This window comes from Hydra vulgaris, chromosome 14 (genome assembly GCF_038396675.1).
Source record: "Hydra vulgaris chromosome 14, alternate assembly HydraT2T_AEP".
NCBI lineage: Eukaryota > Metazoa > Cnidaria > Hydrozoa > Anthoathecata > Hydridae > Hydra > Hydra vulgaris.
The window spans coordinates 32,007,501-32,117,500 of record NC_088933.1 but is presented as its reverse complement, the minus strand read 5'-3'; the positions used below and the strand labels follow the sequence as shown (position 1 = coordinate 32,117,500).

Here is a 110,000-nt window from a genome sequence, read left to right as displayed (position 1 = left end):
TTGTCGAAAAAATTTATTCGCCGATTGCATAAAAGTAAATTTTCCAACTTTTAACTTTTGTTTCGTAAAATTAAAATAGTAATTTGTTTTACTAGATTTATTAGATTATAAAAAAAAATTAAAGTTTTTAATTGTAAGTAAAACTTTTGCAAACAATAATATAAAATGAAACTTAATGTCGAAGATATTAACATTTGTTTCTAGTTAATATTTAATTGCTTTAAATTAAACAAGCATTTAGTATTCTATATATCTGCTGGAGGAAGGCAAATGTGTGTATGTATGTGTATATATATATATATATATATATATATATATATATATATATATATATATATATATATATATATATATATATATATATATAATATATATATATATATATATATATATATATATATATATATATATATATATATATATATATATATATATAAATATATATATATATATATATATATACATCTATTTATATATTATGCCTCTATTATATATTATCTATTATACCTCTAAAGCAGTAACACCGCCTAGCACTAAACGCTGCTAAGCCACACCTCTGCTATAAGTACACCGCTTGGCTGGCAAGATTATCAATCTTGCTAAACATAATGCCAAGGCAGACCACTTTGAAAACATGAAAACAACACACTTTAACATATATACAATTATAAACAAATATGGTTTTATATAACGCATATAAACAAATTTTATAACAATATTAAATGGTAAATATATTTATCAAAAAGTATGAAAAAAAAGCTAAAATAATAATCAAAGTTACATATACAAAATGTAGTCACAACCGACAAACAGTAAATAAGCCAAATGTCTATCAACTTTAAAGATAACAAAAAAACATCACAGCAACAGCACACAATAATGGCAAACACCAAAAGTTAGTTTATTGTTTATAACAAAACTTATATAAGAAAACAATCATATTTAACAGAACAACAGTAACAATATTAGGCATAATGTTATTAAAATACATTATTATGTATTTTTTAACACTAAACACTACCGTGTAAACCTCTGTTAAAAGTACATCACTTGGCTGGCAAAGTTTACAAATCTTACTCTACACGTTTACAAAGTCAAAGCATTTGAAACAACATAACTTAAACATATGTACCAACTTTAAACGCAGTAAATATGTTTAACCATGTATATAAGGTTAAATATATACTTTATAATATTTAAACACATTTTTAAAAACAATTATATAACACATATTGACACAAACACAAACAATAAAAAATACTTTACATTATAATAAAAACACATTGATGAAACAACTATAAATTATTACCACTTACACATACATATCAAAAAAGCATAAATGCAAACAATAAACGTGTACAAACAAAAATTTTAAAAATGACGCGAGAAAATTAAAAAAGATTCAAATTAAATAAAATATATATTTACAAACAATACTCTTTACCTTTTCATTAAAACTGTAATCCTTATAACGAAAATTTAACCTTTACATACAATAACATGAGTGACATGCCATGTCAGTGATGGCACAAAATTTTAATTTAATTTTTCTAAATTTTCTAAAAAAAAACAAAAATAGTTAATAGCATTACAAAAATTTCAAATTAGTAATAACCATTTTATGGAAATAGCATTAGTATAACTTTAAATAACATCTATACCCTATACCTTTATTTTCCTTTTAAAAAATAAAATAACAAAACTGCTAAAAGAAAAACTAAAATGAACAAAATATAAACGATTTATAAAAATAAAATCCTTTTTACCTTAAATCCTTGCTACTTCATCTAATAAAAATGTATATGCAACTATTCTATACTTACTTCAATTATAATAAGAAAATGTATGTAATGTTTTTCTTCTTTACTCTGAATTCTCCTTTCATTTTATTCATCTAGCATCTTACCTTATACCTTCTACACGTTTGATTGAACATTGTATACATCTTGTTTTGTCTTGCGCTTTGACTTACAATGCAAGAACCTGCCTTCTGCATTCACAGACTCTTACAACATTTCATAAAATTTGTTGATTTTTGCTACAATTTTAACCAAGTATTCGTTGAACTACCACTATTTCTTGTGTTGTTGATGACTTCTAATTTTTAAATTCTCCACTTTTCATGACTAGAGACCATTTAATAAAGATTTAAGGGTGTTTTTATATTCCTATTTCAACACGAAATTTTATTTGTATTACTATTACTTTTGTTTGCATTATTATTAATTAGATTATAAATTATAAACATAGATGGACCTGTTTTGATATGGGCATCCAAAAAAAAAACACAAAAAGTGTCTTTCTTTTTTGTATTTTTTTGAAAATAAAAAAATAGTTTTTGTTTCAAATTTAATAGTGCATAACTAATTTATGTTTATTTTAGCTTGTTCATATTCTTAGAACAATGCGATGGATTTTAAAGTTAATACATGCTATGACTCGTTTATAACTCTCATTTAGCTACTAACAGAACGTTAGTTTAAAAAACTTTTTATTGATGCTGCAGAAAATTTTTTGAAACCGTTCTCATTGCTTTTTTTTCAAGTTAATATTATTTGCAATGTTTTCTTGGTAAAAATTGCTGCTGAGAAGTCTTTATTGGTCTGGGTTATCAATTGAAGACGATATGTAGCGTTTATTTAAAGTCTTTAAGTGTTTAAACTAATAATTGAAATTTTACAAGATTTGAAAAATGTGATTTTATTTTTAGGTTTTTGCAGTTCATCTACCACGTCGACTGTCGCAATCAGAATCTGTTTGTCATCTTCATGCTATGGTTGAAGGTACTTAAGAAACAGAAAATCATAATGCTTATACTTTAGTAGTTTCGTTTTAAGTAGCAACTTGTTGGTCTTATTTTTCCTTTTTTTTTAAACTTTCTTAGTTTTCGAATGAGTTATTGTAAATCCAAAAATCAACTTAATTTTGCATCCCGTTTACAAATCTTACTCTAGACGTTTACAAAGTCAGAGCACATATGTACCAACTTTAAACGCAGTAAATATGTTTAAACATGTATATAAGGTTAAACTTGCAACCCGTATTCTTTTATTATATATAATTTAGTCTGGTTATATTATTTCTATCAAGTAAAATTTATTTTGTGAAAACAAACCTGGCTTTTTTCTCTTGTTATTTTTGTTTATTATTATTTTTAAAAATTAGCCTTTAATTCTTAAAAAATTTTTAAAAGCATTAAAAATACAAATTAGACGTAGCATCATAAAAAGTGTTTTTTATTATTATTATTATTATTATTGTTATTATTATTATTATTATTATTTTTAATATTATTATTATTATACCGGACTGGTCTGGTGGCAATCTTTGTTAAGATAATTTAATCCGTACGTATAATTCAAATAATAATATGTAATCTGTAAAAATAATTTACCAACTTACTCTCTACTTCTTATGTAAGGCCTCGTTAACTTTACGAACGACTTACCCAGTGTAAATATTATGGGCAACTACCTTGAAAAGTATTATACTACCACCACCATTAAGTTTGTGGCTTCGAACTAAATTATTTTTTCTGTAAACATAAGTTTATAATTCAAAATAAAGAGCTTTACAAAAAATTATCTTGTTTCATAAGGCAATTATTTAAATAGAATCATTATATTTAAATCAAAACTAGAAACAATAATGAGCTAATTTAACTTTTTATTTTCAAAAAAAATAATATTGCTACAAAAGATTCTAATTTATGGAGTACTTTATTCGGTGCTGAAGCTAGTGGTCTGGCCCCTCAAATCTGTCATTAGAGCCCCAAAGTTTGAAAAAACCTTTTATTATTAACAATTTTTACAAAATAAATCTTTATATTTTGAAAAGGTTCCATTAAATTGTTGCATAAATCCGTTTAATTCGCTGTGCTTACGCAATTGTGGCCATGAAGAAGCCTGACTTTAATAAAGAATCTGACTTTAATAAAGAATCTCTGACTTTAATAAACAATCGCCTTCAAATGTTCTTCCTTTTTTCAATCAAAAAGTTCAACGAGAACTTTTTATTGATGGAAATAAATTGAATTTTTTTTAAGGTTTTAATTTATTTTAAATTTTCTATAATTTATCTTATAAACAAAAAAACAACTAATCTAAACTATACTTGCGCAGAGTTTTTAAATGTAACAGTAATTTTAGTTTTTTATAATTCAATATTTTTAAGACACTCTTTACAATAAAAAAAGCACGTCTCGGCTTAAGTGGCGTAGCGATAAAACAAATAAACGGCTCATTTCAGAAAAACCTTTGGCGACTTTATTACTAAAATAAGTCAAGCACCGATTTGCATCATCCGCGGTTAGATAAAGTCTTTTAATAAATCAAATAAATTTTTGCTAATGACTCAATTTTATACTCCTTTCTTGACAAAAAGTCTTTTTTTTTTGATCGCTTAGAACAGGCAGCCGATCTTGAATCTGATTTTTTTTCTGTAACAGATTTATGCTTACAGCGACTTGTTAATTTTAACTCCAACAAAACTCAGTTATTCACTGCAAACAACTATTTTTGTACTTTCCACATTCCTATATTAAAAAATGACAACCCTCTTACTGAGTTTTCTCCTTTACGCCTTCTTGGATTTTCGTTTACTACTGACCTTTTAAGGAAACCCATACATACAATCGATTGCTAAATTAGCATTTGCTAAGTTTGCTTCGCTTTATCGTGCTCGCTATTTTCTCTCTCTTGATTCCATTCTCTATCTCTACAAATATCATATTCGCCATTATCATATTTGGGCAGGTTCTTCTAATGATGCTCTTTCTCTTCTAGACAAGGTCTAAAAACGCATTGTAAACGTAGTTGGAACCGCCGTATCTACTAAGCTTGAGCTATTTTCCCCATCGTATTAAATTTGCATTTCTTTCTCTATTCTACAAATACTATCACGGTTTCTACTCAAAGGAGCTATCATCCCTAATTCCATTAGCTAAAATTCATTCTTGCTTGACTTATCTAAAAACTTTTGTTCGTCTAGATTTTTACCGCGCACCTTACCTTTTTGGAACTAACTCCCACCTTCATGTTTTCCTATCTTATACAACCTTCAACATTTTAAGTCTTCTGTCAACCGTTTTCTTGGTCTATAACCCCTTTTCTTTTTTTCTAGTAGCTCCCAGCTTATTAGTTGTTGCTTGCAGCCGGAAAAAAAAAAACCGGTCTTACAGCATGCGTTGTATTGAAACACCTTAAGTCACTGACTTGTGTTGTTTTTACTCTAGACGATAGATAGATTTTACATGAAGCACTTAATATCTGCAGAAATCCAGTTAAAGTGCTCTTTTATATCAAAATTTATCGTAAAAAATAGTAATAGTGGAAGAACTGCATTAGTGTGAAATGATTTTTGCAAATCTTATCGAATAAAGCTGGAGTATAATATACTATTACAATTTTTTGTTTTTGTTTTATTAAGGAATCTTGTTTCGAAAATATATTTTAACAGTCAAAAGTCACACATTTTCCGTAATTGGATTTTTTTTTGAAAAATATAAAGTTTTTTTTATATAAAAACCATCTCTATTTGCATTTAGCAGTTTTCAATAATTAAAAAGAACTACAAGGAAAAATTAAAAAACACCATATTTCAGCGAAGTCAGAGCGGTTTCAAAAGTTTTTAAGGCAACCCAATGTTATCCTTTCCGCTTCCCCCTCCCCCTATCCGCCTACTTCATCGCACGTATCAAAACATCGTGGTGCAGTAACTATATCGCTACCTTCAGAGGATAGAAGTAAAGCTAATCGTTGCTTTTTTTTAATAAAAGAGGTTCAAGGGGGACGATTTCAAGGCATTTTTAATTAATCATGAGTTTTACTCACAATATTGAAAATTTATATAAACATTCGTTCCTAGTTAAATTCACTTTTTAATATATAAACCTACGTTTTACACATACGTTATTCGAGAATTATTTTTATTCAATGACATTAGCGTGAAAATAAATAATTAATATATTTAGAGTAGAGGGCATAAGGTTACAATTTTAATATATAAGAAACTAAAATGTTGAAGAAATCTTGTTTGGAAACGTATTTTATCCATAAAACCTTTGAATTGGTCAGGTTGTTAAAAAATTACTTGTTTGCATAAAATGTAAGAACCAATAATCCTAATATTGAGAAACAACTGAAAATGAGCTGCCTAGATAACACTTTTAAATAATGAAAAATAACTAACTGCATAGTTGAAAATAAGTTTATAATAGTAATTAACTCCTAATATTTGGAGTTTTTATTAGTTTTTTAAGGCTTTTAACATCATAAATTATTACATTTAAATAATAGACAGAAAACTCCTCCTGTATGCAATAAAAAACGTTACCTTGCTTTAATTTAGAGATAAATTATCGAGCAGAAAGCAGTGCATATAGTATCAAACAGCAGAAATAACAATATCAACATAAACTTTCAGAGTTCCTCATGGCATGACCATAAGGGAGTATTTTTACTTTATTTATATTTCTTGAAATTAACACGTTTTAATCTTTTTTGTTGATGACTAATTTTTATTCTTATAAAAATATGGCTTAAGACCTGGGTTTACATTGAAATTTTGTTTTCGAAAATTGGGATTGACTTTTCATTTACCATATTTATAAAAATTAACTATGAGGTTTTTTTATATTTTATAAAATTTATATACTATTAAAATATTATAAAATAAACAACATATGTTTAACATAGAAAATTTTGATTTTTATAAAGAGCTACCTTATGTGAGAATGAGATTTCAATAGTGACTCTTCACAACTGCTTTTATTTATTATGGTTTTGCTATTCATACTAGAAAGTCAATTCAGAAATAGTTGTTTAAAAAAAATTTATACATTCTCTAAGTATTAGACTTTAAAGGTTTGAAATAGTAACTTAAGACTTATCCAGTAATGTTAAACACATTTTCAAATTAGAAATTAGAATAGCAGAACCAATTTTGCTTAGTTATTTCTTTTTATTATTTTATATTAGGTAGTTAAGACTCAATAGGCGATAAAATATATATGGTATACATATGACTTGTCTAAACATCATGATTCGAAAGTACGCAACAAATGATTTTTTCAATCTTAATTTTCATCAAAAAAAAAGACTTTGTTAGTCTATGACTATTATTTTTTTATTAACAATCTTCATTTGTTCAACTATCTTAAAATATAGAAATACCCATTGGAAAAAAAAGGCTATTTATAAATTAGGTTGCGTTGTCGAAGTGAGGTTGAAGATGTATCTACTTTGGGTAATTAATGTAACTAATTTTATATTTTGAGGTATTTTATCAAATTAAGATTTATAATTAAAAAAAACTATAGACTACTAATGTGTTTGAACAAAAATGAATAATAAAAGAAAAGAAAAATCAGTTTTTGAGTACTTTTAAGCATGCTGTTTAGACAAGCCTTATGTCTACCATAGATGTTTTTTTGTTTATTAAGTCTCAAATAGCTAAAATAAAATAATAAAATAAAATAACTATGCAAAAATGATTTCTTTCTTTTATCTAGTTTTTAAACCTAAAATAATTACTAATGAGCTCTGCTTGAATCTTACAGGACAGCTCTTCTTAAAAGGCAGCTCTTAATCAAATTTGAAATTATATATTTTAAATATATGTGGGTTTTTTTTATAGTATTAAAATACCCTTTGGTATTTTTTATAAATATAGTAGATGAAAGATCAAAACCTATTTTAAAAATAAACTTTTACTGTAAACCCAGGGCTTACAGTATTAGGTGGTCACACAGATGGCGCTAATTGTCTGGAACTCCGTTTTTGAGTTAGATTTTGAGACTTGATTATATATTTTTTTTCTAAAATTTTAGTCAAACTTAAGTATCTTGAGAACCAATGAGAGTATTTTGAAAAAATTTTGGAATATTGATACTACTACGAATAAAAACAGCATGTTAAAAAACTAAAGTTTTGAAGAAGGTCACTATAAAGGCTCATGCCCTCATTTTTTCCTCCTGAACCTTTTTTTATTTTACTAGCAATGAAGGAGTTTATTTTTAAATCAAAAAGTCACCACAAATTCTGCCCAACCAATGACGAAGATAAACAAAGGATCTTTTAATGTAAAAATTTATTTAAACAGACTGTTGCTGTGTATTGTCAACTTTCCCAAAACCCGAAAATTAAATTCTAGTTTGACGTAAAAAAATAGGAAGTAAAAGTAATGATATTACAGCACACGGCCTGCTTTTAGATAAAGACCACTTTATTTAAGATATGCACTTTCATAAGTTGAATACAACCATTTCTGTCATACTGAATTCTTGTCTAGTTACATCATATGAAGCTTATTTTCTTAGTTGAGAAACTGATTAACCAAAAAAATAAAAACCTTAGCAGTTTGTTATTTACTTGTCTAAAACTTAATTGAGATTCAGTGTTCAAACAAATTATTTTAAAATTGTAACATTAAATACAATTTCTGATAGTTAAGACATAGGTTAAATTAATATTTATATGCTGCTTATAAGTTTTTTTAAAACCATCCTCCAGCATTTTATCTCCATATTTCCATCAATTTATCTCTACATTTCCCGCGTTCTTCTTAAAGTTCGTTTTACAGAAGCTTGTTTATTATTTATGTTTGTGATTTTTTATATTTATTTGTATATTCAATCTTTACGAATCTTTATTATGTTATCACGAAAGTTTATATTACGAACAATAATAAATTAAAAAAAAAAAAATCTTATTTCAGAAACCTTGTTTGTGTATGTGAAAGTAATTAATTTACTTTTTTTTTTCTTTTTATTTTTATTATAAGTGAATAAGTATTAACAATTTTTATTTTTACATTATCTCAGCTGACATTATTAGTGTATATTAATATAAGTCTAGAACTGGTCGTATATATATATAAATATATATATATATATATATATATATATATATATATATATATATATATATATATATATATATATATATATATATATGTATATATATATATTTATATAAATATATATATATATACATATATATATATATATATATATATATATATATATATATATATATATATATATATATATATATATATATATATATATATATATATATATATATATATATATGTATATATATATATATTCTACTTTCTATTTATTTTATTTTTTTGTTTTGTTTTTTGGTTTTATATCTTTTGTGTTTTTTGATATTATATATTTACTGTTGTTGTGCCGAAAGATATCGAGAGTTGAGATAAAGTTATGAAAAGAATATTTCAAAATAGGTTAAATATTATTTTGTGGTTATTCTATTATTGGTGGTTTGAGTGAGTGTCAACAGCAGCTACAATGTGGAGTTTTTCTTGGATAAATTCACTGTTTCAATCGAGAAAATCATTTTATTGGAGAAAATCTATTTTGGGATGTCAAGGAATTATGTACATGTTTAAAATACTCCCATACTTCAACAAAAAGAGGACAGTGGGAAAAACTTTGCATTCTTTCATTTGAAAGAATGTTCTGAGGCGAAGTGCAAGACTTTGATCTATCGGTGATAAAATTCCGAGATCCCCGCTTTTGACGGGTAAAAAATATGTATCCCTCTTGACCGAATTGAAATTAGTTTTTTGCCCCATATTTTTCAAAATGGCTCGGTGCAGACGATCTATTACCAATTCGGAAATGGGAGTGTTTGCCAGAAACCACACTTTTGACATAGTTAACGTATTTATCAACCACGTCTTTCCCCTAAGTAACAAAGTACGTTGTCCCAGAAACTTGCTATTTTGTTTAGAGTTACTAGCCACTTGAAATTGGTAGTATCACTCAGTCTGGTGTAAAAACTGACACCTAATATTTTGAAACCGATGTTATTGTTCCACACTATGTCTTTCAATTCTGGGTACATTTTAGGATCAAAATCCCCAAAGAGCGAGACTCTTGGTTTTTGAGGCATTGATCACTGAACCACCTGCTTTTTCAAGCAGTTTTACTTTTTCCAAAAAAAAAGCGGACAAATTCTATGACAAAAAATTTTGAATCATCTGCGTACTGCAGTATTTTGAGGGTTTCAATGTACCTTTTAGTGGGAAACCCTCTATTCTGCTGTCTGCTCTGATAACCAAAGCGAGAGCTTCGGCAATAAAAACATAAAGCAAATGGGAGAAGGGAAACCTTGTTCAACTCCTCTTTTTGTAGGAAAGGAGGCTTACAGGAAATTTATAAATTCCGCGTGATCTATAAGATCACAGACTAAATGTAAATTTGAGAATATTGTTCTATCTGGAACTCCGCAAGTTTGATTTGGTTTTATAATTTTACCAATAACTTTTGCAAGTCAAAGGGTCAGCGCTTTTGTGATTATTTTATAATCAGCGCCGACTAAGGATTTGGGCCTCCAGATTTTGCATTCAGGAAGATCTTCTTGTTTGGAATCAGTCAAGTTATTGAATTTTTCATAGAGTGGCTGGTGTTTTTTTCTACGAAAAGTATTTCGTAGGCATGTTCTTCAAAATCTTTCACTAAAATGTGCCAAAAAGTTGTGTAAAACTCAGCATGATGTCCATCATAGCCTGGAGATTTCCGTTTTAAAATTTAAAAAGGATTTCTTTTAGTTCAGCGCTGGTTAGGCGGCTGTTTTAAATATGGTTTTCATTATCACTTAAACGTTTAGCGATGTGTGACAAGAGATTTGGCTGTCTTTGCATAAATTAGTTTTCGTGTAAATGTTTTTATAACATGAAACCAGAGAGTTGAGTATTTCACTAGGTTTAATAATAAATGTGCTGTCATACTTGCGAATTTTAGTAACTGACTTGTTCTGCTGTTGAATTACTTCCAAATTATACAAAAATTTTGAAGTTTTTTCTTCTTCTTCGATTAGCTTCTGCTTCGTGCGAATAAACGCTCCAGTAACAGCCCTGACAAAAAGATTGCAGTCGTCCCACCATTTTAAAATTGACTTATAGGACCGTTTTTTAGTTTGCCGATCTTGAATTAAGAGATTAGTGTTTTGCTTATGCACCTCTATTTCCAATAAGGAATAATTTAATTTCCAGTATCCTGGTCTTCTCCTGGTTTTACTAAAATTGACGGTTGTTGTTAGGAACTCGTGGTCGGAAAACGATATGGTGAGAAATTTAATGTATGTTGCTTTTTTGGCGATTTTATCAGGGCAGTAGATTCTATCGAATTTACATTTTACCTTCTGATTTCGCGATGTTATTTCTCTATTGTTTGTGCTTTCTGTGTTGAGTGGCAGGCTTTCGACTATGTTGAATTCTCTGGTTAACAGAATTGGTAGTCCTGTGAGAAGTCTCCAAGGTTGCCTAAAAAATGGCGCCTTTCTCTCGGCACATTAATAGCGTAAATATTCAGCACCTGCATTTCATGGCCATCACTTTTCATTATAATATCAAGGTAATTATCGAAGGTGGACTTTTTGAGAAATTCAAAAAAACTGTTGCAGTTTTACTGACGAGTTATTTATCACTGCAAACTCAATAAGTTGATTTGAGTAATGCCTTGGTACTCCCCAGACATTTGCTAAAAGTTTTTTTTCAGATAAGGCAAGTAAAAATTCGTTTAAACTAAAATTTAGGTCACCGTATTTGCATACCAACACGTTTGAGTTGTTACTCGACAAGTTAGATTTAAATATACCGTGCTGCGTCTTGGCTTAAGTGTTCAAAGAAGCAGAAGTAGACAGTGCACTAGCATAACTTTTAGCAATCGAAAATAAGTATAAACAAAGCGACAATAAAAATCTCAATAGAACTTTCAATAAAAAAACAACAACCAGGAAGACTAAAAAGTTTCAATACGTGTTTTTTTTCCGTGTAAGAACTTTTCTCAACTTTCTTTGTTGTCATTCAACTTATTAATTTACTACAACATTTATTTACTACGACATTCATTTACAATTCATTTATTTACTACGACAGCAAATATAAACAAAACGAAAGAAAGACAAAAAAATGTTTGCGCTTAAAACAAATGCATCTGAATAATTTTATATTATTCAATTTGTTTTGATTGTGGCTCGATATTTTGTTATTTATAAAAAGAAAAAAATATATTAACAAAAAATATTTCCATAATCAGCTTAAATACTTAGATAAAAAATAATTCTTATAAACTGTAAAAATATATATTTTTATAACTACTTTTTCTCGATGCAAACACAACTTTGATCCACTTGTATATAATCCAACCTTATTCCAATGTATATGGAGCAACATTATTCCAATGTATATAATCTAACGTTAATCCATACAAATTGGATTACCTTCAGGTTATAACATTGGATCAAAGGTAATCAAAATACGTTGGATCAATATGGGCATACAAACATTTGGTTAAAGTTGATCTATTTAACGTGAATTAACTTTAATCCCTATTGATTGGATTATCGTTGACACCTACAGATTGAATAAACGTTGGGTTTTGATCGGAAAAATAAAAATTAATTGCGATGTCTTTACATACGTTAAACCAAAAGAGTTTTCCGAACTGTTTTTAATCACGTCTCACAAAAAATGCATCACATCACAAATCACAATTTAATTTAGATTCTTCAGATGATGAAAATTTATCGAATAGAATAATCTAATAGATTTATCTTTCTACTAAACCTAACATAATAAAAAATGTAAGTGCTAAAAATCTAGTTGACTGTACTGTAGGCATGGGCAAGAAATTATAAATTCTCTGAAGGAAAAAAAGCTATGTGTTTGTTTTGATGTAAAGAGAATAAAGCAGATTGAAGAAGATCTAAAAACTAACTGTTTCTGTAGAAACAACAGCGGTCAGTGTTACCCCCCTATTAAAGATAACACAAGTGACATACTGCTAGTGACATAGTGCGCAGACTGAAGCAGTTTTAAATCTCCTTTAAAACAGTGACATTGTTGATCAAATATTTTTCATTTGCTATAACTCTACTACATCCAATACTGGAATTCTTTCTAGAGCTGTTATTACCCTTACCTTCATTTTTAATATTCCACTTATATGGTTTCTTTGCAGAGGAAAAATGCTAGAAATACACATCTCACAATTTATGGAGGCTTTGAATAAAGAAAAGACAAGGGCTCAATGGCGTGGTGTGTGTAAAACTCCAAATAAATTAGTGTTTAAGAAAGAAGTTGACATTGAGATAGATTTAGTAAGGTTTGATTGAAGTCAGCTTTAGGTTAAGTTACCACTTTACAAAATTGCTTTGAAAACTTTGGAGTTTGTTATAAAGGCCCTTGCTTCAAAAACATTTGTGAGTAGTGATTACAAGAAACTATGCAAACTTTTTGTTTTTCAACTTTGGAGAAAAAGTACCTTTAAAAAATATATAAAAATATAATAAATAAATAGTAATGGTGACTAAATCCTCAGCTATATAGCTAATGCTTTATACAAACTTACCCAGAGAATAACAAATAAGATTACCGTGAATATGAACAATAAGAAAAAAACATAATAAAGACAGAAGCCTTTTTCACATTTGTCTGGTATGCATCTAGATTTCTAAAGTTGTATTTGGTTGCAAATCCACCTTCACCGAATGGGCACAGGCTATCCTTTGACGTCCTAAAGAAGTACCGTTATGGTCCGTTCGTCCGAGAAATCGTGTCACGGTAAAAAAAAAGGCGTGAACTTCCTGGTTAAATGCACTTCCGCGGTGCTCTGTGACAAGATTATTAGGTATTCTTTAGAAAGCATAATAACAAAAAAAAAATGTCCCAATTAATACCAACACGTATGTCAAATAGACTTACTTTAGCGCATGAATAAAAAATATTTTTTAAATAGCTAAAAAAACATTGTTTGACAGTTGTCAATTTTTCAACTTACATACTTATATATATATATATATAATGTATATATATATATATATATATACATATATATATATATATATATATATATATATATATATATATATATATATATATATATATATATATATATATATATATATATATATATATATATATATATATATATATATATATATATATATATATATATATATATATATATATATATATGAATATATATATATATATATATCTTTTTTTTTTTTTTTTTTTTTTTTTGTATTTTTTGTTCCATTGTTTAAATTTTAGTGTTTACATAATAAAGATTCGTTAAGATTGAATATACATATAAATATCAAAAAAAAAAAATCACAAACATAAATAATAAACAAACTTCTGTAGTACGAACTGTAAGAAGAACGCGGGAAACTTGCAGAAGACCAAAAGGTCTTATCATCAAGAACCGCTTTACATTGTCATACATATATATATACGCATAGAAAAGGTAAAATTTTTACAAAATTTTTACGTTAAATTGTTACATTATAACTGTATTAAAGTGTAAGATAACAATTATATAAACATGTATCGTTACTTTTTCTTAATATTACCACGTTTATTGCTAACGCAATGTTTGAAATATATATTAAAGTATATTAAAAAATAAGAGTTTATATAAGAAGCTAGCAGTGAACAAATTTAGAAAAAATCAGTAAGTAAATTTTTATAATTTAAAATACTCTTTTTAATAGTTTTTTTAAAGCCATTTAAGTTTTCAAGGTTAATAATATTTTGATTAAGTAATAAAAACTTATTCCAGATTTGAGGTGCACGATAAGTAATTTTAATTTGCACAAGCTTAGTTTTGCATGAAGGCTTAAAAAGGGTACTATTTGTGCGCAACAAGTATTTATACTCGGGCTTTTGTTTAAAAAGACGATAAAAAATTGAAGGAGTTTTTTGCATTTTACTATTATACATAAGACTTAGAACATAATATATATTTAGTTTAAACAATGTTGGTAAAGACATCTCTTCAAAAAGAGGCTTTGTGTGTTCGTTTTTATTTTTAAAACTAATTACTCGTATAGAATGCTTCTGTTTACGATAGAGAGGTTCTAGTTTGCCTTTATAGGTACTACCCCATGCTGTATTACCGTTATTTAAATAACTTTGAACAAAGCTATAGTAGATTTGTTTGAGTAGCGGCTTTTTTAATAAATGGCGTGATTGGTATATTATTCCGATACTTTTAGATATTTTACTACTTCAATAGGCGATATGTTTATTCCATTTTAGATTTTCGTCAATAAAAACACCTAAAAAATTAGTAACATTATCGCTACTTATTTCTCTATTTTCAATAAACAATTTTGGACGAGAAGATTCAACTTCTTTTTTTTTATACAAAGGATGAAATAAAGAAAACTTCGTTTTACTTAAGTTAATTGAAACTATATTTGCCCTAAACCATCCAGAAATTTTTTCTAATTCCTGATTTATTTCTACGCACAGTTCGTTTATAATTTTTCCGGAGATAAAAAAGTTGCTATCATCAGCAAACATTATAGTTAAAATTCTTTTTGATGCCCGATTGAGATCGTTAACGTAGATTAAAAAAAGCAAAGGCCCAAGTATTGAACCCTGAGGAACACCACACTTTAATATGGAAGAATTAGAGAGTTTATTATCTCCATAGTATATAGATTGCACACGTTTATCTAAGTAGCTTTCTATCCATTTGTTCGTTCTACCCCTTATGCCATACATGTTAAGCTTTGATAATAATATTTTGTGGTCGACTGTATCAAAAGCCTTAGAGAGATCTATGAATACACCTAATGTAACTTCTCCGTTTGTAAAAGTGATTTTTATTTCATCAACTAGGTGAAGGATTGCGTGTTCAGCTGATGTATTTTTTTGAAAGCCGAATTGCTTGGAGTAAATAAAATTATTTTCTTTAAAAAAGTATATACTCTATTGTGCATAATTCTCTCAAGTATCTTAGAGAATGTAGAAAGTATTGATATTGGTCTGTAATTGCCTATTTCACTTGTATCTCCTGATTTAAAAATAGGTTTTACTTTCGCAGTTTTCAGTTTTTCAGGAAAGATACCTTCCTCTAAGGAGTGTTTAAATATTTTAAATAAAGGAACTTTAAGCTCGTTTTGGTATTTAATTATAATATTGCTATTGATGTCGTCGATTCCGGTTGGTTTATTTCTTTTTAGGCTTTTAAAAGCATTGCTAAATTTTAACATGGTTAGTCCTTCGTTATTCAATTCATTTTTATTACGATCTAAATATTTATCAAAAGATTTATTTGCACTAGGAACTTGGGAAGCAAGTTTAGATCCTATATTAACAAAGAAGTTGTTAAACTCATTTGCAATGACGTTTTCATCATGAATTGTTTTGTGGTTAATTTTTATAATTTTAGGAAAGCACGGTTTGTTAATATTTGGTTAACCAATAAATTCATTTAATAATTGCCATGTTTTCCTAGAATCTGTTTGACACTTATCAAGTAGTTTATTTTAATAATTAGCTTTAGCGGTTTTTTTAATTTTCTTAAAGAGACTTGCATAACTCTTGGATTCCGATTTTGTTTTATCGCATTTTTTTTTAAGGTGCTTTATGTATAATCGTTGTTTCCGCTTAGATGAATTTTTAAGACCTTCACTCAACCAAGGTGAATTTGTCTTTAAATTTAATTGTTTTTGCAACGTTGGGGAAGTGTTTATCATAAAGAAATAAAAAAATATCTAAAAACGTATTATACATTAAATTGGTATCATTTGAGGATTCTAAATTTGACCAGTCAATATTGGCTAACTCACTTTTAAAGTTAACCTGGTTATCCAAAGAAAAATGTCGCCTTGTGATTGTTTTTTTTTTCATTTGTTTTAATTTTATTTGAGGTACTTATTGAAATAAATATAGGAAAGTGATCCGATATAGATGTTTTAATTACTCCTTTCTTTAAGGAGATTTCAAATAAAGAATTTGTTAGTATATTATCTATTAGTGTTGCCGAATTTTTTGTAATTCGGGTTTGTTTATTTATAAGAGGAATTACACCAAATTGAAATAAATTATTGTAAAAACTTTGTGTTTCTATATTATTTTCATAATTTAGAGCATTAAGATTAAAATCTTCTAGGATAAATAAATTTTTTTTTCGTGTAAGCTTTTCAAAATAATATTTTGAAGATGATTTGAGAACATTTCTGTTGATGTTTGTGGCGGTTTATAACAGCATGATATTAAGGTATTTTTAGAGTCACTGTTAATGATTTCAATAGAAACAAATTCCCTGTCGTAATCAGATGTTAGTTATATTAGGGCCTCCAATACTGGTATACCGAAAACCGATATCCCGGTTTACCAGCCATTTTTCTATTACCGATACCGAGTTCTCATTACCGGTATATACCGGTGTTTCAATTATTTTTTTCATTGCACAGAAACTGTTTCATTAGACTTCGTGCGTGTTATGACACAGACATTTTTAGAGAGTTACAAGCATGAAAATATCACAGAAAAAAACTTTGATTATAAAAATGGATAACAAAAAAATTTCTAACTTTGTTTTTTGTAACTTTGTTGTGTTGTGCTTCATTTTATTTGTTTTATATATATTTGCAAATATAACAACAACAAATAAAGAAAGAGAATAAATTTAAAAATAATAAATATTTAGCACACATGTAATCATAGGCAAGATAGAAAAACCTAAAAACATCTCTATATAATATAAAGACATAACTATATCTCTATTACAGATTTAGTTATGTTTTTTTTATTCATATAATATAGAGACGTTGTTTTTTTTTATGTTTCAAATCTTGTCTTATATTTGATATTTCGTAATAACTGGTTTGCACGTGCTTAAAATAACAACTTCTCAAAATAGAAAACGATTTTGGAAGTAACGACTTATAGGCTTGTATAAGCACGCTTTACAAGACTTCTTGGGAATTGCGATAGCGAAATGATGTGTGTATACATGTGTAGTTTATATTATTTGTGTTTATGATTCGCAGTCAGTTTAAAGTATAACACATTTAACAAAATAAAATATAGTTATATGAAAAGTTCATATAACGGGTGATTACTAAAAATCTGGACAAAATTGCTTACATCATATTTTTATATAGGTATTTTAAATAGTATTAAAAATGACGTCAAACGAAGAACTCCAGAGAAAAGGTGTGTACCAGTTTTATCAAGAAAATTCAGATAAACCTAAATCATTTACTGTTTCTCATTTTGAAGCAGAAAACTTATCAAGATCGACTACATATGGAACTATTAAACGTGTTGAAGAAGATAAACCATTTGAAAGGAAAATTGATAGTGGTAGAAAGCCGAAAATAATGACTAAGCGCGCCATCAGTTAACTTACCAAGCTTTTTGACCATAAATGTGGCATCTCAGCGTATAGCTTCAAAAAAAATCAAATGTTCTCAGTCACTTATTTCTAAGACATTTAAAACCAAAACATCAATAAAAAAAAGAAAACAAATGAAGATTCCAAGTCGAACTGAGAGCCAGAGAGCAAAAAACTGACGTTTGTGTGGTCAACTTTATAAAAGTTATAAAGATTTTATTTGGGTTCTTGATGACGAGTATTTTACTCTCTCGAACAGCCAAATTAATGGTAATAATAGTTTCCATTCAAGTAACATCGAATTAACACCAAACAATGTTAAATTCAAAGAAAAAAAGAAACTTGAAGAGAAATTATTGGTTTACGTGGTCATTTCGCCTTTTGGCCTATAAACTCCATACTTTGTACAGTCTGGAACAGCTATTAACCAGCATATATATGTTGATGAATGTTTGACTAAAAAACTATTACCTCACATCAAACAGCTTCCAAAAAAGTTAAGTTTTTGAATAAAAATGGTATAAACTTTGTAACAAAAAGTGAAAACCCTCTAAATATGCCTGAATGTCGTTGTATTGAGGATTTTAAGTCTTGTATCAAAAGAGATGTTTACAAAAATGGTTGGCAGAGAGTTTGAATTAATTACGCTCTAGAATAATTTACTGTTTTAAGAAAATCGACAAAGAGCTGGTACAACGCTTGGCAGAGTCTACTAGCAGAAAAAATTAAATTTACCAAAGCAGCTTTAGTAAGCCGATCAAATATGATATCTGAACCAAAATTATTTTAGGCTTGATTTCCTTTATGAAGATATTGTATGAGATGAGATTAATTAGTGCGTCTTTCTTTTATACTTTTAATTAAGAAGGTCTTCATATTGTTACTTAATGGTCCTATGCCTAAATTTTGCAGCATCAATGCCAGGGTAGCATCAGCTGATAGTAGATTAGTGTCTCTCCGACGTAAAGCCTCTACAGCCAATTTCACTGGTAACAACATAGAAACTGTTGATAATATTAATTCTAATTCAGATTCCGTAAAATTAATACTCGAGTTTAAGTCAATCAGGGCTTTTTGAGTTGAATTTTTTAGTTTTTAAAAACGCTCTAGCGTAAAAATTAAGCTGTTTCATCTGGTCTTATTGTCTAATATTAATGACAGGTTTTTACCTTGTTCAGTTTTTAGATAAACTTTAAGGGTTTCATTTTTTGTTGTTGATCGTCTGAACAGCTTTACAACTTTTCTAACTTTGCTTATCAATGGAGCCAAATTATTTGGAAGTTCATTTGAATTTGGTGTGCTCTAAAAAATCTTTAGTCCGTCCTCATTATATTCATCGGAAATCTCACCAGCACTATCTTCATCAGATTCAAAATAATCATCTCTCAATTCCACAACTGTTATTTTATACAAGACGTCAATCACAGCCAAATGGATTTCATGCTTTAGACAAAGATGGACATTTATCGGCCGACTTTCTTCATAACTGAAGCACCATCTGTGGTAATACATTCAATATCGCAATCAATTTTTAAGTTGTGTTCTTTCAGTATGTTTTCAATTAACTTAACACACATTTCTGCTGGGAAATGTCCATTAACTCTTGCTAAACCCAAATTCCAAAATCTATTTCGAGAATGAACATTAGTGTTCAAACAACATTTATTTTTTACTGAAGTCCACTCGTCAAATATAAGACTAAAGCGATTTCCTTGACGTTGAAGTTCAGATAATTATTCTTTATTGAATTTCGAATTTTAGTAGGATATTTCATAACTATTTGGCAAATGGATTCAGATGATTTTGGCACATCAAAACCTCGAGCTACCAGCGATTTTCAAGGCTCATTAAATGTTATAAAAACTCTGAATGGCAAGCCATCAGTGGCCGTCATTTTAGCTAATGCATTTGGCAGTGTATCTTCGTCTTCGTTTTTCGTATAAAGAGTTGTAGTTTTATTTCTGGGCCTAACGAGTTGCAAATCAGGCGTAGTCGAAACACCGGCAGTAGATGGCAAAGTTGAAACTTCAACTTGATAACGTTTAAATAAATTTATTTGGTGAGAAGTCCTTAAATGTGTATGAAGTACACTAGTCAAGCCACCACAGGTCTTAATTTCTGTAGCACATTTTTTACATTTTGCTGCAGCTTCAGACTTATCGCGCAAAAAGAAATTCCACACAGAGTTTTTGTCCTAAAGTCCTTTTTTAAATATTCAAATACTTTTGGTTTATTAGCCATGGTAACACGTTTTTGAATACTATAATTTGCAAAATTTAAAAAAAAAATATTGAAATACAAAATAAATAAATATTTAAAGTTAAAAAAAAAATGAAGATAAAGATATGACCTTATATGAATTTAATATAATTATATGAATTACATATTGAAGTAACGGGTGATTACTGAAAATCTGGACAAAACTGAAAATTAAATAACTTTTAATCTAGAAGACCTATTTTATTGTTTTAAAAAGAATAAAATAGCAAATTTATTCTAATTTTAATAAAAACGTTTATCTTAATTCAACGAGACCTTGTCTTCTTATTGTGACGAGTTTTCTGCTAGTAGACTCTGCCAAGCGTTGTACCAGCTCTTTGTCGATTTTCTTAAAACAGTAAATTATTCTAGAGCGTAATTAATTCAAACTCTCTGCCAACCATTTTTGTAAACATCTCTTTTGATACAAGACTTAAAATCCTCAATACAACGACATTCAGGCATATTTAGAGGGTTTTCACTTTTTGTTACAAAGTTTATACCATTTTTATTCAAAAACTTAACTTTTTTGGAAGCTGTTTGATGTGAGGTAATAGTTTTTTAGTCAAACATTCATCAACATATATATGCTGGTTAATAGCTGTTCCAGACTGTACAAAGTATGGAGTTTATAGGCCAAAAGGCGAAATGACCACGTAAACCAATAATTTCTCTTCAAGTTTCTTTTTTTCTTTGAATTTAACATTGTTTGGTGTTAATTCGATGTTACTTGAATGGAAACTATTATTACCATTAATTTGGCTGTTCGAGAGAGTAAAATACTCGTCATCAAGAACCCAAATAAAATCTTTATAACTTTTATAAAGTTGACCACACAAACGTCAGTTTTTTGCTCTCTGGCTCTCAGTTCGACTTGGAATCTTCATTTGTTTTCTTTTTTTTATTGATGTTTTGGTTTTAAATGTCTTAGAAATAAGTGACTGAGAACATTTGATTTTTTTTGAAGCTATACGCTGAGATGCCACATTTATGGTCAAAAAGCTTGGTAAGTTAACTGATGGCGCGCTTAGTCATTATTTTCGGCTTTCTACCACTATCAATTTTCCTTTCAAATGGTTTATCTTCTTCAACACGTTTAATAGTTTCATATGTAGTCGATCTTGATAAGTTTTCTGCTTCAAAATGAGAAACAGTAAATGATTTAGGTTTATCTGAATTTTCTTGATAAAACTGGTACACACCTTTTCTCTGGAGTTCTTCGTTTGACGTCATTTTTAATACTATTTAAAATACCTATATAAAAATATGATGTAAGCAATTTTGTCCAGATTTTTAGTAATCACCCGTTATGAACTTTTCATATAACTATATTTTATTTTGTTAAATGTGTTATATCTTAAACTGACTGCGAATCATAAACACAAATAATATAAACTACACATGTATACACACATCATTTCGCTATCGCAATTCCCAAGAAGTCTTGTAAAGCATGCTTATACAAGCCTATAAGTCGTTACTTCCAAAATCGTTTTCTATTTTGAGAAGTTGTTATTTTAAGCACGTGCAAACCAGTTATTACGAAATATCAAATATAAGACAAGATTTGAAACATAAAAAAAAACAACGTCTCTATATTATATGAATAAAAAAAACATAACTAAATCTGTAATAGAGATATAGTTATGTCTTTATATTATATAGAGATGTTTTTAGGTTTTTCTATCTTGCCTATGATTACATGTGTGCTAAATATTTATTATTTTTAAATTTATTCTCTTTCTTTATTTGTTGTTGTTATATTTGCAAATATATATAAAACAAATAAAATGAAGCACAACACAACAAAGTTACAAAAAACAAAGTTAGAAATTTTTTTGTTATCCATTTTTATAATCAAAGTTTTTTTCTGTGATATTTTCATGCTTGTAACTCTCTAAAAATGTCTGTGTCATAACACGCACGAAGTCTAATGAAACAGTTTCTGTGCAATGAAAAAAATAATTGAAACACCGGTATATACCGGTAATGAATTCGGTATCGGTAATAGAAAAATGGCTGGTAAACCGGGATATCGGTTTTCGGTATACCGGTATTTGGAGGCCCTAATATAACTAACATCTGATTACGACAGGGAATTTGTTTCTATTGAAATCATTAACAGTGACTCTAAAAATACCTTAATATCATGCTGTTATAAACCGCCACAAACATCAACAGAAATGTTCTCAAATCATCTTCAAAATATTATTTTGAAAAGCTTACACGAAAAAAAAATTTATTTATCCTAGAAGATTTTAATCTTAATGCTCTAAATTATGAAAATAATATAGAAACACAAAGTTTTTACAATAATTTATTTCAATTTGGTGTAATTCCTCTTATAAATAAACAAACCCGAATTACAAAAAATTCGGCAACACTAATAGATAATATACTAACAAATTCTTTATTTGAAATCTCCTTAAAGAAAGGAGTAATTAGAACATTTATATCGGATCACTTTCCTATATTTATTTCAATAAGTACCTCAAATAAAATTAAAACAAATGAAAAAAAAAAACAATCACAAGGCGACATTTTTCTTTGGATAACCAGGTTAACTTTAAAAGTGAGTTAGCCAATATTGACTGGTCAAATTTAGAATCCTCAAATGATACCAATTTAATGTATAATACGTTTTTAGATATTTTTTTATTTCTTTATGATAAACACTTCCCCAACGTTGCAAAAACAATTAAATTTAAAGACAAATTCACCTTGGTTGAGTGAAGGTCTTAAAAATTCATCTAAGCGGAAACAACGATTATACATAAAGCACCTTAAAAAAAAATGCGATAAAACAAAATCGGAATCCAAGAGTTATGCAAGTCTCTTTAAGAAAATTAAAAAAACCGCTAAAGCTAAATTATTAAATAAACTACTTGATAAGTGTCAAACAGATTCTAGGAAAACATGGCAATTATTAAATGAATTTATTGGTTAACCAAATATTAACAAACCGTGCTTTCCTAAAATTATAAAAATTAACCACAAAACAATTCATGATGAAAACGTCATTGCAAATGAGTTTAACAACTTCTTTGTTAATATAGGATCTAAACTTGCTTCCCAAGTTCCTAGTGCAAATAAATCTTTTGATAAATATTTAGATCGTAATAAAAATGAATTGAATAACGAAGGACTAACCATGTTAAAATTTAGCAATGCTTTTAAAAGCCTAAAAAGAAATAAACCAACCGGAATCGACGACATCAATAGCAATATTATAATTAAATACCAAAACGAGCTTAAAGTTCCTTTATTTAAAATATTTAAACACTCCTTAGAGGAAGGTATCTTTCCTGAAAAACTGAAAACTGCGAAAGTAAAACCTATTTTTAAATCAGGAGATACAAGTGAAATAGGCAATTACAGACCAATATCAATACTTTCTACATTCTCAAGTACTTCAGAGAATTATGCACAATAGAGTATATACTTTTTTAAAGAAAATAATTTTATTTACTCCAAGCAATTCGGCTTTCAAAAAAATACATCAGCTGAACACGCAATCCTTCACCTAGTTGATGAAATAAAAATCACTTTTACAAACGGAGAAGTTTAGTTAGGTATACATAGATCTCTCTAAGGCTTTCGATACAGTCGACCACAAAATATTATTATCAAAGCTTAACATGTATGGCATAAGGGGTAGAACGAACAAATGGATAGAAAGCTACTTAGATAAACGTGTGCAATCTATATACTATGGAGATAATAAACTCTCTAATTCTTCCATATTAAAGTGTGGTGTTCCTCAGGGTTCAATACTTGGGCCTTTGCTTTTTTTAATCTACGTTAACGATCTCAATCGGGCATCAAAAAGAATTTTAACTATAATGTTTGCTGATGATAGCAACTTTTTTATCTCCGGAAAAATTATAAACGAACTGTGCGTAGAAATAAATCAGGAATTCAGAAAAAATTTCTGGATGGTTTAGGGCAAATATAGTTTCAATTAACTTGAGTAAACGAAGTTTTCTTTATTTCATCCTTTGTATAAAAAAAAAGAAGTTGAATCTTCTCGTCCAAAATTGTTTATTGAAAATAGAGAAATAAGTAGCGATAATGTTACTAATTTTTTAGGTGTTTTTATTGACGAAAATCTAAAATGGAATAAACATATCGCCTATTGAAGTAGTAAAATATCTAAAAGTATCGGAATAATATACCAATCACGCCATTTATTAAAAAAGCCGCTACTCAAACAAATCTACTATAGCTTTGTTCAAAGTTATTTAAATAACGGTAATACAGCATGGGGTAGTACCTATAAAGGCAAACTAGAACCTCTCTATCGTAAACAGAAGCATTCTATACAGTAATTAGTTTTAAAAATGAAAAACAAGGTATTACAAAGCCTCTTTTTGAAGAGATGCTTTACCAACATTGTTTAAACTAAATATATATTATGTTCTAAGTCTTATGTATAATAGTAAAATGCAAAAAATTCCTTCAATTTTTTATCGTCTTTTTAAACAAAAGCCCGAGTATAAATACTTGTTGCGCACAAATAGTACCCTTTTTAAGCCTTCATGCAAAACTAAGCTTGTGCAAATTAAAATTACTTATCGTGCACCTCAAATCTGGAATAAGTTTTTATTACTTAATCAAAATATTATTAACCTTGAAAACTTAAATGGCTTTAAAAAAACTATTAAAAAGAGTATTTTAAATTATAAAATTTACTTACTGATTTTTTCTAAATTTGTTCACTGCTAGCTTCTTATATAAACTCTTATTTTTTAATATACTTTTAATATATATTTCAAACATTGCGTTAGCAATAAACGTGGTAATATTAAGAAAAAGTAACGATACATGTTTATATAATTGTTATCTTACACTTTAATACAGTTATAATGTAACAATTTAACGTAAAAATTTTGTAAAAATTTTACCTTTTCTATGCATTATATATGTATGACAATGTAAAGCGGTTCTTGATGATAAGACCTTTTGGTCTTCTGCAAGTTTCCCGCGTTCTTCTTACAGTTGGTACTACGGAGGTTTCTTCTATTTTATGTTTGTGATTTTTTTTTTTTGATATTTATATGTATATTCAATCTTAACAATTTTTACTATGTAATCACGAAAATGTGTTCTCTGAACAAAAAATTAGTAAAAAAAAAAAAAAAAAAAAGATATATATATATATATATTCATATATATATATATATATATATATATATATATATATATATATATATATATATATATATATATATATATATATATATATATATATATATATATATATATATATATATATATATATATATATATATATATATATACATTATATATATATATATAAGTATGTAAGTTGAAAAATTGACAACTGTAGAAACAATGTTTTTTTAGCTATTTAAAAAATATTTTTTATTCATGCGCTAAAGTAAGTCTATTTGACATACGTGTTGGTATTAATTGGGACATTTTTTTTTTGTTATTATGCTTTCTAAAGAATACCTAATAATCTTGTCACAGAGCACCGCGGAAGTGCATTTAACCAGCGATTCACGCCTTTTTTTTCGTGACACGATTTCTCGGACGAACGGACCATCATACGGTACTTCTTTAGGAGCATCGAAAGGATAGCCTGTGCCCATTCGGTGAAGGTGGATTTGCAACCAAATACAACTTTAAAATGTAGATGCATACCAGACAAATGTGAAAAAGGCTTCTGTCTTTATTATGTTTTTTTCTTATATTTCATGTTAAGGTAATCTTATTTGTTATTCTCTGGGTAAGTTTATTAAGCATTAGCTATCACTGGGGTTTAATCACATTTCTGTTTATTGTTATATATTTTAATTTTGAGAGTTAAAAACAAAGGCTAGTGACCTTGTAATAACTCTCACAATGCTGAAGCAGGCCTTCCAACTGCAGAGTTTTAAAAACAATTCTGAAGTGGTGACTTGACTAAAGTTCATTTTAAATAAACCTTTCTCAATCTCTCTGAATGTGGACTTTCTTTTCTTCTAGACACTTGTGTTTGGTTGCTCACACACACCATAGACCACTTGTATACTCTTTGTTCAACCTTCATAAATTTGTGATGTGTGTACAGTTTTAAGCCCAAAGAACCATATAAGTGGAATCTGAAATTGAAGGATAAAGGTAATAACAGCTTTAGAAAGAATTTCCAGTATTCGATAGTAGAGTTATAGCAAATGAAAAATATTTGATCAACAATGTCACTGTTTTAAAGGAGATTTAAAACTGCTTCAGTCTGCGCACGATGTCACTAGCAGTATGTCACTTGTGTTATCTCTAATAGGGGGGTAACACTGACCATCTTATACAGAAACAGTTAGTTTTAGATCTTCTTCAATCTGCTTTATTCTCTTTACATCAAAACAAACACATAGCTTTTTCCTTCAGAGAATTTATAATTTCTTGCCCATGCCTACAGTACAGTCAACTAGATTTTTAGCACTTACATTTTATTATGTTAGGTTTAGTAGAAAGATAAATCTATTAGATTATTCTATTCGATAAATTTTCATCATCTGAAAGATCTAAATTAAATTGTGATTTGTGATGTGATGCATTTTTTGTGAGAAGTGATTAAAAACAGTTCGGAAAACTCTTTTGGTTTAACGTATGTAAAGACATCGCAATTAATTTTTATTTTTCCGATCAAAACCCAACGTTTATTCAATCTGTAGGTGTCAACGATAATCCAATCAATAGGGATTAAAGTTAATTCACGTTGAATAAATATCAACTTTAACCAAATGTTTGTATGCCCATATTGATCCAACGTATTTTGATTACCTTTGATCCAATGTTATAACCTGAGGGTAATCCAATTTGTATGGATTAACGTTAGATTATATACATTGGAATAATGTTGCTCCATATACATTGGAATAAGGTTGGATTATATACAAGTGGATCAAAGTTGTGTTTGCATCGAGAAAAAGTAGTTATAAAAATATATATTTTTACAGTTTATAAGAATTATTTTTTATCTAAGTATTTAAGCTGATTATGGAAATATTTTTTGTTAATATATTTTTTTCTTTTTATAAATAACAAAATATCGAGCCACAATCAAAACAAATTGAATAATATAAAATTATTCAGATGCATTTGTTTTAAGCGCAAACATTTTTTTGTCTTTCTTTCGTTTTGTTTATATTTGCTGTCGTAGTAAATAAATGAATTGTAAATGAATGTCGTAGTAAATAAATGTTGTAGTAAATTAATAAGTTGAATGACAACAAAGAAAGTTGAGAAAAGTTCTTACACGGAAAAAAAACACGTATTGAACTTTTTGCATCTTCCTGGTTGTTGTTTTTTTATTGAAAGTTCTATTGAGATTTTTATTGTCGCTTTGTTTATACTTATTTTCGATTGCTAAAAGTTATGCTAGTGCACTGTCTACTTCTGCTTCTTTGAACACTTAAGCCAAGACGCAGCACGGTATATTTAAATCTAACTTGTCGAGTAACAACTCAAACGTGTTGGTATGCAAATACGGTGACCTAAATTTTAGTTTAAACGAATTTTTACTTGCCTTATCTGAAAAAAAACTTTTAGCAAATGTCTGGGGAGTACCAAGGCATTACTCAAATCAACTTATTGAGTTTGCAGTGATAAATAACTCGTCAGTAAAACTGCAACAGTTTTTTTGAATTTCTCAAAAAGTCCACCTTCGATAATTACCTTGATATTATAATGAAAAGTGATGGCCATGAAATGCAGGTGCTGAATATTTACGCTATTAATGTGCCGAGAAAGGCGCCATTTTTTAGGCAACCTTGGAGACTTCTACAGGACTACCAATTCTGTTAACCAGAGAATTCAACATAGTCGAAAGCCTGCCACTCAACACAGAAAGCACAAACAATAGAGAAATAACATCGCGAAATCAGAAGGTAAAATGTGAGATTCGATAGAATCTACTGCCCTGATAAAATCGCCAAAAAAGCAACATACATTAAATTTCTCACCATATCGTTTTCCGACCACGAGTTCCTAACAACAACCGTCAATTTTAGTAAAACCAGGAGAAGACCAGGATACTGGAAATTAAATTATTCCTTATTGGAAATAGAGGTGCATAAGCAAAACACTAATCTCTTAATTCAAGATCGGCAAACTAAAAAACCGTCCTATAAGTCAATTTTAAAATGGTGGGACGACTGCAATCTTTTTGTCAGGGCTGTTACTGGAGCGTTTATTCGCACGAAGCAGAAGCTAATCGAAGAAGAAGAAAAAACTTCAAAATTTTTGTATAATTTGGAAGTAATTCAACAGCAGAACAAGTCAGTTACTAAAATTCGCAAGTATGACAGCACATTTATTATTAAACCTAGTGAAATACTCAACTCTCTGGTTTCATGTTATAAAAACATTTACACGAAAACTAATTTATGCAAAGACAGCCAAATCTCTTGTCACACATCGCTAAACGTTTAAGTGATAATGAAAACCATATTTAAAACAGCCGCCTAACCAGCGCTGAACTAAAAGAAATCCTTTTTAAATTTTAAAACGGAAATCTCCAGGCTATGATGGACATCATGCTGAGTTTTACACAACTTTTTGGCACATTTTAGTGAAAGATTTTGAAGAACATGCCTACGAAATACTTTTCGTAGAAAAAAACACCAGCCACTCTATGAAAAATTCAATAACTTGACTGATTCCAAACAAGAAGATCTTCCTGAATGCAAAATCTGGAGGCCCAAATCCTTAGTCGGCGCTGATTATAAAATAATCACAAAAGCGCTGACCCTTTGACTTGCAAAAGTTATTGGTAAAATTATAAAACCAAATCAAACTTGCGGAGTTCCAGATAGAACAATATTCTCAAATTTACATTTAGTCTGTGATCTTATAGATCACACGAGATTTATAAATTTCCTGTAAGCCTCCTTTCCTACAAAAAAAGAGGAGTTGAACAAGGTTTCCCTTCTCCCATTTGCTTTATGTTTTTATTGCCGAAGCTCTCGCTTTGGTTATCAGAGCAGACAGCAGAATAGAGGGTTTCCCACTAAAAGGTACATTGAAACCCTCAAAATACTGCGGATGCCAGATGATTCAAAATTTTTTGTCATAGAATTTGTCCGCTTTTTTTGGAAAAAGTAAAACTGCTTGAAAAAGCAGGTGGTTCAGTGATCAATGCCTCAAAAACCAAGAGTCTCGCTCTTTGGGGATTTTGATCCTAAAATGTACCCAGAATTGAAAGACATAGTGTGGAACAATAACATCGGTTTCAAAATATTAGGTGTCAGTTTTTACACCAGACTGAGTGATACTACCAATTTCAAGTGGCTAGTAACTCTAAACAAAATAGCAAGTTTCTGGGACAACGTACTTTGTTACTTAGGGGAAAGACGTGGTTGATAAATACGTTAACTATGTCAAAAGTGTGGTTTCTGGCAAACACTCCCATTTCCGAATTGGTAATAGATCGTCTGCACCGAGCCATTTTGAAAAATATGGGGCAAAAAACTAATTTCAATTCGGTCAAGAGGGATACATATTTTCTACCGTAAAAGCGGGGATCTCGGAATTTTATCACCGATAGATCAAAGTCTTGCACTTCGCCTCAGAACATTCTTTCAAATGAAAGAATGCAAAGTTTTTCCACTGTCCTCTTTTTGTTGAAGTATGGGAGTATTTTAAACATGTACATAATTCCTTGACATCCCAAAATAGATTTTCTCCAATAAAATGATTTTCTCGATTGAAACAGTGAAACTATCCAAGAAAAACTCCACATTGTAGCTGCTGTTGACACTCACTCAAACCACCAATAATAGAATAACCACAAAATAATATTTAACCTATTTTGAAATATTCTTTTTTTCATAACTTTATCTCAACTCTCGATATCTTTCGGCACAACAACAGTAAATATATAATATCAAAAAACACAAAAGATATAAAACCAAAAAACAAAACAAAAAAATAAAATAAATAGAAAGTAGAATATATATATATATACATATATATATATATATATATATATATATATATATATATATATATATATATATATATATATATATATATATATATATATATATATATATATATATATATATATATATTTATATAAATATATATATATACATATATATATATATATATATATATATATATATATATATATATATATATATATATATATATATATATATCTATATATATATACGACCAGTTCTAGACTTATATTAATATACACTAATAATGTCAGCTAGATAATGTAAAAATAAAAATTGTTAATACTTATTCACTTATAATAAAAATAAAAAGAAAAAAAAAGTAAATTAATTACTTTCACATACACAAACAAGGTTTCTGAAATAAGATTTTTTTTTTTTTAATTTATTATTGTTCGTAATATAAACTTTCGTGATAACATAATAAAGATTCGTAAAGATTGAATATACAAATAAATATAAAAAATCACAAACATAAATAATAAACAAGCTTCTGTAAAACGAACTTTAAGAAGAACGCGGGAAATGTAGAGATAAATTGATGGAAATATGGAGATAAAATGCTGGAGGATGGTTTTAAAAAAACTTATAAGCAGCATATAAATATTAATTTAACCTATGTCTTAACTATCAGAAATTGTATTTAATGTTACAATTTTAAAATAATTTGTTTGAACACTGAATCTCAATTAAGTTTTAGACAAGTAAATAACAAACTGCTAAGGTTTTTATTTTTTTGGTTAATCAGTTTCTCAACTAAGAAAATAAGCTTCATATGATGTAACTAGACAAGAATTCAGTATGACAGAAATGGTTGTATTCAACTTATGAAAGTGCATATCTTAAATAAAGTGGTCTTTATCTAAAAGCAGGCCGTGTGCTGTAATATCATTACTTTTACTTCCTATTTTTTTACGTCAAACTAGAATTTAATTTTCGGGTTTTGGGAAAGTTGACAATACACAGCAACAGTCTGTTTTAAATAAATTTTTACATTAAAAGATCCTTTGTTTATCTTCGTCATTGGTTGGGCAGAATTTGTGGTAACTTTTGATTTAAAAATAAACTCCTTCATTGCTAGTAAAATAAAAAAAGGTTCAGGAGGAAAAAATGAGGGCATGAGCCTTTATAGTGACCTTCTTCAAAACTTTAGTTTTTTATCATGCTGTTTTTATTCGTAGTAGTATCAATATTCCAAAATTTTTTCAAAATACTCTCATTGGTTCTCAAGATACTTAAGTTTGACTAAAATTTTAGAAAAAAAATATATAATCAAGTCTCAAAATCTAACTCAAAAACGGAGTTCCAGACAATTAGCGCCATCTGTGTGACCACCTAATACTGTAAGCCCTGGGTTTACAGTAGAAGCTTATTTTAAAATAGGTTTTCATCTTTCATCTACTATATTTTATAAAATACCAAAGGGTATTTTAATATAAAAAAAACCCACATATATTTAAAATATATAATTTCAAATTTGATTAAGAGCTGCCTTTTAAGAAGAGCTGTCCTGTAAGATTCAAGCAGAGCTCATTAGTAATTATTTTAGGTTTAAAAACTAGATAAAAGAAAGAAATCATTTTTGCATAGTTATTTTATTTTATTATTTTATTTTAGCTATTTGAGACTTAATAAACAAAAAAACATCTATGGTAGACATAAGGCTTGTCTAAACAGCATGCTTAAAAGTACTCAAAAACTGATTTTTCTTTTCTTTTATTATTAGTTTCTCAAACACATTAGTAGTCTATAGTTTTTTTTAATTATAAATCTTAATTTGATAAAATACCTCAAAATATAAAATTAGTTACATTAATTACCCAAAGTAGATACATCTTCAACCTCACTTCGACAACGCAACCTAATTTATAAATAGCCTTTTTTTTCCAATGGGTATTTCTATATTTTAAGATAGTTGAACAAATGAAGATTGTTAATAAAAAAATAATAGTCATAGACTAACAAAGTCTTTTTTTTTGATGAAAATTAAGATTGAAAAAATCATTTGTTGCGTACTTTCGAATCATGATGTTTAGACAAGTCATATGTATACCATATATATTTTATCGCCTATTGAGTCTTAACTACCTAATATAAAATAATAAAAAGAAATAACTAAGCAAAATTGGTTCTGCTATTCTAATTTCTAATTTGAAAATGTGTTTAACATTACTGGATAAGTCTTAAGTTACTATTTCAAACCTTTAAACTTTTACTTAAGTTGCGTGAAAGCTTTTTATTGTCATAACTCCAAAAACGAAAACATAATTTGATAAACATTTAATGCTTTATAACTTGGTTTATTATAAAATTTTTTAGGTAATATTAAATTTCATATAATACAAGAAAAACATTTTACAATTATTATAGTTTTTTATTTACCAAATGAAGTAATATAAAAAGATATTTTTGTAAAAATTCAACTGAAAAAAAAATTATCACAGAAATTTAAAACGTAAAAAAATCACCGCAAACTAAAAGTTTGATTATATCTTCTTTGCTAAATAATATTCTGTTCCTTATTATATTCAAACATAAGCCATTTACAATTGCGATTTTATCAAGTTATCAAAGCTAATTTATCTAACAGCAGAAACAAAAAAATATGATAAAATCCTTTAGATGTTTTGGATGATTTGGATGTTATTAGAAACATAAAAATGAATGATAAAGTAAAGCAGAGAACAAAGTACCACAAAAAAAGAAGAGTATTTAATGCGCAGAATGATAAAAATGCATGAAATGTAAACGGATGTGAGTTAAATGGCAGTAATATTTTAGGCGCATCTGCTAAGAAAGTTAAATTCATTACTAATGAACCAAGTAAAAACATTAAAAAATTAGTGGTTACAGTATAATAGACACTGAAATTTTATCTAAAGTTCTTTCATTGTTAATGTGTCCTCAATGTGAGAAGTGTGCACTGTACCTAGGTTATCACCATGAAAAAAAGAATGGACTAGCATCGTTGCTATATTTGAAGTGTACTACACTATCTTGTGATTATAAATATGAATTTTATACATCAGATAATTGTGTTAAAGGGTTTGATATTAAAACAAGACAATATATGCAATGAGAGTATTAGGACATGGTCCTACTGGAATTGAAATATTTACTCAGCTTATGAATATGCCTAAACCAATGACACCAAAAAACTATACAAAAATAGCAACAAAAACTGGACCAGGAATGCCTGCTGATATTATTCACAAAATCAAGCCAATTTATGCTGATTTAATATATGCTGATTTAAGTAAAGATTCTGAATTAGTAAAGTGTTTGCATGGCAAAACCCAGAATTGTAATGGGAGTTTTAATAATTGAATATGGGAAAAATTAAAGTAATTATGTTGGTTTAGCCAGCTTAGAGTTCTTAGATGTACGATGCAACAGCATCGTACATGCTGTTTCAAATTATAACATTGGTATGAAGTCTGTTATTTTAATTTATGAAAAACTAAATATGAAACCAGGACATTTTACATTAGCTAGTTGCAGACTCATAAACAAAAAATGAATAAATCTATCATCATTTAAATCGAGTGAAAATTTTTTTTTTAAAAAGATTAAACGAAAGTTGTTACGACGTCAAATATTATCAAAGAATGATTACCAAAAGTCAATAGAAAAGGCCAAGGAATATTATGAATCTGGTAGTTTTTAAAATATTCTTTTAAAAAGTAATTTTTTTAAAGAAATATTTATGAAATGAACAATAATTTATGATTTTATTTTTTGTTTTGCGTTTTTTGAGAATTTGCTTTTTAAACACGCCGGTAAAAAAATCTTGAAAAGTATACATGCTATCATTATGAATTTTTCAGGGATTGTTCGTTTTGCCAATATTTATGATATGATCGGAGTAGAATTTCTAATATGACTTAAGATTTTGAGTTATTAAGTTTTTTTCTTTGCGTTTTGACCTTTTTTTAAAAAACCTAATTTGTCTGTAGCTTTTTATGGAAAAAAAATATTTATTAAAAAATCTGCTTCGTTCATATCACAAATTAAGATATTTAGAACAGTTCTGCAAAACTTCAGTGACACTCCTTTACTCACAAGTCTTTATTTTTTTACGGCGTAAACACAGTTTTTGAGGTATTTTCAGCTGATTTTTTTGGTTACCATAGCAACGAGCTACCATTTTATGTGTTTTTTGGTATTTTTAATGTCAGTGTAATTTTTCCTATGTGACTAAAGAGAAAGTTACTTTTTATGTGTAGTTTTAAAATTTGAGGGTAGTTGCCTCTTAAAACTTTTGCTGTAAACCATTGTTTTTTATTAGAACATTTATGCGTTTTGTTTGCAATGGCTCCTAAAGTGAACTTTTGAATACAGAACTAAAAAAAAAAGTTTAATAAGTTCTAATTTATTAGAATTATAATTAAAAACAAATTTTAATTAAAATATTAGCTTCATTATTAAAATTTAAAACAATAAAATATCATTTGGTATTAAAATTATTAAAAACACATTACAAAGAGTCACGTAAACTATTCAAATCATTTCTAATAAAGTTACCACAAAGTAACCACTTTACTTTGAATTAATTTACAACCTTGCGTCGAATAATATTTATACTGATCGTAAATCATTTCATTAGCAACGATATTCAGATTGTTACTGTTGGCTTCTATTTTACGCTTTTCAAGTTCTTTTTTTGCGCATTGCTGGACATGTTTCCTCTCCAAAGGTAAAAAGGGAACATAGAGACTTATTGATGACTTTGAAATAATTTTGGAGTTTTTAAATCCACCTGGCGATTGAGCAGCAATATTAGGTATACTGTTTTCAATATCTGTTAAAGGTATTGTCTCTCTAGTATTTTTATTTTTGTAATGATTAACCAAACGATTGATTATCATATCATCACCAATATTGCTTAGGAAAATAAATATACTTTTTCGATAATCTTGATTACCAACTTTTTCGTTGTGGTCTAAAATTGAAGTCATGACGTCAGCAAGACCTTCTGGCATACTCTCAAATTCATCAAATATAAATAATGAGCGCTCACATAAAATAATCTTACTTTTAATGAAATCTAATAAATCAGTTTTTATTTTCGGCAATAATTCCGGTGTACAACCTGCATAATTAATTTGTGAATATATAAAATGAACAAATTTACTCTCAGTGCCATTTTTAAACAAAGCATTGGCAACTATCTTAGACACGTAACTTTTACCAGTGCCAGTCGGTCCGTGAAAAGACATAACTAAAGGTGTTTCTCGTTCTTTAATAGTGGAATTAACAATTTTAACAATACGTTTAATGGCATATTCCTGGCCAAAAACATTTGCATTTAAATTTTGTTCCAAATTGTTTTTATTTATCCTTTCAATATAGTAATCCTCACTGCACTCTGAAATGTAAATAAAAATAAATATTTTCTCTTTTGAGTTCAAATCAGAAACATTAAGTCTTAAAAGGACTACAAAATCCTTGGTTCAAAGATTAAAAAATAGGGTTTGACAAGTAAAAAGGATCTTACTAAACGTGCCAACTAAATATTTTAAAACTTAAAGCTGCGGGTAAAATATAGTATAAGAGTATGATAAGCTGTAGATAGTAATATATTTGTTAATTCTTTATTATTATTGTTTTTTTATACTTTGCATTAAGGTTTTGATAAAACTTCTATCTGTTTTAAAAGTTGCAATAAATAGGATATCCACAAAACTAATTTGAAACATTTAAAACTATTTTTATGAATAATCACACTAAAACCAATTATTGAAAAAATCAAATATTCCCTATTTAGTGCAGCAGCTAAACAAAGTTTAAAAAGGGATTCTGAATAGTTTGTTTAAAGAAAAAACAGTTTGTTTTAAAAATCTTTATTTTATTTGAAGAAGTTATATAAACGATAAAACATTTGTATTGAAGAAATTTAACATCAACATTGCAGGTTAAAATATTTTTTTTGTTTGATATAATTATGTTCAAACCACTCATAATAATAGGTTCAACTTTGACAGATAAAAAGTTTAAAATCAAAAATCACTTAAGAAAAAACGGAAATCCCTAGAATTTTTTTTAAGATTGATGTTTAAAGAACTCTAAAGATTTCAGTTTTATACATTTTAACATATATAATATATGGTCGAGATGAATTTTTGCAAATTGTGAGATAATTATTTTACGTTTTACTTTATTATTAAACTTTGTAGTTTGCTATGCCACAATTAATATTTATAAAGTTTGAAAACAGTTAGATGATCAGCTATTTATAATATAATATCCATGAATGAAAGTATTCCACATTTAATAAAAAAGTTACAAAAACCTTGGTTCACAGTTATATCAACCAACAAATATTATAACATTTTACTTATTAAAAATATCTTTAAGAACGATATTTATGGTTAAATGCAACATAAGAATTTACAAAAGCTATTATCATTTCTGTTATTTAACATATGTAACTTTTTTGTGAGTTAACACATGTAATTATTTCGTGTGTCTGTCAGAAAAAGAAGGCCGCATTATTAATGAAATGCAGCTTAAGAAAAAACATATATGCACAACAAAAACAGTTTCAAAATTTCAACAGTGCATTATACCTGCAGTAGCTTAAGGGATTTAAATTAAAAATTTAACATATATCAACCACCTTATGAGAAATTAGTCCTATGAATAACATTTTTATTGAGATAAAACACACGATTATTGAGATAAAACACATAATTATTGAATAAACATTCTAATTTTGTATATAAAAAAAATTTTATGTTATAGATATAAATTTTTTTTAATTTCATTATTTGTTAATATAGCCTTTTTTCATGAATACAGTTTTCATATTCATACATATGCAATTAAATAAATTTCAAGGAAGACATAATGTTTTATTACAAGAAGAAGTCAAATGTCTCATCACAAGAAGAAGACAAATTATCTTATCACAAAAAGAAAACATAATGCCTTATCACAAGAAGTAGACATAACGTCTTAGCAGCGAGTCCCATTTTTACAAGTTCATAGTTTACAAATATGTCATTATAGAGACGTAAATATATAAACAAGGATAAATTATTGGTACTTTTTTTCAGTAATATACTATGACCAGCGATTTATAAAATTACTTAAAGTTAAGTCAGTAAATAAAGTGGTGAGACTTAAACTCTTTTAAAGTTTAAATCCTATCTCTTCTCTAGTGGGACATTCTGAACTGAATTTACAGCATTGACAGAACTGAGGAAATCATATGTCCTAAACTCAGAGCTTCTTAATATATTGTTGTGTTATTGATTCTTATTTCCTTCAGTTAAAAAAACCAGAATATTTTCAATTATTAAAGTTATCATTACTTGAAAGAGATTCTGAAAGAAGATATGGTAAACAGCAAACAAGAAAGAAAAAACGGTCCTCTACAAAATCTTTAAATCATAATATTATTACGACAGAAATGTTTAACTTTTAATGTTTAATGTTAAATGTCGTTTTATTAGCTATGCTTAGAAAGAACGCGTTCTTCAAATGCACAGGGTCATCGGAGAAAGATCTCTTTAGCGAGTTGAAACTTTTTTCCTTATGAAATTTAATTATTAGTTTAGATATATTATATAAAAAATCGTACTAAGATAAATAATCATCGATAAGATCATATTATAATTAAAGTAAGTGTATAAAATAGTTGTATATACATTTTTATTAGATAAAAAAGAAAGAATTTAAGTTTTTATTAGAGATAGCAAGGATTTTAAGTAGATTTTAATTAGGATTTTAATTTTTTAAACAATTTATATTTTGTTTGTTTTAGCTTTTCGTTTTGGCAGTTTTATTATTTTATTGTTTAGAAGAAAAATAGAGGTATAGATGTTATTTAAAGTTATACTAATGCTATTTTCATAAAATGGTTATTACTAATTTGAAATTTCTGCGATGCTATTAACTATTTTTATTCTTTTTTAGAAAATTTAGAAAAATTAAATTAAAGTTTTGTGCCAAATCTGGCATGACATGTCACATGTTATTGTATGTAAAGTTTAAATTTTGTTATCAGGATTACAGTTTTTATGAAAAAAAAAGGTAAGGAGTATTGTTCTTAAATATATATTGTGTTTATTTTAAAACATTTTAAATTTTCTCGCGTCATTTTTTAAATTTTTGTTTGTACACGTTTATTGTTTGCATTTATGCTTTTTTGATATGTAAGTGATGTGGTAATAAGTGCTTTATAGTTGTTTCATCAATGTCTGTTTATAATAACGTAAAGTCTCTTTTATTGTTTGTGTATGTGTTATATAATTGTTTTTAAAAATGTGTTTAAGTATGTATATAAGGTATATATTTAACCTAATATGCATATTTAATCATATTTATTGTGTTTAAAGTTGGCACATATGTTTATATTATGTTGTTTCAAAGTGCTGTGACTTTGTAAACGTGAAGAGCAAGATTTGTCAACTATGCCAGCCAAGTGATGTACTTTTAACAGAGGGTTACACGAGAGTGTTTAGTGCCAAAAAGTACATAATAATGTATTTTAATAGAATTTTGCTTAATGTTGTTACTTATGTTCTGTTTAATATGAATGTTATCTTGTTTAAGTTCCTTTAAAAACAAATTATATTAATTTGTGGTGAGTTCTATTGTTGTGTGTTGTTGATGTGATTTTTTTTTGTTATCTTTCAAAGTGATAGACATTTTGCTTATATACTGTTTGTAGGTTGTGAGCACACTTTATATGAAAAACTTTATATATTTTTTAAATATTTTTTTCATAGTTTTTGATAAATACAGCGGTGGCCAAAAATTGAAGACTCCTCATTTTTTTTTAAAAATTTATTTTTAACCGTAGTATAATTTTATTTTGGAAAAAGGTATCACCAAAAGAAAAACATTTTTAGAAAGAATTTTTATGGTAATTTATATTTATTATAAAAAAACTTATGATTTTTTTACAAAATAATGTTAAAAAAATAAAAAACTGACGAGTAAAAAATATAAATGGGAAAAAAAATCGGACAAAATTTTAAGACCAGTTTCAAAAATATTTCAAAAAGCAATAAAAAAATAATTTAGAAACGTGTTGTTCCTCTATTTGTTTTCAAGCACTCTTGTACTCGTTCTGGCATTGAATTTATTAAAGTTTTGATTACTTCATCAGGCTTATTTTTCAAATGATGAGATATAAAAGATTTCAAATCATCCAAGTTGTAAAGTTGTTCTTTACCAAGCTTGTGATCAGTTGTCTATTGGATTCAAGTCTGGACTATTGGCAGGCCATAGAAGCACTTGAATTTTATTAGAATTGAACCAATCGCTAACAACATGCGCTTTATGACACGGCGCATTATCTTGTTGGAAAATAAATCCATCTTGCACCTGCCATAAATCAATGCTAGGAATAAGCGAGTTTTCCAAAACTTCAATGTACTTTTCTTTGTTGAGTATACCATCGAATAAATGAAAAACGCCAACTCCACAGGCACTCATACAGGCCCAAATGCCTATTGAACCACTGCCTTGATTTGTTTCTTTCAAAATGCACGATTCATCGAACCGTTTGCAGGGTAGTCTATGCAATATTACGCGACCTTTTCTGTTGTCTACCTCAACGTTCATTTCATGACTAAAGACCACACGGCTCCACTGATCTGTTGACCAATTTTAAGTAGTTTGCATCACTCTTTCCAGGCAAATTTTTGTTTTTTCATTTAAGCGTGGGTTTTTGCAGCAGCACGCCATAAATAATTTAAATTGTGGAGGACCCTTCGCACAGTTCTAGGGCTTGCTTTAAGACCATTTGACAGTGTCCATTTCGTAGACAAGTTTGTAGATGATGCTTGTCTGTTTTCTTTCATTAATCTCACTAACGAGCGAACATCACGGTCATTTGAAGTTTTATTGCGTCCAGTCCTATGACGAATATTAATTGACTGGGTCTCTTTGTATCGTTGAATTATGTTAATAATGCAAGAGTTAGACCTTCCGAGCTTTTCTGCTATTTGTCTGATGCTATAGCCTTCTGCTTTTAATACAAGTGCCGCGTATCTGTCTTTTTCTTCGATCTTTGCACGCATTTTTTGCAATATTTCTATATCCTTATTGCAATTCAAAAGTAAATGTTTGTTTGATATCGAAACTCAGGTTTCGACATTTTGTTTTATAGCCAACGTAATAAGCAATAAGACAGTTAAAAAAAATAATGGATTAGTATTTTTAATAAGTGCAAATTAAAGATTTGAAAGTGGTCGCTAAACTTTGTCCAGTTTATTTAAAGAAGGTTATAAGTACTCATAAGTTTTTTAATAAGTTAAATGCTGTTTAATTAAAATTAGATTAAAAAAATTATACCACTTTAATCCGTATGTTTTAATTAACAAGATATTGAAAAAAAAATAATAATATGTCAATTAGAATCTTCTTAACTTTAATTTAAAGTTTAAGAAAGCAACTAAAAAATGAGTGGTCTTTAATTTTTGACCACCGCTGTATATGTCACTTAATATTGGTATAAAATGTGTTTATATGTGTTATATAAAACTATATTTGTTTATAGTTGTATATATGTTAAAATTATGTTGTTTCCATGTTTCCAAAGTGTTGTGATTTGGCATTATCTTGAGCAGGATTGATATCCTTGCCAGCCAAGCGGTGTACTTATAACAGAGGTGGGACTAGGCAGCATTTAGTGCAAGGCGGTGTTTCTGCTTTAGTGTTAGGTTGTGTTGTCTTGCCTATTTTTAGTTATTCTGAAAACACATAATGTCTGGTAATGTTTAGCGTAATGTGTATGAGAGAGAATGCAACCTTGACCTTTAAATCTAGGGCATTTTAATGTACTAAACTTGAAGTAATTGAATAACTAATATTGAATATAAAAGTAAATATACTTTTATGTATTTATATGTTTAGTAAAAAGATAAATGTAGTTAACTTTAAATTGGTTTTCTAATTTTGTCTTTAAAATTTTAAATTGGTTTGTCATTTTCAGTGGATTTTAGGATCAAGGGTGTAAATACTCTATTGTTATGTGTTATTGGTGTGATGTTTTGTGTTGATAGACTGCTTGACTTACCTTCACGTTGGTGTCCATTGTTAAAAATGAATAGTTGGTAGTTTCATTATTGGAACTTACTGCTTTAATTTATTTACTGAAAGCCAAGACAACGTTTTGCTAAAAATGCCATTTATATCTTTATTTGATTTTTATGTTATGTTTTTAGTATTGCTTATCCTTTTGCACTTGGAAACAGATTTTATTATTACATTTTCGATAAATGTTTATATTAACTGCCATGTCAACATCGGTTACTATAAATAGGTAAATCGATTTTGAGTTTTTTTGTGGCATTTTTTTTTAATTTATTTTTTATTTTTTTGTAATTATTGTATCATAATACCAATTTTTTTCTTTAAGATTTACGATTTATAAAAAAAACCTGATTTCCTTTCATTGTAAATTTTTTTCAGTTAAAATGAAATAAAAATATGCAATTAGTTCAAAATTCTTTTTAATTTCTCTATTTTATGCCTAATAATTTGTTGTACGTAACTTAAGAGATGTTTTTAAAGTGAGATCGCAACTAAAAACAAACTAAAAACCTTTAAATACATCGAGAATATTAAAGTTTTGCGCATTTTTCAAAAACCAAGTTACTTAACATTTATAAGGTTTTTTTTTAATTAATTAGCTTAGTATTAATTAATTAGTAATTAATTACTAATACTAATTAATTAGTAATTCTAATACTAATACTAATTAATTTATAACTAATTAATTTATAATTAATTTATAATTATAATTAATTATAATTAATTTATAATTAATTGTAATTAATTTATAACTAATTATAATTAATTTATAATTAATTATAATTAATTTATAATTAATTTATAATTAATTATAATTAATTTATAATTAATTATAATTAATTTATAATTAATTATAAATAATTTATAATTAATTATAATTAATTTATAATTAATTATAATTAATTTATAATTAGTTAATTTATAATTAATTAATAATACTAATACTAATTAATTAGTAATTAATTAGTAGCTTTTATTGTTTAGACACAGAATTGAAGACTGAAATAAGTCAGTGTTTTTGCTATTAAATATTTGTTAATAAGAATTTGTTTATTTGTCCTGTAACTGGAATTTTAAAATTTCAAGTACTTAAGCTTTATTTTCTTTTTTCTTTTTGTAGAGTTGGAAAAAAAACTAAGTGTAAATTATATGATTAGTATAGTTAAATAAATAAAGTGTTTTTATCTGTACCTCAAAAGTCCAAGTCAGTTGTCACATTTTAGAAATTGTCCAGGAGACAGTAAGTAGTGAAATAATTAGTCTTCCTTGGCTTATTCTTGATTGTTAAATTTATGTTTCATTTAATTTGTCTTGAGGCACATGAAATATACTTTTGACGAAAATAAAAAGTTTTATCAAAAAAGTGAAAAGCCATTTCTGAACTAAAGACGTTTTTTCTTTGTTTCACATTGTTGTAGGAAAACAGGCTTTATACCTGTGTAGATACTGAAAAAACTAAAAGGGTCTCATACATAACTCATTTAAAAAAAAAACTGGATAACCGACCGTTTCTTTCGAGGTACAGATATGAAAATTTAAAGGTTATTTTAGTTTATAGCTTTGGTTTAGTTTATAGTTAATTTTAGTTTAGCTTTTGTTAGTTTTAGCTTCAGTTATCTTTTTTCTTACTTTAGACATTTTCCTGGAAGATAGGGGGATAGGTAAAAACAATTATAATTATATGTTTATTCATATGTAAATATTATTCTATCAATTATTCCGAGGTATATTTTTAGTCTTTAGTGTCTGGTAGAAGCATAACTGGTAGGGCTGTGTTTTAAACTTTATACATTTTTTATGGAGAAATTTGTGCAATAGATAAAAGAATTATTTAATATAAACATGAAATTTTTAAACTGTTTGTATTTTACTCATATTTTTATTAAAATTAAATTTTTCACAAGTTTAACCCTTTTTAGTTTATTTTTTTTTATTATTATTATTATTTTTAGCATCCTCTTCATCCTGTGAAAATGGTGAGGTTATGCTTTATATTTTTATTAAAATAAATTGTAAATATTTTTAAATTTTATTATATCCTTCTATTTGTAATTTTAGAGTCGTTAACATTTGAGCAATACTAAAGAGACCGCTCCCAACACCCAGGGCCTCTCTCGGAGAGGTCTTTCAATCAATGGCGAAGTATTGGCGGTATGAATGAGCCATTCTTTAAATGGAGGGCTCATCCATACCGGTGTGTTGGAAGGCACCGAGGAAAAAAAGCAACCAAAAGGTTGTTAATGATTTCTATCAGTGAAGATATTTATATCTTTTTTGTTGCCTCTTTTTCTTTAGTGATTGTTTTATTTTTTTAATTTTGTAACTTTGTAATTTTTATTTTAATTTCTAATTTTTTTTTATGATATATTGTTGTATATTTGGTTTGTTTTTGTCTTTTTGAAATTTAAATTTATTTGTTTTTCACCAATTAAATTTAAATACAGTTAAATTGATTCATTACCCAATCGCCATAATATGATGATACATTCTATTTGTTAAAAGTAATTAATTGGTAGTTTAATTTATTAAAAACACTGCTTTTAAAATTTAATATAAGCCAAAAGTATTTAGCTATATAAATGCAATTTATTTATATGTCTATTTGATTTTTTATCTTTATTGTTTTTAGTTTGGCTCCTTAAAGCATTTGTTTTTTTGCTTTTTAAATAAACTATTTTATATCTATTGTAATGTTTTTTAAGTTTAACTAAAGATTACTAATAGCCAACGTGAAATAACGTCATAAAACAACAACAAGCTGCATCATGACAGCAGTTTAAGTATGACATCAAGCTATTGAAAAGCAGTTAAGTTGTTTTCCAGTTGTTTTTTTTTGTCTTTTTTTTATCTACTTATCTGTTACATTTTTTATTATAGGTTTGTCATATGACGCATTAATGTATTATAAAAGATCAAAGTTTACATATTTTCACAACTTGTTATACACATGTTTGATTTTAAATTAACATGTGTATAAAAAATTGTAATAATATGTAAGTTTACATATTTTTACAGTTTGTTATACACATGTTTGATTGTAATATAATTTTTTTTTGTTTGAAACGTATTTGTACTAAATTGCTGATTTATTTATAATAAATTTATTTAGTTGTGTGCATTTAACGTTTTAAAAACAATTTTCTTTTTTAAGGAAACATGTATCAAGGGGATACTAAAAAATTAATAACTCGTGAATAATTTACGTTCACTTCATAGTAATCTGATTAATTAAAGTTCATGTTAAAAAAAATATAACAAGAGTTTAGCTTTAAATTTTCGTCAATTTAAACCATAATGAAGTGTTATTGTTTTGTGTCAGTAACTAAAAACGTATTGTGTTGAACTTTGCAGTTTCTTGGAAAATGGTATTGCCATACACTGACCTAAGTCAGTTGTAAATTACTCAAGTAATATTAAATAATTGGTAAATTAATTTATTTGAACTTTACAGATGGTTTAATTTTTTAATTTGAAGGTGTTTTTCTTACAGGGTATTAGTTAAGGTTTCGCAACTTTAAGTTGTGGAAAACAGCCACTATAAATTAAGTAACAGACCGACCGTAACCTCTATTACGGGTTGCTTTCTGCTAGTGTCAAAAAATCATTAACTAATCAATAAATTGAGACAAATAAAATCAGCGCCAAGAAAAACAGTTGTCTTAATTTCTAAAAGTGATTCTCCAATTTTTACAACTGGATACAACTTTTTTATAGACAGCGATTTTTTTTTGTCTTTTTAAATATAGTCTGACGATGCCCTGTTTGAATTGCAGCAATATACATTGAACATATTTTATTAAAGAAAATAAATCTTGGCCAGTTTTTCAATGTTTCATGCACTAAATGTAATTGGAAAATAACATTTTGTTCTTCAAAAGATTGCAGTTGATTGCAGTCATCTACAGGGAAAAGAGTTTTGAAATCAAAAAACTCACAGATTTTGTGAAATAAAAACATTTTTTGCAAACAGTATAAAACGTAGGAACTGAAAAAAGTTGACTTGTTGTCAGAGTCGCATATTGAACAGCTGTTCAATAAATCATGTGGAGGTACTAAAAATATAGAAGTTGATGAAATGATTAATAAATTGTCTAAAAAACACACTCTTAAATGGAGATGGTGGTACAAAATCTTTTGATAAAATTTGTAAATCCGATCCATATCCAGGTCATAGCATCACCAAAGGAGATATGTCCAAAAGGGTGTCAGAACACGTCTTCCAAAACTAATAGCCGATTACAAGGGTTAAAAGTTGATCAATGGTAAAAGCATTGGGGAGGTTTAATTTGTCTAACTAATAAAGTGATGAACACTTTTCAAAACTAAGTTGGAATGATTGTAGGACAAGTTAGTGAAAACCTTTATAAGATAAAAGAGGTTGTTGCTGCAGTTTTACATCATAGTACAGATGAGCCAAATTTGTAATTGCCACTGCTGTTATGGCAAAAAAATGATGGTCCCTAGAGATTGCTCCCAATTTTTAAAAAATAAGGGGATAAAAAATAGGTAATTTACTAAAGAAGGTTTACAAAAATTTAATATTCAGCTTGTCAACCAACCTTAGAAAAAGTCAACCAACTCAGTAAAACAAAGAAGAAATCTTCTTGTAATCAAAAAACGTATGAGCAATTAAATAAACTTGAGGAAAAGAAACATGCATATAGAGCATTTTACTTTTTTTTTGTTGTTGTTGTTTTGATTTTTTATTGTTATATTCCCTTTTTTTATATGTTTTATTCCCTTTTTTTTTAATTTCTTAATGAGATTTTTTTTGACTTTGATTTTTTACGATTTTTGCGGTCTCTAAACAAGGATTGGAATAGCTTCTGAGCTGAAATTTTTCAAGGTTTTACCTAGTTTTATTTAAAGTATTCTGTGGGAAGCACTTTTTAAAGTTTTATAAAAAGCAATACCATTTTTGGATAAACATATTTTTACTTTAATCTTAAAATTTAAAATTTGACAATTAATCTAGCACGTTTTAAAAAAAAATACTTTTTCTGCTCGCTCAGGAGATAGTATTACTAATAATGATTTTAATTCTAAAATTTTAAGCGATTCTGATCATTTTTCTAAAATTTATTGTTGTGGGAAGAGAAACATATCAAATTAGGTCGAAATTCTGTTCATCACGTGTACCATTAATGACGTCATTATTTTGTATTTATTCAAGTAATTCCCAGTAGGCACGCAACGTTTTATTCACGTTTCAATCACGTGTATTTTAGGTGACTTCGTCCAGGTTACTATTTTACGTGAAAGTCACGTGAAAGTTACGTGCCAAAATATCTCGTCTTTCGGAACTTTTTTTATTCTCAAAAAAAACTGGCATTAGAAATGTGAAATAATATTTTTTATTATATTAATTATTTTTTTATAGTATAGTTTTTATATTCATTATATTAGTTATAATTATTTACTTCTATGATAATATAATTAATTTTTATTGTAGTATTATCATAATTAAAAAATAAAAAAGTGGTCTATATAATATCTTTTAACGCAATGCATTTAAAACAGAACTAAAAAGAACAATATATTTTAAGTTGTAATATCTAATATCTAAATTATATCAAATTAAGTTAAATAAACTAGTACCCTATTTGCCGTCCCTATTTGCCACACAAATAAGATTAAACTCAAATACAAGGTATGCTTTTTTTCTACTTTATGATATAATATTTTAGACTGGCGAATTTGTCCATTTTGCTTACTTAATTTAGTTTAAGTTATGTTATAAAGAATTTAATATTAAATTAAGTATGCTACATGGACAAATTATAAGTTCTAGCAGAACTTATTCTTGATTCTTGAGCAATAATAATGTCTCTAGTACTTCTGCATACATTATTACTCAAGAGTCGTTTAGATAAAAACCTAAAATAGATTTTTTTTCTTTATTTGGTTTTTATCAACAAGGTTAAAGAGTTTATCCAAGATAATATCAATAAATAAATGTGTTATGTTATTTATTATTGATATATGTATATATTATTATTAAATACTTTATCTTTTTATAATATATGACATCTTGATCTCGTGCTTTACTTGTTAAAAAGGGTTAATACTTATTTATTTCCTTTTTTTATATTATTTGAATATTATATGATTAATATATATATATTCGAGTTATATGAAATTATTATTATATATATATTATATGACTTTTATTACTATTGTTATTATGTACAATATAAAACAGGTTATTCACGCGGATTTGTTCGATGTTTTCCCCACAAAAAGATAATTATGATGCTATTGTATTTGAAACTGCATTTTACTTATCTTTCAATGTTGACGACCTTCCAATATGTAAAGCAAGTTTCTCTCAAGTATAGCATTGCTTTTTTAAAAATTGTTTAATGATTTAGATCAAAGAAATAGCAACACCAGAAAATCTTGTTGCCAAAACAGTTGGTGACTCACCATGTAAGATTTGTGTTAAAAATTTGTGATTTAAGATGATTATTTAATATTCATATTATTATTAAAGTTTTTATTTGTTTCTTTTGAGCTAAATTTGGTGTTGTGAGCTATTATTGGAAAATATATCGACTTATTCATTAGATAAAGTTTGATGCCTGCTCTTACCCCGTTTCCTTCTTCATGTTTCAATCATGTATATTTTAGGTGACCTTGTCCAGGTGACAATTTTACTTGATTAAAACGTGAATGTTACGTTGCCAAAATATTGTGTATTTTGGAACTTTTTTTATTCATAATAAAAACCTGTGATTAGAAACTTGGAAAGATATTCTTTATTTTATTTACTATTTTTTTATAATTTAGTTTCAGGGATTATCTTATTCGGGATATTCCCGGAATACCAGATATTTTTCTGAAATTTATATTTTTCCAAATATTCGAAAAGTTTTCCATACATACAACTTATATTACAACATATAACAGGTATATATTATTCATCTATTTGTTTTTTTGTTGTTTTAGTCATCATTCATACAAAAATTAAGAAAAGTTTTTAAAAAATTGAGAAACAACTTGGCTGAATGCAAAATTAAGGGGAAAATGAGGGGGAAAATATTCTGAATTTTTTCAGGATATTTTGCGGATATTTTAGATATAATGATTACATGAAATACGTAGTTTATATATTCATTATTGTAATTACTTTTTATTTTACTTTTATAATAATGTAATTATTTTGCATTGTAATTTTATAATAATTTAAAAAGTAGGGCGTAAGATATCTTATAGCGTCGCAATGCATTTTTGACAAAAATAAAATGTCACATATATAATATTTTATCCAAACATATTATCTTATAACTAAGTTTTATCAATTTAGGTTTAATAAATATATTATAAAGCTTAGTTCAAAATTGTGTAACGTTATGGCAGATAATTCTCATATTGCAACACGCAAAAGATCAAACCCTACTACAAGGTATACTTTTTTTTCTACCATACTGTATATTATTTTAGACTGTCAAATTTGTCAATGTAATTAATTTGATAATAAATAAGTTATTATAACTTATTTAATATTAAATTTATTAAGCTACATGACAAATGATAAGTTCTGCATAAAATATTATTGACTAGGAAGACCCAATGGTATTGTTATGTTATTGCCTAGGAATATCATTCTGTAGTAAGACCCAATAACCTTTTAACTTTTAAAGTTTGAGAAAATTCACTTTTCCCTTTTTTTTGTCTTCTTTTGTGATCGCACTTTGTAGTAAGAATTTGATTTAATTCATATCTTGTTGGAGAATGCAACTTGATTCTGAGTTGAATTTTCAGCACTCTGTATTTATTGGTGACCTAATTTGAAAATACTTTATTATACATATTTTTAGTTTTATACTTAATATATTATATATAATTAGGGGTAGACGAGGCTCCTTAGCCATGGTGAATGTTTCCACAGCAAAAGGAGCCTCAAGGTGAAAATCTGACCATGGATAAGGAAAATTGTGATATAAAATCCCCACTATAATGCTTTGTGGTTATGTGATAACTATTACATTTTATAAATTGTTTTAATTTTTGTGTGCATTCTAAAATGACATTTAATGCTGTTCAAAACTTTGTAGATTACTCATTTAAAGCAACTTTGTGGGCTGTCACCTTTGCATCTAGTGAGTTAATGTATGAACAAGTTTATGCAGAAACAGTTGCAAATATAAGAAGATGAAAAACAAAGAAAACAAATTATCATGTTATCACATAGTACACAGATGTTATCACATAAGGTGAGTACAGGTCTTTTTCTAATCACGCCCATCAGTTATTAACTTTATATAGATATAGATATAGATAAATCCATAGATAGATATTAGATATAGATATATATAGATAAAAAATATTTTTTTAAACTTGTATTTTTTATTGTGTACTTCTTTTTTTTTAATCATCTGTCGACTTTTTTGTTACATCTTTTTTTATTAAATACTTATTTACTTTTTTAGCAATCAGAGTATTTTTTTACACTGTATGTAGTATTGTTTTCTTAAAATTATTTAATGATTTAGATAAAAGAAAACAAATAACACACTAGAAAATCTTGTTGCCAAAAGTAGTTAGCAACTCTCAAAGTAAGATTTGTTTTAAAAGTTTGTGATTTAACATAATTATTAAATAATCATACTATTATTTAAGATTTTATTCGTTTCTTTTCAGCTAAATCTGATTCATTAGATGAAGTTTGATGCGTGCTCTTATAGAAGAAAATATCGACTGATTTGTTAGATTGTGTTTGAAGCGTGCTTTTATGGAAGAATAGATATATAAGTTTGAAGCGTGCTCTTCGTAAGTTGCAGATCTACGACTTCGTACTTATTACTTATTGGATATAAGGAGGATATTTTAACAAAAGTGCAGCTTTTGTTACAAATTAAAAATTTTTATGTCAAGAACTAATATACTGACTAATAAAACCATGTATTTTAATACGTATTAAATATTTCCTCGACGATGAGTTTTTTTTCTTTACACGAATCTAAACACTTATAATTGTAATTATAAAGCATAATTATTGCTTAAATATTACGTGCCAAAATTAACGTAAAAAGCACGTCTTTTGGACAGTTTATGGGGACCAAAAAGTCACCTAAATATCACGTGCCAAAAGTAACGTGAAAAACACGTCCATAAATCACGTGAATTGGTCATTTCATGGGGACCAAAAAGTCACCTAATTGTCACGTGCCAAAATAACGTGAAATTCACGTTTTTGTCACGTCGCTGTGCCTACTGGGTTGTTTGTTTTTAAATATATACCATTTAAATAAACTATATTAATTTATTTTGATTTTTTGTAATTGTTTTTTATAGTTTAAGGTGCAAAAATTAAAGCATTGGTATAAAAAATTTAAAAAAACGTGAAATTAAAAAAACGTGAAATAAACATTACAAAATACTTTAAAACTTGTACATTATTGATTGTTTTGTTATGAGATTAGATATATTCCAATTAAAATATATTATAGAATATTATCATCTTTGTGCGGAGATATGATATTTTGAAGTTAATTTTTTTGTATAAAAAATACATTTCCACCAAAATGTCGACCCGTTTTGTGTTTATTTGCCTGCCTGAAAAGTAACAAGTAGGAGTTTTTACAAATATGTTTGATTATAGTATATTTGAGTTTTGATACCCAGAGTTCTCAAAGAATCGTTATGTCATGAGAAGTTATAAAGGTCTCATTATATTTAATATTAAGTCCCTTACAATCAAAAGTACACATTCTAAACTGTTTTTCAATATTTTCTTTTTTTAATGTATTGTATGAAGCCATAATGACTAGTATAATTTTTATGGTATGCGTTTGTTTCGAAATGTTGGTCACTTATAGAACATATACGCTTTTTCCAAACGGTTTAACAATTATATTATTTTCTTAACTAGACGGGGTAAATATTTTAATTTTTTCAGTATTATATACTAAGACTCAATATAATCTATTGTACTCGTTTTTGATACTTACGGCAATAGATATAGGCGTGATGCTTAACTTAGTCTCCATACGCAGTTTAAGCTGTTCTTCGTTAAATTCGTTGCGTGCACCACCTATAAAAACCTCAAACTTACAAATAATTCAATAACCAGCAATAGTTTTATTTCCGCGAAACTTTGTTCCAAATATAGGTTCCGATGCTTTATTTAAATTTTCTAATAATAAAATTGTTTCGCGTGCAGACTTATTATTTTTGCCAACTAAAACAAAAGCGTTTGGTATAATTTCGACTTTTAATTGTTTTTTTTATTTTCAAAAGTTGTTTGTTTGTTTATATCTGTTATAATTATGGTCTTTTGTTATTGAGCCACAACCTTAGCAAATAATTTGACCTTTACTTATTTGACTTAAATTGACTTTGTCGTAGTAATTTATTCTTTAACTGACGAGATTAAAAACTTGTCAGTAATACTTTTATCTTTTTTGGTCGATCATGGCCTTAAACGTACTTTAGCTTGCTTATATATATATATATATTTATATAAATGTTTATATATATATATATATATATATATATATATATATATATATATATATATATATATATATATATATATACATTTATATAAATATATATATATATATATATTTATATATACATATATATATATATATACACATTAATATATACGTGTATACATATACAAATATATATATATATATATATATATATATATATATATAGGTATATGTAAATATCTATATATATGCGATCATGGACTATACGATATTATTATAAAATTGCTTAGTATCTCATATATATATATATATATGTACATATATATATATATACATATATATATTTATATATACATATATATATATATATATATAATATATATATATATATATATATATATATATATATATATATATATACGTGTATACATCTGCAAATATATATATATATATATATATATATATATATATATATGTATACATAAAAAATAATTATACGTATCTATATATAATTATATACGTATAAATATATATATTATATATTATATATTAAATAAAACTTTATATATTATATATGTGTATATATATATATATATATATATATATATATATATATATATATATATATTCATATATATATATATATATATATATATATATATATATATATATATATATATAGGTATATATAAATTTCTATATTTATACGATCATGGACTGTACGATACTATTATAAAATTGCTTAGTATCTCATATATATATATATATATATACATATATATATATATATATATATATATTCATATATATATATATATATATATATATATATATATATATGTATATATATATATATATGTATATATATATATATATATATATATTTATATAAATATATATATATATATATATATACATATATATATATATAATATATATATATATATATATATATATATATATATATATATATATATATTTATATATATATATATATTTATATGTATATAAACATATATACAAATACAAATATATGTAAAATATATTTGAATATAAAATAAAATTTTTGGAAATTATGTAAACATTAATATGTAACGAGGCCTATCAAGTGAACTTTATATTGAACATAGGTTGCACATTCTAACATCTAGTGCAATACTGTCACTGTCTTAATGCGAATTTTTAACTCGACTTCTTTTATATTTTCCTCTATTATCATTCTTTTTTCTGAAAATTACTTACTCTTTGTCGGCGTAAGAGTTAGGATGCTTTTTAGTGAGCTGAACTCGTCTTCGTGGGCCTTGCTATGAGGCCTCTTAATAGCAGTTAGCCGGAGGAAGATTAACGACATAGAGAATAAACGCATTGAAAAAAGGTATATGTTAAGTAAAATATTATGTCAGATGTGTTTTATATTTTCTTTTTTGTAGTGCGTTTGTTTTAAAAAGCTCTCATAATTATTGTTCTCGCGATCTGATCTATACCTCGTTTAGTTTAGGTTGTGGTTTTCCACAAATTGATTTGTATAATTAAAATTTTGATGGTAATAAATGTTTAATTGTCATTAAGTTTTTAATTACCTTTATATATAATTTATATTATATTAATAATTTTGATTGTAAGTTTCAAAATAAAGTATTACTATTAAAATTTTTTCTCAAGTTCAGGTTTTGGTACTGGTTTTAACCGAACCTTTATTTTTAAATATACCTATATCTAAATCTTTCAGTGCTATGCCAGACTATCGGATAGATGTTTTTAAAATTCCCTGGAGAAGCTGCTCGCTAAAAATATGAATTTACTCCACAAAAATGCTTCTGCTTTACCAAAACACGAAATTACGATGATAAGGGTGTGATGATATACTTTCATACTTGTTTATAAAAAAGCTGTAAAAATCCATTTCATATATTACCAGCAATGTATTCTATAACTTTATCTACTTCTAACCTACACTCTTCAATATCACTGCATCCTGATTATCTGTAACTCTACGCTCTTCATACAATTTTAAATTTTTTTAAATTTTTTTTTTGTTCTTTTTATTTTGCCGTTGAATAATATATACAGTTTTGAAGCATATAAATAAAAATAAATATCGCTGGGGCAAAAAAAAGACTTATTTAGCCTTATCACCGACTCCCATTCTCACGTATTTACAAAAAATATTTAAATTTCTATAGTTAATAAACTATTTATTAAAAAAAATATAAAAGTAAAATAACAATTTGCTGTCATTTAAAGAAAAATTTAAAAAATCAAAATTTAATGAAAGAGTAAGATCAAGTGAATAAGAAATGGTAATTAAGATATTATCATTTGCTTAAAACTTAAAAGTTTAAATTAAGATTTAAAAATAAAAGTAAATAAACTAATATATACCGTTGAATTAACATAAATTAGTATGCTTCATAGAAATATCGTAAATAAATTAGCAAACGTGATAGATAATACAATAATTAAGGCAATGAAAAAAAATGTTAATACACTCAAAGACATTATTTTTGTATAAATTATTTTTTTGTATTTGAGTTTTAATTAAAAAAAACATTTAAAATCGGATATATTAAAATCCATAAGTAAGAATGTCTGTTTTGATTCGTTTTTAAACTGCTCTATACTAGTTTTATGTGTATTTACAATCTTGGGAAAGATTTTCCACAATTAATTTCCATGATAAAGAACTGAAAATGAAGTTTGCTTTGAATCATTTTTTGGGACAACAAAGTTGTCATTTGAAAATTTTGCTTAAGTATACGCAGAAGAGGCTCACAAGGTACAGTTCTATCAACTCCAAAAATTGTTCTGCACGCGTGTTTTTGTTTACAGTACATTTTTTTTATTTTTCGGATGGGAATACTTTTTGATTTATTTACTTTGTGGAACAAAATAAATTTGGTTTTATCCACATTTAAAGAAAGTTTACTACTTATAAACCACTCATTAAATTTCGTGTGTTGTTTCAAATAGCGTGTTAATATCTCTGTGGGAATGAAAATGAATGGAGTCATCTGCAAAAATAATACAATTTAATAGGTCTGCTGCTAAATTTAAACCATTAATGTACACTAGGAACAACTGTGGTCCTAAAATAGAGCCCTGGAGAACCCCACAAACTACGGTTGACGGGAATGTTCGTTTTTGTTCATACACTTTAAATTGTTTTCTATCGGTTAAATAACTTTTGAAATAAAGTAAATTTGTTATTTTTTAGTCCATAGCGTTCAAGTTTTTTTATTAATATATTATAATTAACGGTATCAAAAGCTTATGACAGATCAATGAAAACTCCTAAGCTAAAGTAGTTACAACTGAATGCACTTGATATTTGATTGACTTGTTCAACCACTGCATCTTCCGTTGAATTTTTTTTTTGAAGCCAAATTGGTTTGAAAACAACGTTACTTTTTCTGATAAGTGATTAAATAGCCTACTCAACATTATTCTCTCAAGTAAATTTGAAAAACAAGGTAAAATAGATAAAGGCCTATAATTAGAGATATTTGAGTCATCTCCGGACTTAAATACCGCCGTGTTTCGTACAATTTTAAGCTTTTTAGGGACAATACCTGTTTTAAATGAAATATATAATATGTGAAAAAAAGAGGGTTTTATTTATTATATACTGATTTTATAACATTAACGTTAATTTTATCAAATCCAGTTATTTCGTTAGTCTTAAGGTAAAAAAAGGCGGTTTGCAATTCAATTAGTTTTAAATTAGTTTCATCGATAAGTTTATAATAACTTTTTAAATAAGATTCAAATGGTGTTGAGTTCATAGGAGTTTTTAATGCCAAATTCGGACCAGCATTAGTAAACAAGTTGTTTAGCTTTTCAGCAATAGTTTATTTATCATAAGTTGTGTTTTTATCAATTATTATTCTTTTTTTGGCACAATGACTCTTGCATAACTTTTTTTTTCTGATTATTTCTTTAACTACACTCCGTGTTTTTTTAGTGTTTACGGTGGCTTTACTTAATAGCTTTGCATAATAAAGCTTTTTTGAGTTCTTTTTTGTTTTTTCAAATATATATTTAAAATTTTTCATTTTTTATAACTTTTTTTTTTCAAGTACTTATTGTATATCTTTTGTTTTCTTTTTGAAGGTTTGAGTAACCCGTTAGATATCCACGGAGTTAAAACAGTTTTGGTTTTTAGAGTAACTTATTTTAGGAAATTCTTGATCACATTGCTTGCAGAATTAATTTAAAAATAGATCATATGCGTTGTTAACGTTATGTGACTGCAATACCAGATTCCAATCAATGTTTTCGCTTAAAAGATTTTGAAATTGTTTTACCAAGTTTTCATTGATCTGTTGCTTTAATATAATGAATTGAAAAGGAATACTGTTAAATAATATACTTTTAGTAACTAGGAAAGTTGGGAAATGATCCAATAAGTCAGATTTGATTATGCCTATGTAAAGACGGTTATTATAATGGTTATTAGTAATTATATTATCAAGAAGTGTAGAAGAGTTGTTGATCACTCTTGATGGCTTGTTTGTTGTCAGAATTAAATTATTTTTAAGAAGAATGTTTATAAAATTGTTAACATTTTTATTGGAAGCATGGTGTTTTTGGTCGATGCTAAAATCCCCAACTAAGTAGGCATGACTTCAGGTTTTATTTGTATTTGATATGAATGGTTAAAGATAAGTTTTAAATTTTTTTAAGCTAGTAGATGGAGGTCTATATGTGGCATTTATATTTTTTTTTGTGTGTGTTTTTATTTATTAGTTCAATCCATAAATCTCAGAAACTATTTTATTTACACAGAGATCGTACATAAATTATAACTAATTAAGTTGTGAATAAAAATACATACGTCCCCATCAACACCGAAACAAAGTGGTTGGTGAACTGATGAGTAATTGATTAAATCAAATTGGGCATTTGTTTCACCACGCTTACACCAAGTTTTCGTTAGACAAATAATTTTAAAATTGTGTTTTAATTCATCCAACAAAAACTTAAGATTTCAAAATTTTAAACTTTGAATATTAATATTGAAAATTGAATTACTACTTTTAATTTTTTTAAAGATATTGAGAAGATTCAATTGCTATATAGTATTGGCTTTCAGATATTTTTTGATTAAATTTATTTGAGTCATCGACGTCACTAAGTACAACATTTTCTTCTAAAAATTTAATTATAAAGTTTTCCTCCATTTTAAAGTAAAGCATATATAAATAAACGCAAAATAGTTTATAAAATAGTTGGTAATAGTTAAAAGAAAATTAATAAACCCTAACCCTAACTAACTTGACACGGATTCAGAATTTCTTTTGTTTTCTTAGACGCCCATTTACGTACAATCAGTTTATTGTATGATATGTATGCAAATTTTCCCAGCTGCCACTCAGTTTTCATTTTTTCTCTAAGATCTTTTTTTATTAAGTTCGTTTTGAAGCAAAAATCTTCGTTTATGTATATATTTTCACCCTTTAATTTAAAAGAGTTTTTTTAAAAATTCTATCTTATCTTTGTAGTCTAACAGCTTAATAATAATTGTGCCTGGTGTTTTTGCATCCCAGCGTCCACTGCAATGCGTGGAAAATGTGAGAATTGAGCAATTCTTACATTTTCCACCCCTAGAGTCTCTTCAAAAATTTTATTCACTTTTATTTTACTTTCAGACCACGTTTTATTTTTATTTTCTATGATGCCATCAATCCTAAGGTTGTTTCTTCGTAACCGATCCTCAATTTTTCTTTTAAAGTCAATAAACTCATCGTATTTATGTGCTTCGTTTTTACAAACTTTTTTTCTCGATAGACTCAATATCATTTTTGACCTTTTTTTTAATGAGCTACTTGTGATATTTTAAACTTTTCTTTATATCAAATATATCCTTTTCCAATTGCAAAACGCAACTTTTGCTCTCTTGAAAAAGACAAATAATGAACTGCAAATATCTTAAGATGACCATCAATTATACCTCATGAGAAACTTAATCATCTCGGCTTTACTTGGGATATTAGAAAATCAATTTTTGCATTACTAAATAGAACAAATATTGACAGTCGGTATCAAACTTCCAGACAACGGTATCATCCAATGTCAATTTTATAATTATTACCCACGGTCTAGAGCTCGGTGAAAATAAAGAGTCAACAATGTAAAGACTTGACACACTTGAAAGGAACATTTTTTAATGTCACCAAGTATACGTAAAACTATATACGCTCTCTATTTAAAATTAAAAAGATATTAAATTATATACACCAAAACAAAATACATTCAATTATCCCCTTTTTAAACAATAAAATTTAAAATCATTATTTCCCAATTCAACTACTGTTCAATTAAACCTTCTTTTTTTAGATGATTTAAAAGATTTATGTAATATTCATAAACTGAATATGGAAACCTTTATGATGGTCAAAAAAAAGTAAAACTTTGAGACAGAATGTAATTCCTGAAGCTACTTTTAATATTTTGGTACAGGCGGTTTAATGTTCGAATGTAATAGAACAGCGAACAATTTTTAAAAACTCACTTGAAGAAAATACTCCTAATGATTTTTTATCTCTTTTTCTTTGTTTGTATTTTTACCTTGTAAATATATTTTACAGATGGTGATTAGTAAAATAATAAAAAAAATAATATAAATATTCAACAAATACATGTTTATCCAGTGTAACTTTTACTTAAATTCAATTTTAAAGAAGCCGCCATGGTGGTTCACAAACAAATACCGAGCTAGTAATTTAATAATCGTGGCTTTTATTGTTGGTATAATTTTGATATCGTCCGAGACATGGTTTTTTTTTGTTTATTCGGCTGCAAAAATTGTTTTAAAGATTGTACCAAGTCATTTTTTTGTATTTCTTTCATACTTTCACATCACGACGAGGAAATTAAACAACTGTCAACAGAAAGGAAAAGTATGGTTTAAAAGTTTAATGTTTTAAAAGTATGGTATCAGAAACAAAAAAAATGGAAAAAAATGGTTTAGTGCAATGAAAAGTGAAAACAGGATTTTTAAAGCAACTCATAATAAAGTTTGTTTCATTACAGGTTTATTTTTATAATTTCATTACAGGTGTATAATTTCTTCTATGAAAATTATTATCTAAAACTAATCAGTAAACTTGGTTTTTCATATTTACACTTGAAATGTTAAAAGATGTGGCTATTCAACAAGTTCAAATAGTTTCATATATATTTTAAATATAAAATGTAGTTAACCTGATTTAAACTATTATACATAAACTAGTTTAAAAATGGTTACCTCAGTTCTTGCTTATAAATTTATCACTTTGTACTTTATGTATTACATACAATTAGATATGTATTTAAGCTTTGTATATTACAGGAAAGCCTTCCATTATTATTATTAAACTATTTGAGAAATCTCATCCAGATTGGATACCAAATCAATCTATGGGTTATAAAAAAAACTCAAAAAGACATGAATGTGCTGTTGATCGTCAACTCAGGCTTATGCAGGTTGTTTCAAAAATCATTTCGCAAAAAAGAATTAAAAGTTATTAAACCACCATGTCCCATTGATTTTAAAAACAAAATTTTTGGTTCAAATTTACACGATGTTGTATTTGAAGTAATAATTGAAGTATATCAAAATAATTTCAAAGATTCTTTATGCCAAACTAATTTAACAAACCAACATATTATTTCCATAGAAGAAGAAATAACCTTAACTACATTGATAATTCAAGTTTGATGTCTGAGTTGTCTATACTAAATGTTGGCGCAAAAGATTGGTTTGTATCAGATAAGAAAGTCCTATTTTATACAGGTTTTCCAAATATGGATGTGTTTATTACTCTTTTCAAGTTTATAAAACCTTTCTTTCTGTATAAAAGATTAAAACTTTCAGATTATAAGCATTATTTTTTGACTATGATGCATCTTTGGCTTAATTTAACATTAAATGGTGTAGCTTATCGTTATAATGTCAGTGGCACAATAGCCTCTTCTGTGTTTCTAAAAACTGTTGATGTTTTATATGTAAGACAAAAAGAACTAATAAAATGGCCTGTGAAAGAGCAATTTTGTCAGATTACATCAATATATTTCCGACAACATTTCGGAACAAAAGTAGGAGTTATTCAACACATTTTGAGGTTTTTATTGACGAAAAATTCATTAGCACGTGCACAAAATTTTCTTCACATAAACCCCACAACACTGTCAAATCTTTATTGATGTTGTACCTCAAGGTGTTTTTAGTTTTGATTCTAAATCATAGGGTGGTTGTGTTAGTAATAAATATCTAATTGAAACTTCTGGTTTTTTATCAAAGTTGTTACCTGGTGATATTGTTATGGGTGATAGAGGATTTGCTATTGAAGATAGTATTACTTAAAATTGAACTGAGGTGAAAGTAACATCATTTATAAAAGGAAGACGCCAACTCAGTTCTTGGATGCCGAGCAAGCTAGAAGAATAGCATTTAATCAAACTCATGCAGAATGAGTTACAGTTAGGATTCAAAGCATATATGAAAATTTTAAAAGTACAATTCCTTTGGACTATTTGATTTAACAAAACAATGGTTATACAACAATGGACAAAAGTTTTGACAATATCTTGTTTATTAAATGATTTAAATGATTCTGTCATAACGTTTGATTATTCATTTTTGTTGTAAACCATATATATATATATACATATATACATATATACATATATATATATATATATATATATATATATATATATATATATATATATATATATATATATATATATATATATATAAACACTCTTAAAAAAGTTCAGGCTAACTCAGTCCGGAATGGTTCAGGTGGGCAAATTTACCTGAACATTCAGGCAATTTAATTCAAACATTCAGGCATATTACCGTATTGGTTCAGGTATTTTAGCAAACCAGCTGAACACTTAGAATAAAATCCCTGAAATGTTCAGACAAAAGAAGTTCCGTGAGTTTTTCTACTGGAACGTTCAGGTGCTTTACCGGAAACATCAAGTAAATCGCCTGAAATGCGAATGAAATGAAATGCCGAAAGCAATCACCATTAAACTTTTTAAAGGTCGCATGTGATTGCATTCTTTCATTTTAAATTTTTTTATTAAAAATAAGCACAAAAAAGTTATCACAGTCACAGTTGGCAGAATATTTATTATCAAAAGGAATATCTATAGACGCTACAGAAAAGCTTGAAAGTAAGCTATCTTTTCATATTTTTTGCGAACGTACGTAAAAGAGATGTGTATATAATATATTTACATATTTATATATGTATATTTACATATGTATATATTATATTTACATACATACGTATGTGTATATTGTATGTATATATACACATGTAAATATATAATGTATATATACATATTTAAATATACACATGTATACATACATTATGTATATATACATGTGTATATTTACTTATGTATACATTACAATTACATACATATATATGTGTAAATTTTTTGCGAATGTACGTAAAAGAGATGTGTATATAATATACACATCTCATTTAGGTATTATATTATACTACATCATATTATGATATAAATTATCATAGTATATAAAATGTAGTATATCATATTATATATAAACTACTATATCATATTATGATACATCATGATATATCTGGATGTATGATATATATATGGATGTATGTATATGTATGATATATGATATACATAATAGCTCAAAGGAGAATAATATCGAAAAGGGACTTACCGGTACCGGCAGGTCAGATTATCCTTATGTCAAGTAAAGTTACCAGTAGCAGGCTACTGGTAACATGTAATCCAGTACAACCTGCTTCATGTTAACGTAAGGAAGGGCATCCGGTTTTAAAACATTGTTTCAATTCTTTCATAATGGCATTTATATGTCATTATGAAGAACCATCCAAACCACACCAGTGTGGAAAAATGGATGTAAAACTTACAAAAAATATATATAAATGTATATACGTGTATAGATGTCAAAATATAATTTTATTATTTATCATATCGATATACTATATCAATATCTATATTATTAATAACGTGTATCTTTTTATTTAAAAAAGTTTTTAGATACATCACATACTACATAACTTTTATAATAAAGACCATATAGAATGTGATGTTTACACGTCACATTCTATATGGTGTTCATTATAAAAGTTAATTAGTATGTGATGTGCATAATCTAAAAACTTTATAGATAAAAAAAAGATGTACACACAATGACATTTACAAAGTCAAACTTAGTTCAACTAAGTTTAAATTTGTAAAAAAACTAAAAAGTTAAAGTAAATAAGTGATAGATGCGCATCTATCTACTCTAATCCTACTATTTTATTAAATTGTTGGTTATAATAATTGTTACAAAATTTAATTGATTAAATAATTAAAAAACTGTATTTAAAGACAAAAAGGTTTCTATTGAAACTCAAATGGTTAGTTTTTATACTAAATATACTATTGATTATTATTTTAGGTGAAGAAATAGTTTAAATAAGTTGCTATATGATATTATTAATTATCTGCTTGCCAAGACAGACATTGTGTTAAAAACATACATGTGGTACCGCAACATTTAATGCTCTTTCAGAAGAATTTAACACCTAGAAAAATCCTTTTAAAGGCATTGATACTCATTATAATTTGTTGAATTATTTAAACTAAAAGGTCTCTATGTTGAACCTGAAGCATATTCAATAGGTGATCGGTGGGATGTTAAGCGAGACAGATCAACAAAGCAACAAATGCAGGTGCGTGTGTGTGTGTGTTTACCTTATACAGAGAAAACCTTGAAATTGTTTTTAAAACAACCTGAGACTTAGAAAATTTTAAAAAGAGGCAATGAGTCAGCAAATGATATAGCAGAAGATTGGTTAGATGGTAAGTATGGCAGACAGCTAAAAACATATACCAAACATTATTTTCCTAACTGTATTCATGTATTTATTCAGATTTATTTTGATGAGGTAGAGACAACAAATCCGCTTAAATCTAAAACTGGAATACGCAAGTTAGGTGCATTTTATTTTACAATAAAAAACTATCCACCAGCTGTAAATTCTGCGTTAAGCAATATTCATTTTTTGGCCTTAGCACATTCAGAAGACATTAAACGGTACACCACTGATCCTGGTATGGAAGTTATTGTTCGGCAAATAAAAGTACACGATACAGTTTTTTGTGAAAGAAAAGAGATAAATATTCGTTGTTTTTTAACACAAATTGTTGGTGATAATTTAGGGCTGCATGCAATACTTGGATACATGGAGAATTTTAGCAGTGCTTTATTTGCTTGTGACTTGTGTATGGTGACTCAGGATGAGATGCAAAAAGTATTTTGTGAGTATTCTCTTACAATGAGGACACAACAATCATATGAGCAACATATTGAGCGACTTAATTGAGCTTACTTAATTGAGCAAACTTAATTGAGCAAACTTAATTGAGCAACATATTGAGCAGCTTAAAAATGATACCATTTCAACTAAAGAGTGTGGCATTAAGCGGCCATCAACTTTAAAAAATTTGAACTATTACCATCCTGCTTGTAATGACTCAGCCGGTATAATGCATGTTTTATTGGAAGGTGTAATTCCGTTTGAAGTCAAGTTATTTTTGCGCCACATAATTTATGACTTAAAGCTTATTAATCTCCATGGGCTTAATTGTTGTATTAATACAATGGACTATGGTCTGGTTAGTAAATCAAAACCTAGTTTTATAAGTGAATCACATTTAAAAAGTCAGAACTCATTGCTTGGACAACGGTCAGCTCAGATGCTGATTTTGTTTTTACATTTACCATGTATTCTAGCTGATGTTATTGACAAAGTAGATAATTTAAAATGGCGTTTGTACCAATTGCTTAATCAGCTGACAAAAATTATTTTATTGCCAAACTCTGTACTGTCGCATGTTTTGTACTTAAAAGATATTGTATCAGAGCATCATGAGTTATCTAAAATATGTTATCCTGATAAAAGACTTTTATATAAACATCACAGAATGGTTCACTATGGTACTAATAAAAATAGAGAATAGCGGACCACTTTTACATATGATGATAATGCGGTTTGAAGCGAAGCATAACTTTTCTAAGCGACGTTCTCATATCATTTGTAACTTTAAAAATATAGCGTTTTCTCTCGCAAGCAGACACCAACTTTCTCATGCTTTTGTTTGGATGACTAGATGTCCATTAAAAGGGATTTCAGATGTTGGAAATGGTACAATTATTTCATCATCAGATATTAGGCATAAGTCATTAATTTTACCTCTTATTGGTGAAAAAATAGATGTGTTTATGGCTGAAAAAGTAGTCATTTTGGTCAAAAGTACCAAACTAAGATGTCTGTACTTCACTCTATTAGTGATGAAGGTGAACCGTCATTTGTTAAAATTGAACAAATATATGTTCATCAAAATGTAATTTATTTATTGGACTTAAGTGGCATGTCCACATGTATTGTGATCTAACTCTATCGTATTGTTCACTTGGTTTAGAGCGTATATGTTTGAGAGCAAATAACTTGTTTAAAACCTACATGTATATACGAGCATATTATTTTACGTCACTATTTGTATCATTGCAATGTATTAAAATGATTTTTCATATTTAAATAATTTGTATATTTTGCTTAATTGTAAATTCTTAAGATAGCAGTTTTATAAAAGCATATTATTGAGTTGCTAAAAATAATATAAGTAGTTTGCTAAACTAAATGTAAAAGTATTTATAACCCGCTATAACTTGTCCAAAACAATAAATGTATATATTTATATATATATATATATATATATATATATATATATATATATTATATATATATATATATATATATATATATATATATATATATATATATATATATATACAAATTTGTTGTTTTGAACAAGTACATTACTCCTTTAATAAACAGCTTGAGAAATGAATATAAACTTCTTTTTTTTTTGTGTAGAAAAATGATAGAACATCTACATTTTTCAGTTTAAGTAAAACTTTAAACAGCTCCCTTGATGAGTCGGCTTTGTCACCAACATTATCATCGACAATTCAATCTTCACCTGATGTTTTAAATGAGTCTAGTAAAGTCAAATTAAATGTTTCAACTATTGATGTACAGATTGCTTTAAGATAACATTGACTTTGTAAGTATACTGTAAAAGTAGTTTTTTAAAGTGTTTTGTTTATACTTAGTTCATTAATTTAAACAAACGGTAATAAGCCAGGATTCCCCCACATTTTTTGCAGCAATAAATTCCTTTTATAATTTAAAACATTAACTAAACTTTCAACTTATACAAATAAAGATTTTGTTTTTATGTAGAAGATACGTTGTTTGCTTGATGAACATCAAACAGGTAAGCTTGTTTTGGCAGAATATGATTCTTCGGGTGCACTTGTTAAAAGGCGTCAAAGTATGATCCACATTGTTGTTAACTCAATGGTCCATAGAGTTGGAAATATGTAAGTTTATGTTTATTTCCGTAATTTAAGGAACTATTGCAATAACACTGAAAAGTTTTGTTTAATAAAAATTATTTATAAAGCTATTTATGAAAATTTATTAACCATTTGCTTAATATAAATATGGCAATACAAGTGTTTTCTTAAATATATATGTTTTAGGTATCCTTCCACAAAAACCAAATCTAATCTTGCGAAAGCTATTATCACTGCCTTTCCAAAGCTACATTCTGGTGGAAAACTTGGATATGTGAGACAATAAGAGACATTTTATTAGTTTTTTTTTACCTTCTTTTTTTTTTTCTTCCTAAGGCCAAAGGGGCCACTACAGTCAAGTAAAAATTATTATTAGTAGTAGTATCTTCACAATTTGTCAATTATAAGTTGAGTTGTCTATGAGGTAATAAAATCAAATTTTTCAAAAAAATATTTTTGTAGGAAAATTATTATAGACCATATACAGAGTATGTAGTGGGTAATAAGAAAAGGAAGGTCACTCCTCATGGCCACATAGAAGAGAGGCTGAAAACTATGCGAAAACATGTTGGTGTTCATGTACAAGCAGAAGAGTTCCACTCGTCGGGTATTTTAATATTAAGTATATTTTTCATAAACTCTTTCTTCGTTTAATTAAGACATTTACCTAATACTCAGTATTGAAATTAATTTTCCAAATAAAGCATATAAATAATCAGCTAATAAATCTAGCTAAAACAAACATTTTAAATCTATATAAATACTGAAAAACAGTTTTTTAAATTTATTGTGTTTTAAAATATATATTTTTTTGTATAGCGCCTTTCTCAAAAGAAGAACTAAGTATGATAGGAGAGTTGAGATTTGATGACTTAGGCTATGAAAGAAAGTTGGACTGTATGAAAAAAACTTCATGCTCTCGTCGAAAATGAATTGTGAATTGTAGGCCAACATTTGAAGACTTACGCAAAACATTTCCGCCACTAAAAGATCTAGCCATACCCGTAAGAATAAAAATCACCTTATTATCATTAAAACCTTTCACCAATAAATATTTAAAATTAATCAATCACAAAAAATAAATGTATTGTAATTCATACAAAATACATCTAAGATGTATCTTTTTTGAGTTAAATGATACATCTTTTGAATTACAAGATACATAAAAGTTACAAGATGATCTTGTAATTTGTAAAAATTTTTTTGTCCTAAAGGTTTTGCTAAAGTATTCTTAGTTTTGCTGAAGTAAAATTAAAGAAAATGATTTTACTAGCAGTCTTATACTATATTCTTATCTTAGTTTCAGAAGGATTTCTGTTGCAATTTTCATAATGATTTTTGGCTCATTGGGAGCAAATAACGCCACATGTTATCTCTTGTGCAAGGCAAAAAACAAATTTGATGGTGAAGCAGATTTTTGCTGAGCTTGATATGCAAGGCAACCCTTCTATAGGTATCTAAGTGATATAAAACAATATGGCAGGGTGTATTTGATATTTAAAATCATTATAATAATTTATAAATTGATAAAAGGATTTCACTAACAAAAATTATTTGTTTTTTTAAAACAGGAATTGAAATAGATTTTGCATTCTTATAACTCCCCTTTATAATTAAAGTGCCATCAAAGAATAAAAGTTGTGCATCAGCTGCTGAAGTTGCAGAACATTTCATTCAATTTTATCCAGTATATTGGAATAATAGATTTCTAATAAATATAAATTTATAAATATTAAGTATAATATTAAGTTTGTAGTAATATGCACAAAAATATATATTTAATAACTTTACCTGTTATTAACATTGCTATACAGAAAAATGCCCCTTTTAGAGTCGGACTCTCAAGGAAAGGGGAATACATAAATTTTTTGCGAATGTCCGGGTTAAGCAAAGTTCTCGGTATACCGAGATACCGGTAAACAGAATTTCAATTCTCATTGAACTTTCTCTACATATATAGAGAGAGTTCAAGGGGAATTGAAAATCTGTCAGACTTATCCAGTGTTTAAGTTAACAGGATTCTACTGTTTAGTTGTTAAATATAGTAAATATAGTATTAGCTTTAAATTGTATGTGCTGGTATTTATATTTATTATGTATCAAAATTACAATTTTTAATGACTTATTTTAATTTATATACTGCATCTAAATAGGTTTCAACTCCAATGGATGTTGTGATTCAAAGTCGTACTCACAAGTATCCTCTAGTCATAGCTTTGGGTACTCATTGCAGTGTCGAGCAATTATTTATTGTCACGGAGTGTCGAGCTGTTCCTGTCAACAGATGTATATCTTATGCTGTGGACATTTTAATTAAACTTTATTTTTTAATGAACATGGAGTATGCGGAACAATGTAGCCACATATTGTACTTTTTGCAACATACCGTGTTAGGTTACCAAGATGAAATGCATCTATCGAGAGGAGCCAGTGACTTGTCCCTTTACCTTAGACAAAAACTTAATCAATATTAAATGCCGAAACAATTATATTTTAATTATTATTTTTTATATTGAATTGTTAAGCATAAATTTGTATTAGTTATAAATTTAAGTATATTGACCGTCTGAAAATCAAATATAGTTTTTATGTCTAAACCGAGTTCATTTATAACCACAACTTGGTATTTTACTGAAAATTTAACATCTTCAGGCCTAATTAAAACTAATATCGAATGTACGCTTAAACCAAGATAGTTATTAATCGCGATATAGAATTTTAATGAATATTTACTCTTTTCAGGTAAAAATCCTGAACCAGTTCAGGTTCAGGTATTTTACCTGATTGTTCGTCTGGTTCCATACGGCACGAAGTAGTTCAGATATTTTGCCTGAAAATTCCGTCAATTTACCGGAACTTTTTTAAGAATGTATATATATATATACATATATATATATATATATATATATATATATATATATATATATATATATATATATATATATATATATATATATATATATATATATATATATATATATATATATATATATATATATATATATATATATATATATATATATATATATATAGTATTATATATATATATGTATATATATATATATATATATGTATATATATATATATTATGTATATATATATTTATTTATATATATTTATATATATATATATATATACATATATATATATACATATATCATGTACTATATATATATATATATATATATATATATATATATTTATATATATATATATATATATACATATATTTCCACATACATATATATATATATATATATATATATATATATATATATATATATATATATATATATATATATATATATATATATATATATATATATATATATATATATATATATATATATATATATATATATGTATATATATATATATATATATATATATATATATATATATATATATATATATATGTATATATATATATATATATATAGTATATATACATATATATATATATATATATATATATATATATATATATATATATATATATATATATATATATAATTTTTTTAATTATTTGCAACAATATAAAGAAGAAATGCTATCAAGTTATTTTTCGTCCATGGTGGTAGTTAAGCTTTAATTATAAACTTTTTTGAAAAATAAAAATAACGAATTAAAATGCATTACCAAATGAAGTGCGTGTTTTACCATAAATATATATTTGGAAGATTATTTCTTGCTTAAAAGTTTATTGTTGCAACTCAAATGATACTTAACACTACTTTTTACGAATTTTGTCCGTCTTGGCCGTTTTTTCTGTGTACTTTTTGACTACACATGCGTTGATACAATGCTACTTAATAATGCAAAAAACTTATGACTGTCTTAACCGAAGATAATTAACATTTATGGTAACATTTGCAATTTTACATTTGAGGGAGTCCGTAAAGTAAGTACATTGTAAAACCAATGTTTTCAGACTTTTTGTATGCTTTTAACGACCACCAACCCTAAACATGAAGGCAACGAATTAAAAAAAAAAATGTTTTTAAAAACTATATTCAACTAAATTTAAATTACTTAATAAGTTTCTAACAATCCTTTATTGTTTGAACGTTATGACCATATATAAATTGAGAGCCTTTTAATCTGGTGAATGCAATTTTTAAATGCATCAAACTATAAAAGATCATTGCATGGAATCTTTGAAATAAGTTAGTGGTAAAAGAATATATTTTGTCAACTAGGTGACTTCGTTTTCTTGGCTGGGAGCGGACATTTAAGGTTTTCTTTAACGCGGGCTCCAATCATTCCGTAACAAAAAGTTTTTTAACTCTTAAGTGTGGTCTCACATTACGGTCTCAAGTATCTCATAATAAGATATAAGCTAAGATATAGAAAGTGGGATAGAAATATTTTTTACAGATCTAATAAATGGTTTAATAAACGGGATGAATCTAACCTATTTATTTGAGAAATATTTATAAAGATATCTTTGTTTGCTTTTAACAGAAAGACAAGTAAAATATTTGCTTTTGCTCAAAGACAGTTTGTTTCGCTTGTTTGTTTGTTTGTGAACCAACGCGACAGCCGTGATAAGTTCCGCATTGTTATCATAAGTTAATGATGTATTCCGGAACAGTGAATATAAGAAAAAATTGTTATTTTCTGTTCTTATATAACTTACATTGGTTGTTCATATTCTTGTTTTTTGCAACTAGTCACAAAAGGTTTATAACTTGTTCATAATTTAATGTAACATAAAGTAGTTTTTTCAAAAAATATTCGTTCAAATTTTTTTTAGAAAGACATGGAAAAATAGTTTCAAACGTATATCATTTAATTTTTATTGCATTTATCATTTAATGAAACGTTCGTCATTTAAACGTTTATGATAAAAAATAAATGCCAGCAAATATTTACATTTAAACGTTTACAATAAAAAATTAAGGTCTACATAAAAACATTTAAAATCATTTTTATGTAGGCCTTTATTGTTTATGATAACGTTTAAATGTAAATACTCAAATAATAATTGTGAATAAATTACAAGTAAGTACGCCTTAAAAGCAAAAACATCTTAAAAAACTACAAAATCATAATTGATGCTCTCCACAAGCACTGTTTGAGCTTAAGCATATAATATTCTTTGTTTAAAGACTTTATATAAAAACTCTCTTAAAAAAAATACAAATTATGTGATAGAAAAAATGTGATAGAAACTATTTTCATTTTAAAAAATGTGGTAGAAACAATTTAAAATTAAAAAAAAAGAAAAAATTTTGACTAAAAAGCAACATATTTTGGCATGGGTAAGCAACAAATAAATTGTTGCTTACCAATGTCAAAGGAATTTCTTTGTTTTTAGATATCTACATTGTTGCTAAAAACAAGAACAAAAAAAAACTTTTTATAATAATCTTTTTAAGTTGACGGAATGAGTATTTTACAAACAGTAAAGATGCTTGTAGTTTCTAATTGACACTAAAGTTAACAAAAACATTTAAACACTATGTCTAAATTTCTTTTTAGAATCAATAAATTACATTTCAAAGCATCACAAAACATTACCCTATTCTATGTTTTTGCTTCCCCTGTTATATAGTTTGTCTTTATATTTAGCATTTGTTTTGGTTAATGTCGTTAATCATTATTGGCTTTATTCCGTTAAATCTAAAAGATACTTTGCTGCATACTGATTTTTTTATTTCGTGGCAGACAGGACATTTTTTAAAACCCTTTTCTGTACAAATGTTATTGCAAACGTATTTTATTTTATATTTATGAAATTGCTGCTTTTTCTTTTCTTTTTGATCTTTTTATTTTTATTTTTTCTAATTTCAATTACCTCCACGTGTTTAAAGATGTTTTTGGGCTTCCATAGTACTATGTATTTTTGTGACAGACATTTTTCGTTTATGTCTTTTGGCTTTACCTTGTTTACTGTAACCTAATCTGGCATGTCTTCTAAACTTAAATTTGTCTCATATTTTTCTTTCATAATCATCTGTGACTGCTCGAACTTAACTTTCTAACAGTTTGCCAATCCATATTGAGAATGGGTTTTTGCTAATATGAACAATGAGTTTGGAGTAACTGGAGTTAACATGACATTAACTGAAGAACGTGTGCCATTTCATGTGATGTATTTGGAACATGACTGCCTGAAGACTCTGCTCCTGATATTTAGCTATACAGTTTGCAGCCAGTTGAAATTTTTCTTTTAATTTTGGTCAAACTGTTTCAGAAATATCCTTGCTACAGTTAAGTAAAGTTAGTTAAATATTGATATCACATAAAATAACGTTTTAAAAATAAAATTATAGAAATTCTAAATATGACAACAATTATATTTGTCTTGAACCTATTTCTCTATTAATTATTGCATTATAGACAATCATAAAAGATTAGATGCAACTTTATTCGTAAAAAACCAGTTTCATAAATTGTTAACCCGTTCTTGTTCTACGCATACTCCATACCTTGTCATATGCAAAACATTCACCAATTAATGTAAAAACTTTTTTTTTTCTCATTTATTTTAATGTTCAGAGCCATTTTAACCACAAATTGTATATTACAACTTAAGTTTAAAAGCAATTCCTAACTTCTGATTTTAATTAAGCTTTTTGAATGTGCACATGTGCACATTTTCGACACAAAAGCGTGTTAATTGGTACATTTCCTTGTCTTTTTAGAACTAAGTCGTAGTGTTCCGCTTCCCATTTCTGTCAAAACGACTGACCAAGCCTATAATAAACTTTAAAAGTTGTGTTTAGGATATGTTTAAATAGGAATTAAATGGACTAGAGTTAAAAAAGAAATAACTAGTATAACCTTAGTGTAAACAAATTTTTTTGTATTATAATAATTTTGTAGCTAAACAATAACAATCTACTTAGTTTTCTGTTTTTACAACATGTTTTTCATTATTAGATAGTTTGACAAATTTGCGACCACCTTGATTCTTGGTGTTGCAATAGTCTCTAATTTTCAAATCATCAATAATTAAATTTGTGGCTTGTTTTCTTACTACTCATTGATAACACCTGTTTTTATTTTTAATGAATTCTACAAATGAGTTTTATTCTTCTGGTGTCAAAACTTGTTGATGCAGTTTTTCGACATTAGCAGTTTTTCTATCTGATCAATAGTGCCTTTTTATGGCTTATTTAACATCTGATCAATAGTGCGTGCCTCGATCTTTAATAGAAGAAACTATACTAGTTTACAAAGCAGAATAGCCTCTTTTGTTGTGCTCTTTGCACCAAGGCACAGCATGTTGAATCTGGAGTTTTTTTTCTCTGAAATTTTTCCTCTTTTCCAAACTGAAACTTCACCATTACAAAATTAATAATAATACTTTTATTTTTAAAATATATATGGTATAAAACATTTATGTACATACTAACACATTAATAATACCTGCTATATAAAAGTATAATATCTGAGTGCCTTATATGTTAAGTTAACAAAAAATTTTATTTAATAAAACAGTTTCAGTTTTTAAGTGTTTTTTGAGGTTGTTCGTGTCTTTTCCCTTACAATAAGTTTATTATAATGTGTGTACAAATATTATGGCCCAAAAACAAAATGTTTACGAAATTTTGAGTGAATCTGATGAAAGACTCTAAAGTTATTAAACAAAAACTTCCTTGCGGTATTTAAGAGATAATAACCAAAAAAAGCCATTTTTCTTCGAATCAAAAAACTTTACTAATTACCATAGATTGATAAATATGGCCAGGGAAGACAATTATACTAAAATATTTTTAGGTGCAGAAAGTTTCAGCACTATAGAAGTTTCCTTTAATTAGTTATAGGGTACCATATTTTATGTGTAGTTTTTAGTGCGTATCTCCCTTTAACAAAAAATGACAGTTTTTGTAAATTTACTCAAAATTATTATTTGCGTTTATTTTAAAAATCATGACAACTAATTTTTTTATTATATAATAATTATTTTTTTTTTATAATAATTAATATTTTTTTTTTATTCAAAGATTCGCGTAAAATCAAAATTTAATTTTACGCAAAAATCAAAAAAATCAACGATAAAAAGTTTTTCATAACAAAACAAATATTTTTTGCATTTATATAGTATTTTTACTATTTAAATAAATAAAAACAAATGCATTACAAATAATTGTATTACAATCATTTACAATTGTAGTACAATCGTACACCAAAAAAGCCGTAGTCAAGTAATAAAGAAAAAAAAAACCATAAGCGTGGTCAGTTAAAGCCTGCGATCGCACGCCATTCCTGTTCAAGCCTAAAGTCTAGTGATGATTTGAAAAAATACAAGTTAAATTTTAGATTTATTTTACGTACAAAATTTGATATAAACTTTATAAATGTTTTTGTTTTTGATTTCCATCAAAATTCTTTTTTTAAAAATGGTTTTATATTACAACGTTTTCGTGCCTATATATATTTGTTTGCGACAGTTCATAAAAAAGCTTCAAGTAATTGATGTTTTAGCTTTACTTTTAGTTTAATAGTTTGTATTTATCTTAATGTCATGAAGCTATCCAGTTACTTGTGGAGTATTTTAAATAAAATGTATTGTAAAAATGCAGTTTGTATTTTTCTATTTAGTTATGAAAATAATGATGACAATAATCTGCTAAGTATATTATACATAAAAAGCATTATAATTTTTGTAATCAATATTTTTGATAAAAATTCAAAAAAAGTTTTGAATTCATTTAGTTATATCAAAGATTTATGTGATTTTATTATTTTTTATAAAAGTTATTTAGTTAATTGAAACATAAACAATATCGTTTCGTCAACAGTTTTTTTTATTTTATTATTGACTTTTAAAAATCAGTATTAGTGTTTATATCCATCATTATTTTAGCATATTATTATGCTATTTATTATGCTTTCTTTTATTTTTACTTTTAAGCATTAAAAGCTATTTATTTTTCAAAAATGTTTGCTTCTTTTCCATTTCCATATATTTATTTTTTTATCTTAAGATAGCAAGATTACCTTCATATTTTAATGAAAAGATTATGCATTAAAACTATTTTTAACTTTTATTGTTATTATTTTATGTCTCTCACTTTTGTGGGCTACCAACTAGCATTAGTTTATTTTATATACTGTTATAATACGATTTTAATTAAGTTTTCTATAATTTCAAGTATGTACTGTATTGATCATTAGCTAACCTTTAAAAAAGTTTTAATCAGTTTTATTAAAGACAAGAATAACTTTAACTTTTGGTCACATAACAAAATTTGTTTGTACAATTATATATACATACATACGTTCATACAAACATACATATTTTTATTTTTAATATTCAATTTAGCAACGTTTAATCAATGTTGAAACAACATTATGATGAAGTTAAGTAAACTAATATATAAAACGTGGTGCAAACATGAACGCGATGATACTCGACTGTTTGCAAAATAATTTTAAACGGTGTTTGGGCGAAACGTCTCACAGGGGAAAATAGTACTACTAAAAACAAAAATTTTAATTTCTTTTAATAGTTTAAAAGTTAATCTTTACTATAATGTGGAGATTTCAGTATATTTTATTTAGAAAGACAATTTTTGAAGCCCTGCAGTTTCATATTTTTGTAAATCTTCAATTGAAATTCATTTGCCTCATCACTTTAAAAGTTATTTTCTAGAAAACTTTTTATGAATAAGTATAAAGTGTTATACATTTTTGAAAGCATCATGTTAAGAGTCATTTTTTGTAAGAATCAGGCAGTCAATGGAAGTGACCTCCTCCAAATTGCTTGAATTTTTTATATATTGATCAGAATATAGAAAAAACCTGTTAGGGAAAAAAAAAATTTTCAAAAATGTTTCGTTCACTCGGAATCTGGGCTTAAATTTTTGAGATTTTTTTAAAAATTTTTAGAAATTTAGTATTTGCCATCTTTGAACCCATTTTTTTGGCAAGGCAAAAAGTTGCACATAGCTTTTGTAGTTAATATCAGATGTAACCCAAAAGCTCTCTCCAAAAAATATAAAAAAGTTGCGTGACACTGTGCGGTTGGCTAATTATCATAGTTCAAAAGTACAAAATCAATCACTTTTGTCAATTTTTAATCGGAGTTAATTCTAGCGGCGAAGTGTTGCACACAATTTTTCTTTTAGGATTTGAAATTATCAAAGGTATTGAGTCTAAAAATGCAAAGAAAGTTATGTGATACCTAAGGCCTATTAATATATTAAGGCTTGAAATTGGAAAAAAATGTTTTAGTATACTTACAAAATGAACCATTACAGCAGAGGCGCTTAGTTTTGTAAAAATGTAAACATATCCAACTGTCAATACAAAAAGGTCCTAACATAATAATAAAAAAAATTAGTGTGATCTTTAGATATTAAGTTAAAATTAAAGGTACAAATTGTTAAAAATGATTAAGTACAAAGAGATATTTTTTTGGACACACAGATGAGGTTTTCGCTCACAATAAAATTTCTATCATCCAAAATTAGCATTTAGCATTACACAAAACATTGCACGTAATGTTAAGAAAAAATTTAAGCGTTTCTGACTATGATATAGAAATCATAACAATTGAAATAAGTAATAATAAAAAACAATACATAATCAGAAGTGAATTATTTAAATTTACGTCATAACCAAATAACTTGTGGTGATCGAATGGAAGAAGAATCGCTGATATCACGATTGTGGAGAAACAAGTTAGTGGGTGGTTGTTTACTTTACCATAAAAATGTCTTAACTTTATTTAAACGATCTTTAAAGAAAGTTCAGAAAGTATATAAGCAAAGTGATTCCATGGGAAAGTTAGTTATCCTCTCATTATTAGACCATACCAAGTATACCAAAAAGTTTATAATGAACACATTTGAGTGTACCAAACATCGTATAAAAACAGCAAGAAAAAGGCATGCATCTCATAAAGGGTTGGCATTTCCAGAGAAGAAAGTATTCGTCCGATCTAGTCTTGATCAAACAAAGTGTGAACATTTCTTAGACTTTATATTTACAAGCGGTATTTTGCATGATGTTGCTTATGGAATAACCAAATTAAAATACGACAGCGGTGAAGAACAAAAGATAGTGCATGCAATACTGACGACAAAATATAGCCACGCTATCATGTTCTATCGAAAAAGTTGTAGTGAAAACAATTACATACCATTATCTGATTCAAGTTTGTGGAAAGTATTGCATGCAATAAAACCTTCAAGTCGAAAAAGCTTAGCTGGATTAGATGATGTTACTGCTTCAGGCATGAATGGTTTTCAAACATTACAAAAATTGGCACAAAGATTTAGTTCTAAATCTCTCGAAGCTGCCCTTGAAAAAGGAAAAAGGTATTTGAAAACAAGTTATCAAACCAATTGTAGTGTCAATGACTCAAACATTTCTTCTCATAGCTCAAAACATGCCTTATCAGATCCATCTGAAAAAAATCTTCAATCCAACACAGAGACATCAGAAGTGGTATGTGCCGATTGCTATGATTTGTGCAAAGCTATCGAGATGATCAAAGAACTAACAATTCAAAATTCTGACGATGCTGATTCTATTTATGATTTGGAAATTGCTGTAAAGGATGTATTCAACTACATAAAACATCTGATGAGAGATTCTCAACAGAAAAAGGCAAAAATTAAAGCTTTTAAGCAATTAAACGATGAAACTGCTTTCTGGCTTAAAGATTTTTGTCAAAAAATTCTTCCGGTTCGATACAGAGAGGGCCAAAGAGAGTATTTTGGCAAGAAAGGAGCGAGTTTACATGTGGATATATTCTTCATAAAAATAGCAGGAAAGTTATTCAAACGTGTTTACTTTACTTCAATGTATAGGTGTGATCAGGGAATAGGTGATGTTGTTTCGTTAGCCACTGCAGTTTTAGACCAATTCAGAATTGATCAACCGCATATCAAGAAAATGTTTACCAAATCTGATAATGCCGGCTGCTATCAGGGAAATCTTTCAGCTGAAGCAATCTACAATGTATGCAAAGAGAGAGATATAAAGTTGCTGAGATATGATTATAATGAACCCTGTTGTGGAAAAGATCAATGTGACTGGGAGAGTGCAGTTGTAAAGACAATTTTAAGGAGTTACGTTGACTCTGGTAATAATCTTTTGACTGCTGAAGATATACACAAGGCTATGCATTATAGTTTTGGCGCTAAAGATGCAAAAGTAGCAGTTGCTCAAATTAGCAATGATAAAACTGTAGTTACTGGACCAAAGATTAAGAACATTAGCAACTATCACTCATTTGAGTTTGGTGAGAAAAGTATGAAGATGTGGCGTTATTTCAATATCGGTGAGGGAATTGAACAAGAGTATGGAAATCTAAAAATTCAACCCTCGATTAAGTTGTTGTTGCCATATAGCAAAACAGATAATTCAATTAAGCGTAACAAGTCACTTAAGGAAAAACAGAAAAGAAGTGACAGGCAATTATATTCATTAAGATTTTGCACTGAAATGAATTGTACTTTATCATTTGAAAGCGATGCTGAGTTAGAAGAACACATGCTACCCGGTCTTTATACTGTTCCGAAATCATTAACATCATTGGATAAAGTTCGCAACTCGTTTGTTCATAAGATGAAAATTACTTCACAACTAAATATGCCAATTTCTTCATCCTCTAACAGTGCTTCCGTAAAAGACAAACCACATTGCATGAACATTTTTCTATTGCAAGGTTGGGCATTACCAGTTCGAAGTTCTTTTACATTTTCAAATCAGCAGAAAGAACTGTTGTATAAATACTTTATTCGTGCAGAAGAATCAGGTAATAAAATGAGCCCTGAGCAGGTTCACATCCAGCTGAGGAGAGAACTTCCGCCTGATCAATATGTAACTAGCCAACAGATAAGATCTTTATATTCAAGGTAGGCATTGTTGCTATCAAAACTTTTGCAAATTAGATTATGTTTCTGACTGTTAAATAGTTCTTTTACAAATATGAAATTCAAATTTAGGTGAAAGTTATAATTTTGTGTGTTTGTTTACATATGTTTAAAAATATGTACAATTGATATTGTTATTGATTTAGTAACCTGAAAAGAAAAGGTAAGCTGGTAGAACCGACAACAGAAAATAATGAAAATAGTCAGGTTAACGATAACAAAGAAGTTTATGGCGAAAATGATGACTTTAATCTGGCAGGAGACAATGAAGATGATAATAAATATGAGGAAGACATCGCTAATCTTGCAAAAGAAATTTGTCTTGTATGGAAAGTGAATGATTGGGTTGCTGTTGCATATGAAAAACAATGGAATATTGGATATATTGTGGAGGTAATATTATTCAAAGTATATATTAGTTTCAAGTTTTTATTTTGTTTTACAAAACAGTGCTCTAAAATAAAAGGAATATAAATAAAATGTAAAAACAATTTCAGAATGACATTATATAAGACTTTACAAGTTTTATTGAATGTAAGCAAAACTAAACAAATCATAAACTCTTTATTATATTATTTTAAATGTTGCGCTAATACTTTTAGGTATCTATAACTGGGATCAGAGTTAATTGTATGATTAACGGGCAAGAGAAGAATACTTTTCGCTGGCCAGTTACTACCAAGAAGATAAATAACCAAACTTATAAAATTATCTGTTTAGTAAATGCTCCTTTTCTAATCAGTGGTTGTGACGATTATTCATTATCCGAAGAAGACTATAATACAGTCGTATCATTATTCTTAGAGAAACTTACTGCAGCAGAGTAGAAATTATGTGTGATGTGGTGGATAATGTGTGTAAATGACTCTATTAATAAATGAAAAACTAATTTTTAAATGGAAAAACATTTACATGTTTCATTTATGTTTTATTTAATTAGCAATATAGTTATCTTGATGTTAGATTTTTGTTCAGTTTTTAATTCATGTTATATCATGCGTGTGACAAAATCACACAAATTTTTTTTATTATTATGTTAGGACCTTTTTGTATTGACAGTTGAATATGTTTGCATTTTTACAAAACTAAGCGCCTCTGCCGTAATGGTTCATTTTGTAAGTATACTAAAACATTTTTTTCCAATTTCAAGCCTTAATATATTAATAGGCCTTAGGTATCACATAACTTTCTTTGCATTTTTAGACTCAATACCTTTGATAATTTCAAATCCTAAAAGAAAAATTGTGTGCAACACTTCGCCGCTAGAATTAACTCCGATTAAAAATTGACAAAAGTGATTTTGTACTTTTGAACTATGATAATTAGCCAACCGCACAGTGTCACGCAACTTTTTTATATTTTTTGGAGAGAGCTTTTGGGTTACGTCTGATATTAACTACAAAAGCTATGTGCAACTTTTTGCCTTGCCAAAAAAATGGGTTCAAAGGTGGCAAAAACTAAATTTCTAAAAATTTTTAAAAAAATCTCAAAAATTTAAGCCCAGATTCCGAGTGAACGAAACATTTTTGAAAATTTTTTTTTTCCCCAACAGGTTTTTTCTATATTCTGATCAATATATAAAAAATTCAAGCAATTTGGAGGAGGTCACTTCCACAGTTTCAGGAATTTGCCTGATTCTTAGAAAAAACGGCTCTTAAGGAGATGTTAGAACAAATTCATATTTTTAATTATATGGTTTTGTTTACTAATAATTAATTGAGCTATAAAATGAGCTTGAAAATAAAAAATCATCAAGTTCACTGATAACTTGGACAGTCACCCACGCTTACCCACGCATTTTTTTTATAATTGATTTGTAGCTTAGGTTTCTATAAAGTTGATTTATTTAAATCCGCTGCAGATACGCGCGGTTTCCGAAATTATTGGGAGAAAAGTGATAAAAGTAAAAAAGGACAGGAAACTGCTTTTTATCGTGGTTTCAAAATTTGTTCATTTATAACAATAGCTTGTTATATGCTTTATAATTTATTATCAATTTTTAATTAACACCATGGCATTCTGGTAATTTTGCACTCATTTTTTGGTGAATGTCCACTGCCAATATATAAAGAGTTTATATTTATATCAGTAAAACAATCTCGCAGTGGAAATTAAACCGACACGTTCGAAAGTTAAATATTGCGTATGTTACTTTTGTGACTTGTTAAAATGACAACTTTTAAGTGTTCAATATGTAAACTATTGCTTTCCTATATTGATGATGGAAGGACAGTTGAGGAACTGTCAACAATTTCAAAAGAAAATTAACAAGTGTCTAAGGATAACTTGTGTTTCATTATTAGTGACATTCAAAGGCACATTATTCCGTCGTTTAATAAACGATGGATACAGACGTCACGGAAAAAGGAAGCTTTTTTAACTAAGAACAGTGATTAGTTGGGTTTCAAATATTGTGCATCTTTACCTAACTCAGAGGAAACAATCAGCACTCCACGCCAAATAGCACAACAATTAGCACTCCACGCCATCTACTACTTTTAAAAAATGCGGAAGACCGTGCGTGTCTTATGAAGATTCGTCAATCCAGCAAAAAAAGAAAAAATTCCATGTTACTGAAGGAATATGGATTCGAGCACATCTATAACATATATTTTCAGGCGTTGTGTTCAATAGAGAAGATGCAGAAGCAAAATTTGTGGAATCATTAAGGATTGCTGATAAAGACAAAAAAACTTATTATCAAGTTTTATGGAAAACGCAAGAAAGAAAAATATGCAAACGGTTGAAGAAGCACTTAGCGCGTTTATTGATTTAGATTTAACAAAAGCACAATATTTGTAGATGAGGTGACAAATGAACAAAACTGTTCCGTACTCCCATTATGTTGTTATATTCAAGAAATTAAACAGACCTGCTATCCACCATCTTCTGCAATAGCAATTACAAACACACATGCTAAAATTCCGGAACAGCAAGATTTATTGGATCACACTGTATCTAAAATTTTGAGCATAGATTCCGCGTGCAGTATTGAATTCAAGCATTTCCTTTTATATATTAAATGGGGCTGTGATGGTTCCTATGGCCGAAGCCGATACAAGCGGAAACTTCCAGAAACAACTTTTTTTAATGCAAATTTGTTTGTTAGTTTTTTGGTGCCTATCAAATTAATTGATAACGTAACTGGCGCAGTTGTTTGACAAAATCCGGCACCTTCATCTGTTCGTTTTTTTCAACCTGTATGAATAAAATCTTGCAAAGAGACTCCCAGGAAAACCAAAGCCATTGTAGATGAAATAAAGAGCTTTAATAAAGAGCTTTAATAAACTCTTTGAAATAAAGAAATAAAGATGAAATAAACTCTTTGCGGCTGTCTATAATTAATTAAAAATGATAAAAGTGTACAAGTAAAATATGAATTTTTTCTAACAATGATAAATGGAAAAGTGGCTCAGGCAACGAATACACATTCTCAGTCTACATGTACAATATGTGGAGCTACTCTACGGCGATTGAACGATTTGACCAATGTGGCTTCTAAGCCTGAAAGTGAAAATTCGTATCAATACGGATTGTCTACATTAAATGCTTGGATTAGTTGTATGGAAATAGTATTACATATTTTTTACAATCTTTCTTTCCAAACATGGGCAGTCACAAGTAAAGCAAGAGAAGAAGATCTTGGTGCAGAAACGTTTTCGTGAGAAGCTAGGGTTGATCATTGACAAACCAAGACAAGTAAGTGGTAATACCAATGTTTGTAATACTGCTAGAAGACTTTTTTACAACGCAAGCTCTGCTGAAATCACTGGAGTGGATTAAACTTTGATTAAGCAATTTTACCTAATTCTGCAAGCTATCTCCTCAGGTGTTATGATAAAGGCTGAAAGTTTTGGTAATTATGGTGTAGAAACTGCCCAAATCTATGTGATCAATTATGGATGGTACTATATGCCATCTTTAGTACACAAAATCTTACTTCACGTTGAAAATATCATAAAGCATTTTGCAGTAATTCCTATCGTTCAACTTTCAGAAGATGTGCAAGAATCCCTTATTAAGGATTATTAAAATTTTTGCCTTCATTATGCCAGGAAATGTTCTTGATCAGTTACAAATGAAGTTGTATTTTATAGTCTTCTGTACACTTCCGATCCGATCAAAAATGTGCAAGAAATTGATGAAGATACTCAGCGGCTTTTGAAAGTAAACGAACTAAATTCAAGAACTAATTCAACTAAATTCAAAAACTAAATTCAAGTCCCTATGTAGTTATAATTTGGTACCTTTAATATAATTATACATTTTTTTATAAGAAAAACTATTTAAAAATTGTTATTAAGAAACTGTTTTAAAATTTTCTTTAATTGGTAAGTAAGCATTTTATATATTTTTCGTCGTTTCTTATAACTTTAAGGTATTTTTATACATTTGTAAAGTGTTAAGTTAAAGTCTAAATAAAGAAAAAAATGCCAAATTTGAAGTTTTTGACTTTTATTTATTTATTTTTAATTTTGTATTACAAAAAATTCTTATAAAAAGTATTTTATTAGAATCGTCATATACTACTTTAGATTTGTGCAGTATTTCAAATCTCAATTTTTAGTAACAAAAAAGTTATCGATTTTTGGTCCGAACCAAACTCTTAGTTTCCACTGTGCGTCGCCCCGAATTTAACGTTGGGGCTATTCCGACTTCAATTTAAAATCATCAATTGATCTAACTCCTGATGTTGTTTTAATAATGGCCCAAAGTGTGCTATTTGAGTATTGTACCATGAAATTCTTTAGGGAAACTGGAGATGAAACTCTATTAAAAATACTACCGAATCAATAAGTGGTTTGTACTAAAAAAGTCACTGAATTCATTTGTGAACAAATAACAAGCAATTCAGTTTGATCAAGATTATTAGTCTTAAAAAAACTCTGGTTTGATCCCAAAATCATCAGAAAATTTATTGAAACAAAATAGGCAATGAAGGTTTATAAAAACCAATTATCTGCTGCTCTGACAACCAGAAATAACTCGAGCGTGTTTAGAAAGGCAATATGATAAAAATGAAATGCAAAATGATAAAAAAATGACACGATTGTCCATTAGTAACTTTTTTGATAAAATATTAATTTTTCTTGAGCGCCACTAAACAGACATATTCACGCGTATAGAGTATGATTGCAAAAAAATTCAAAGTAATGTGAAAGACATTTTTTGTAACCAAAATGCATCAAAGGTTATGGTTTTTGGTGTATTTTCTAAAGAAGAACACACACTAAAATTTATTATTAGAGGAGATAAAGTCAATCTGAAGCTCTATTTAAATGACATTTTAAAGTCTCATATTAAACCTTATGCTATAAAATGTTAGGCATTTATTCGAAAACTTCCGGTATATTTTAGCAACAATAAGAAAAAATCGTTCAAGTGTAGTTTAAGAAAATTTTAGATTGTTTCTTTCCGTGTTAGAATAACCTGCCAGCAATCTAAATTTAAAACAAACGGGTTTTTCTGCATGAATTTACATGTAAAAAAAACTAAAAAACATAATATGCAGTTGTTTACAAGAGTTTCAGGCTTTACTAGTCAAAACTTGGAACAAAACTTGAATGTATAATCGTATAAATAAATGTTAAATATGTTGATGTTTTTTATAAAGAAAACATCAACAATCTTTTTGGTAAAAAAATGTTAAACATGTTATTGGTTAAGAAAAACTTTAAAAAAAGAAAAAAAAAAAGAATTAGTACAAAGAAACCACATAACTAAAATGCATGTAAGCAAATACGCATCATACCGAAGCTTTCCTTTTACACCATCATATCCCTTGAAATATGTGAATAAATCTTATAAACCAAAATTATATTTATATATATTTAAAAATAAAAAAAAGAAAACGAAAAAAAAAAGAATTTAAGCAGTAACAAGTGGCACAATCCTTTTCTTAAATCGTCAATCCGATAATGACAAACCTCAAATTGTTGGGTAAGTTTAACAGTAGCAATCATTAAGACTTCAGAAAAAGCTGAGCGCAATGACATTCATCAACAGTTTTTGCTTCAATTTTTATTGAAGCAACAGCTATTGATGAATCTTATTAAGTGCAGCAATTATTTTAAATTCTTTAGTTAATATTTTATTCGATAGTTTGACCCTGTAGTAGAAATTTAAAATTCAGCTGCCGCAAAATAACTTTTGGGTTGAATATAACTGTTATTTGAAAATCAAGTTAGATATCTATTTTAACTTATTTTGAATAATGGGTAAAATATTTTTGGAGGTATTTTTTTATTAATTTTGAAAATAAATATGAGAACTTGATAGACATTTATTTCCATACTAAGTTCACTTCAAGATCACACTAAGTTAAACATAAATTTTAAAAATTTATCTTAACACTAAGATAAAATTCATATTTAAAAATTTTAACAAAGATGATAACAAACTTCTAAAACTTCAAATGAACTATTAAGCCATCAGTTCAAAACCTTTTTTTTTTTTTCAATCAAAAATTCAAAACATATAATTTAGCATGAGCAAACAAAAGAGCTTATTTGTTTGTTATCTAATAATAGAATCGATAACTGTTTAGGTGCCCCAAGATGACATAACGGTCTCATTACAGAGCACCGCGGAAGTGCATTTAACCAGGAAGTTCAAGGCTCCTTCCTTACCGTGACGCGACAATGTCAAGAGCTCGTTTTAAACCAGGATCTCCTACTTTTTATGCAATCGCTTAAACCACTGCGCCAAGGCCGCAAGCTTTTTTAAAGAAAACGTAGAAGTCCAAATCAATTTTTTATAAAACGGTGATACATTGCGTAACAGTTGTTTTATCAAAACGATTAAAAAAAAGTGTTCATAAAAAAAAAACAAATTCTTTTACTCTGTAAAAAGTCCGCTTTACGAGTTAAAAACTTGAGAGATTTTTTTCAAATTTTAATTCACGTAAAGCTGAATAAAAGTTTAATTTACTTTACAAGAATAAAAAATTGAGCAACTTAGCTTAGGTTTTAATGACAAAGCTGAACATTTACTCTGAAAGCGCTAAGTAAAAGCAATTGCTTTTTTTTATTCGGCCTATTGATGTATAGATTAATAAATTATATCAATAATGCTGATTAAAGTTATAATTTACTAAACCGATTTACCAAATGCTGTTTTTCAATTGAAAGAGTTGATTAAACACGACTTTTTTGAAAAAAAAAGGAGTTTAAACCCAAAATGACATAATTTTTTTTTAGCTTTTTTTCAAAACAAACCTACGCTTTTTGTTTTTTATTCTTCAGAAAAAATATTTGCTTTTTTAACCCTAAAAATAATATAGTTTTTTATAAACCAAAACAGTACTCATGTAGCTGTGGAACATTCGTAAATATCCACCTTGGTTAGTTAATTCAAAAAATGTTACTAGTAATACAACTCAGTAAATAATATCAATTAACCCGTTATTGTATAAACTCCTCATGATCTAAAGTTAATGGTGTGTTTTTGCTTGAAAGTATTACAGTTTTCACTTTAGACCTACTTTTAGTGATACACATCAACACAGCGTATACAAAAAATCATAAATATAACTACAGAAAAATATCGAACAAAATTGAAGTAAAAATAAAGATAAATTTAAAAATAACAAAGCAAAAATTATTAAAGTTTGCACCTCACATAATTTTACGATTTACTCTTATTATTAGAGGTTTTAAAAACTTTCTCAAATATTTTTTGCTATCTATATCATTGTTATAAAAAATGTATTTGAATATATGAATAAATATTAATTATAAAATAAATATTTGTAGAATTTTTATAATTACCAGCATCTCGTTTTAGGACGGTGATCGGATTTGAAGGCTCTAAAAGTCAGCAGAAGAGTTTAGTAAAAATAAAGTTTAAAATTTTTTAAACAATTTATAACATCAAAGTTACGATATATCGTCAGCTGAGAACCAAGAGGCCGTATATGAGTTTTGACTTTTTTTCATTTATTACTAAAAAAAGTTCTCTATGATGAAATCATAGAGAACTTTTTTTGGTGTGATTCTACATTATACATTTTTTTGCTTATGATAAAGGTTATATATTTTTTAATCAAAAAATCAAAAATTATAATTTATCATGTGCAAAAAAAAACTGCTTTGTTTTGTTATGTAATAATAACATCGATAGTTTTTTTGTATAACTTTTTGCAAAGAAGAGTAAAAATGTACAAACTTTTATAATAATTAGTAGAAGTGCAATCAATTTTCTTGTAAAATTGCGTGATATTGTGTAACAGTAATTAAAGGTTATTGTTTTATTAAAATGATTGATTGAGTTATCATAGTTTATTACTTTCACATATTTGTTTAAATAACTAAGTTATTAAAAAAAAACCGTTCTGCCTTTTTATCAAGATATACAGAACATCAATTAATAGGTTGCGTTATTAAAGAAAAGCAAATTCTTTTACTCAGTAAGTAGTCAGCTTTACGAGATAAAAACATGAGAGATTTATCAAGTAAAGCTGATCAAAAATTTGATTAACTTTATAAGAACAAAAATTTTAGCAACTTAGCTCAGGTTTTAATCACATAAAGGCTAACCAATTACTCTAAAAACGCTGAGAAAAAGCAATTGCTTTTTTTCTCCATCCGACCTATATATGTATCGACTAATGAATTATATCACTAATGCTGATAAAAGTTAAAATTTACTAAAGTGAAACACAGAATTTTGTTTCAAATGAAAGAGTTGACTTTTTCTATTTTTTACAAAAAGTGTTTGTTTTTTAATCCTTAAAAAGACATTGGTTTATATGAACCAAAACAGTACTCATGTAACTTAGGAATATTTGTAAATACCCACCTTGGTTAGTTAAAGCAATATATGTTAATAGTAATACGATTCAGTAAACAATATTAATTAACCCGTTATCACCTACTCTTCTCATGATTTAAAATTAATGGTGTGTTTTTGCTTAAAGGTATTACAGTTTTCACTTGCGATCTACTTTTAGTAATACACATAAACACAGCGTATTCAAAAAATCATATATTTAAGAATAATAAAGCAAAAATTATTAAAGTTTTGCACCTCACATAATTTTATTATTTACTCTTATTATTAGAGATTTTAAAAACTTTCTCAAATATGTTTTAGTATCCTTATCATTGTTATAAAAAAATGTATTTGAATATATAAATAAATATTAATTATAAAACGAATATTGGTAGAATTTTTATAATTACCAGCTTTTTGATTTTGGGCGGTGTTCCGATTCGAAGACTCTAAAAGTTAACAAAAAATTTGAGTAAAAATAAAATGTAAAAGTTTTATTAAACAATGTATAACATCCAGTTTACGATAAATCGTCAGCTGAGAACCAAGAGGCTGTATATCAGTTTTGAATTTTTTTCTATTTCTTATTAAAAAAAGTTCTCTATGATAAAATTTATAGTTTGAGTAAATCTACATTCTACATTAGTTTGCACATGCTAAATTATATATATATATATATATATTTAATCGAAAAATATAATTTAGCATGTGCAAAAAAAAAACTTATTTGTTTTGTTATGTAATAATAACATCAATAACTATTCTGTATAACTATTCACAAAGAAGAGTAAAAATGTACAAACTTTTATAATAATAAGTAGAAGTGCAATCAATTTTCTTGTAAAATTGCGTGATATTGTGTAACAGTAAATAAAGGTTATTGTTTTATTAAAATTTTTGATTATGTTATAGTAGTTTATTACTTTTACGTATTTGCTTAAATATTTAAGTTATAAAAAAAAAACCGTTTTGCCTTTTCATCAAGATATACAGAACATCAATTAATAGGTTGCGTTATTAAAGAAAATCAAATTCTTTTACTCAGTAAATAGTCAGCTTTACGAGATAAAAACATTAGAGATTTTTTTCAAATTTTCATTCAAGTAAAGCTGATCAAAAATTTGATTAACTTTATAAGAATAAAAATTTTAGCAACTTAGCTTAGGTTTTAATCACATAAAGCTAACCAAATACTCTAAAAACGCTGAGAAAAAGCAATTGCTTTTTTTTATTCATCCGACCTATATATGTATCGACTAATGAATTATATCACTATTGCTGATAAAAGTTAAAATTTACTAAAGTGAATTGCAGAATTTGTTTTTCAAATGAAAGAGTTGACTTTTTTTTTTCTATTTTTTTACAAAAAGTGTTTGTTTTTTAATCCTTAAAAAGACATAGTTTTATATGAACCAAAACAGTACTCATGTAACTTAGGAATATTTGTAAATACCCACCTTGGTTAGTTAAACCAATATATGTTAATAGTAATACGATTCATAAACAATATTAATTAACCCGTTATCACCTACTCTTCTCATGATTTAAAATTAATGGTGTGTTTTTGCTTAAAGGTATTACAGTTTTCACTTGCGATCTACTTTTAGTAATACACATATACACAGCGTATTCAAAAAATCATAAATTTAAGAATAATAAAGCAAAAATTATTAAAGTTTTGCACCTCACATAATTTTATTATTTACTCTTATTATTAGAGATTTTAAAAACTTTCTTAAATATGTTTTAGTATCCTTATCATTGTTATAAAAAATGTATTTGATTATATAAATAAATATTAATTATAAAACGAATATTTGTAGAATTTTTATAATTACCAGCTTTTTGATTTTGGGCGGTGTTCCGATTCGAAGACTCTAAAAGTTAACAAAAAATTTGAGTGAAAATAAAATTTAAAAGTTTTATTAAACAATGTATAACATCCAGTTTTCGATATATTGTCAGCTGAGAACCAGCTGAGAATCCTAATATTATCTTAATATTAATATTAATACTACAGAAATGTTTAACTTTTAATGTTTAATGTCTAATGTCGTTTTATTAGTTATGCTTTAAAAGAGCGCGTTCTCTAAATGCACGCGGTCATCGGAGAAAGATTTCTTAAGTGTGTTGAAACTTTTTTCCTTATGAAATTTAATTATAAGTTTAGATATATTATTTAAAGAATCGTACTAAGATAAATAATCATCGTTAAGATCATGATAAGGAAAGTAGGGGTATGGACGTTATTTAAAGTTAAACTAATGCTATATCCATTAAATGGTTATTACTACTTTAAAGTTTTTGTGATGCTATTAACTACTTTTGCTTTTTTTTAGAAAATTTAGAAAGATTATATTAAAATTTTGTGCCAACACTGACATGGCATGTCACATGTTATTATATGTAAAGGTTAAATTTTGTTACGAGGATCACAGTTCTTATGAAAAAAAAGGTAAGGAGTATTGTTTGTAAATATATATTTTGTTTATTTTCAATCTTTCTAAATTCTCTCGCGTCACTTTTTAAATTTTTGTTTGAACACGTTTATTGTTTGCATTTATGCTTATTTGATATGAATGTGATGTGGTAATAAGTGCTTTATAGTTGTTTCATCAATACCTGTGTATAATAATATAAAGTGTCTTTTATTGTTTGTGTATAAAGTTGTTTTTAAAATTGTGTTTAAATATGTATATAAGGTATATATTTAACCTTATATGCATATTTAAACATATTTATTGTGTTTAAAGTTGGTACATATGTCTATATTATGTTGTTTCAAAGTGCTGTGACTTTGTAAACGTGTTGAGTAAGATTTATCAACTTTAACAGCCAAGTGATGTACTTATAACAGAGGGTTACACGATAGTGTCTAGTGTCATAAAATACATAATAATGTATTTTAATAGCATTTTGCCTAATGTTGTTACTTATGTTCTGTTAAATATGAACGTTATCTTATTGTTATAAACATATTATATTAACTTATGGTGTGTTCCATTGTTGTGTGTTGTTGCTGTGATGATTTTTTGTTATCTTTTGAGTTGATAGACATTTGGCTTATCCTCATGTTGGTGTCTATTGTTAAAAATGATAAATAGGTAGTTTTATTAAAAAACAATACTTTTAATCATTCACTAAAAGCCAATAAAAACTATTTTGCCATATATACAATTTGTTTTATCTCAATTTTATTTTTTGTATTTACTACATGTTTTTGCTATAAATATTTTGAAATCATGATGTTCTAGCATAAATTATTTTGTAAAAGCTAACATGAAATAATAACTACTACTCTGATAAGTCACAACAACATCCATAAGGTGCATTAATTTTCATTTTTTTTATGTAATGTTTTTCTTATTTATTTACTTATTCATTAAATTTTTTATTTTAGATTTACTAGATAATATATTAATGTGATATAGAAGAACAAAATATTGTATAGTTTTGTGAATTTTTGAAAAAAAAGTTTACTAATAATTTTTTTGAAAAAATAATTTTTAAGTTTGCAACAAACGTTTACAACGTTTTTTTTTTAGCTTTTCTTTGTTAGCAGTATGTTTATTATTAGACATGCATTTTTTTAATTTTTTTTTTAATTATTATTTTCTAAGCTAATTTTTTTTTCAAACATTTTCTAGCTGATATATATATACAGTATTGGAAAAAACATTTCCAACCAACATAGAACAATGCTAAAAAGTCTTCCTAATTTTACATGTCTTCAAAACGAAACGAACTATACTACCACAACAAACAGTTCAGGAGTCTGGAGTCATAGCATGCCATGAAATGAGCAATCAGCTGACAGGTAAAAGCACACAGGCAGAATTTCGTTGACAAGTGCCATTTTGCAGCGGACAAGTGCAACTTTTGTGGTTTGTTTCGTTTTCTTAAGTCTGGTCCGTGTCAACGTCACGGAAGTTTTTTAATAATTGAAGGAAGTATTCAGAAGTTTCCAGAAGTTTCCAGAAGCATGCAGAAGTTCCAAGCTTCCAGAAGTTTCTAGAAGTAGCATCAGGAAGCATCCAGTAGCATCCAGAAATATCCAGAAACATTCAGATGCATCCAGACGCATCCAGAAGCTTCCAGAAGCATCAAAAAGAAGCATCTAGAATCTTACAGAACAGGTTCATTTTACTATATAAGAGACATGTAAATCGACATGTAATTCAGTCAGTATATGGAAGTCAATCAGCCAGTATTATCAACACAGTTTATCGAAGTGAGTTTTATCAAAGTAATTTATCGAAGAACATCAACACAAGAAGTGAAATACGACAATAATGCTTTGTGGAACACAAAGTCTTTGTTAGATGTAGATTGAATTGATGTAATGAAAACATCAATACGATCTACATCCAACAAAGACTTTGTGTTCCACAAAGCCTTATTGTATCATTACAAGGTAAAAAAACACGGTAAGCCTTGAGAAGCGTGATTATTTATTTTTATTATTTTTATGACTTCAAGTGCAATTTTAGCTCCCGTCAGTCTTGGATTGGAACTAAGAAAGAAAATTATTGGCAATTACGTAAGTGGAATGTCACAAAAAAGTATTTGTGATAAATATCGCGTGAAAAAGAGGACCGTATCAAGACTATGTTCCAAATATCGCTCAACGGGAAAGTTGGCAGCAGATAACAAAGGTGGAAGACCGCGTTCCACTACTTCTAGAGAGGAATCAATGATCGTCAGATCCGTCAAGAAGGATCCCTGGATATCATCAGTCGAGATACAAAAGCAATTAGAGCTGCCTGTATCGGACCGAACAATCAGACGACGTGCTGTTGAAGCCGTATTGTTTTCTCGACGCCCTGCAATGAAACCGCTGATTTTACTAAAAAACCAGAAAAAAAGACTCCTGTTTACTACATCTCATATTGACTGGAATGTGCAGAAATGGCGAACTGTCTTGTTTAGTGATGAATCGAAGTTCAACATCATTGGGAGCGATGGCATTTGCCGTGTACGTCGACCGGCCTGAAAACGCCTCGATTTACGTTACAGCCATAAGACCGTGAAGCATGGTGGAGGCAATGTAATGGTCTGGGGGTGTTTTTCTCCTAACGGTCTAGGTTGTTACTACTTTCAAATAAAAGTGAAGTTTAAATGGATGATATAAGGTTAGAAGCAGACATTAGTTTAGAAAATGGAAATGGTAATAGGCAAGTTGTTTATGGCACAAATAAAAGAGATAGACTTAGGCAAGATGAAATTATTAATGTACAAAATGCTGCTCGGCAAGCAAGAAGTAATTCGAACCCAAATGAGGAAAGCTCGGTTAGGCGAGTTGAAAATAATCGTCACAGAAATGAAAGAAATAGGCTTAGACGAGATGAAATTAATGATCAACAAAATTCGAGAATTGCTGCTGGATACGAAAGAATGCATTGTATAGCAAGAAGTAATACTATTCCAGGTTATAATTATTTAGGAGAAATGAATCATATTTGCCAGCATTGTGGTGTTAAGAAATTTCCTAATGAAACATATTTTTATGTTGCCATAATAGAATGGTAGTTTTGTCGCAACTTTCATCATTTCCACAAGATTTAGAAGATTTATGTAAAGGAAACTATGCAGATAGAAATGCCAATCTGAATTTTTTTAAATATATTAGAAAATATAACGCCTGTCTTTCTTTTGCTTCATTTGAAGCTAATGTAGTTCAACCCATGAATCATGAGCCGCCAGTTTTTAGAATATGTGGTCAAGTTTTTCATCGTATTGGTAATTTAAGACCAAATCAAGATGTTCTGCTGACATATTGTCAACTATACATCTATGATCCACTTGCAGCAGTAAATTTTGGAATGCAACAATATGGTAATGATCTTTGCTTAAGTGATTTAATGTTTCAATTGCAAACTATTATTGGTGAAGAAAACCCATTTGCTCTTGCATTTAAAAACATGGCTGAAGTGGAAGATGAAGAGATTCGTCGAGCAGCCCTACATTATCTCAGTATTACAATTAAAAATTTTCAGTCAGAAAAATTTTTTCTTCACTCTTTTATGGCAAAAAACTGTTTCAGCAATATGCTGTTGATGCGTATGATAAAATTGAAGGCCAGCGCCTTGGTTTCATCAGAAATAACTAAAACAAACTGAGAAGCAAGCAGTATGATGTCTTACACGAACATGTAACCAACCTTGGAAATGGTCATAATGTTAGACCAGGGCATGTTGTAGTTTTGCCATCAACTTATGTTGGAGGTCCTAGAGCTTTATATATATATATTATATATGTATATATATATATATATATATATATATATATATATATATATATATATATTTATATATATATATATATATGCATATATATATATATATATATATATATGTATATATATATATATATATATATATGTATATATATATATATGTATATATACATATATATGTTTATATATATATATATATATATAGATATATATATATATATATATGTATATATATATTTATATATATATATATTTATATATGCATAGAAATGTAAGTATATAAATTTAAAAACACATATATATGCATGTATATATATATATATATATATATATATATATGTATATATATATATATATATATAGATATATATATATATATATATATATATATATATATATATATATATATATATATATATATATATAGATATATAGATATATATAGATATATATATATATATATATATATATATATATATATACATATATATATATATATATATATATATATATATGTATATATATATATCTATACATATAGATATATATATATATATATATATATATATATATATATATATATAAATATATATATATATACCTAATTATTAAATTAAAGGAGCAACAATTTCTCTGCATAGTCACAGTACTGCAAACTGTTTGCATATTCAGGTCGCAGTAAACATATCATTGCAACAGAAAATGTTAGAAAGTTACGGTACATATTTATGGGAATAGCATCACGAAGAACAACTGCTCCTCAATATATTCCTCAATGTATTCCAGAATTGATCGTGGTCGCCTGGCAAATTCACGAGGCATGTGGCTCCTCAACATAATTAAGTTTGCAGATATATTCTGTAGTATCCTTGATGGCAACCTATAATGCAAATCCCCTTTCGCCCAGAGGCTAATAATTCTCCTGACTATGCCTAAACAAGTAAGGTGCATATAGTCAAGTGGAAATTTAGAAACTAAACCAATATTAAGTTCTAGCAATGGTGACCGTACATCGGGTAAATGGTGGTCCTCATCTTTTTGCTTAACAAAGTCATTATCGGTTCTAAGAGAAGCATGCAAATTTGGATAGATCATTTTATGGTCCAAGTAAGTGCCTTCCTCTGCACAACGCTCACATGCATTATAACCTCCATGCCCCTTAATACACTTTAAATATGATCGTGCTGGTGCATCACAAATAATTGCATTTACCCCAATAAGATACACTTGATCTAAATATCTCACACCATTTTGAAATAAATGATTCATTTCAATGATAAAATCATTTAAAAATGTATTGATACATAAAGGCTTTGATGATCCAGCATATAAGCCAATGATAAAAACATCTGCTTTTGGTAATTCAACAATACTGCCTAATATTGGCCATAATTGCATACGTGAGCTGCGAAATAGCGGCAAACCATCAATATTTATATTAAGAGACAATTTCTTGATTTCAAAATGAGTGACATTGATTTTTTTTCTTAAAGATGTGACTACTCCATTTTCAATACCAAAATGGTAATAGTCTCCGCCAGGAATCTGCTTAATCTGTGTACTTTTAGGTGTTTTTAACAGAGTTCTGGAATCCTTTGGTACTGATAAACCGGCTTGCCACAAAATATGAAGTAGTGATGTTACAGCTGCATGAGAAATGTTGAATGAAGTAGCCCAGTCACGTATACTGTTAATGTCAAATTCACTATATTCATATAAATCATTTTCACACTCACTTGCCTCACTATCTGAGTCAGAGCTTTCATTTAAGTCACTTTCGTAATCATGTGGAATGCAGCAGTCACCATTTATTTGTAAATCAGGTATAGTATCCATGTATATTTCTTGATCGAATTTCTCAATAATAGTATTTGCAATTTCAGGCAATTGCATTTCCATAGTAGGCAATGTTGCTTGTTCTTGAAAATTGGCTGAATCTTTACTATTAGTTGTGTCGTTGAGATTCAACATTACCGAATCAAACGCTCTTTTAGCTTTCCTTTGTATAGTTTGAATACTGAACGCCATTGTGATATTTTATAAAATAAAATATTAAAGTTTTTTAATTTTCCCAAATCAATAATTTTCCCAAAAAAAATACATAAAATGCTTAAATTTAATAAATTTTTTTGATGCCATTAGATAGAATTTTTTTATCTGTGGTCATTATGCAATTATCAACATTCTATATAAGATGATGCATATTACGAATGCAGTAAAACCACTGATTTAGGACTGAAAAGGAAATTAGAAAAGAAATCTATCAGACAAAAAAATATTTAAAATAAATTTTTCGGTTTTAATATAAAATTAAATAATATTCCCTAATTTTTCCCTGATTCCAAAGTTTTTTCTTAAAAATGTCCTGAATTTTAGGTATTCCCTCTATCTTCTAAATTTTAAAAAAGATTACCCTGAGTGCCCTGTAATACAGGGCACTCAGGGGAATCATAGAGGCTGTATGCAGCAATTTGCAGCAAAATGCAGCAAAGACTATAGCAGGCTGGAACTAGTTATTTGCAATTAACTGTACACTAAATACTCATAGTGTGTGCACAAAAATACAACTCGTATATCCAATGTCATAACAATTTTTAAACCAAAAACAAAATAAGTTAAATATAATTTATATCTATCTTGTATATTTATACTTTTTTCTTTTAATGAACTCAAATACAAGCAACTTTAAAGTGAAGTTTAAATTTTGATATGAACAGCAACTGTCTTAAATATTACCAGCTTATAGCATTAAAACAATACAACAGTACATGTACCATAGGTAAAATATAAAAAAGGATAAATAAAATTAACAAATAAAGAAAGCTTTATAATAATAATCAACAGGCAGTCTATGATCCGTTGAATATTTACAGGCAGTTGATTATGGCATCCAGGGGAATATCAAGATAGTTCAATTAGTCTGTCAGACTAATTGTTCCATCTTAATATATACCTGTATATAATGAATAATACATCTATTATCATTTAAAAAAAAAAAATTTACAAAACGTAATGAAATAATATAAATAAATAGCTTATTTAAAATGCCAAAGGACAAAAATGAAAATTTAAAATATACAGAACTTTTCAGTTATATTATAATTGTGTAGCAAAGTCCCACATACCAATATTTATAAACTAAATTTTATAATGAAAACATTTTTTTTTATAAATAATACTATAAATAAGTAACTTACAGAAAAATTGCTCTTGCGCATGTACAAAATTTGCAAAAAAGGTTAAAAAGTACGATCGTCAGCCTTTTTTCGCTTCGAAGCATTTATAAAAGCGAGCGCTTAAGCGCTCAAAATTTTATAACTATATTTTGTATTCAAGGGCTAGCCCACATGGGGCCCATTTAGGACCCTTTTAAAAAGCCCACGTAGGGCCTACTTGGGAAAGCCCATGTGGGGCCCAATATGACATGCTGGCTGGGATGTAACCTTAAATTATCTATCCCAAATCTTTCTTCGGTTAAGTACGGTCATAAATCAATCACAAACCAATGCGTAAAATCTTGGGATAAATTACCTCTTCACCTTAAATCACTAAACTCTATTACACAATTTAAAACCTGTCTTCATGCCTATTTTTTTTGGAGAGATACTATTTGTAAAATGTTGAAATTATTGTGGGTCATTATTATTATTGCTTTTGCATTGTTATATGTGATATAAATATTATTATAACATTATTAAAGATTATTATTGGTAATCCTTCAAAGATTTAATACAAAATAACTCACAAACTATTTAAAAGCATGCTCTAAATTATCCTTTTCGCTTGTCATATAGCTTCTGAATAGCACTGATAATTTAATAAAATAAATTTAGCGCACTATAAAATTAAACTTCCCAAAGTTCACGGAAAAAAAAAGTCAGACGAAACATCGTCTATGTTTAGGTACGCGTGCGTAAGAAAATACAAATAGGTTTTGAACTTTTATATATATATATATATATATATATATATATATATATATATATATATATATATATATATATATATATATAATTTTTTTATTATAGCTTAATGCTGCTTAGTGTACTTTAAAATATTATTACGTCTTTGTGATATTTTGATGACAACAACATATTTCAGTTTTAATGATCAGGTCTGTAAAATAAAAATATTTGAAGCAAAAAAATATTGAGAGACTAAATTCTTTTTTTTAAAACAAAAATCTTCTTAAAATCACGATTGCTCGTCCAAACTTAAATAAAATTTTAAATAAATACGTTGTTTAGGTGAAATGAACATCATAGTTTAATGATCTAATCTTTTATGATTGTTGATTGGCAATTTTTCTCAACTATAATCTCTTTCTTGATCAGAGTTCTAATATTTTTTGTAAAATTTAATAGAGGTTTTGTGTTCTGACAATTTTATTTAATTAATATTTACTAGAACAGATTTGAGCTAAAATCTATAGTAGATTAAGGCACTTTTTCGAAAAATTTTGATTAAAATTAAGTTAATACTGTTAAGAGATTTGATCAGAACTAATCTAGAGACTCAAAAATGGTGTTTTTTAGATTTACCAAAAATTTTTTTGAAAAATGTATAAAAAAGAGAAAAGTTTCTTTAAAATATTATAAAAACTTGAAGCCAAAAAAGTTATAGCATCCAGAGCTCTTGTTTGGATATAGTATGCTGTCAAATTTATGCTAATTCCAAAAAAAAGAACTCGAATAATTTATAAATTGCCTTGACTACAGCAAGCAGTGAGATTAAAAAATAAGTGTTAAAAGACCTGTTTTTTATGACGTAAATATGCATATTTAACTTTGTAAGTGCATATATTTCCATATTTATACCTATAAATATGGAGGAAATTTTAGCATCAAAGAAACTTCCAAAACTATTTTTTACTTCATTTTTATCACATTCAATAAATTAGGTATACCTAATTTATTGAATGTGATAAAAATGAAGTAAAAAATAGTTTAGGAAGTGCTGATTTGCAATGATTTTTTGAAGAATTGAAGATGATTTGCAATGCTGCGCTATAGCGCAGCATTGCAAATCATCTTAATAATAATCTCTTAGCAATTTGAATTGTAAGAAACAATAATTTCAGGTTTTAAAAAAAACGCTAATATAGATTTAATTTATCTTACTTGATTTGTAAAGTTCGAAGTACAAAAGGCGATAGCTTTTTGAAAGGATTGGTGTCAAGTCTGAAGCAACTACTACATAGAAACTAACTGGAAAGACAAGGAGTTTTATAATATATTTTTAATATAAAAACCATTTGAGTGGCGCTTTTATGACAAAGTTATTATAGGTTTTTTAAAAATTATACAGAGCATTACTCTGAAGTCTTTGCTCTTGTAAATAAACTCTTGTTAAGAAACTGCGCAGATTTTGAATTAAAACTATTTTTAAGTTAGCAATTGTTGTTTGTGAATCACATTTGATGAAACTGATGCTTCTGGGAGATAGCAAACATTTTTATTTTATTATTAAGTCAAGAGCAAGAGTTTTCCAAACAAAGTATTTTTAATAAACTTGATGTTTGCTTGGTTTGCAATCTTTTTTAACTTATTGCGACACAACGACACTATATTTTTGTATGGACAATGAACTTATGAAAATTTCCCAATGGTTTAAATAAAACAAACTTTCTCTGAATATTAAAAAAACGAAATTTTCTCTTTTTCCTTTTAACTCTAAAAACGTCTACTTCCAATCGAGCTTCCTCCTCTTTTTATTGATGGCGTTCTAATTAAGGGAGCAGCATGTACAAACTTTTTAGGGGTTTCAATTGATGAAAATCTCACATGGAATTAAACATATGGAAAACATGAAAAATTTCGAAAAGTATAGGTATATTATATAAAGCAAGAAGCATGTTAAATAAACATATTTTAACCCAACTATATCATTCGTTCATTTATTGCCATATAAACTATCCAAATGCAGCTAAGGGTAGTGTCAATTAAAGTAAATTAGAACCTCTTCATCGCCAACTGAAACATGCTGTACGTCTTATTAGTTTTAAAGACCATTTTTCACATGATAAGTCTCTTTTTATTGATATGATTATTTTAAATATATTTCAACTAAATATTTTTAACGTACTGTGTTTTATGTTTAAATGTAAAACTTGTTCAGCTCTGGTTTCTTTTCACAATTTATATTCCTTAAAAGAAAAAAATAAATATAGTTTACGAAATGATTATTTCCTTCTTCAACCCGTTTTCAGAACAAATTTAAGCAAGTTTTGTATTTCTTTTGTATTTCTATGGAACAATATAGTTTTGAAACACTTTGATTTTTCTCAAGAATGGAACTTTTTCGCATTTAAAAGGAAATTAAAAAATATCATTCTCTCTACTGAAAACATACTCATATATTTTTAAATTTATTATTTTGATTTTTTCATAATGTTTTTACGAATTCTTATAAAATATATAAAAAATATTTGTTTGACTATATATTTGTATATTTAAATTTTGTTTTGTTAATTTTATTTTTGTGTATCATGTTAATTTAATTTATACATTTTATACCTATCAAGAATTTATATAAAACGTTACTTTTTACTTCTAACTTTTGTTTTATAATCTTTATTTGACTGTCTTATTTATTTTATACACATTACAAAATTGTTTTAAACACTTATCGATTATAAGCGGTTCTTGATGACAAGATCATGTGATCTTCTACAAGTCTCTGCGTTCTTATTTTATATGTAACAAAATTTGTAAATTTTTATTTTTATGCATTCTTCTTTCATATATTTTATTGAAATTGTTATTAAGAAGAAATAAAAGAACAAAAAAAAAAAAAAAGTTCGGTCAATCTGATTTATTTACCCAATTTTTGCATTTAGCTTTCAATCTTAGGAAGTCTTTAAATCAATTCCGCTATAATAATGGTTGAAGAATGGTTTCAACAGCACAAAGAAAAACAGAAGTCTGCTGTCTGTATTAATTGTATTAAATCAAGAAAACTTAATTAGTCTTAAAGGTCTTCTTTATAATAAATATTGATATTTATATTTTATGGCACAATTGTTTTTGTAGTTTTAAAATAAAACGGTTTAAGTATCTCTAGCAACAAAACCTTTTTAATATTTTAGCATTAGTCCATATCTGTAACCTTATACTGCAACTTTTTATATTAAAAAAATTTAATTTTACAAATTATCAGGTTATTTATCAAATTATCAGGTTATTTTATTAATAGGTTTTTAAGATTGTTGTTATTGTCCCAAGGCATTGCCACTTATTCCATAGTTACTTAACAGTCATTAAAGCCAGGTTAAAAATCCAGAGTTCTTCTGTTACAATTTATTTTGTTATCGTGAAACATAAATGAATTTGTATTTTTCTTGATTAGTTTAACAATATTAACTTTATTAAATAGTTAATGGCATGTACGTTGTGTGGTAAAATAACGTATCCAGAATTTTTGGTGGTAGTGGGAGAGGGAGGGGGGGGATTTAAAATAGTTTTGTATTTTGTACCATATATGCGTCTAAAAAAAAAAGTTCTTAATTTCTGAGATTTTAGGACTTTCAGGTTTTTTTTGTGTGGGTAGGAGTGCATATCCCCATCTTTTCTGGATCCATCAATGGTATGGTAGGCTATTATTCAGCCCACCATAAAATTTACTGCAAAACAGGACAAGCTCCCCTCAACAAATAAAAAAAAAACAAGGTGATTTTCAAGTTATAGTTAGTTTTTTTACGAACTTATTTGGTATTCGATTAAATTTTGGTTTCCAAGACCTCTTTTTGTTTCATTTGCTTAAAGCCAGTCGGCCTTTTTAAAGATTCACCTCCCCTTAATTTTATTCGTAGAATAGCCTCTGAGAACAGTATTAGAAACGATAAATCCATTTACCAATACGCATGTATGTATCAGTTTTGTTTTATTAATGACGATGTAAAGTATTTTATAAAAGTTTGGTCAAAAATGATATATTGTTGTTTTTAAAAGAAATACGGCGCAACTCAAGTTCTGGAAGTTGGCCTACTGTTTTAATTGTATATTCTATATAAAATTTATAGTGTGCAAAACAAAATGAAGGTTTTACGACTAATGTAATGATGACTAAACTGTTGAAATAGATATAATGGCATGGTAAACTAATTTGGTGTCCAATGGCTGAAGCAGATGAGTGGAAATCTAAGGAAATTTAGCCACTAAATATCCGTTTTAAATACTTTTTATCTTTTCATTGAATGTTAGTAGATTTTTTTTTAATATTATTAAAAATGAATAAAACTTTTAGGTTTACATTAAAAAAAGAAAATAAGTGATACTACTTAAAACTCTTAAATGTATTGAAAACAGAAAACCAGGTAGCCTTTTTAAACTAAATTAAAAACCGTTATTTTAAGAGTCTTTGAAAAAAAAAAAAATTATTAATCAATAATTTATTACTAGTAAGAATACTATTATATATATAAGTATATATATATATATTTAATATATATATATATATATATATATATATATATATATATATATATATATATATATATATATATATATATATATATATATATATATATATATATATGTAAGTTATTTTTTTCGGCCAAATTATGTGACGTATTTTCAAGTTTGTTGAAAAGTTGCATGTTATGAACTTGTTTTGTTGTGTTATTCTTGAAAATATATATCAGCAGACTTTTTTGAATACTAGAATTAAGAAACTTTAATTTTTCACGGATTTCTTTGATGTGAAATTTTATTTATTATGGATGTAGTTGTTTTTAAAAACTTGCTTTTTGTTTGTACATTAAGTATGTATCATAGAAATGCTGGATAAATTTTCTAATATAACCTTTCACTTTTAAAACCTTTTTTCTAAATACCTTCCAAATTTCATTGATAAAAAAGCATACTCAAACACCTTAAAATTAAACCTTATTTAGGTAAAAATTTACTTGTTGTTTGAACATCAGGTATATATCAAAGAAATGCTGGATCATTTTTCTAATAAAACCTTTCACCTTTAAAAACCTTTTTTCTAACTACCAGCAAATCTCAATAAGAAAAAAAAATGCCCAGACACCCTAAAACTATACCCCAATTAGGTAACTATTTTAGGCTTTGATAATGCTACACATAGAGGCCGGAAAGAGGGGGTGGGGTAAAATTAATGAGTAATAACAATAAAGATGTTAAGCATAGATTATATAATTATATAAAATATTTGTAATACAATTAGCAACTGTAATGTATGTTTACCTTTATTTTAATATATTATTATTTTTTTATTTATCAAAAAGTAAACTACTTAATTTAATTTTTTTTAGCTATATTGGGTCCAAATAAAAAGTGAAATTATGGTGAATTTAAAAAATATTTAAATGATAGTTTTACATTGTCTCAAATAAAAATTGACTCTAATACACAGTGTAGTACAAGTTTGTAGAAATGGACATTTTCTTTTATTATTTCCGAAAAATAGTGATTCGTTAATCAAAGCATCTTAACAAGTCAAGTTTTACATGTTTTTATCTAAATACTTTCACATAAAAACATGTGAAAATCAGGTTAGGAGTCTCATAAGACTATAGGATGGTAATCATTTTAATGATTTTTGCAATGAACCTAACAGAAATAATTGATGTGAAAAAAACACAAAAAAAAATATTACAGTGAGCGGATTCGTCACTTATAAGCTAAAAAAAAGCTTTAAAATTTAATGAAAAGCATAATATAAGGCAACTCAAAACCAAACATAGTGTTTTGAAAAATAACAGAGTAATTGCTAGTTAGGAATGATTTGCTTTAGTTTGAAGAAGAAAGAAATGTAATTTGGCCAGATGATGAAAAAACATATTCATTAACATGAAGAAAGATAGTTTATAATATGTTAATAACTTAAAAGTATTATAATATATCTAACACAATTGTTGCAGTCAACTAGTTGCAGTCAACTATCCTACTTTAAGCAAAAATTGCACAGCCTAGCGAAAGAATTTAAATTAGCTGAACTGCCATTTGCACCCTCTTGACACAATTACAATTTCATGTCGCTCAACGTTACAGTCTCTTAAGAGTGAGAGTTTTCAATTATTTAAAAATGATTGTATGACAGTTAAAATTATTTTAGCCATGATCAAAATGAAGTTTATAGATATCAAAGGTGATCCGAAAAGATTTGTAAACTTTTTAGATGAAAACGATCTACCTCAGAGTATTATTCCAAGAAATCGTAGAAATCTGCTTCATATTCTTTTTTATATTTGTTTCATTTTTATGAGGCATTACAGCAAGTTTAAATATTTCCTCAATGTTGGAATAGTAAAATGTAAAAATTTACAAGCATTTGTGAGAGTAGCATTTTGTAATAAAACTGCCATAAAAGAAATGCGAGTGCTTGCATTGATTGGAAAACTTTTTACTCGGCCTTGGATAAAAAAGTTTTATGTTTCTGCTGAGAATGCCACTTTTGATAATGTTTCTGGTATTGAGGTAGTGATAAAAGTTTTGGTAATAATTACTAATTGTAAATCTATTCCAGCTGCTCTGTTTTGTAAAAGAACAATTTTTTTGGAGTTCTATTGCTAGTTTGGTTTATTCAGTAATAAGTGTGTGTTAGTGTAAATAGAGGTAATACGCCTATTGAAATGTGTATGTATAGTGGAGTGCATATATTTATTAAGTTGATATTTGTATATAACCTTTTTGTATATTAAGTTTTTGTATATAATTATGAGTTTGATTTTTGAATGAAAAAATTTGTGTTTCATAAATATACCTTTTAGTATTAAAAGAAGACAATATTTGAGTGTTAACCTACACTACCCGATGTGTGAAATGTGTTAGTTGTTTATTCCTGAAATCCTTCTTTTGATGCTAAATTGCATGTATTTGCATATGAAGATACAAAGTAACGAACGTGGTATTGGGTAGCTAAATAGGGTGCGCCCGAACCCAAAAAACATCTAGGATATTAACCTAAACTATACAAATCATATTTTGATAGTAATCTATTACAATATATTAAAAAGTACAAATAAAAATGTTAAATATTAATATACTTTTTTTAAATCTTTTTTTTTCAACATATTAGAGGGTTTTGAAAACATATATACAATGCCCTTAGTCAGATCTTTTTTTTGATACCAAATTGCATGTATTTCGATAAGAGTTGACCATGTTATGACATTTTAAGTTAATAAAACTTAAAACTTGATCACAGTTTCTTCAAGAATTCCATGTATAAAAAATTTGGTACTTAAAATGCCATAACTGTTGTAGAATTGTTCAATTTTAATAATTTTTTCACCACTAAAATATTAAAATTAAGACTTTTCCAATAATATATAACAATCTGTTGTTTGAATAAACTAAAAATTTTATGTCGCGTACATAATATATATATATATATATATATATATATATATATATATATATATATATATATATATATATGTATATATATATATATATATATATATACAAACTGACCTTGACAACATTGTAAAATGGTGTAAAGATTGGCGTATGGAACTTAATTGCAAAAAATGTAAGGTGATAAGATTAGGCAATCAAAATGTTCTTCGAGGTATTGTTAAATCATACACATTAAATGTAAATGGAATGAATTATGACATCACCAACAGTGTAATAGAGAGAGATCTTGGTATTTTTATACAACCGGATACGAAATGGAAATATCAAACACAAGTATGTGTTAAAAAAGCTTCAAAAATACCAGGTTGGTTAAAAAATGCCTTTGAAAGTAGAGTTTGTAACATGTGGAAAATTTTGTATACAACCTATGTTCGAAATCATCTTGAACTTGCGGCTCCAGCATGGAGTCCGCCAAACCTAGCTGAAATTTCAATGCTTGAGCAAGTTCAACACAGGGCCACAGAAATACCTTACTCAAATCGAATGCTTTGTTATAAAAAGCGGCTAGTTTGAATGGGGTTAACGACTTTAAATCTTAGAAGAAAACGAGGAGATTTGATGCACTTATACAAGATATTGAACCATTTAGAGTATGTTAATCTGAATGTCAAACCAGTCTTTAAGTCAAATGTTGAATTAGACGGCCCGTGTTCCTCAACTAGAGGTCACAAATATAAAATCAGGAAGCAGTGTTTTACCTTTCGCGAAATAAATGACTTTCGAGCATCGGTCAGTTCAAGGATACATTTCATCTCAAATACAGTGTACCAAATTTGGAACAAACGTTCGGATATTGTTGTAGAGGCCGAGAGCTTAAACAAGTTTAAAGCAAGTATTGATGAATGGTTTATGAATAATGAGGAAATATTAATTTAATAAAAAATAAATAAAAAGTACTGGGCTGCTATAGCTGAGCGTTGCTACGTCTCAGCTTGTGGATAAGATCCACGCAGTTTTATAACTAACTAACTAACTAACTAACTAACTAACTAACTAACTATATATATATAAATATATATATATATATATATATATATATATATATATATATATATATATATATATATATATATATATATATATTCAAATTGCCACACACGATAAAATAAATTTGATATTAATTTTTGTTACATGTCAAGTTATTTCTATTCATTGTAATATTTAATAAAAATATTATCAATTGGCAATGCCGTCATATCACATATCAGTCACATTAGTGCATATTGGACTATTTAAGGTTGTTTTTAGTTTTTAGTTTGATTGAAGTTTTAGTGTAATGTATTTTAATTTAAAACATCTGTGCTTTATTTAATTATTTTTATTTTAACTTTTTAATAATCATTAAGTCATTACCTTTTAAATAAAGAATTTTATATTGTTATTTTCTGTTTATGCAATGAAACCAAAGTTTAGTCATTTTTTTAAGTTCTTTCTTTAAATTTTTTAGCATTGGGTCAAAAATGTGATTCAACACCTACAAAAATAAGTCGAAACAAATGTCTTTCACAAAATAGTAAAAAAGTTGTAAAGTTTTCACATCAAACCGTAATGCGACTGAGAAAGCAATTGATACAGGGTAAGCGTTTAGTTCATGGAGACCACCTTCTAGGCGCAAGACAACACCAAGAGCGGAAACAGAAAAAAAGCCACAAAACATATTGACTAAGCTTATCCATAAAGCTGGTATTGTTGTATCTGACTGGACCATTCGCAGAAGGCTGAAATTAGAGTGATTGATGTGTCGTCGCCCAGTCAAGAAACAAAATTATCTTCACCCATGAAAAAAAATAACTGGAGTGCGCTCAAAACTATTGTCATTGGTCTGTTGAGGATTGGGAAAAAATATTTTTAATCGCATTCATACTCATAAATTATTTTGAAATATTTTATACATATTATAACTATAAATAAGCATTACTTTAGATTTACTTCTCAGATGAGACAACCTTTCAAGTAATGATGGAAAAAACAGCTTTTGTTCGTCGTAGAACAAACGAAAAGTGATGACGATCCTGACTGTTTTGTTGAAACAGTCAAGTATCCAGCTTCAATAATGATCTGGTCTATCATTTGTGGGAAAGGAGCAGGACGTTTCTACAAAATGGTTGGGACAATGAGGCGGACCAGTATTAAGAAAATCTGGATATAGGGTAAATACGCCAATTAATGGCCATTAACCATTTACTGGCCACTTTTAAAAGCTTTTCTCATAAAAAACTATGGCACAAGTTGTCCTATATTATTATTTAAACTCAATGACTTCATTAAAACTTTGTAAGTATCGCAATTTCTAAAAAGAAAAAGTGTAACAATTTTACGCTTTGTTTTCTTAAATTCATACTTTATAGTCTTCTTTTTGTGCGTTGCAAGTATTTGTGCCAGTCCATTCAGGAAGGAAAAAAGGATAAATATCTATGTACACTTTGAAACAAAAGTATTTAGTTGATGTTTCACATATAATGTTTTAACTGAATTAGATTAAACCTTTTTTAATAAACCATTTACTGGCCGGTTAATTAATTTATTTACTAGCCATGGCTTACTAACCATAAATGATTTTAAAATAAAAAATTTTTAGTTTCATATTTTTATATAGGATTTTCTCACACTTAGTTATTATTCATGTGTGAGTAAAGTTAAGTTAAAATATTAACAAAATTCACATTTTAAAATAATTTCTGATTTTCTGAGTTCGTTCTACTTTTAAAGTTACTTTCTGAGTTAATTCTGCTTTTAAAGTTACTTTAAAAGTAGAATGCTCAATCATTTTAAAATTAGTTTCAAAATCATTTTAAAGTTACTAAGTTTAAAGTTACTTTAAAATTAGAATGAACTCAGAAAGTTTTAGTTAATTATAATAATAGTTAATTATGTTCTGATAATGTTGATTTAATATAAATTCACCATTAAAGTAAATGTAAGATTTTCCTAAAAGTATTTTATGAATGTATGCTTTTATTTTTAATAGATAATAATATTATATGAAACCATGAAACCAGTTATTTAAACAAGGATAATAAAAAAACGCATTGCTGTGAACTGAGAATAACATGAAACTAGCTGTACATGCAGTTGTATCATATAAAGTTCCGCGATCTCTGCAAACCATAATCTCTGGAAAGTCCAAAATAGGAGCGAAACTAGGGAAAAAGCCAATGCTAGGTGACCTTGAAGAAAAACTAATTGATTATGCTGGCAATTGTGCCCAAATGGGAATCGGTTTTAAGAAAAAAACATTTATCACTTATGGTGCTAAGCTTGCTAAAAAACATAACATAAGTTTTACAAATGGTCGACATAGTGAAAAGTTGTGGCAACTACTTAAAAAGAGACATAGTTGTGTTAGTCTTTGTTGTCCAGAAGCTACAACTTCTATACGACACATGTGTATGGATAGAATAAAGGTTTCCGAATATTTTACTTTGTTAGAAGTTCTGATAAAAAGTAAGAATTTACAGGACAAACCAGAATATATGTGGAACATGGATGAAACAGGGATGCAACTAGAGCATAAACCTAGACGTGTTGTTGCCAGGAAAGGCTAGAAACATGTTTAGAGTTGAACAAGTGGCAACAAGGAAACAATTACTGTTATATGTTGCGTAAATGCAGCTGGTCAAGTCATACCACCTCATATATTAGAAAAAGGAAAAACTGTACAAACTCTCTATGGTTTTGATACCAAAAATTCTCCAAGAGGAGCAACATGGATTGTGTCCGAAAAGGGCTCGACAAAATGAGGTTTTGCGGAGTTATGGTTTGAGAAAATATTTCTTCCAAATATTGGCTCAGCAAGACCACAGATTTTAATCCTAGATAGAAAAGACTCACACAATTTTGTTGAAATGATTGAGCTGTCTATCGTAAACCAAATTGAAATTGTCGAGCTTCCAGCTCACACCAGCAACTGGTTGCAGCTTTGTGACAGAACAGTTTTTAAGTCACTGAAAACTGCCTATTCTGAGGAATGCCAAAGAATGATGAATGACTACCCAGGTGTAGTAGTTTCGCATTCTAAATTTGGTGGTTTATTTTCAAAAGCGTGGAAATGTGCTTTGACTTATACAAATATACGCTCAGGATTTAGAGCTTGTGGAATTTATCCCTTTAATCCAGATGCTATTGCTAAAGAGGCATAAATCTCAAACATTTTATATATTAAAATTTCAGAGGCTGTCCCAGGTCAAATTGTATGCAACATTTCAACAGTAAACAACATTCCATTATTGTCTGATCTATCAGAAAACAGCTTTGCGATTAACTTGCTGTCTTCTATTAAAACAGTAGAAGAAAATGAGGTTATTGATTTTTTAATTCAAGACCATGCTGTGCAATATTCAAATATTGTTACAGAACACAGCTATGCAAAAATCAAACCAGTACGAGACAATGAGTTTAACGATTTTTCTGTTCAAGACAATACTCTGGGTTTGAATATTGATACTGATATACGTCTTGAAGAAGTAGAAGTAATTGAATCAGCATTAGATTCAAATAATATAATTAAAGTTTTTTGCAAAACATTAACAGATTTTCCATTTCCATTTGCTAATTCATCTTGTCCATCAGACAAAGATTCAGATGTTCTTACATATCCATCTCCACAAATTAAACAAACAAAAAAACACTCAAAAAACTCAAATTTAAAGTTTTTTGTTCTAACCTCAGAGGAGGCTTATAATGCAAAACTTGAAGATATGGCTTCAAAGGTAGCTAGTGAAAATAGAAAAGTTAAAAAACAAAAGATTTTGAAAGAAAAAAAAGAAAATTTTGCAAAAAAGAGCCTAGATCATATATCAAACTTGAAGAAATTGACCAAGGTGAATGAAAAAAACATGATATCTTATAAGAAATATTTTTCAGGTATTTTTGTACATGTTAATTCATCTTAATGAGTGTAGAAATATTTTAATGGAACAAGTTATCTTGATTTAATAATGTGCTTTTTATATTTTTATTTTTTTTTCGATAATAAATCAATTACAATGGCCTATTCAATCAAATACAGCCAACGGCTAATAAATGGTTAAGATGGCCAGTATTTGATAAAATATAAAATCTGCGTTATATATTTAATATCTGCGTTATATATAATCTCATGTTATATATAATCACAATAACTTTTACTTAAAATGTCACAGCTTTTAATTCTCTAAAATTTTATATATGATAACATATACTTAAGTAATTTTCTGTAACGGGTGTTTCTTTTAAAAATGTGGCCTGTAATTGGCGTAAGTACCCTACAGTTGTTTCCCTAAATGGCAGATTGGTCTGAAAATGTCAAAAAGACTCAAAAAAAGTAAAAAAAATATCAAAAATATTATTTTTATTCAAGAAGGTGCAATTTCCCACTCAGCAAAAAGTGTTACGGTTATTTAAAACAGAAAAATGTTGATGTAGTACCGCCATGACCCCAAAGAAAACATTTGGGAAATAGTAAAGCAAGAGATTGGAGAAAAATACTTATTA

At 27.3% G+C, this 110,000-nt stretch overlaps 1 protein-coding gene and 2 long non-coding RNA genes across 7 annotated transcripts; 2 read left to right on the top strand and 1 right to left on the bottom strand.

Moving 5' to 3' along the window:
* Positions 1 to 34,901: 34,901 nt before the first annotated feature.
* Positions 34,902 to 89,115, bottom strand: LOC136091051 (torsin-1A-like). The gene is made up of 5 exons (XM_065818035.1): positions 89,100 to 89,115; positions 88,745 to 88,783; positions 87,317 to 87,355; positions 85,904 to 85,942; positions 34,902 to 35,764 (listed from the first exon to the last, which is right to left on the bottom strand). Exons 1-5 carry the CDS (start codon positions 89,113 to 89,115, stop codon positions 34,917 to 34,919), a joined length of 981 nt encoding a protein of 326 aa, XP_065674107.1. The 3' UTR covers positions 34,902 to 34,916.
* Positions 46,867 to 50,383, top strand: LOC136090580 (uncharacterized). 5 transcript variants are annotated; one of them, XR_010643534.1, is made up of 7 exons: positions 46,867 to 47,095; positions 47,817 to 48,089; positions 48,235 to 48,354; positions 48,752 to 48,850; positions 49,503 to 49,661; positions 49,941 to 50,003; positions 50,089 to 50,383. It is a non-coding gene; the product is annotated as an uncharacterized LOC136090580 (long non-coding RNA). The 5 variants fall into 5 exon arrangements; XR_010643537.1 differs by having other exon boundaries at positions 46,891 to 47,095; positions 47,817 to 47,874; XR_010643536.1 differs by lacking the exon at positions 46,867 to 47,095 and having other exon boundaries at positions 47,197 to 47,874.
* On the top strand, positions 64,815 to 65,605 carry LOC136090670 (uncharacterized). Its single transcript, XR_010643623.1, has 3 exons — positions 64,815 to 65,000; positions 65,180 to 65,319; positions 65,482 to 65,605. It is a non-coding gene; the product is annotated as an uncharacterized LOC136090670 (long non-coding RNA).
* Positions 89,116 to 110,000: the final 20,885 nt, after the last annotated feature.

Excerpts from the sequence above, each read along its gene's own strand:
- LOC136091051 (XM_065818035.1), bottom strand. Across the intron at positions 87,356-88,744 it reads CGCCCAAAATCAAAAAGCTG|AGTCTTCGAATCGGAACACC; the intron begins GTAATTATAAAA and ends GTTAACTTTTAG. Across the intron at positions 35,765-85,903 it reads CGTCCTAAAACGAGATGCTG|AGTGCAGTGAGGATTACTAT; the intron begins GTAATTATAAAA and ends TTTACATTTCAG.